At 40.3% G+C, this 127,698-nt stretch overlaps 1 protein-coding gene across 2 annotated transcripts; it reads left to right on the forward strand.

Annotated features, from left to right (window-relative positions):
* Positions 1-7,555: 7,555 nt before the first annotated feature.
* Positions 7,556-101,924, forward strand: FRMD3 (FERM domain containing 3). Of its 2 annotated transcripts, XM_072150883.1 has the most exons (14): positions 7,556-8,000; positions 48,238-48,342; positions 58,737-58,779; positions 64,036-64,114; positions 71,974-72,071; positions 72,423-72,546; positions 76,498-76,585; positions 77,948-78,036; positions 79,363-79,423; positions 80,806-80,894; positions 81,633-81,707; positions 83,014-83,082; positions 83,800-83,939; positions 100,253-101,924. In XM_072150883.1, the coding sequence occupies exons 1-14, from the start codon at positions 7,860-7,862 to the stop codon at positions 100,849-100,851; spliced, it is 1,800 nt and encodes a 599-aa protein (XP_072006984.1). In that variant the 5' UTR covers positions 7,556-7,859; the 3' UTR covers positions 100,852-101,924. The 2 variants fall into 2 exon arrangements, with proteins under 2 accessions (XP_072006984.1, XP_072006985.1); XM_072150884.1 differs by lacking the exons at positions 7,556-8,000; positions 48,238-48,342; positions 58,737-58,779; ... (8 more) ...; positions 83,014-83,082; positions 83,800-83,939 and adding an exon at positions 94,662-95,365.
* Positions 101,925-127,698: the final 25,774 nt, after the last annotated feature.

The raw sequence follows: 127,698 nt of genomic DNA on the forward strand, positions 1-127,698 counted from the left end.
AGCCTGCTCCATAAACAGAGTGGGGCAGATTTATCAAGCTGTCTGAAAGTCAGAATATTTCTAGTTCTCCATGTCAACCAATCACAGCTCAGCTTTCATTTTACCAGTGCTCATGAATATTTTAAAGGGGAGCTGTGATTGGTTGCCTTGGGCAACTAGAAATATTCTGACTTTTAGACAGCTTGATAAATCTGCCCCATTGTGTTAGCTACTCACACCCACAAATAAAATCATTAACATGGTAAGCATTGCTATCAAAATATAAAAATTGTTATTCCAGTCATGACTAAGGGCTACAACAATGTAATAGCCTGAAACGCGTCACCGCTGTAATGTTTTTTTGTCTCGTTTTTTTCGTTTTTTTGTGTCCATGCTTCATGTACTCTTCACATTTTTTAACTTTGGAAAATAAAATTTTTGAAAATGTCTTAACAGCCTTTTTCTACTATATTTGCTTTTTGGATTCCCTGTCTTTGCTACAATTCTTGTTTTTTCACAAACTGTACACCATGTTTGTGATCACATGAAATCACATCAGCCTCACACAGCAAATGGAGAGAAGTAGAAGTCCATGGAGGCAGCTGTGACTTCATGTGGTCAGATACATGCATGGGGTACAGTTTGCTATTGTTAAGAGGCTTGAGATGATGGTCACATGACATGAACTGTGACAAGTAAGGAGGCATAAGGCATGGGGAGTATTAGATGGGAGGGTCCAGATGAGCAGGACACATCCCCTCTGATGCCAGGTAATGTAAGAAAAAAGGTGATTTATGTGGATGTAAGCGAAACAATTTTTAGCTAAAAAAAAGCTAAGTGAATAGGGCTCTAAAGGATCCTGTCACTGGCTGTATATGTGCAAATGTGGTGACAGGTTCCCTTTAAGTTATTAGACACTTTATTGGGTTCCTAAAAGGGGTTCTCCAGTGGCAACAAGTTTCCATATGAAAAGCAACTTGCTAACTTAGTGGCTAACTTGCTGATCAGTGGCGGTTTCAGTGATGGCGCATAGCTATCTCTGTCAATGCCATAGAGATGAATAGAGCAGCTGTCGCATGGACCATTGACTGGTCTGTTTATCTGTGGTACAACAGGGGTACAATAGACCCTTGTTCCAATGATTTGTTCTCATGATCTTTAAGGGTCCTATCACTGAGACCCTCACTAATCAGCAAGTAAGCCCCTATACTGTGGATAGGGTCTTACTTGTTGTCAGAGAAGAACCGCTTTAATTCCATTGATGTACAGTTGTTATAGATGTCGCAGATGATTTAAAAAAAACTAATTATAGAAACTAATCATAAATAAGAAAGAAAGGCAGGGGGAAAAGAAGGAAACCGGAACACATGTCTTTAATAAATCTCATAATAATAATTAATTCCTTACTTTATAAAACACACATATATCACAGGGCTGTACAGAGCTTGCTAAATCGGTCCCTGTCCCAATGGGGCTCACAATCTAATCAATCTACCAGTATGTTTTTGGATTGTGGGAGGAAACCCACACAAACACGGAAAGAGAACATACAAGCTCTTTGCAGATGTTGACCCTGGGACTTGAACCCAGGTCCCCAGTGCTGCAAGGCTGTAGTGCTAACCACTTATTTTAACCCATAAATAAATATCTTCTTTTAACCCATCACGGGCAGTGGTTGAATGTGACTGATTTCCACCCTTTTGGGCTCTACATGGTGTAATAGAAAAGTGGTATATTCACAATATACAGTACTGCAATACAAAAGCATTTCTGCATAGCATATTTGTGATTAGGCCGCATATAAAACTGGTGCATCTTATGTGCAACCTGTGACAATCGTTTAGACTGCACAGAACGCCAGTCTTGGACACTAATAACAAACCCATATTTTACTTTCTGCAGTAAAGTTTGTCTGCTATCTGCGGGAGCAGCGGGTAAAGTGATCAGCAGGACTTGAGCCTTCCAGCGTCTTGTTGGTGGATACAGGGGGCCTGAGGAAGGAGGAGCCAACCCCAAAACGTTGATGTTCACACCTGTTCTCTCTGTGTAACCTCATAGACTGCAGGACGCTATACTCGTAATACGTCACCATGGACATTTAAAGTTACAGAAATGTGGTGATTTTTTAATTCCTTGTTTTATAGAGATTTGAAAATAAGTGAATACGAATTATATATTTTTTGTGCATTTGTGTTGGTTCTTCTTTTTCCGCTATGCCCAAATGAGTATAGTATCTATACTATAGTAGAGTATAATGGTCTCCATTTGCTGGTTTTGTGGATGCAGGGGGGCCACACTGTATGCATGCCTCCTCCATGATTACCACCCCCATGTCAGTGGTCGGAGGAGCATGCCATGGGTATCTGCATCTGATATGTGTGTGTGAGATTAGTCATATTTCAGGAATCGACCATCTGTATCTATTAAGTAAGTAGATTTTTTGGGATGTAGATCTAATTTAACCCCTTTTCTGAGCACTATTTTATTATATTTTACTGTCACTATAGCCAGTATGAGGTCTTTTTTAATAGCGCAATTTTGGGGTTCATGTGTCCTACTCTTGACCTTTTATTAACCCAGTATATTTAAAAAAGAACACAAATCTGACATTTGTTTTTTTACTTATAATATCTTTTTTGCCTTTATCTTCGAACCTAAATACAGTAATAACTTTTTTTTCTGGCGCAATACGCATATACAGCAATACCAAATTTATATATATATTTTTTTTTACTTTTCTTCTTTTGCATAATGAAACACTTTTGGCGGAAAAAAAAAACTTTTTGCAACACTAACTACCAAGTGCCATAACGTTACAATTTTAGTGTCAATGTGGCTGTGCGAGGGTTTATTTTTTTGCAAACATTTCCACTACCATTTTTTGCAGTCATGAGTTAATAATAATATAATAATAATTCTTTATTTATATAGTGCACACGGATTATGCAGCGCTGCACAAAGCATGTCAAATTGGTCACTGACCCCATGTGGGCTCACAACCTACCAGTATGTTTTCGAGTGTGGGAGGAAACCGGAGTACCCAGAGGAAACCCATGCAAACATGGAGAGAACATACAAACTCTTTGCAGATCTTGACCGGAGTGGGAATCGAACCCAGGAGTTCGGATAAGTTCTCCTCATGATGTATTTATTAAGAATAACTAAAGTACACAGTGTGTAAATAGGAACCTGGCTGGATACTCCACCTTGGGCATAGTATATATACAGGGCCAATTCTAGCATATTTGCTGCCTGAGGCGAATATTAAAATGCTGCCCCCCCCACTCCCTGTTAAGTAAATCCTTAAACTTTACTAACAATTAACAACCCTACAGGCAGCTCCCTGACACTGTGTGACTGACTACAGGATCTGAGAGGCATTAGTGGCATCTAGTACCTTATAGATGACAATCTCTTCCATCAGTAGAACTTTATTCCGGGTTCTCCAATCCATGACGTATCAAAGGTGAATTCACGGCCGGATATCTTCTGCTCCGTGCAGCATCTCCACCCGGCGTCCCTAAAAATACCACAGTCACTTACAGTATAAAGTCTCCTGGAAAACAACACTGTGCTCCTAAATAATATATACCCCTCACAACACAACTGACCGCACGCTACCCCACATATAACACATCCCTTCATTATATAGGGATAAAATCTATATACATATAATATACTGTATCCCATATACAGCCCCTGCAGCTAAGTAATATACTGTACCCGATATACAGCCCCCCCAGCTTAGTAATATACTGTACCCGATATACAGCCCCCCCAGCTTAGTAATATACTGTATCCCATTTACATCCCCCCCCAGCTTAGTAATATACTGTATCCCATATACAGCCCCACAGCTTAGTAATATACTGTATCCCATATATAGCCCCCGCAGCTTAGTAATATACTGTACCCGATATACAGCCCGCCCCCAGCTTAGTAATATACTGTATCCCATATACATCCCCCCAGCTTAGTGATATAGTGATATATAATATATACAGCACCCCCCAGTATAAAATGATTCTGGCCCCATATAATATATACTGAATCCCCCCCAGTATATAATAATTATAGCCCCAAATAATATCTATAGCATCCCCCCCAGTATAAAATAATTATAGCCCCAAATAATATCTATAGCATCCCCCCCAGTATAAAATAATTATAGCCCCAAATAATATCTATAGCATCCCCCCCAGTATAAAATAAGTATAGCCCCAAATAATATCTATAGCATCCCCCCCAGTATAAAAAAGTATAGCCCCAAATAATATCTATAGCATCCCCCCCAGTATAAAATAATTATAGCCCCAAATAATATCTATAGCATCCCCCCCAGTATAAAATAAGTATAGCCCCAAATAATATCTATAGCATCCCCCCCAGTATAAAAAAGTATAGCCCCAAATAATATCTATAGCATCCCCCCCAGTATAAAATAATTATAGCCCCAAATAATATCTATAGCATCCCCCCCAGTATAAAATAAGTATAGCCCCAAATAATATGTATAGCATCCCCCCCAGTATAAAATAATTATAGCCCCAAATAATATATATAGCGCCCCCCCCCCAGTATAAAATAATTATAGCCCCAAATCCCCAAATAAAATATACAGAACCCCCCCGCCCCTAGTATAAAATAATTCTGGCCCCATATAATATCTATAGCATCCCCCTAGTATTAAACAATCATAGCCCCAAATAATATATATATAGCATTCCCCCCAGTATAAAATAATTACGGTATAGCCCCAAATAATATAAATATATATTGCATCCCCCCCAGTAATAAAGAAATAATTATAGCCCCAAATAATATAAATATATATTGCATCCCCCCCAGTAATAAAGAAATAATTATAGCCCCAAATAAAATAGCATTCCATGATCCCTCCCCCCCCCCCAGTTTAAAATAATTCTGGCCCCATATGATATATATAGCCACCACCCCCCCGCAGTATTAATTATTAGCCACAATTAATTAAATACATGAAAAATAATAAAAATCATTCTCACCTGCAGGCAGCTGCTCCCTCGGCGCGGCTCTGGTGTTCACGCGGCTCTCCTGTGAGCCGCGGCTCCGCACAGTGACACAGGCGGCGTGAGGTCGTGCCGCCTGTGTCACTGCTTAGAACGGTGCGACGCAGCTGCCGGAAAGGCGCTGCGTCACTCCGCATATAAATCGCGCCTGTGTCTTAAAGAGACAGGCGCGATTTATTTAGCTGGTGGGCGATTCGGGTGTTAATGGACGCCCGAATCGCCCACTTTAGAGCGGCGAATTTCGCCGCCCTTTACAGGGACCCGCATTCTGCCGCCTGAAGCGAGATTTTCATCTCGCCTCATGGCAGATGCGGCCCTGTATATGCCTCTTTAATGTATATGTATATGTCTCTTATACATATACATATATGTCTCTTTAAGACACAGGCGCGATTTATATGCGGAGCGACGCAGCGCCTTTCCGGCAGCTGCGTCGCTCCGTTCTAAGCAGTGACACAGGCGGCACGACCTCACGCCGCCTGTGTCACTGTGCGGAGCCTCGGCTCACAGGAGAGCCGCGTGAACACCGGAGCCGCGCCGAGGGAGCAGCTGCCTGCAGGTGAGAATGATTTTTATTATTTTTCATGTATTTAATTAATTGTGGCTAATAATTAATACTGCGGGGGGGGGGGGGCGCTATATATATATCATATGGGGCCAGAATTATTTTAAACTGGGGGGGGGGGAGGGATCATGGAATGCTATTTTATTTGGGGCTATAATTATTTCTTTATTACTGGGGGGGATGCAATATATATTTATATTATTTGGGGCTATAATTATTTCTTTATTACTGGGGGGGATGCAATATATATTTATATTATTTGGGGCTATACCGTAATTATTTTATACTGGGGGGAATGCTATATATATATTATTTGGGGCTATGATTGTTTAATACTAGGGGGATGCTATAGATATTATATGGGGCCAGAATTATTTTATACTAGGGGCGGGGGGGGTTCTGTATATTTTATTTGGGGATTTGGGGCTATGACTATTTTATACTGGGGGGGGGCGCTATATATATTATTTGGGGCTATAATTATTTTATACTGGGGGGATGCTATAGATATTATTTGGGGCTATACTTATTTTATACTGGGGGGGATGCTATACATATTATTTGGGGCTATACTTATTTTATACTGGGGGGATGCTATAGATATTATTTGGGGCTATACTTATTTTATACTGGGGGGGATGCTATACATATTATTTGGGGCTATACTTATTTTATACTGGGGGGGATGCTATAGATATTATTTGGGGCTATAATTATTTTATACTGGGGGGGATGCTATAGATATTATTTGGGGCTATACTTTTTTTATACTGGGGGGGATGCTATAGATATTATTTGGGGCTATACTTTTTTTATACTGGGGGGGATGCTATAGATATTATTTGGGGCTATACTTATTTTATACTGGGGGGGATGCTATAGATATTATTTGGGGCTATAATTATTTTATACTGGGGGGGATGCTATAGATATTATTTGGGGCTATAATTATTTTATACTGGGGGGGATGCTATAGATATTATTTGGGGCTATAATTATTTTATACTGGGGGGGATTCAGTATATATTATATGGGGCCAGAATCATTTTATACTGGGGGGTGCTGTATATATTATATATCACTATATCACTAAGCTGGGGGGATGTATATGGGATACAGTATATTACTAAGCTGGGGGGGGGGCTGTATATCGGGTACAGTATATTACTAAGCTGCGGGGGCTATATATGGGATACAGTATATTACTAAGCTGTGGGGCTGTATATGGGATACAGTATATTACTAAGCTGGGGGGGGGATGTATATGGGATACAGTATATTACTAAGCTGGGGGGGCTGTATATCGGGTACAGTATATTACTAAGCTGGGGGGGCTGTATATCGGGTACAGTATATTACTTAGCTGCAGGGGCTGTATATGGGATACAGTATATTATATGTATATAGATTTTATCCCTATATAATGAAGGGATGTGTTATATGTGGGGTACCGTGCGGTCAGTTGTGTTGTGAGGGGTATATATTATTTAGGAGCACAGTGTTGTTTTCCAGGAGACTTTATACTGTAAGTGACTGTGGTATTTTTAGGGACGCCGGGTGGAGATGCTGCACGGAGCAGAAGATATCCGGCCGTGAATTCACCTTTGATACGTCATGGATTGGAGAACCCGGAATAAAGTTCTACTGATGGAAGAGATTGTCATCTATAAGGTACTAGATGTCACTAATGCCTCTCAGATCCTGTAGTCAGTCACACAGTGTCAGGGAGCTGCCTGTAGGGTTGTTAATTGTTAGTAAAGTTTAAGGATTTACTTAACAGGGAGTGGGGGGGGGGCAGCATTTTAATATTCGCCTCAGGCAGCAAATATGCTAGAATCGGCCCTGTATATATGTATGTATAATGTGCGTCTGATATTCCTGTCAGGTAATAAGACTTGTGTGTAGCTTTCCATGACCGCCTCCTCTCCTAACACTGTGAGGTAGTTGTCTCTCACACCCTCTCCATAGCGCTGAGTGAGGAGGTGACGAGCTGACTGCAGCCCCAGCCTCGCTCTCACAGCAGCAGCAGCAGCATCGTCCTCCTGCACAATTCCCCCATCCCCTCAGCCTCAGCAGCCGGGCTGCCAGTGTCAGCATCCTGGGAGAGCCTGCTCCCTGCAGCCCCAGCATCCACAGGCTCCTTCCCAGAGCCCTCCACGGCCGCTGAGTGGAAGGAGGGAGGGCGAGAGGAGGGGGAGGAGGAGAGATGCATCTTGTCGGCTCCTGGTAGCAGCCTTCGCCCCTGCTTGTGATCCCTCCAGGCTAGGTGCATGTTTGGCTGTCAGTGCACCCAGCACTCGGGGACTATGAAAATGATCCGCTTGAGGACTCCCAGTATGAAGTCCTTGAACCTGGAGATGAAATGCACCGTGCGGCTGCTGGACGACACTGAGATCTCCTGCAACATTCAGGTACGAGGCGGCATCGCTGCTGCGGATTGTGGGCAAAAGTTATAGAAAGGTTTCTGTGCAAGTTTATGTCGTGATGTGTGACAGGATGTGACAGTGTGTACAGGCACCTATGTGGTGCCTCAGCCTGGTACATAGCAGCAGCTGCAGATATTTACATCCGTATTCCCTACACGTGAAGCCTGCGCCTCCCTCTGTCTACACTGCTGACAAAGGAGCGACGCTTCCCCCCAGCACAGTAACAATACTGGAACACGATCCTACCCAGTGTCCAGCTGCTACATATCGCTCCACATAACCTGGACAACTTGTCTGTATAGTCTGCACAGACCCATACTAATCATAGTAGTAACAGATTTACAGAACCAGATTCCATCATAGGAAAGCATCAGCGTTCTCCAGATGCTGTACCATGACCTACTACTCACATAGGGGGGCACTTATTATGGTAATGGTTTATTTTTACTTTCTGCGCCTCTTGTGCCTGAATTTATGAAGTGTCGGTGACACAATATTGCTGTTTTCCGACACTCTGGACTATTTTTAGACGCAAAATTTTTGGCTCCGCTTGTGAATTTGCCAGTTTTCTATTTTTTCTGCACTTTTTAGTAGCAAAAACTAGTGGCACAAGATAGTAGCAAAAACTTGTCTGAGGAGCTCTAAACCTTTTGGTTTGTGCGCCAATTCATTAATCCCTTGCGCCTGATAAATATAGCACGATTCTAGCGCCACCCTGCGCCCATTTATGCCAGATGGAAGTAGGAGGGGGCGCTCTGCCATGTTTCTAATTTTAGGTATCTCAAGCTCATATGACATATGAAGAATAGCTCTTGCATATATATGTGTTTAGGATTTATTTGCTTCTGGACATTCCGGTTCACTTGAAAAACTTTCTTACGTGAGTCGCAACATGGCGTAGGAGCAAATAAAGTAGATTATTGGATTTAGTTTTTTTCTGAAAGATTTTTTTTTTCTTTAAGTATTAAAACATAAAAATATTATATAACTTTGATGGACTTCCCATTTGCGCATTCCACCTACAACAGTAAATGGTGCAGCTTTATAAAAGTCGTATAAATACGGACTCATCTCTACTTGTAAAATTTAAAAGGAACCCGGATGCAGAAATTGATCTTCATAAACCTGTACCTTCCCGATCATGTGTCTTTCATGGACCAGCTTGGTGGTGTTATTCACAAAATGAACATTGAAGTAAGATGTATAGTCACAGAGGCAGAGAGTTTAGTACTAAAGTCAAGCTCTCCTGTCTTCCTCTTCTGTGATTGTTAGTCTTACATCCAGGGTCATCACTAACTGACTGAAGTCTGAATAAATGATGTCACATTTGAGGGGCTTTCTAAGACAGGAGAGCAGCTTGACTTCAGTGCTAAAGTCTCCACTTCAATGAATTTATACAACAAATTGGGGCTTATTTACTAAGGGTCCCGCTGCCGCATTTCCGTCGGGTTTTCCACCATTTTCGATCGGTCCGCTGGGACAGGCATTTAAAAGGGGATTGTGTCGCACGTGATCGGATTTTGGCGCACCGGAACAGATGCAACAGAAATTGGGGGTTGGGCCGTCGGACGATCTGATGGATTCAACATTTAAATTGTGTTGCAAGAACAAGCACTTACATGTACCAGGAAGAAGAAGGTGAACTTCCGGCAGAGTCCATGATCGTCAGACAATGCACATCAGGGATCGCGACAGGACTGGATAAGTAAATGTGCCCCATTATTTCTTACTTCAAAGTAGATTTTTTAGATGATGCCACAATGCTAAACCTGGATAGAAGCATGATTTGGATGTGTTCATCTGTGTGTCAATGGAAAGAAACATGTTCTAGAAGCTTTGCAACTGCTCTACAACAGTTAGTTAGTGCCTCTGTACTTCATTCAGTATACAGGCAGTCCCCGGGTTACGTACAAGATAGGATCCGGAGGTTTGTTCTTAAGTTGAATTTGTATGTAACTCGAAACTGTATATTTTATAATTGTAGATCCAGACAAAAAAAATTTTGTCCCCAGTGACAATTGGAGTTTGAGCATTTTTTGCTGTAATGGGACCAAGGATTATCAATAAAGCTTCATTACAGATAACTTGCAGCTGATTATTGCAATCTGGGACTATAGTAAAGCATTCAGAAAGCTTCACCAGAGATCAGAGGGGTCTGTCTGTAACTATGGGTTGTCTGTAAGTCGGGTGTCCTTAAGTAGGGGACCGCCTGTATTGGTCTATGTCTTTCTAGCTGTTCTTAGTCATTCGTAGCATGCTGGGATTTGTAGTGTTACAACACCTAGAGAGTTACTAGTGGGGGAACATTGCATATTGCTTAATACAACATTTGTATTACACTACATAAAAGTGAAGTAAAGTTTTTTAAATTCTGCAGATTAATGGAACACTCCAGCTAAAGCTAATTCACTAAATAATGCATGGTGCGGGGTCTGAAGGGAGGAGCAGGACTTTTTTTAAATTGTATTCCTAGAACTAGACCTAGTATCATGCTCCTCTGTTCTGGGCCCCCACAAGGTATAATTCAATGCATCAGTTTTGACTGGAGTGTTCCTTTAAGAATATTGCTGCATGCACCATCAAAACTTCATACACAACAAAAGCAAGAGGGATCATAGTCAGTGGATGATTATAAACAAAAATACAAGCATTGTAGTGCATGTAGCTGTTAGAAGCCCCCTATATTTTATATGAGTCTTTATTGGGGAAGGCAGCTTTATAGACATAACAGCTTTCCACACGGATGACAAGCCGAGTGTTTACTCTGGCCTAATGTCTATAATTTCTTTTCCCTCTGTGACATAAAGTTTACTTTGAGTCACCCATCACAGCTTTTAAGAACAATTACTTTTACAATTTGGCGACCCATCTTCCAGCTGTCACCACACCCCTGGACTAATATTATAGCATTGGCAGAATACAAATATACATTACAGGCGGTCCCCTACTTAAGAACACCTGACTTACATACGACCCCTAGTTACAAACGGACCTCTGGATTTTGGTAATTTGCTGCACGTTAGTCCCAGGCTACAATAAACAGCTATAACAGTTATGAAATGTGTCTGCAATTAAGATTTATTGTTTATCCTGGTTCTTATGACAACACAACATTTTTAAAATCCAATTGTCACAGAGACCCAAAAAAGTTTGACTGGAGTTACAATAATAAAGTATATAGTTCCGACTTACAAACAAACTCAACTTAAGAACAAACCTACAGAACCTATCTTGTACGTAACCCGGGGACTGTCTGTACTTGGAATTGTCTCCTTATAGAACAAGGCACACATACATCGTCCATGGTCCGGTAAATGGTATCACACAATATGCATTATTATGTCAATTCTATCTGTTTAAACGAAACCCTCAGGTTGTTGTGTATCGACAGTTCTCAAGGGCTTTAGGGGATTATCTCATGAAAATAACCCCTTTCCATATTCCCTAAAGAAAGGGGTCCAGTGCTGTAAGAGTGACTCAAGTTTACACCAGCTTTCCTTGTGTAATCCAGCTAGTTCTGTCATCCCCTAGTACATGAAAAACTGCTTGAAAACACACACCTTACAAGGATTGACCAAAAACAGTGCTTTTTTTTATACTATTCTTAAAGGAAATCTCCCATCAAAATCCATCATGATAAACCAGCCCTGTGACTGTGGTAATCTTCTTATATGTGTTATCTATGTGTTATCTTTTTTTTTTTGATCAAATAAAGTCTTATTAAAGACTTCAACAGTCTCTGCTTTCCGTTTTCAAAACACAGAGACACAACAGAAAGAGAAACCAAAAAGGAAAAAACAATACAATAAATCAACTCCCCCTTCGCTCCAATGAGCCCCTAGTCCTCAATTGTTAGTTAGAGAGTCCAAGCAGTCGCAGAAGCCTTCATCTGTAATTTGATGAGACGATTGGCAGGGTATAGGTGGTAGTCCGCAGTCTCTCAACAACTTCGTAGCACAGCTTTCTAAAATAAACAAACAACATGGCCTCCATCCTTCTAAAATACATTTTTAAAATTATGCTAATGAAGGGCTCCTTGGGTTATCAACATCCTCCCTCAGCACTTCCACCCTCCCTCTGTCTGTTATAATCTCACTTCTCCTGCACAGTGTAACAGCCTGTGGAGCTGCAGCATTTATGGGCTCTGGTAACACCCCTAGAGCCCTTCAGGCTCATTAACATGATTTTAAAAGTTGATTCTAGAAGGAAAGAGGCTACGGATAACAAATATAAGAAGATTACCACAATCACACTGCCTGGATCTATGAGTAAGTGTCCTTTGTTTTTCATGCTTGATAGCAAATTCAAGGTTTCTACTTTTCCACTTGTTTTGCATTTGTACCTTAAAACTTACCTAATATTTTAGAAACTATGCTGAAATCTGTACACTATTTCTGGTAATTTCTTCCACTATCCTGATACTTATATATTATCTCAAACGTTTGTAAACAGAGTGAAACTTATTTTTCTCATGAATGGAAGCAGTGTAAGTAGAGTAAAGTAAATTGAGAAATAAATGCTTCTTACATGATAAATGGCAGCTACTTATAGTCACATATATTAAAGATTTATGTAAAGTTTGCTGAAACATTAGTTGCAATTTAAGTTAAATGAGAATCTAAAGGAAGGGGATTTATCACCATGTTGTCTGATTTCAAGTTCTACTTTTTGCGCCTTTTTTTCTCAGTTGACTGCAACAAAAAGTTCTCAAAAAGTAGAGCAAGAAACCTGACAACATGGTGATCCCCCCCCCCCATTGTGTTTTAACCAAATGATGATTAAGTTGCACCAGTTTTTAGACTTTTACGTCGGTATGTGGTATAAGCACATTGCCAGGTTTTTACGTTTAGACCCATCAAATTGAAAATACATATATTTGCATATAGTATCTTATAGAGCAAGAGGAGCCAAGTAAATCAATATACATATTTGTCATATGCCAATCAATGAGTAGGACCACACATTGGTCTTCTGAAGAGGCTTCCATTAATAAATTACAGGCAGTGCCCGGGTTACGTACAAGATAGGTTCTGCAATTTTGTTTTAAATTGAGTTTGTATGTAAGTCGGAACTGTGTACTTTATTATTGTAACCCCAGTCAAAAATGTTTTGGTCTCTGTGACAATTGGATTTAAAAAATGTTGGAATGTCATAAAAACCAGGATTAACAATAAAGCTTCATTGTAGACACCTGTGATAACTGTTATAGCTGCTTATTGTAGCCTAGGACTAAAGTACAGCAAATTACCAAAATCCAGAGGTCCGTTTGTAACTAGGGGTCGTATGTAAGTCAGGTGTTCTTAAGTAGGGGACCGCCTGTACTTGTTATATTAGATCTTTGCCCACTAAACCCTTTCTCTATTTGATCATCTCCTCCTGCTCTATTATATACCATTTTTACATTGGACTTTATTTTCAACGTTGGAGGCAATGTCCATTTTGGCCGAAAAAGTGAGTATACGGAACCAGGTTAAGTTATGGGTACATGGAGTGATACCCCCAGATGACACTTTAAAACTTTTCTCTGTCTCTTGAGGGCATAAGTGTTGTGCTAGAAACCCCTGTGTGTTATTTCCAGAAGCAGCTGCAGTGCATGAATACAGAAGACACCCACACACAGCTCTAACTGCAGTGATTAAGAACAATTAGTGTGTTATCATATATCAGCCCAGATTAAGATATTGCTGATGATTTGCCTGCTTCCATTATCAATAGAAATTTTTATATCTGAACAATTATTGTCCTCAAGTGTGTTTACTGTAGTCATGAGATCGGAGGACTGCAAAAAGTGGGATGAGGATTTTTGCTTACTTTGTCGTGTGATTGTTGTACGGATTTAATCCCAATCCAAGCTGCATTCATTAGCGATTTTTCACTCTTAGGCCCACATTTGTCAAAATAGTTCAAACTGAATTACGTGCAGTTATCCTGTGTAGTGTGCAGAGGGCGCCAGATTCATGAATTGTGGCGCACGATTTTTATGAATCTGGCGCTCCCTGCACTGCTCTAACAGAGTGCTCCACTTTTTTGGTGATTCTATAACATAGGGCATAACACACTTCTGCCAGAATTTGCACGGTCCGACTGTGCACCAGAACGCCTCAGTGCAGAATTTAGTGTCATGTCAGGTATAATACAGTCGCGTGCGGGGCGGACATTTCTTAAATACCTGTGCAAGCAGTTTGCACATAAAAGAACAGGCAACGTCCAACAGAAAACTGGCGCAGGAGCTTTAGTATATGTGGCTCTTACACTTTTCCTGCTTTTCAATAAAAACATATTTTTATCACAGGATCACAGTGAGTGATATTTTCAGTTTTTTTGAACACCAGAACTTTTTCATTCTTATATCAATGTTGCTATGTGGGAACTTTCAAGATGGTGGCTGCTGCAGTTCTTTCATCATCAACATTAACCCCTTTCTACTAAAAGGGTTGTCTGGTTTGTTACAACCCCTAAAATGGTCAGTAATTTTTCAATAAACTTTGTATAAATCAATAGTTGAAACCACCACAAGAGACTTTGTAGTGTATCTGTAAAGTCAAAGTGCTTTTTTCCCATTTACTGTATATACTCGAGTATAAGCCGAGTTTTTCAGCACAATTTTTGTGCTAAAAATCCCACACTCGGCTCATACTCGGGTATACAAAAAATAAACCTACTACTCACCATTCAGACGGCCCGGACAGCTCCTCTTCATGCCGGCCGGGCCGTGACAGCTACATGCGCACGGAGCTGTCACGGCCCTGCAGCCGGCATGAAGATAGAAGAGGTGCGGTCACGGAGTTTATATTTTTTTACCGGCAACAGGGGGCTGGCAGCCTATATACTTAAAGGGGTTGGCAGGCTTTATACACACTGAAAAGGGGCAGACAGGCTATATACTGAAAAGGGGCTGGCATGCTATATACTTAAAAGGGCTGGCAGGGTATATACTTAAAGGGGCTGGCAGGCAATATACTTAAAGGGGCTGACAGGCTATATACTTAAAAGGGGTGGCAGGCTATATACTTAAAAGGGTTGGCAGGCTATATACTTAAAAGGGTTGGCAGGCTATATACTTAAAAGGGGTGGCAGGCTATATCCTTAAAAGGGGTGGCAGGCTATATACTGAAAGGGGCTGGCAGCTATATACTGGGAGGCTGTGACCAATGCATTTCCCACCCTCGGCTTATACTCAAGTCAATAGGTTTTCCAGTTTTTAGTGGTAAACTAGGTACCTCAGCTTATACTCGGGTCGGCTTATACTCGAGTATATACAGTACTTTGGCTCTTTGGTAATCCTTTCCCTTTCTTTCCTACTTGGAAATTTTACAAGGAAGTATAATGCTCTTTGCTGAGAGAAGTTGTTAGTCACTATTACTGTAAATCTCCAGCCAACTTCACTGAGGAATCGCAACTTCAGAGATACGAGAGCCCCAGTCATGGAGGCTATAACGTGTGCACAGCTGCGGGGCAGGAAAACCTCCAGACATGCCTCCTTCACACCCCCATCATGCCCTCTTGGTGAGGAGGTAACATTTGGGGGGATTTACTAATTCTGGCGCAAGCACGACTGTCGGCTTCATCGATCAGTCTCCAGAAAGCACAGCCCGATGTATTAAAGTGACACATGGCTCTAAGTAACTAATGGGTAGACGGAACAAATCAGTTGTGCGCCAAAAAAATGCTGACATCAATGAGATGTGCGGCATAATTTTACATGGACTGCGCCTTAATTTTTCACTGTGACCATTTTATTCCTGGTCTGTTGTGCACCAAAAATTGCGCCTAAAAATGCAGACAAAAACATATAAATGTTACGGATAATGTGGAAAAGTTATGCCGCGCCCACTTGCGCAAAAAAAAGACGGAGGAGTCGGGATAGTTGGAAAGATCTGTTCTTTCTGGCGCAAACTATTTATAAATGATCAGCAACACTTTTGCGCCTAAAAAAAGGTGAGTTCCCGACAATTTTTGGGTGCAAGTACGATAATACATCTGCCCCATTAAGTGGGAAACCTCCAGTAAATGTGCTTATTTTGGGGCAATTTCAATAGAAAACTTGTGTACAAGACCTGATAAATCTCCCCATAGTATACGTGGCTATACAATGCAGTCTATAGAGTCTCAAGGAACCTGCCTGGAAGATTATTCATCCCTAACCAAGGACATTATGATTTAATTGGGGGTTTTCCCAATTTTAAAACAGTATTCAAACTGCGAATGTAATAAAATGATTTATTCCCACTACGCCAAGGCAGTTCTTTTTTAATAAAAATTTCACTTTGTTGACACCTGAATATGGCATTTCTTAGTGGTTTTATGTTTTCCAGTCTGAAATATATTTAGAGCAGCATTTATTTAAAAAACAATTTGTTTCACTTGTTTGCCTTGTAGGTCATTCCAGGTTTTCAGAACAATGGATTACCTACCCTTAGGCAGTTGTACTGTAGACATGAAAAACCAAATAACTTTCAAAAATATGTATATCACATATTTGCTGTATTTCTAATTTTATCACTGGAATGCTTACAATACACGTTTGACCTCTTTTTTTTTTAGATACACTTGTATGTAGATGGGGTTAAGGTCAAATTATTCCACAAGAACGTTTTCAGATATTTTTTAAATGTACCAATATTATTGATATTTTATATTAATATAAAAACATTAATTGAACATAGACATTTACTTTTTCCTTAAACTGAAGTAACACAACCAAACTGTTGCCAAGCAGTGAGTGTAGAAATTGTATTTACTTGTTATGAGTCAACAGATGGGTTAGACCCATGTGCTAGAGCAGTGATGGCGAACCTTTTAGTGGCCGAGTGCCCAAACTGCGACCCAAAACCCCTTTATTTATCGTGAAGTGCCGACCACTTTAAATCATATTGCAGGAAGATTCTTTGAGTTCTGCCTGGTGTACTGGGGCAATGGCCCGGGTGCCCACAGAAAGGGCTCTGAGTGCCATAGGTTCGCCACCACTGTGCTAGAGTGTATCATGTCTCATGAACCAGTTATTCGGTGTACATGGCATAATAAAATTGTCACAATTTTAGGCTTATAGCCTGATAATTCCAACATTTCTGCCCATTTTCCCCTTCTGAGCACATTAGTACAAGGTCTCTGGCTAGATTGCTTTGTTTGGACTGTATACCTCCACCCTGCCACACTGTGCCCAGCCAGTAATGCTTCTCCCAGCCATGACAGCTCAGGGTTTCCTTAAGTTTATCCCATATGAGGATATTGAAATGACGTTGGTGCCATTGGTACCATAAAAAAACAATACTGGAAGATTGTTCATGATAGATGCAAGATGATGAGTTAAAAGTAAAATCCTCATCTTCTTACACTACATTTGTTAGTTGTATGAATCTCTTACCATTCAGAAAATACTGTATTGTACCCAGCTTAGAGACAAGAACTAGGACAGGAGGTAAATGGGATTATGTATCTGCCTTGCAGTAATATATTCCTGTTCCATCGCCTATTTTGTGGTTTCCTGGGAAACACATTATTTTGCTTTATCTTCACTATTATACAGCAGATGGAAATGTTGTGACTTGTGTGTCTGTCCTTTTTCATTTTCTAATGTAACGCTGAACTTCCTGTAGCTCATTATCTTGTAATTCAATGCTTTCATGTATCATCCGAAACAGGTCTTCATGCAGTCCTCAATATTTTTTTTAATAAGCAAAAAACATGATTATGTGTGAAACATCTCTGTTACAGACCTTGACTATATACATATGTTAAGTGGATATTCAGGTCAGAACATTCGTAACACTATACCCTTGTGCCTACATACAAATACAAGCAAGAGTAACGTGCTAATGGTTTTTAGATGCCACTAGTTATTTGATTTTTCATATCATGTAGTCAGGGTTAATAAAAACACATTCACTCTAGGTATAAATTTGACAAAATCTGGACCTTCTTGCATAGAAAAGCCATATGGTGGCATGTTTTTGGGAAGCACATTAATGAGAGTTCATTTTACAGTGACAGTGTCATCGCAATTCACTACTGTTTAAACAGTCCTAGAGGTAGCAGACAGCATTGATTAAACTATTATCTATCCTTGACCTTCATTGAGTGTGGGGTAGTAAAGTCTTATGGGATATGTTCTCACAAAGGTGTAAATGATGCTCCCTATCATATTGATAGAAAAGTCAATTGTATCCTCAGTAACAATATTAAAAACAGCATCATTGCTGTATTGCCTGCCCTTCTTTGTATTCTCCACTATCTCATAAATGTCTTCATATTTGCTATAAGTAGAATATAATGACTTGAACTGGTTCACATTTTTGGACAACGCCTTTAATGCTTCCCGTAGACATGTCATGGCTCTATTTAGTACTGTACATTCTCAGGTAGCCACAGAAGGCCATGGAGGCACAATAAGAATTTAATAATAATTCCTTTAGTTATATAGCGCTGCACAGAGCTTGCCAAATCAGTCCCAGTTGCCAATGGGGCTCACAATCTTATCAACCTAGCAGAGTGTGGGAGGAAACCAGAGGAAAACCCACACAAATACAGAGAGAACATACAAACTCTTTGTAGATATTGACCCTGGGGCTTGAACCCAGGTCCCAGCGCCGCAGGGCTGTAGTGCTAACTACTAAGCCACCGTGCTGCCCTTTTTGTCATCTTCAATATAATGCAAATCATATCATGTTCCACCATCCAACATTTCTTTTGGTAGAGAATACCTCTAGACCTACAGCAATGGATAAAGCCTGTAAAGCTTAGAAAAGAGCTGTAAATGGTAGAGAATGAAAAAAATACATGGTTTATAGTTATGTGGAAAACCTTCCTGTGTTCCTGTCAGAAATTGCAGAAAAGGAATTGATAGAACTGTCGTCTTGATTTTACTGGGACACAGAATGACATTTTTCTAAGAAGCAGAAGTTCCCTTTCTTTCAGCTTATCCCCAACCCGTGACCTTTAAGGAATCTGTTTATCATACTGGGGTCTGTTTCTATTGCATTTCACATTGCCAACAATACTGTAGTTTCCTGGAAGAATGTCCCTGGGGCAATGAACATGGATCCAGATTTTGTTCCCAGCACAGAAATATGACTAGATAATGAATTACTCGGCATTTGGTCTCCTAAATATTTACTTATAAAGAGAGGAGTATATATCTTCTGTGATGCCATAAAACCAAAATATTAATTATCGTTAATGCTACTAATTAGATTGGATTGTTATCAAACACAATTTTCTCATTTTAGGAAGTGGGTTTAAGCTAAAAACCCACTAATACGGTATATATTGTAGTCTACAAATTTACATTATTTAATGTTAATATTTACTCATTTAATGTAGTAAAATGTACAGCTGCCTCTATATACTGGACCCAGAATATTTTTCATTTAGAAGTTAGATTTTCAACACTTATTATATTTATAATTTATCGTCATGAAGACAGAAAAGCAGAATGCAAATTGGGACAGATCCTTTACATGACGGAGTCTGGGTCTGGCTACTTGTTATTATGCTGTCCAATAGGTTTTTGTAATGGTTTCCAACTTTCTCTTGGATGAAAAAGTGAATATTGCAGCATTATTTTGTCCAAGGTTTATTTTGGCCATATTGAGTCCATTGGGGGAATGGGAGAAACAATGTTCATTGAGTTCTTTCAGTGGCACCATGTACTCCTCGTAGGTTCTGCAGGTCCTGGAGTACCTGTACTGGAGGTTGAGAAGCATTGGACAAAGGGATCAGAACAGTGCAAAGGGACGAAGTCTGTGAATCTTTTTTTTTTTTTTTAATAATCTGCCAATGATTGCTGGGGCTCTCATTCTGCCTGAGCTCTATTAAGAGAGCTCATTCACACGCCCGTCTGTGGGGATGTATATGTGGCCGCCGTGTGAATGTACCCTAACTGTTCTGCTCAGCCTCATAGCTGTAGACAGTGTTGTCTGATGAACTGAGGAGATTGCTGCAAGACACACACTGAAGATGCAGTAAATGTCAATTTATTATTGTGTGGCCAGAGTTAAAATTGCAGGATATAGTATAAGTTCAAATAAAAAATAAGAAGTGACATGGAAAAATGAGAAAAAGAAAATGCCTAAAAATATGTTAAACATCAAACTTTTAAATAAAAGTTGTTTTCTGTTGACACCTTTTAATCCAGGAAAAAGGTTCTAAAGTACAGTCATATTCCAGGTGTAATCCTCATGGCTGAGAAAGAGTTTGCAACCAAATGTTTTAACCTATTTCCTATTAGGTTTCATCTTGTTAGTTATTGATTTTTTTTTTTTTTAGCATGGAATAAACTACATGTAATGCAATCTTTGCTTGTCATAGATAGTTTACCTGATGCTGGTATATAAATGCCTCATTGCCTGCAGCATTGTACAATAAAGACTTACGTGACAGCCGGGTGGCTTTATTTCTTTTATGTGTAACTAGGATTTGAGTTACAGGTAGGTGGTGAAGGCTGATTATAGTTTGGTCTGTCATTGTAAAACATCCAACATTGTTCTAGATATTAAACTCAGAATAAAAGGTCAATCATCTTTAGAGAGAATAGAACATTGTAAACTCAAGCATTACTCTGTAGGAAAAAGGATGTGTCTGTATTGAGGACTTGTGAGCATTGGATCTGATGACAGAATGAAACCTCAGCAACCTGTGGCAGAAGATGTCATCTACAGTATATCGATCACTTCTGCTGATAAATGTTCTACGGCTTCTCACATGTGACTATACAGTATACTGGGGTTAAGTGCAGCGAATGCTAGAAGATGAGGTATTGCGATGAGGATAGGTCTTCAATATAAATTCCAAGAAATCCCTTTAAGAATTACAGTTTATGGAGCAAAGTGCATCTTTTTTCTGTTTACCTAATGTTTCTGCTCCCAGAATGTTTCAGCATCTGAGCGTAACAAAAATGCCATTACTTCAGAATCATGTGTCAAAGTGAATGCCCTCTTTCTTATTCGATTCAGATCCTTGGGTAGTGTATCAGTTTACCTGTTCGTCTTTTTGTCCCTATGAAAACTTTGGCAGGCATTTATAAATTTGGGCACAGAGTCCTTGTAGATCGGTGTAGACCATCCTTTTGCTGCTCTAAGTGTGCACCAAAAATTTTGCCAAAAGACGTGTTGGAAAACTACAAGCGCAGGAGAAGTCTTGCATTCCCATTTGGTGGCCAGACTGCACCCAAAAAAAGAAAAAATTGGGAATGTCCACCGATATTGTAGCGTTGACACATAAATGTGGTGCAACAGGCGCAGCAAGAAAAAAAATTGTTTTCTATTTAATTGTCTACGATAAATGCTCCCCTTTATGTATACAGGCGGTCCCCTACTTAAGGACACACGACTTACAGACAACCCATAGTTACAGACCCCTTTGACCTTTGGTGAAGCTCTGTGAATGCTTTACTATAGTCCCAGATTGCAATAATCAGCTGTAAGGTGTCTGTAATGAAGCTTTATTGATAATCCTTGGTCCCATTACAGCAAAAAATGTTTAAACTCCAATCCAACTCTTAGGATGACAGTACTTAAATGGGGGTAAAATCTGATGATAGTGTGGCATTTAGAAACCTATACCTGGGGTGTGTAGTCCAATATTTACCTTTGGCAAAATTTACTCATTCTTTTCACATTGTACATGAAGTATTGTATATCTCTAAATAACAGGTTGTCAAATTGCTTATTTTTGTGATATTTTCCTGCATCTGGGTTTGAAAGAGTTAAAAGGCCATTATCTACAAGAATAGCAAATTGAACCATGCTAGACCAAACATCTCGCGTGACAACTGCTCCATTTAATATGTTAAATAATAGAACAGATGCATCTTTCAGAGTCCTTGTTGAAGATTCATGGTGTCTTTTCAGCATATAAAGAGAAGAGGTCTAGAAGAGAGACAAGGACTTCTTGGTAGTTGCTTACTGTTCCTCTCGAAACATAAAGTAAAAAGTAAAAATATAGAAAATTTGTGATGTGGTGACACACTCCACCACAGATCAGAGATATGCATGTGTTAACTATAGGCTGTGGCTATTGAACAACATTAATTTCTTTTAGACATTGCATAGCAAGGTATAGAGGATATTAGTTACTTATTTAAAATTCACTAAAAGTTTCATGTAAATGTGCAATACAGGTTGACATATAAATCATCATTTTCAGATATTCACAAAAAAGGATGTGTTATAGAATCCTATACTCAGGCAATTGTATTGAACCAAACTATGGTCACCATAGAACCCTTATAGGGGAATTCTGCCAATATGAACTTTTAAAACAAAAAAAACTCCATAAAGCTATATATAAATGACTACAACAAAACTCAATGTCATTTATCACAAAATACAGTTTGCTTTTATGATTTTTAAAATTTCATGGACTCATGGAAGCAAATGGAAGTTCTTCAAAAGAATGCAGGCACAGAGCAGGAACACCCCCTCCACCAACCTCCGCGCCCTGGAGGTGGCGTATCTCCCCCAATGTGTGTAACTGCCATGACTGAACATTGCACCACTGAGATGGGTCTTACCACACTGGATGCACTGCAACCAACAAACTACAGCCAAACATAGTGATGGCCACATGACCTGCCCAGTCAGGTGCAGGACATGTGTAGTGGACATGTGACCAGCGGCCATCTTCCTGTGTCTGCTCCGCAGGGACAAAGTCACAGGACTGATTAAAGAGCTAGTAGCATTTTAATTCTCAATCATTGTGTATGTCCACAATATTTTTAAATGTAACTTAACAGTTTTTTTTACCCATTCTTACAAATATTCTAAAAATGAGCTTTCAGACACAAGTCTAAAATAAGGTGTCAATGAACATAGTGATCTCAGACAGACTTTCTTTTAGCACAAGCCAAGCTTTCCCTTGCCTCGAGCAGCTCCTCATGATTTCCAGCACTATGAATGAATGAGTCACTGAAATAAATTTCAGTCTCCTTGTGTTTGTTAGCTGTTCCCCTTGGCGGAATTATAGAAAGTAGTATCATGCTGCATATGTGGCCTGTTGGCATGGTTTACACCGATATTATAGCTGTTATATACTGTAAATTAAAGATAAAGTGAATTTAGAAATACTGGAGATTTTTAGGACATTTTCACATACTGAGTACAGTACTTACTAGTGCAGAATCCTCAAATTTACACTAGCATTACACTGTTAATGCGCATGTTAGTCAGTAAAGTTATCTCCCATGGTCTTTCCTATATAATCCTATTTGGATTACCTTTAATAATAGTGCATACATTACAAAAAAGATCTTCCGAGATGAGAAATATCTTCTGTGGCATCTATTATATAAGATAGACAGTAGGTTTTGGATAAAATTCTCTGATGCATTCAAATAAAGCCTCAGTTTTTCACTGCATCCCATTCCCGTGAACCCCTATGCGCACCAGGACGTTATAGAGCGTCCCTGGGGGTAGATACTTCCCGCACTGGGACGTGCTTTAACGTCCTGCTTCTGGCACCGGCTCAGAACGGAGCCGGCAACAGAAGCAGCGGTTGTCAGCTGTCTATCACACACGTGATAACACACGTGATAACACCTGCAATCGGAACCGACTCCGATCACGAATGTTAACCCCTTACACGCCGCGGTCAAGCATGACAACCTATATAAGCATAATTATTACAGTTGATTTTAGAAGGTAGGAGGTCATGGATAACAAATATAAGAAGATTACCACAGTCACTGTGCCTGGATCCATGGATCCAGGAGTAAGTGTCTCTGGTTTATCATGCTTGATTGTGATGGTAGATTTCCTTTAAGATTATTTATGCCACACACTGCTGAAAACTGGCATCTGACATGTAACTTATCACTTTGACTCTTGCTAAAAATTGTGTTGCTGGACCACAGATTGTCCATGGTGTTAATGAATGTACCTCCTACACTCCATTATAGGTTGCCAGACGTACACTAGTAATAACTAAGCCATTATACTGTCTCAAATCCCCCTAAATTGGGGTGAGTCTTGGCATATTGAAAGCTATGATCTAACTCATGATTTGTTCTGGTAAAAAATGAAGGAGTTGATAGTATGTTGCTAGATTGATTTTTGTTTCGGTAAGCCTAGATAGAACTCATCCATTAGTAATGAGATCATTAAAAATGTATCTTGGTTTCAGCAACTGGTTGAGAGTCAGAGATCTGAAGGAAATTGAGTACTATAAGTTTCCTGTGTTCCAACCTGGGAATTCAGTATTGTTTTCATCTAGATCCTAAAAATAGGCTTAGTGCTGCTAGTGTAGACTGATGGGCTCAAGTGAAGAAAACAGCTCCAGGGTCACTTTGCAGTCTTAGGAGAATGAATGTTATTGGTTTGAAAAGGAGGACACTGCAGATAATAAATGAATATGGAAACACAGCAAGCGGAACATTAGTATCTTGGCCAAGAAACTCAATGACATGGATTAGGAAACTAGAGAATGAAATAATAAAGTTAGAAAGTAATTGTCTTTTATAATAACCTAATATGAAAAAAATTACGTGTAAGTATGAGGGAACAAATTTCATTTTTGTATGTTAAAGGAAACCTACCACTTGAAGTGGCAGGTATAAGGGGGAACTACCGAGCACCAGCTCAGGGGGAGGTACGCGCTCGGCGCACCATGCGCGCGACCGTGCACGCGGCTACATAGGAAGTGAAGGAGAGCCGTGCGCACGGTGGCGCGCATGGTGCGCCGAGCGCGTACCTCCCTGCGCCAAAGCAGCTTCGGCCATAAAGTTTAAAAAGTGTTTTAAACCGCGATACTGCGGTTTAAAACACTAACAAAACTAAGGTCCGGAACCAGCTCACCCTGAGCTGGTGCTCGGTAGTTCCCCCTTATACCTGCCACTTCAAGTGGTAGCTTTCCTTTAAAACTGTTTGGTATTTCTAAAATTTGTAAGCTAAAACTGCTGTAAGCTAAATCCAAGCTAAACTATTATTGTACATATAAAAATTATGTCTATGGTGAACTTATCAGCTAAATATCAAATATATAGCGAACCCGTCTTGTTGGGGTGAATGTATCGGATACGGAGTTCCCTCCAGTTGCTCCAGTAACATGCATGGTAAAGTATCCATGTAACGCATGCTAACTTATTTTTCATGCATCCATAGCATAGATAATGTGCTCATAAATGACTAGAAAGTCCTTAAACAATTTGAAATTCACATATTCAAACATTTTCAGAGGCAGAGCCACATGGATCCAAATGGCACGGGTTCACATGTGGTTACATTATTGGATACCTTCCCATTGAACTCGTCAGGCAGCCACCTACCTGCAAACAAGCATCTGCATCTTTACTTGCATACAAGTTTACTCTGGAAAAGCTGTAACATGATTTGTGTAAATTGAGAAGCAGGACTTATTGACAGTATTTTACACAGTATTTAAAGGGGTTGCCCCATGTTTGATAAATCGGTGCAGCCTGACCACTGGTACCCAGCCAATCATGAGAACGGGTGTTCGATCCACCTGGTTTATAGAAAGGCTGCATGCATTCTGCTGCTCCATTCAATGTCTATAGTAGTGCTGGAGCAAGAATTTTGGTCTGTATTTTGCATCAGTTTCTGTAAGCCAAAACCAAGAATAGATCCTATGGAGAAAAAAAATATAAGGCTGGTCTCACAGAACCTTTACATTTTACAGATCCCTTATTTTCTAGTCATTAACAGTTTGGAAATGGTCTGTATATGGACAACACAGATGACGTCCATGTACAGGCGGTCCCCTACTTAAGGACACCCGACTTACAGACAACCCATAGTTACAGACAGACCCCTCTGACCTCTGGTGAAGCTTTCTGAATGCTTTGCTTTAGTTCCAGATTGCAATAATCAGCTGTAAAGTGTCTGTAATGAAGCTTTATTGATAATCCTTGGTCCCATTACAGCAAAAAAATGTTTAAGCTCTAATTGTCACTGGGGCCAAATTTTTTTTTGTCTGGATCTACAATTATAAAATATACAGTTTTGACTTACATACAAATTCAACTTAAGAACTAACCTCCGGACCCTATCTTGTACGTAACACGGGGACTGCCTGTACAGGCCATTTTTTTGTAGCCTCATAGACCAGAATTGGAGAGGCTATGATCAACCTTTTCAGGGGCTTTAGTTCAGTGAAAATGGTACCAATGACTATTATGCATGTGGTATTTTAGGCCATGGTCACACGTTCCACTAGCGTTGCGTTTATAACGCACCGCTATCGCACAGGGGGCGGGCCTTGGCCTGATCGCATATGCATCTCCAGAGAAATGCATGCGATCGGGTTAGCTAGCGTGGCGTTATGTTCCCAGTGCAGTGGTATATGGTACTTCACAGTGCATGCTCTGCATTCTGAACATGTCCAATAGATGTCAATGGGGCCATAAGTAAGCCACAGTTTGTGTTGCTAGTTCACGACCAAAACACACGTGTGAATTAACCTAGCTCTACAAGAAAGAAAAAATCTTTATAGAAAATTACTGTTATAAACGACAAAATTTAGAAGGAACCAAACACAGAAATGGATGATAAAATTGGAAATTCCCCAATATTGACAGCAGGAAACTATTTTAATGATAACTATTACATGCCCAGGAATCATATATTCATGAGTCTTTTTTGAAGCAACCGTTATTATTTGCGACTGTCCTTCACATAGTCAAGTAATCTCTAGTAAATAATTTTCAGTTACCATGACAACTCACAATCCTCAATTTTGGCCTTGATCTTGCTTGAAAGGAAAGCATCATTTAGATAAAAAAAATTAAAAAGCAGCATTGTTAGATAATTAAAATCTGAAAAAAGGTTTTTCAGTCACATTATTTTCCGAATGCCTAAATGATGTATGGCAGAGCAGGTTGATTGGTGATTGGTTGCGTTTGTATGATATTATTGTTATAAATGGCCATAATTTTAGGATTAAAGCAGTCTGCTAGAGGCTGAAAACTGGTATTAGCATTGGACACTTAATTAAAGTTACAACTATGTTAAGCAGCTTCTGTCATACTCTTCCATAATTCATAGCACAGGAGCATGCATCATTTTTTTGTTATAAATAAGAGTAGCATATTGGAAGCTACCCTTCTACACATAGAACCCTATGGGGAATTATAGGTAAATGAAAGACCTACCTGTCTCTTTCCATATTATATATAACATAATAACCCCCTTGATGCAGGTGTGAACTGGGCCCAATAAGGCAGATAAAAAAAATGTACTTTAGATTTGTCTATGTTAATTTGATTTTGTGGGTGAGGACATGAAGTGGCAGGCAGATGGTGGTGTATTCCTCTAGGAAGTTTACTATTGCTTGTGCCGCTATGATTGGGGTTTAATAGCAAATACCCATAATTTTGTCTGCAGAGTGGCAGTTCTGTACTCAATGTGTAATTAAAATTTATATATACCCAAAATTACATATTGTTTAAAGGAAATCTACCATCAAAATTCAGCATAATAAACTAGGGACTCTTACTCATAGATCCAGGCACTGTGACTCTGGTAATCTCCTTATATTTGTTATCCATGGCCTCCTTCCTTCTTAAAATTATGCTACAGACTATGGCTCTACAGACTTAGGGCTCATTCACACAAGCGTAATGGGGAACGAAATGTGGCTGCACCATATGTAGCCGCATATTGGTCATATGTCCTATATTTCGCTGCTGCTCGTCTGCCTCTCACTTCTCTATGGAGAGGGGAGGGGTAAGCAGAGCTCAACCCTCCTCCTCTCCATTGCACGGATGTATTTTCTCCCAGGCTATGGCCCATGTGAACATACGTCATATGAATGTACCCTTACATTGTCTCGCCTTACCCCTGCTACCTCAGCACTGAGCAGTAAGTAACACCTGCTGTAATCCCAGTGCTGATGGAGCAGGGGTGAGTCTTTATGCATCTTTACTTGCTACACTTTGATCTTTAAAGAAGAGACCTGTGTTTCATCCCTTTAGATAGTAATAATATTAGCAGAGGTAGACTTTTGTGGGAAGAGTATGTGTTACTCCTTTAATACCCCTTGGTTGAGTGGCTGGGTGAATATGCTTATAATCCATCTCCTGTCTATCTATAATCTATCTAGCTATCTGTCTACTTTATATTTTGGCATCTATTATCTATCTATAAATCTATATCATCTTTCATATTATCTTTTATCATCAATTTACCTATCGTCTGTCTATCTCTTATTAAATTCTCCTGCAGTCCCGTATTACAGATTTCCTTACCATACTATGGGGCAGATTTATCAAGCTGTCTGAAAGTCAGAATATTTCTAGTTGCCCATGGCAACCAATCACAGCTCCCCTTTAAAATATTCATGAGCACTGGTAAAATGAAAGCTGAGCTGTGATTGGTTGCTATGGGCAACTAGAAATATTCTGACTTTCAGACAGCTTGATAAATCTGCCCCTATGTGTGTACTACAAAGTGTTATGTGTGCACGGCTAAAGGGAGCAATCTTACTAAATGTTTTATTTTTGGGTCCGATTTTTAGTTGTGCTTAGGGCCCCACTTTGTCTAAAACCAGCCCTGTCAGCTAGAGACTTTGCCTTCTGTATCTGCTGGATGTTGAAAGATGTAATATCTCTTCTTACCATATTTTCATACAACATGTACGAGACGAGAAGCATAGTATAATCTGGAGGACAGATTGATAAGTACAGGGACATCTTATTTATGACAGCATGGTAATAAACACACTAAAAACCTGTGAGGCATGACAAGTGAGCCCTGGCTCTTATCTGCTTGTGGCCTCCAAGTCAGGGATAGGAGGTCATGAAGCTGGCATGAATGTTAAGACCACTTTGTAAGGTGTTGAATCTCCACATTAATTTATTCTCCCATTCTGTCTTAAAACGTCCCATTAAAATAGTAATCTGCAAATCTTCCATAGTGTGGTCCTCTCTGGAGAAATGTGCAGCTACTGGGAGATCTTTTGTTTCATTTTAAAAAAACAGATCGTTGCGAGTTCATGTTTGCATTTTGTTCGAAAAAATATGTTGCTGTATAACTGTGCAAGACGGGTTTTCAGTTCCATTCTGGTATAGTTCATAAGCAGAAAGTGAAAGTGCGACCTCAGGACAGATAAACAAATACATGTCATTTTTACCAGGTCACAATAAGATCAAATGAATGCAAGTGACTAGAAATTTTCAGACAAAGACTACTGGGAATATAGTGTAAGAGGGTAATAAAAAATCACTGCAGAGTCCCTCTAAGATATTGTTATCCTAGTCTGTCAAATGGGGGGTAGTATTTTAGGTTCAAGTGGTTGGGAGTTACTAGGGTCAGTGATTGCACCATATGTTCCAGATTTCTGCTGATGGGGTAAAGGAAAACTACCATCACGGATCTAATTAAAAAGGTCGATCCAATGACAGGTTCCTGCACTCTGCCCCAGCTCTTTCCTTTTTTTATTAATTTAAACTTTTACTTCAGCCGTACCTTGTAAAAATGTTATCTTGTATATATATGCAAATTTTCTCTAAAGGTTACCGGGGGACAGGGTAGCCATGCTATAAAGTGGGAGCTACGGCTACGCCACGCCCCAGTAGACTCTACAGAAAATTAGGATATATAAAAGATAACATTTCTACAAGGTTCTACTGAAGTACAGAGGATCAGGAACAATACAAGAACCTGCCATTGGTTCTACCTTATTAGGTAGGTCTGTGATGGTAGCTTTCCTTTACATTTGCTAGTTTCATTTGACTATGCTTGACTATGTCTTGATGCTAAGTTAGCATGCTCGTCCTTGATCAGAAGAATACAGAAAACAGGGAGGAGATATTCCTATATCCCCAAGAGTGTGGAAAGATCATACTACACACTTATATAAAATTCTCATTGGAGGAGTCTAGTATTCATCTCAGCTGTTTCTTTTGTGAATCGCAGAAAATGGCTCGCAGGCATTTTCTGTCCCAAAAAGAATATATAATTGGCAAATCTTAATTTAAATCTTGAGTCTATGCTTTTTTTTTGGTAGATGGATTTTGTCTAGTGCGCACTGTATTGTTGGTCCCTTTACTCTGCTTTGATAGACAAAAGGTTATATTTTAATATGCAAATACATTTTAAATCCCCGGCAAAGTTGGATAAAATGGCCTAATAGTCTTCAGATAGAGAGACTTTAATGCCCTTTGTTCTATTTGGAGAAGTCAGCAGTTAATAAAGCATGTGATAATAACATTTGTTTTTCTCTAGGGATCATTGCTTAAATATTATGGTGCAAGATACATTGCATTTCATGCCTGTCTTCTAAATGTATCTGTTTTAGTAAAATAAATGTATTCCCTGTCATTGCTTCTGGGAATGTATGAACAGTAGTGGATTATAATACAGGCTGTTTGGTCAGACCTTTGAAAGTCCTCCAAAAGTCCTGAAAGCACAGATTGAAAGCTGGCGGAAGGGACGCATCCTCCATTCCCCAATAAGCTTGATTCTAGGGCCATATGTAGGAATTGAATTCCAGACTTGTAGGGGCTATAATATTCATAAAACTCAGAGTGTATGGCAGTTTTAATCCACCCATGTGTATGAATACATTGAAAAATGGGTGAAGCTAATATGTTGGATACTGTCCGACCTGTGGTCGCAGTATAAGGCATTTTACACGTCCGTGACTGTGATTTCTACTGATCATTTATTTTAAATGAGGCTTTTCAATGGATCTACAGGGAAAAAAGGTACATGGATGTCATCTTTATGTGGTCTGTTTTTTCTCAGATGGTAAAGGCATATGTGAAAAAAATGGATGTTGTAGGGATGTAAAGAAAATACAGATTAAGATACAGCACTAATACAACATGAACCGAAATAGAGGTGCCCAATGGACATGCCTGTCTGAATGAGTACTTGCAAAGGAAATGGTAACACCCAGTTATCAATTCATTCTTACATTTCATTAATACCAAAATCACCCTAAAGCACCATATTATGGTCTCGTTCCCAAACCATGCAGACCAGAACTCCAATACTAGGAACATTTTACACACAAAAATGGGAGTTAACCACACATTATACCTCAACACTTTTTTATTAGGTTGTTATTAACTCCATTGTGCAATAAGACGCGCATGGGGGAGTATGAAGAGGGCTCACGGGCTGAGCCCTCTTCATATTCACCAAGTGCTTTCTTCACAATGAAGCAAACGCCCCTAGCACCTACAAATCTGTCCCTGTGATGTGATGAAGGTGCAGGTGCAGGAGACGTTATTATCACACCCCTCCTATTACTCTCTGTGATAATAACAGTCCGTGCACCTGCATGTCCATCACATCACAGGGACATATTTCTAGTAGTGGAAGTAAACATAAACGCTTCCTATAGCAGGACAGCAAGCAGAGATTGTGAAAAATGTGAGAAATAGATACAGAAAGAATATTGGAAAACAATATAACTTAATTACACAAACCATATCAATTATTTGCTGAAAGTGGACAACCCCTTTAAGGTTGGTATTCCAATATTTTTTATTTTACAAACAAAAAAACAGAAATGGGCAAATTTACTCAGCCTTTAGAAACAAGCTTGTATTAGATGTTGGTAAGAAACCCACTGTTTCCATGGTAACAAACTACTATCAAGCAACCAGTGATACATGACCAAAAACCATGCATTGGAATTCTAATAAAAATTAACTCTATCTAGGATGGCTAATATTAAGAGTGCTGTGTCTGCAACAAAAATATTCTCCTGAAATGCTCACCAGTGCAGTGATAAATATTGTCACTTGAATTGTTGTCCTGGAGCACAAATGCCATAGACTTGAATTCTGATACCCTCCATTCATGCTTGTCATGTGCACTGAATTTTTAGAAAACAAAGGCTTTTAGCTAAATGGCAAAGTAAAGGGTAAAATATTTATAGTAAATATATTACAGACCACAGATAAGTTGTTCTCTTGAATGCTTGACTTTCCACAGTTTTATATACAACAAAAGTAATTTAGACTCAGTTCACATTTGCATTTGGGAGATTCCATTTGGCATACATCATTACATTATTGATGGCAGAAAAATTTTTTTCTACTAGAAGTAACAGAATGGAGGTGCAATGGGAGCCCACCTTCTGTACAATGAACTCTATGGAAGAGAGGAACGTGATTGGAAAACCTTTTAAGCACTACACGCTTATAAAAGGTAGAGCTTAACAGAAACCCCTGACCTGGGCCTTACCTCAGTGTGCCAGTAATGACAGCATGGTTTTGTGGTGTCCCTGTCATCATTTGTCAAAACTGGTTTGTTGGCTCAAGCGGGACGACTGATCATAACTATGTATGATCATAACTAAAAATGTTTGCAATTGATTTAAACTGTTATCTTGCCTCAACAAAAACGAGGAAAAACATCTGTTTATGATCATTGAAAGTTGGTGATTTAGGGGAAAAGTAAAGGGCACCATCAGATTTTTACAATAAGCCTTGCTTGTCTTTAATGTTCATTTGCAGTGTAACATTTTTCTTGTTTGAGGTTTGATGGAGCCATGTATATTTTCAGATAATATGGAGGGCACCGTGGCAGGTTGCAGAGGCAGCCCAGATGGTCAGCTAAGATCCTCTTTTCCTTTAGCTGCTTACCATCTGCCAAATCAAAATAAATTTAGCTTGCAAATGTTGCTGGATAAAGCATTTCACTTTTCACAAAGACTTTTCTTAATCATTCTGCTGTATCTGCTGTGTCAGTAAATGCCACCAGAATGGCTTCAATGCTAAACTTTACAACATAGTAAAAACAAAAGGTGTTTTAGATTTATGATGTCCTTAATATATTTTATGTAGGCTATTTTTTTTATAAATAGCTGACAAATCTCAAATACAATTAGCAATCTAAGTTTTAAAGCTGACTGTTTACATGTATGTATCTTAGCTAATTTTTTACAGCCATCTCCTGTGAGTAAGGGAACATCATAGATTATGTTTTGAGTGGAAATTTCACCCATGCCTTGCAGTTATTCGCCAAAAATATGCTTTGACAGAGACTCTAGCTATGTGTGGCTCGCCAATGAGAATTCTTTAGCCGAAGGGGAATGAGGGAGTTGAGAAAGTTGTTGGATGTGTGTGACTCTCTGAAGAGAATTCCTGAGGGAAGGGGGAATGAGGGAGTTGTGTGAATTGTTATCAATTTATTTAATTTATTTTATTCCTTAAAGAATGGCTTGACCATTTTACACTTCACCTCCTCTGTAAACCCTTCATCCTTATAATCTGCAAGCTCTTGCAAGCAGGACCCTCACTCTTATTGTTTCATCTGATTATGTTATTACTCTGCAATGTCTTGTTTTAGTTGCATATGTACCTCACAATCCGTACAGCGAGGCAGATTATGATGGCGCTAAATAAATAAAGCTTTATTATTATTAGACTTTGTTGGCTGTGTGTGACTCTGAAGAGAGAGGGAAAGAGGGAATTGAGAGAGACACTGGCTTTGTGTAACTTTCTAAAGAGAAATTAACTACTTAATTTAACCCTCTCATGCTTAAGGCACGGCTGTAGAGGAGACATGATTATGTTGGACTCAGCACTGAGGAAGACGCAGATCAGACTGACTTGTGATTTACATACATGGTGAGATCATTTTGGAAACAGAATTTAGAATTTAGGGATGGTTAAACTGATGGTTAAACTGCTGTTTTAAAAATATGTTTATTTAGAGAGGTTTTCATTTACTAATAGGTTCTCTTTAAGTGTATAATAATTCTGCAGGGTGTTATATAGTGTCAATTAAAGACAATAATGTCCTACTCGCTTATATTATAGCTAAGAGTTATTATTGAGTATGCCAGGCAATGTTGTAAACTATAGCTAGTACTTTTTTAAATAAGTGTTTCTTATGAGTCCTGGCTGTGTCTGTTTTTTGTTGTGTTTTGTACAGTGATTTTATATTGTGGCACTTGGACATAATGTATTTGGCGCACTGTAAGATGAACAAGTGAGAGTCAGAAATATCCATGAAGGGTTTAGAAATTGGTAGACTTGTTTTTTCTTGGCATGATTATGCAGGGTTCAAAAGCTGCACTTAAATTGAGCACCAAAAAATTTAAAAAAGTTTTGTGTGTCAGAAAACTGAGTTTTTTTGGGATATCGATAATATTTTGGAAGATGCACAAAATAAAAAGTGCTTAACCATTAATAAATATGCCCCAGTGTGTTTTGGAACAACCCCATTATAAGCACTGTGACTGTATTGCCCGGGTTGTTTAAGCTTGCACAATAGGCAGGCCAATCAGTTGGTGTTTGGCCCTAGCAGAGCGGAAGACACACCAGTTTTATGGTAACAACACAAGCACACAAGGTGGTAGATACGGCTTTCACATAATGGACTTAGGCAAGCCAGGTTCAAGTACTGAAAAAGTGGTGCATGGGCCAGCTGTTGAACTGCGGGCAACTAGGAGGAAAAAAATGAAAAAAAAAAACCAGCATAGTTGATAAAGAACAATGAATCTTTATAACTTTATGGTTTTATGCAAATGAAACAGAACCCTGACCGAATTTTCTTCTGTCTACACCAGATGGTACCATCATGCACCTCCACTTTACATAGCGATTGGCTTTCCTTGTACAAAGATTGTTGTAGAAAGAATGAATTTAGTACACCATAAGGTTCAGCCAAATTTTTAAGTGCACTGTAGGAAAGTGACTACAGAATGTCTCAATGACAATAATTAAGCATCTAGGTTAGTATTAAAATGAAAAGTAATTACAATTGTATTATTTTTATCCAAAAAGTGATTATCGACATGTGCTGTCTTGTGTAGTACTCCAGAGAATGTGGAACAGGTGTAAGTCACAGGTGTTTCAGACTTGGCTCTCAGCTGCCATTGCTCTTGATATTTTTATACTCTCCTTAGGATTTACTCATTGTTAGTTTGAAAGGAGTTGTCCACTTTCACAAAATACTTGATATGGTTTGTGTAAGGAAAAGTTGTACAATTTTCCTATTTACGTTCTGTATCGATTCCTCACCGTTTTCTCTGCTATAGAAAGCTATATACTGTTTACCTGCAGTGGATAGAAATCTGTCCATGGTCATTTGATGGTCACACAGGTGCATGAGCTATTGATATCACATGGATCTGATTACTCTGTGATAAAAAGGCTCATGCACCAATCACAGCTCCCCTTAAAAATATTCATGAGCATTGGTAAAATGAAAGGTGAGCTGTGATTGGTTGCCATGGGAAACTAGAAATATTCTGACTTTCAGACAGCTTGATAAATCTGCCCCATTGTGTGTTATAGGAGATTAGATTGTGAGCTCCTCGGGTCAGGGATGATGGGGCACATTTACTTACCTGGTCCCTGCGTGATCCCCGAGGTGCGCTGTCCAATGAGGATGAAGTCCGCTGCGATTCAACAAGATTGTGCGCCCGAGATCCTGCATGTGTCGCTTCCCCGCTCAGGTCCGCCGGAGTTCATTGTCTTTACCAATGCAATCATATGTTGGACATTTGGACATTTGTGATGTCCAAAAATACCAGTTAAAACTTAACAAAGATTACATAGATGTGGAATCTCCATGATTGTACTGACAAGAAGAATAATGAAGAAACTTCTTATACAGAATATAAAACAGTACAGAATTCCATTTTGGGATCCTATATGTGCTAGCACTATACCAAATGACATCTTTAAGGCTTTCCCGTGGAAAGTGCATGTTCACAGTTGGTCTTATTATAGTCCAGCTATGTTAGAGTATTTGAAGCATGAACACTCAGCCAATGTATTATTTAACTGTAATTCCTAATATTTTATTTAACAGAAATTATTACAGGAAAAAGGGATGTTAATTTTTGCTTTCTTTTCCATAAGCTTTTTGAGTGTTGCAGTGGTTTTTTTTGCCTTCCGGAAAACCATTACATTTTCATCTTGTGAAGTAGGATCCCAGAAGAGCATTAACAATATTTACCAACAAATATAAAAATAATATAAAGTTTATTACACCTTCTACCGATGTTATCTAGATTGCCATCTCTGGCTACATCCCTGCTTATTGTGTTGTGGAATAATATAATAGATAGTGCTGCCCTGGTTTGATTGTCTAAATGAAAACCATGTGTAAAAACCTTAAATATAAAATGCAAAGCATGCTTCCAGTTGTCCTGTTTTGTGTTCCTGTCCTGAGCCATACTGCAAGTCAAATTCTAAAGATACTTAAGGGCACATTTATTATGCTGTTTGTGTCTGTTTTTGGTGTGGGCTGCCATTTTTTTTGCTGCTTCTATGGTGCAATTTATGTTGCACACTTAGACCCGCAAAAAGCAAGTGTGCCAAGTTCTATAACGCCTCCATGAATGTGGAGAGTCATTTCAGACACTTTTTGCATGTGTCAGATTATTAAGCCCACACAACACATTCTAGAACCACAGTCTAAAAAAAGCACACAAGTTTTGTGCCAGAAAAATGGACCTTACAACTCAAATAATTAATGGTTGCTTTGTGCATTATGTGCAAGGGAGGGAAATATTAAGACTGGTTCTTGCGCACTGCAGTCTTGGGTTGGATCATCATCAAGACATTTTTTTTTTCAGGTGGTGTCAACACAGAAGTGAAGTCAAAGGACAAAGGAGGCAGCTTATTCATTGAAGCCTCAACACATAACATTATTTCTGTCACTATGTCACTATTTTCATTAGCATTTGTATAGATATAACAGAAATATATACATCTCTCCAGTGTTCTGGAGCTTCCAAAAATTGATACATACCGTAGATTAACCACGTAGTGCTATGTGACAGAGTTTTTTTAATCGAAAAAATGAAACTAGGGCGCAAAAAATAGTTGAAGGGGTTAAAAAGCAATGTTTTATGTTGACCACTATAGTCTCAGTAACTTGTGTTGCAAGCAATATTTATGTCTTTTGATATTTGATTATTTTCTAATAGAAGGTTTTCTGCTGATGAGAAGAAGCTGCTGCTGAAAGTGATGCATTACTAAGAAAAAAATGCAGTGGGAGTTAGTTACATTCCACACAAGATTCGGGACATGTTTTGCATTGGATAGAGCATATTTATTAATGTCATTAATTTATGCTTAGGACAGGCCAGGCTGGCACACACAGATTGGTATGCAAGTAGGCTTTCTACTAGGTTGTGGGCAGCAGAAAGAACACTGTACATTGTTTGTAGAATACAAATGCTCCCCACTGCCCTGAGTGCGTCCTGTGGCTTTGTTTTTGTGCTTTGCCTTGTGACGTTCAGCTCATGCATGCCAGGAAGGGATTTCCCAAAAACCCTGTCTCACAGAAAACAGAAACTGCAAAATGCTTTTAACATAGTAATAATAATAATAATAATAATTCTTTATTAATATAGCGCACACAGATTACGCTGCGCTGCACAGAGCTTGTCAAATTGGTTCATAGGGTATGTTATGATATAAAACAGGTATCCCCTATTGACAGGATCAGAGGGTGCACTATTTTTTTCCCAGAATAGTAATAATACCAATGAGGAGTATTATATTTTTACAAATATAAATAAATAACTCATAGGTGTAGATAATGTTAATAAACTGCAATTCGTGCAAGACAACCATTACTGTGCATAAATATTGCAGTAATGATTGTGTAACATCTACTGTATAGGCAGGCAGTGAGGGTATAAGACAGTGATGGCGAACCTTTTAGTGATCGAGTGCCCAAACTACAACCAAGACCCACTTATTTATCGCAAAGTGCCAACACAGAAATTTAATTTGTGTTTTATACCCCTTGCTGTGTGACATCTTATATTCATAATCGCACCCTGTGGAAAACCAATAAAGCAAAAAATAAAAGAAATTTGGATGATCATTGTAGCTTCCCTCCAGGATCCCCTAAACAAGAAGAATTGTCAGGGCAGGAGCTACAATGATAATCCAGATCTGTCCACACCTTCCCACTCCTCCAGTAGTCCCAGATAGCGCAGTCACTTTAAAATAGCTCTGCGCACAGCAAGTCCTGGGCTGTCTGGGACTGCAGGAAAATACCTGGAGTCATCTCTGGTGATGGCCTGAGTGCCCACAGAAAGGGCTCCGAGTGCCACCTCTGGCACCAGTGCCATAGTTTCGCCACCACTGGTATAAGAGGTTGAGCAACTTTAGTGGCACATTATACTGCTTAGGTACACAAGGCTGGAATGACACTATTTGGGAGTATGGGATGGGTGTTATACATTACAGGGGGATGGGCGTTATACATTGTGGGGATGGTGGGAGTTATACAATGTGGGGGGGGGGGGTATGGGTGTTTTAACACAAACCATAGTACAGCACAAAAAACACACTAACACACAAACTACTTTCATATATTATACATGTGAATAAACATCTACACATTGTTCACATGTAGATCAGACATCACCCCTACATACACAGATAGCATGTTACACAAAAACACATAAAAATCAGACACACTACCAATACACAGTGTTTGTGATGTGGATGAGGGCACTGACTGCAGTGCTGAGTCGTAGCTGGTCCAGGCATCAAACAAGCTTCCCTGCCCCTCCCCCCTTCTGGTCTCGGCTCACATGTGCAGAGTTTAGCAGACCCAAAACCAGGGTAGCAGCACAACACAAGGAGCTTCTCCCTCAATTCTGCCAATGCCCAAGTGACGATGCCCCTGTGCTCTAAGTGCTGTTTCCTCTGCTTTAGATTATGTGACCGGAGCCTGTACTGAGCCCTGGTCACACAACCTTCTATCAGGCTGGTAGCAGTGAAGAGACATGGAGAGGCTGTAGCCCCTGGTCTCGACATAGGGAGATGAGGTGCTGGTTATTTTCATGGGGTAAAACTGCCTCTCTATGCGTCAGAGACGCTTGTAGAGTCGTTAATGCGATCTCTGGACAGGATATTGGAAAGATGTGGGATAATTGCTAGGGAAGGGAAGTAAAAGATAAAAAGTATACCATGTAATAAATTAATAGACCTTGTACTCTAGAGTGGGAGACTTTTTATTTACAGTGGGTAGGGAAAGTATTTAGACCCCATTAAATTTTTCACGCTTTGTTTCATTGTAGCCAATTGTTAAGATAAAAAAAAGTTTGGTTTTTTTTTTGCTCATTAATGTACACACTGCACCCCATCGCAAGAGTAAAAAAAACTGAAATGTAGATATTTCTGCTGATTTATTAAACAAGAAAAACTGAAATATCACATGATCATACGTATTCACACCCTCTGCTGTGACGCTCATATTTAACTCACACGCTGTCCATTTCCTTCTGATCATTTTTGAGATGGTTCTACTCCCTCACTGGAGTCCAGCTGTGTTTAATTAAACTAATTGGACTTAATAAAGAAAGGCAAACACCTGTCTTTATAAGACCTCACAGCTCACAGTGCATGTCAGAGTACACGAGAATATGAAGTCTCAAGAACTGCCCAGGTAGCTCAGAGACAGAATTGTGGCAAGGCACAGATCTGGCTAAGGTAACAAAAGAATTTCTGTAGCACTCAAGGTTCCTAACAGCACAGTGGCCTCAAGATGGGCTGCATAATGAGCATTAACTGCAATGCAACAGAGTAAAAACTTTAAAGGGGTCTGAATACTTTCCGGACCTTAGTGGACCTTACAGACTCCTCTTGAACACCCCCTGTGATTATAAACAAAGGTACTGGCAAATGCACCGAAGTGGTTCACAAGCATTTCCGCATTGTTTTTTTTAAAAAGAAATATTTTTTTTATCAACAAAGCCACTTTAGGAACTGCTACATAGACTTGTGATTTAAGATAATTTGTGATTTGCATATCAAGTGGGGCTTGGGCTCTTTTTTACCCTTATGGTCCCTAGAAGGTCCTTTGTTTACAGTGTTAAAAGAACACAATTTATAAATAACACAAATAACAATCTAGGACAGTGAAAGGTTCACAATGATTTGGCTGAAAACCGCATAATTGTATGAATAATTGAATGTAAAATCTGGCCATAAGAATTTCAGTTGCCAAAAAGAAATAATATTTAGCATTGACATGGTTCTCAAGGTAGTTGCACCCTGAAACAATTTCTTATACACTGGCTTTTTAGTAGAAAACATATCCTGAGTAGACCATGTGTAAAACTTTCCTTTCTCTGTCTTTGCAGTTAAAATAACCTTGGTTTGTTTCTGTATAAGAGGTGGAGATTCATCAGGCTGTTAAATAAGTGTACTTTAACATATTTTTGTTGCCGCTTGTCAGTCATTAGCTTTTGCTTTATTTCCATGGCAACTGAAGGGACAATTTATTTGGCCAGTCTCTGTGCCAGTCATGTTCAATGCCTTAGTATGATTTGTGGCAAGTCTTAGCTGTACATAGTATAAAGAAGATTTGGTTGTACTAGAAAGAAAGAAACTTTTCTAAATAACACATAACTTAAGGGGGTATTCCAGGAATAAGCATAATTCATATACAAACGGGTCCTTAAAATATAAGCTAATATGTAATTAGTAGTTATTTAAACTTCTGCTCCCCTTAGCAGAAAAATGCTGCTGACATACAATGTAATGAAGAATTAAAATGCTACTGGTCCTTTTGTCAGTCCGTAGATTTTCTCCGTGCAGAGCGGACACAGTACAGAAGATGGCCGCTGGTCACATGCCCACATCACATGTTCTGCACCTGAACGGGCAGCTCATTTGATCACCACTATGTTTGGCTATAGTCAGTTGGTTGCAGTGCATCCAGTATGGCCAGTGTTGGGGTGAGACGTAATGTCAGTGAGGTAATGTGCAGTGATGGCAGTTACACATCATTACTATGGTAACAGCAAGAAAGTCTGTTAGATCATCACTGGGAGCAGAGCATAAGAGGGAGGAGGAGTTACTGGGAACTAAGTCATGGGACTTGTAGTTTCCAGTGGCGGCCATCTTGGTGATAACTCCACATACTTTAGAGAGGCCATAACATTTTGAGAATCATAAAATCAAACTATTTAAGCTCCATTTTGTGACTAATGACATTGATATCATCATGGTTTTTTGTATCGGATGTTAATATTCCCGGAGTACCCCTATAAGTTTGAGTATATAAAATAAACTAGGCTGCAGAATACAGTTGAAGGGGTTAAAAAGCTTTCCACCGGAATACATGATTTCTCCAGTCCTCTATTTTGGTGCTTTGTGAATATGTGACGCTTTTCATTTTTATGTCACTTTATCCATACTGTATCTGTATAAAATGTGGTGGCCTAGCAAATGATGGATGACTGACTACTGGCTGACTGATAGAATACACCTCCTACTGGTTCTGGTCTACCTAGATACTGCACATATATATGGCAGCACAACCACATATTTAAAACATTTCAATAGACTTTTATGGGGCATAAATACTGGGGAATATAGGAAATGCTCTTTATTTTTTTAAATCTTGCTCAAGGTATGGTGGACAATACAGCCATATATATATATTTTCTGTATGGGATGGCTGTATTGCCTATTGAAAGGAATGTGGCTGTATGCTACCAGTATGAAAATGGTACAGTACGGGTAGCATAAGGCTGTTATCATACGTTTGTGTGAAAGAGGTCTAATAAGCAGGGACTGTAAAGAAAGGATGCATAGTCAAACTAGTAGAGGAAATCTTACACTGAACATTTCCAGTGTTTTAGAAGACGATTATTAAAAGCAAAAATAAAACTTCCTATATAAAATTATATAATGTGTTTATTGGAAATGTCTAAATTCAAACAAAATAACACAAAGCAAAATGACATTGTATAAATTAAATTGTTAATTCACCTGTTACTGGGGGCCATTGGAGCTGTTTTGGAACTCTTTACCCTAGGTGTCCTACCACTTGTAGTTAGCATGTAAAACAATACAAGTAAAGAGATTAAGAACAGTGTTGTAAAAATCCTGCAGAAAACTAAGTTGTTAATCTGATCTCAAGAGATCAATTTTATCAAAATGGGTTGGTCTTTTTGCAGGCAGGGTACAGAAGAGAAGCGGCTGCAGTCATTGTGCCAGGCACAGGACAGTGAAACAGAAAGGAAGACCCACTGGGAAACTCCGGGGGAAATGAAGAAAATGAGATGTAATAGAAAATAGGAGATATATTAATAGAGAAAATGCTGTTACATGATTTAGTGTTTTTATAAATGGAATGGAAAAACAAATAGATAAACATCTATTTCAGCCAGTTGTTTTTCAGCCACACATTGGACAATGATAAAGAGAGGAGAGGAGGCTTTCTGGATTTACTCTTAGCTTTACTGGTGCCAACGCTTTAATAAATGTGGGCCATTGTATTTTATACTGCTGGAAAACCCCTGTAATATAATGAGTCCTAACCTGCATATACTGCCATGTTTGTAAACAGCATTGTCGTAAAAGCACTGCTAGGTAAGACTTCAGCATACAGTTTTGTGTAATTTACAAGCCTCTAATAGAAATGTACATATTTCATGAGAATGATGTCTTTGTCCTCGCATGCTCCTAAAATCAATGAGGCATTTAAAGAAGATGATGAAAATGCTGCTTACTGGACACTTCTGTAACAAGATAATTGCGTCTATGAGGAAGGAAACTAGCTTACCTATGGAAGAGTTTACTAGCGGACATCAGAGGGATACCATGAAACCTAATGAGCCATCTGACAGTCCAGGTCTTATGTTCCAGGATCCATTACTTGTTTTCATGGATCTGTGTTACATCACAGACACATTTATGTATTTTACCTCCAAGCAAAGAATAAGTCAGTGCTGTTTAAAGCCAATTGAGTAGCAGATCAATAAAAAATAAATTAGCCTTGTGTCATTATCTTTGCATGCAGTGCAGTAATTCCGGTTATTATCCTGCTTCTGGAGCAGTCAGCAGTAGGAAAAACAGCAATTTCCATGGGTAATGGATTTAACAAGCCTGCTGACCCACTACAATATGTATCTGCAGCCTTCACTTTGAGTTTTATGTCTGTCATGAAACATTTTATAGCAACAATTAGAAGACTATGTTTGTTTTAAATAAGATCAGTCAACAGAAATCCCGAAATGTTTATTTATAGATGACAGTGTTATTTTTTCATTACTAATATGTTTGTCATGCAGTGGGAGAAATCTACATTCCTGCCTTCGCCCCTCTGTTGCAACTTATGTGTGATGATGTGATCTATTTTGTTGTCAGTCTCATAAAATGTATCTTTTTCATTGCTAAATCATTTCGTTTTCATGTAACTTTCTTCAAATGTAAATGGCGCAATAGATCGGCAGATTTCACCCCAAATAATCAGCCTGCTGTAGAAATATGGTTATTTTGGGGTTAGAAAGTAATGGTTTCTTATGAAACACAATCCATATCTTGATGTCTTCCACTAAGAATTAAGGCCCACATTTATTAATAGTAAAGCAAACTTCACTGTATGGGCTACACATTCATGAAGACCGGAGCACTTTTTCTGGTGCATTCAGTTCAAGGGATGTGCGCCACATTTCTGTGGGGTGGGGGACAAAAAGGGATAATTTCCCAGCTGTTCATGATAAAGATCCTCCATTGAACGCACTGTGGCTTTCATATATTGCTGTACTGCAAGCATTGCTGGGACAAATATCAACTATACATAAGAATAAAGATATAAAGATATATTATTGAAGTCAATACAAGGATTCTTAGCTGAGTGGCCTCATTGTTTCCATGCATGGTGACTCTACAAGTACCTGATCTATACTGCAGAAAAGCCCCATGAAATCCCTACTTAAAACCACTTACAAAATCTACACAATTTGGCGAAGATTTTCAGTGCAGAATTGTCATCGATTTATAAATGATTGACAGGTCTAGAATGATAAAAAGAAATCTGCACCACACTCCATTTTTGATGTGTAAAAAAACCCAGCACCACGCACATGAGGTTAGCAAAATATCATTTACATGAATTAATTTTATAATGCCATAGACCTATATAATTTAAATGTGTGTACACAAGAACTATTGGAAACGCACCAGTGTGACTATGGAGAAAGCACCAAGCTTTTAATGAATTTCTAAATAACGGATTCTCTTTTATTCTTACTGGGTCATACTGACAGAAGCTTTGGTTGCGGATTACTAGCTCTAGGAGTCAGCAGGCTTTCCATGCACACGGAATACTTATCCTTGATTTTTATCTATATTGAGGATTTAGATTGCACTTAAATCCTTATGAATGTTTTCTTCCCCAGGTACCTAAGGTCTTCTAAAAATTACATTAAGAGCATAGGAAGGCCATATCTGAACCAGATAACAATATTGTTGTCCTATCAGATGAGGTTGGACCTTTCTTTTTGTTCCAGATTTGTCTGACATTGACCCACTCTTCTCTAATGCTAATGCTAACTAATGCTCCCTATAGTATATCAGCAAGGCAGCAAGGAGAGATCTAGAACACCATAAGAAATTAATACAGAAAGTATGACTGGAAATTGCATAGCTTTTCATTACACTTACCATATCAATTATTTGCTACAAGTGGACAACCCATTTAAAGTTATGGTTTAAAGATTCTGCTTCTTGAATGTTATTTGTTCTGCTTTACAATAAGCAGCACCAGGTATATCCTCAGGGAAATGATAGCTTCAGTTTTAAAGAAAATAGCATATTGTGATGATGAGTAAAGTAGACAATGAAACTTTCATTTTATAAAGTTCTAAAACAAATCAGTGAGAATCTTAAGAACACGGATTAGGCGAAAAATATGGTTTCATCTAGTAAAGTAAAAACAACAGGGGAATTCATTATAGGACCAAAATCGACATTTATGTTTTGTAATCCTCTCAGAAAGATTGTTTCTAAAAAAAGGATTGAGCTAATAGGCTTGTAAGTTATACTTAATTAATGACATTATGTACTGTACATAATTACATCAAATGAAACTAATTAGATTTCTACTTGGTTAAATGTAAATTTGTTAGATTAAGTAAATGCCGATGTGTGTGCTACTTTTGTCCTCTTCTACTTTGGGATTTGATATAAATTTGGATTGGGAAATTGTTAGGATGATTAGTATTAAAGGAGCATTCCTTAAGGTTCAACAACCAAATAGATGCTGGGTGAAAGAGCATTTCTGGGTGTATAAAACATTTTACAGCAAAGATAGAATTGAAATTCTGCGATGTGACATTCAACTTGCTGCCCCCCAGCACTGCTGGTCTCTGATCCAGTTTCGGTAGAGAGGATTTGTTTGGAAATACCCGTGCATAATGAATTAGAGACTAGTGGGGACCTGGAAAATTGTGTAAATGCTGCAGTTGGGGAGGTAAGTATTGCATCAATAGTTTTATTAATCAACTGGAATTCTGCAGAGATACTGAAAATAGGATCCATAAGCATCTAGTTTCTGTCCAAGGTTTCAGTCATGATAACCTGTGACAATGGACAGAGCACACCCTTGTGAGTCTGCATCCAAACACATAGGGGGTCATTTACTTACCCGGTTCTGTTGCGATCCAGCGGTGCGTTATCCGACGAGGATTCGGGTCTTCCGGCGATTCACTAAGGTTGTTTGCCCAATGTCCACCAGGTGTAGCTGCTGTGCTGAAGTCCGCCGAGGTTCGCCGGAGTTCACCAACCTATCCCCGGTGCATGTAAGTGATAGATTTTGCAACACAAATCGTTTTTTAAATTCTACAGGTTTTCCGAATCCGTTGGGTTTTCCAGCGTCCACGCCCCCCCGCCCCGATTTCTGTGGCGCGATTGTGCCGAAATCCGATCACGTGCGCCAAAATCCCGGCGGAATTTGGCGCAAAACAGAAAAAGTCGGGAAACGAAAGTGCGGCTGCGGAGCCCTTAGTAAATGACCCAAATTGTTTGAATTGCTGTTGAAGCACAGTTCAGACTCAATGGTTTGAGTTATTCCCAATCGCATATTCATTTAGACTGGGATTTTGTAATGAGTACCACTTCTTTTGCCTTAAAAGTTAAGAAGCATCAGAAATAATTGACACGCTTCTGATTCTAAATCGAAAACTTAAATTACTTTTATTTAATTACTTCTTATAATAATAATAATAATAATAATAATAATTCCTTCATTTATATAGCACACACAGATTACGCAGCGCTACACCAACCTTGCCAAATCAGTTTCTTGTAGCATATGGATGGGATTTAATAAAATACCTTAGAAAAATACAATTTTCTATGCTCTTGCCAAAAGTTGCTGTCAGAAATTCTGCTCCAGAAAACCTGAAGCAAATATGCAATGTGTGTCCCTAGTCATCAATTGGAAAAAAGAAACATTTTTTACAACTCATGTACTTTAAAAAGAAATTCTTTAGTAAAAAAAAGGAAAAATTATATACACAGTTTACTTTATTTTCCAAATATTTTCCGAATCCAGGTTATATCCATACTGTATAGTAACAGATATAATAACTGATTATCCATGATTACCCACTTAAAGTTCTAAAAAAATTACCCTGGATAACCATGAAGCTTAATTTCGTGAACCCATATTTCCATCTTTTAGCTTTTATCCATTCAAAACCATTTAAACAAAATCACTTTTCTAGCCAGCATCAAACTCTTTAGGACATACAGTATATTTGCTTTTCTACCACAAATCCCTGATTTAACTAACCCTACTGTACTTACTCTTGACTACTAATTTCTGCAAATTTTGTGGGAAAGTTACATATGCTTTAAATGATATGCTTTCTATTAAGATTTCTTAATGGGTTTAGTAGTTTCCTTATAAATATTTATTTTAGTCATACCTTCCAACTGTCCCTCTGCCCAACTGCCCCCCTAGCAGCTTCCCTTCACACTGTGTCCCTCCAGCAGATTCTAATCATGTTGTGCACCTCCAGCAGCTCCTCTTCATACTTTGCCGCCAGTTCATTTTCATACTGTGCCCCCAGCATCTCCTCTTCATACTGTGCTCCCCAGCAGCTCATCTACAGACTGTGCCCCCCAGTAACTACCGTTCACACTTGTTACTGCTTAGTAAAAAAAATAAATAAATACCAGATACTTACCTCTCCTTGATCCCTGGAGCAACTATTCTCAACTCCTCTTCAGCTGTGTGTAGCACTGAAGTGACAACATCTCTCAGTATTAACACTTTATTCAACTATATCAGCATCCTGAATATAGATTTGATGTCCCAAGACATACCTCACACTTGAAGGGACAGCGGGACAAAACTGCATTGGGAGGTATGCTTAAAGGGGTATTCTCGTCTGTCCCTGGATACGGCCACCTCTGCTGGAGGGATTGCACAAAGAAACAAAAAGTTTCTGAATATTAAGTAACTCGGACATTAAATAATAATGAACGCTGAATCCAGGTGGTCAGGCAGGGCTCAATAGCGCATGTCTGGCCACTGCTGCCAAAATGTGAGGTGGTTGTATCTGAGGAAGCTATCTCATTTCTAAGGGACAACATGGCTATGTTTATGAGAAATTATCTTCACACAGGAACATTTTTTTAACTAACATCCAATTGAAGAAATGTTTACATATGGCAAATGAATTAAATTAAATGTGAATGCCCAGATGGGAAAATCCCTTTAATGATTGCCAGTGCCAGTGGCCTGTATTGCAGATTATTTTGTTTATGCCATAGATGCCTCTATAGAGATATAAGGGTACTGCATGGGTTTTCTTCAGTGCTGTTTTTAACTATACCCAGCCAAATATCCTGCATTTTCTCAATTCATATAAATCACTCTTTACTGGAGAACTTTTGGAGGTTTTTAATTGCTTGCAAAATCTTGTACAGCAGAAAACAAATGGCAGAATCCTGTTAATTCACTCACCATATGCTTGTAGCATGCTTAAGGGATTTGTGAGACTATTGCAGCTGTACATTATATGCGAACCATTAGTCAGTCAGCAGATGAGCTGGTTGCGTTTTACCCTTCACAGACAAGTTTCAGTAATCCATGAGTATTCTTCGGCAAATCTCGTCAGGTTTTTCCACAGATTTTCTGTTGGCAAACTCCCTCTCCCACTAAGGCTGGATTCACACTGCTGTTGCCCGCCATACTGTAGTACGGCGGGCACACGGCCGTGCATGGGCAGAGGAGGAGGAGGTGCGGCACTGCTCACCCCCACCCCTCTCCATAGGGATATATGGCGCACGGCGCTGTATGACGTGAAGAGATAGAACATGTCGTATCTTTTCATGTGGTACAGTGCCGCACGTGTGCTGCTCCCATAGGGCACTGTGCGCCCATTGCCATATATGGGGGATGTATATCGGCCGTATATACGTCCCCCACACGGCAGTGTGAATGTAGCCTAAAACCGATAGGAGGCAACTCTTTTGTGTACCAAGAATGGGATATTATAATACCTAATAAATATTTTTTTTTGCTTCTAGAAAGAGACCAAAGGCCAGTTTCTCATTGATCATATCTGCAATCACTACAGCTTGATGGAGAAGGACTACTTCGGAATCCGCTTTGTTGACCCAGAAAAGCAAAGAGTATGTATTCTTGTTTGTCTTTACATTCTTTACAGAATTGTAGGGGGAATTTAACAGTAAAAGGAGACACAAAGAGAGAAAGAAATTGTTGTGGCTGAGGGCACGTGTTGGGGATGGCTGTGGGATTCACTGCAGCCATTCATCAAGCATCAGAAACCAGTTGCAATCAGTCTGTTTCTGATCAGGATGCTGCTGCAACTCTGCTGTGGCCCGTGGACCATGATCCACAGAAATAACTGACCTTCAGATGACAAATTTGTAGCTGAAAGGCGTTTCTGCTGTACACTTTTTCCACAATGTGTGTACTGGATTGCCATGAATCCCATAAATTACAATGCTACTGTATTACGCTGCGGATTTGCTGCACAGAATTTCTACAGATATTCCACAACATGTACAATCTTTACCCAAAATGATAACCACACCCTGCAGTTTTTACCATGACCATTTAGGCTGTGTTCACACGTTGCATTTTGTTTGCATTTATACATGTGTTTTCAAATGCATCAGAGCAGCTGAGAAGAGATTTGCCTAATTACATTGCTGTCAACATTGCATTTACAAAACACGTGTTAATGCAACACGATTGCTAACTTGCTATTAACACATGTGTTAACAAAGAGTTAATGCATGCGTTTTTAAACGCAATGTTGACTGCAATGTAATTAGGCAAATCTCCTAGGTTAGCAACTTCTTTCTTCAATGAAAGGAGCATTTGTCCCTAAATTGGGAGGCATATTTTAGTTTTTCCATTTTGATCGCAATGCATTTTCACACCTTGTGAACATTATTCTAGGGCCAAGTTTAGTAGGTTTTTATGCCAGTTTGAGAGCTCAGTGTAATATGGCCATGTTAACAGTGGAACAGAAAATAAAGCTGGGCATCATTATTTTGTAGTGACACTAATCCTTCCATGTGGTAACTCTTTTATGCCAGCTTTCTGAAGTAAGAAAACACCTTCAGATTAGTGAAAGGAACATTTAGTAATAACCAGCTGGGGATTCATTTTGTATCATGAAAAGATGGGAGTAAACTGGAAGTGTTTTAAGTATGTGATGTTGAGGAGGTGCTATTTGAAAACTTCCCTAATTTCCACACAGTTCTTTGTAAGAAATTGGAGTAGCAAGATGGCTACTGCTGTAAGACATTAACCCCTTATCACCGACACTAGTTTTCAGCTCAATGACCAGACTCGATTTTTCAAATCTGACATGTCTCACGATAATTGGTTATAACTTCGGAACGCTTTAACATATCCTGGTGATTTTGAGAATGTTTTCTCGTGACACATTGTACTTCATGTTAGTTATAAAATTTAAGTGATAAGTTTTGCGTTTCGTTCTGAAAAAAAGTGAAAATTTGGCAAAAGTTTGTAAAAATTCTTCATTTTCCAAGTTTGAAATGTTCTGGTTTCCAGACAGGAAGTAAAACTACCCAAAAAGTTTGATAATTAACATTTACAGAATATCTACTTTATGTTGGGATGATATTTTATGCTTCCGGTCATTTTTCTAGGATGTTATGAGGCGCAGAACTTTAGGTGCGATTTTTCTTATTTTCATGAAAATTGCCATAACTCACATTTTGAGGGACAACTCGGCTTCCAAGTGACTTTGAGAGGCCTAAATAATAGTAAAACCTCATAAATTACCCCACTATAGAAACTTCACCCCTCAACATATGTAAAACAACTTCTATTAAGTTCATTAACCCTTTAAGTGTTTCACATGGGTTAAAAAATATGGACCTGCGATTTAGAAACTATGGAATTTTTTTGGAAATACATTCATTTAGGCCAAAACTGACATTTTCAGAATAAATTAAATGATGAAACGCACTGCAACGCTTGATGCCCAATTCCTCCCGAGTTTACTGATACCCCATATGTGGTGGTAAACTGCTGTACGGGCGCACGGCCGAGCATAGAATGAATGGAGGCGCCGTCCACAGCAGATTTGTATTGTCACATTGTACGACCTATAAATTTTTATTTTTTTTGATAATGCGATCATATGAGGGCTTATTTTTTATGGGATGAGATACAATGTATAAATAATTTATTTTGGGAGTCTAAAGCTTATTCATGAGATTTTATTAACTATTTCAAGGGGGACACAAACAAAATCATCAATTTTTATTTTGGATTGTGAGCATCCCCTCCCCCCCCTGCTCACCGTAACGTAAAAATAATATTTTATCTTTATTCTCTGGTTCACTACGATTGCGGTGATACCTCATTTATATAGTTTTTCTTATTTTGCTCAATTTTCCTGAGCAAAACCAATATTGGAGAAAATCGCATTGTTTTTACTATTGACAAGTTTTCAGGGCCATAACTTCTGTATTTTTCTGTTGTCAGGTCTGGTTGAGGGCTTATTTTTTGTGAAAACAGTTGTTCTTTTCAGTCGTATCATATTAGGTACCGTAACTTTTTTTGATCACTTTTTAGAACATTTTTTGTGATGGTGTTTGATGAAAAATTGTATATTATGGGAAGTTTTTCGAGTTTTTTTTTTACGTAGTTCACCGTGCGGGTTCAATATTGATTTAGATATATTGTACAGATTAATACGGACGCGGTGATACCTCATTTATATAGTTTTTCTTATTTTGCTCAATTTTCCTGAGCAAAACCAATATTGGAGAAAATCGCATTGTTTTTACTATTGACAAGTTTTCAGGGCCATAACTTCTGTATTTTTCTGTTGTCAGATCTGGTTGAGGGCTTATTTTTTGCGAAAACAGTTGTTCTTTTCAGTCGTATCATATTAGGTACCGTAACTTTTTTTGATCACTTTTTAGAACATTTTTTGTGATGGTGTTTGATGAAAAATTGTATATTATGGGAAGTTTTTCGAGTTTTTTTTTTACGTAGTTCACCGAGCGGGTTCAATATTGATTTAGATATATTGTACAGATTAATACGGACGCGGTGATACCTCATTTATATAGTTTTTCTTATTTTGCTCAATTTTCCTGAGCAAAACCAATATTGGAGAAAATCGCATTGTTTTTACTATTGACAACTTTTCAGGGCCATAACTTCTGTATTTTTCTGTTGTCAGATCTGGTTGAGGGCTTATTTTTTGCGAAAACAGTTGTTCTTTTCAGTCGTATCATATTAGGTACCGTAACTTTTTTTGATCACTTTTTAGAACATTTTTTGTGATGGTGTTTGATGAAAAATTGTATATTATGGGAAGTTTTTCGAGTTTTTTTTTTACGTAGTTCACTGAGCGGGTTCAATATTGATTTAGATTTATTGTACAGATTAATACGGACGCGGTGATACCAAATATGTACGTGTTTTGTGTTTTATATACTTTATTTGCATTTTATGTGTTACTGGGGAGATTATGGGACTTTTATTTTATTTATTTATTTAATTATATTATAAAAAGATTTAATTTTTTTTTTTTTACTTTTTTACATTTTCTACTTCTTGGCTTGAATAAGCGATCATCCGATCGCTTATTCAAGCCTTTACACTGCAATACACTTGTATTGCAGTGTATAGTGTAAGTAACTGAGCATGCCGCGCATGCTCAGTTACTTACAGCCGGGTCCTGCCAGGAAGGCAGGACCCGGTGAGAAGAGGAGCCGACAGCCCCGGGTCACTCGTCGGAACCCGGGGCAGCGGCAGGAGGGATCGGATCCCCCGGTAAGCACACCGGGGGGGTCCGATCCACGGGGGACACACTTGCACGCCGCGGTCATGCTTGACCGCGGCGTGCAAGGGGTTAAACACCCGGGATCGGAGTTTTTCCGATCCCGGGTGTTAGTGCCGGGTCTGGGCTGTAATATCACAGCCCGACACCGGCACTATAATAACCCGATGTCCCGAAATCTTCTTCTGATGTGCCGCCGTAGAAAGGCGTCGCATCAGAAGAAGTACCCTTAATGACCGCCGTAGAATCCCGATAGGGCGGTCATTAAGGGGTTAAACCATTGTGCAGGAATCATATCCTTGAGGCACACAGGAGGCATTGTTTGTGTTTGGGCTGTTATGGAGGTGCTCTGTTCCAAGAAACAGTCTTTTCATTACTCAAAACCATGTACAAGAGGAGAAAAGAATGGCACTCACCAATCTAGCAACTTCATATACTTCATACTTTATTCCAGCTTGTTACATAAAAACAGGGAAAGGGAGTGACGCAGCGGTGCTCTGTGTACAAGCAGCGGACATTTTGCGTGTGTAGCGCTTCTTCCGGCGGATCATGTGACCACCTTCATGATGATGGATATAGCCCATGTATCCCACCCACATTGAACTTCATTAGTTGTCATCCTATCACTCATAGAATATAACCCATATGAAGTGCCATTGGTTGGCTTGTTCTGCCTCAATTATGTGACATAATCCCACCCTCTTAAGACATGATTTGAACCTGTTAGATGTCAGAACATGAGAAGGTGCTATTAGATTAATAGAACATGTGAGATTCCACCACAATGCAGACCCACGAGTAATTAAATTTGCAGCCATTTAGCAGGTACCAAAACTAAAACAAGCGGGCGACCGCCAACGCCTACTACTCCAAAAAGAGGCAAGGTGGATCCTCAAATCAAATGCAACAAGTCCAGTAGGGCTAATTGAAAAGATTGATATGCGTGTCTTCCTCTGAGACAGTGTCGGACTGGAGTACCTTGGGCCCACCAGAGAAATTTTTTTGCGGGGCCCATCCTTTATGTAATGAGAGAATACCTGACTACTCCTAATTGAAGTGTAAAACACGTTCTGGTGGATTTATTAGAATCATCTAACATTAGATACAGGGCCAGAACCAAGCTCAGTACATAACTGCAGCATTCAGAATTACAGCACCAGAATATACTCCATACAAACAGAAAAAAAAGCTTAGGTAGAACAACATACGGCTGGTTGTAAATCTACTAACTTGTTAAAATGAGACACAAACCTAAGAACAAAATCTAAACCGTGAATTTTTAGCGGTCAAATACTATTTCTACAAAGGGGCTCTGCAGAGTATTATCGCACTAACAACTATATTGGTGGATAAAGCACTGTGCAGCAATAGTCACCGGACAATACAGATCTGACATCACTCCTGACATGTCTGTATGAGTAGGTCAGTCCGTGTATTGCTGTGTACAGTGGCTGTAGCTCTTTAACCCCTTTCTGACGTGAGCCCTAACAGTATGGCGCACATCGGGAGAGGGAGGACAGAGAAGGCTGACGCCACACACATACACCGAAAAAGGTATTAGCACCAGAAGATGGCAAAATGAAGAATTTTTGTTTTGTACAGGAGGTTTTAATTTTTGTAAATGTATGAATACATTATAAAACCTATACTAATATGTTATCCCTGTCATCGCACCGACCCAAAGAATAAAGTAGACATGTCATTTGGGGAACACAGTGAAAGCTGTAAAATCCAAGCCTAAAAGAAAAAGCATGGAATATTATATACCATCACTATGAAGTGAACACAAGCCCTCACAGAGCTCTGTACATGGAAAACTAAAGAATTTATAGAATTTTAAAGGTGGGGAGCAAAAAACAGGAAAACAAAAACCAAAAAGAGCCAAGTCCTTTAGGGGTTAAGTAAAAGTCTTATTTTCTCATAGCAGTCACAGCACATGAGAGATGCAGCAGAATTGTGAGTTTAGGGGTAATACCAGGACTTACTCTAAATCTTACTTTCATCTTCTTCTATGACCTAGCCTTTCATGGCAGCTTCTAAGCCGCCAGGCCCTTTTTCTGTCGATTTTAGGCTCCTCACTTCATAAACAGTAAATCAGTATCCCAAAGTAGGCAATTTTCCAATGATGACCCCTCTGTAGCCAGTATCCTTATCGTGGCCAGTACAGTCACAGGGCCTCCCCCCCCCCCAGTACAGTCACAGGTCCTCACCCCCCTCCTCACCCCCGTACAGACACAGCCCCCCCCCCACCCCAGTACAGTCACAGGGCCTCCCCCCAGTACAGTCACAGGGCCTCCCCCCAGTACAGTCACAGGGCCTCCCCCCCCAGTACAGTCACAGGTCCTCACCCCCCTCCTCACCCCTGTACAGACACAGCCACCCCAGTACAGTCACAGGGCCTCCCCCCAGTACAGTCACAGGTCCTCACCCCTCTCCTTACCCCTGTACAGACACAGGTACCCCCCCCACCCCAGTACAGTCACAGGGCCTCACCCCTCTCTTCACCCCCGTACAGACACAGGACCTCCTCCCCACCCTAGTACAGTCAAAGGGCCTCCCCCCAGTACAGTCACAGGGACTCCCCCCCCAGTATAGTCACAGGACCCCTCTCCCACAGTACAGTCACAGGGCCTCTCCCACAGTACAGTCACAGGGCCTCTCCCACAGTACAGTCACAGGGCCTCTCTCACAGTACAGTCACAGGGCCTCTTCCACAGTACAGTCACAGGGCCTCTCCCACAGTACAGTCACAGGGCATCTTCCACAGTACAGTCACATGTCCTCCCCCCCAGTATAGTCACTGGGCCAAGTCAAAACCCCCCCAGTATAGTCACACCTTTAGATAGCGCCATCAAATTCTGTAGCGTTCTACAAATTCTGGGGAAAATACAAATAAAATAAGACATTAAAGAGTAACAACAGTCATGTGAGACAAAGGGCCCCGGCCCCCCTCCCCAGATCTGCCGTCAAAGGGCCTGGGCCCCCCTCCCCGACACTGCAATCACAGGGCCCCGCCCCCCCCCCCTGCCCAGGAGCTGCCATCAAATGGCCCCCCTGCCCCAGAGCTTTCATCAAAAGGCCCCCCTCTCCCAGAGCAGTCATTAAAGCCCCTTCTCCCACCCCTTACAGCAGCCATTAAAGCCCCCTCCCATCCCCTACAGGAGCCATTAAAGCCCCCTCCCATCCCCTACAGCAGCCATTAAAGCCCCCCCTCCCATCCCTTACAGCAGCCATTAAAGCCCCCCCTTCCATCCCTTACAGCAGCCATTAATGCCCCCCTCTCATCCCCTAGAGCAGCCGTTAAAGCCCCCCCTCCCATCCCCTACAGCAGCCATTAAAGCCCCCCTCTCATCCCTTACAGCAGCCATTAAAGCCCCCCTCCCATCCCTTACAGCAGCCATTAAATCCCCCCTCCCATCCCCTACAGCAGCCATCAAAGCCCCCCCTCCCATCCCCTACAGCAGCCATCAAAGCCCCCCCTCCCATCCCCTACAGCAGCCGTCAAAGACCCCCCTCCCATCCCCTACAGCAGCCATCAAAGCCCCCCCTCCCATCCCCTACAGCAGCCATCAAAGCCCCCCTCCCATCCCTTACAGCAGCAGTTAAAGACCCCCTTCCCCCTGGCTCTTCCAGAGCTGCCATGATGCCATCTCAGGGCAGAGAGCTGCCACTCACCTCCGGCTCCGGGTGGAAGCTGTTAGAGGCGCGCGCGCACTCCTGCCTTTCTCACAAGAACCGTGGCGCCCGCGCTCGGATGCTGGCGGGGGCGGCGCTTGCGTACAACATTGTTGTGCGCAGCGCGTCTCTGTCAGCGGCCCTGCTGGGGAGTGTCCGACTCCCGGCTGACATCGGGTGCTGGCTAAAACGGCGTCCGCCAGCGCCCGATGGCCCCGGCAGCCCGACTCCAATCCGGAAGTCAGCGTCAGTACTCAGGGCCCACCGGAGGTTTCTCCGGTAATCCGGTGGGCCAGTCCGACACTGCTCTGAGATAAAACCAATCCCCTACATACTACCTTTATAATGATATTAACAGTTATAATATGATATATAATATATAATATATAGGTCCCTGGTTAGGTCATGTAGCCCAAGTTTCTTTTAAAGGCCACAGTTTAGTTCACAACGTTTAGCACTTTACTACTCCTTTTATTGTGAATCCTTTTGTATAGCCCTCAAGGAATTTTTAAATCATGATGTCTCGCCCTCTAAAAAAGGCCTCAAAAGGGGTTAGAATATTATTAATCCTTATTATTATATCCCCCCACAATGACATTTTAGATTGTAACGCTAAAAAAGACATCCTGCCCGTCAGATTGTTATTTTACTAATTCATTCCATTATCTTTATGTAGATTTAATACAGTGGTTTTTGACATAATGCATATGCAGATGCAATTTTGGAGGAGTTCTTTCCCTTATTTTGACCTGTGTCTAAAGGCGCAGGCGCAGAGTCTCTGCGGTGCCCTTTGTAGAGAACGACTCTATCTACGTCACACTGTACAGATTTACAATACATCTGCCATGTACTACAGGGGTGAGTGTGTATGATCACTTATATAATGCATATATTTGTTTTACTAATGACATAGCATATGCTATCAAATCATGTCTTAAGAGGGCGGGATTATGTCTCAGGAATGAGGCAGAACATGCCAACCAATGGCGCTTCATTTGGGTTTTGGATTATGTGATAGAATACATGACAATACGGAAAAAATAGAAGAAAAAAATGCTTATGCTCACCCATAAAAATGCATGTTGAAGGTTGCTTCGTGCTGGATAGAAAATGGAATGCGCTTGGTCTAGTTCCAAGGTAAGTAGCAAAAGAAAAAAAGGGGAGGAAAAGGATATCCACTCTGTCCGCACTGGTGTGAGGTTAAAAAATGTTCAGTTCGGTTTATTCAGTTCATCAAAAAGTTAAAAACAGCACAACATCACAAGAAAAAAAGCATGAGATGACGCGTTTCGGACAAAACAAAGTGTCAGTCCTTAATCATACCTAACATGACATAAATGTGAGGTTGTATATAAAGGAAAGGAATACATGACAACCAATGATGCTCGATGTGGGTGGGATCCATGGGTTATATCACATCATCATGAGGGTGGTCACATGATCAACAAGCTAGAAGAAGCACTACACACCCGAAACGTTGCTTCAACACATAGCACTGCTGCGTCCCTCCCTTATCCTGTTATCTGAATTGTGCCTACACAAATACACTTAATGATGGTCTTACCCATTGGTTTCTTCATTAATTTTGTGTTTATATGTGTATGCATGCATATAATTTTACCTCCATTTTTACATGTTTTACCGGGGTCATCCATTTTTCCTTTCCATGGCCCAGGGCCAGACACTGCAACCAGGACCTTTTAAACCAATCATACCGACAAGTGTACCACAAGGTACCCCTTCTCTCCCTTTCATTTTTTCATCCCCCTCTCTCAACAAGGTGAAATCTTGAGACTAATAGACATTCTGCAACTGTATGGCACGTGGTACCTATGGTGAAAGGCTCAATAACATCTGTAATATCCACACATTGCTAAAGTGGACATTTCAGCTTCAGATGTTGCAACAGCAACAAGACAGAAATACAGTCCTTCAGGTATCTCCCTGGTCTCACCATCACCAATCCACATTAGGGTATAGGTTATGTAACCATAGAAATCCTGACATAACAACTGATGCTTGTCAACTCTGCAGTGACATGTGCAATTACATTTTGGGATAAGAGTTAGTCGGGGGGGGGGGGGGTAGGGGGGTTGATTTACCAGTTCTTGTACACCAGTTATTCCAAATTACTTTATGGCACTGGTATGTGTAGCATGCTTTTTGATTGTATTTGTATAAGAAAACGCAGCTTGGAATATAGTAAAAAAATAACAGTCTACATAAATAATTTTAAGAATATTGTTTTAAATAGAATATAACTTACAAGGCCTTACAGAATGCATAAAGTACTTACATAGTTAATAATAACAGAAGTGTTAGGGTGAAAAGAAAGAAAACCATAAAGCAGCTTTACACTGTAAGAGAAGAATTATTATTGCTTGAAAGTCTCTGCATGACTGTCACACTGTGCATAAAAATACAAAGACCCAGATTATGGCAAAATATTTATGGGCTTCTATTTCTGTAGCTTTAATTTCACTCATTTTTCTTTTCTCCCTGAATGTACAGTGGAAATTACAATTGTAGCTCCATATACTAAAAAAAAAGTTATATTATTAGAATACTTGTAATGATTAAAGGAAATCTGTCACCAAGATTTACCTATTTGAACTGCTATGTTATGTAGGGCCACATATGCCCTGCTACCTTAGTTTTTTTTTCCAGCCCCTCCTTCCATGCCAAAAGTTCACTTTAGAAATATGAAAATTAGGCTGAACGGCACACCGCATCTCACAGGTCAAGCTCGACATCTCACTGGATCCAGGAGTGATGTAACTGATGGGGGAAGGATGAGAGAAAGCGCTAGGCGTTGGCCGTATAGAAGAGGGAGCCCTGAGCTCTGCTAAGAAACCCAAAGCACGTCAGGCTCATTTGCATATTTCTAAAGTTAGCTTTTGTTCACGGCGGAGCAGCTGGAAAATAAAAGCAAAGGTATGGGTGACATTTGTGGGTGCATTTGGACCATGGTGATGGATTCCCTTTAATATATTGTCATTATGTATTTTGTGTGGTGAAGCTACATCACTGACCTCTGCTTTCTCTTTTCAGCATTGGCTTGACCCCAATAAGCCCATTTCCAAACAACTGAAATGTAAGTATTGAAATCCTGGTTGCATCTTCCATATGCATCTACTGTGCTTCCTGTGGCTTTTGTACTCTTGGTTCACTCAGTGAGAGTGTACTTTTCAGATTATGATTGTGACTAAAATTAAGTGTCTTAACATTTTTTAACAAACTGTGGTGTTGTCATAGAAGCAGAACATCAAAAATAATGGCAATGCTGGATTTGTAACAAGTTTCCATACTACGAAAAAAAATTTCGGTGCTTTTCAACTGTAATGTATTGGATGATTGGTTGCTCACATGATCCCACCATTGCCGCATTTGTCCAGTGTATGCCATTTGACACACCTTTCTTCCCAGGCTACTCCATATGTGCTACAATAGCTCTGGAGTAAAATCTAGGTTCATTTAATTATGGACTGGAGCCATAGAGATGTTTTGGATGAGTATTTTGTGAAATCTTTCCTATTTAACTATTGTAAAGAACCCCCAGAGCTATGTGAGAATGAGCAGTGAAGAGTCATACAATGCCTGGGATGAGTCAGTTTTAGATGTTGGAGGGGGGGCTGGAATATATAGTTTACCTTTAAGAAGGTACAAAGGAGAGCCACAAAATTCTAGATCACCTAAGACACTACTAAAACTGGTTTGGGATCTTGCCAGTTTTCCTCTTACTCAAAAGATAAGGGGGTCCTTAATGGAATGTCAGCAGAGTCCCACTTTATGAAATGTCAATAGAGGTCCCCTAAATGAAATGTCAGCAGAGACCTCCTTAATGAAACGAAAACAATAAACCCAGTACTTACTTCACCCAGCGATCCCACGGCTTCCTCTTCTCTCTTGCAGCAGCGTCAGCAGATTCACGTCCATCTGTGCAGTCTAGCTGCGCACACTGTTTGACGCGGTGGTAGCGTGCATCTGCCTGCCTGCATCGCTATTGTAACCAATTGCATCTGTGTCTGATACAGATTGTCTTCAATTGATTGTCTTCACCTCTGTGGGCCCAGGTTCATCGCGGGTCACGATGATAGTAAAAGTTCAGCTCACCTTCCAGCCATGTGAATATCCTGGTATGGCACGGATTGCCGTTCTTAATCAAGAACGGCCAGTCTGTTTGAAATGCGTTGGCCAAGACTACTACCAAGACTCGCGGGTCACACCTTCTGTGACCATGATCGTTCTGCCCCTGGTGCTGTGGACAGATGGGAATTTGTTCCTTTTGGAATAGATATACTGGTTTGGCTAAAATCCCACATCATGTCGTTTAAGCTGAAGGGCTGCCTTGCAAGGTAGCAAAAGACGCTTGGTTTCCTTGTCCCATTGTGGAAATTTATTTGCATATTTCCCAGAGCTCTTTAGATGTCTTTTGCACATCAGATTTATTATAGTGACTTAGCTTAATAATTTGGGTCACATGAGGTCTTAATGTCCTCTTTGGATTTGTGACTTTTTAAGAACCGTAAGTTGCAGATTTGGCACAACTGGTTCCAAAGTTTTCCCTTCATTACTTGGGGGACTTGTGCCTAAATTTTGAAAAGTTGTATCTGTATACTAAATCTGGATTCAAATGATAAAAACAAAAAGGAAATTTGGTGCGAGTTTCTCATTTTGAAATCAGAAAATTAAGTAAATAATGATACATTACCCCTATGAGTCTGTGTGTGCTGTGGAGCTGGTTACAGCTCGTCTCTGAAAAGGGCCTGGACTCCTTAAAGCAAAATAACCTTGAACACATTGTACCGAACCAGACGGCCGCAATAGATACAGCAAGTCCGTATTCCTCCTCACATTGTGTTGTGACCTCCTGGCTCTGCATGGAGATGGGAGAGGTAGGGAGTGCTGCCCCCTTCCATCTCTAACAGCCCGCAAATTTCCTCCTGTTTGGATCTCGTGTGAAGCATCTGTCCATGTGCACATATTTTAAGCTTGTAACTATGTAGTAGGGTCACCATGGGGATAAAATTGGACAGTGTGTGCAGCCAAATGCAGTCAACTCTGTACATTGGGATGTATCTAAACCAAAAGCTTTGCTTTCTTTTACTACCTTGGAGCTGGGATGGTGTGACTCATATTGGTCACTACACAGTTGAGCACACTCACCTCTGTTTGTATGTTTCGTTTGCCTTTCCAAAAAGCCCCCAAGGCAGGTGCCAGGAGGTCGCTGGCCATTAGGTTGCTCAACTGCTTGAAGCCCTGGAACATCTCTTCTGTAACTCTTGGTGCAACCCCCACTTTAAAATAAAAGTTTTTTTTATAAGGGAAACTGTCACCGAAAATGTCTTTATGAGGAGGAAAAGACAAGTTCTGCTTCATATAACGTAGATCAAAGTGAAGTATAGATGTAAAAATGTAATGGTAAGAAACTAAATATACTCTCAACACAAACAGAGTCACTAGCAGAATAAAGAACAGCCCTAAGGTGAAGTACAGCGTCTCTGCAATTATCTTCCACATATACAGCGTAGAAGAGATAAGCTGTGATTAAAGGGATGAATTGCTGCTTGTGTCTTACCAGACTTAAATATAACACTTAGGGAACTGTGGTAACTCTGCTGTTTACCGAGATAGTTTTGTGCGTATTCCAGCTGCTGCTGTGCTAAAATGACTCAGAAATAGCAGGCTGCAAATTGTAGCTTTCTTCCCATGTGGTGCATTATACCTTGTTACTGTGGAGGTACTAGGTGTAGCTGAAAGCAGCGTTACTCTTCCCTTGAAGGACCTTGTATGCTGAAATAAAAATTGACCTGCCATGGCTATTAATACATTTATATGGGGTGGGCTGTCTTGCAGAGAACGTACATTTACTCTGCCATAAAGCAGGGCAGGAAAGAGCTTTGTAAGATGAATGATGAATGTTAAACATGGCTACGGGCACTGCAGCTCTCGTAGACAACCTCAGATGAACAAAACATGATAACGCCTCGCCATATTAATTAAACAAAAATTATGGTGAAAAAGCGGTGTGTAAAATTCTACTTAAAACTACAGACAAAAAAAGTACAATAAAATGATGAACACCCCCAATAGAAGCCCAGTGGAACCCATTAAAATGTAGATAAAAGGATGTCCTTTGTCAGAAATTAAATGTTATTATTTGTATGATAAAAGGTTACACAATTTCCCAATATACTTTCTGTATGCGTTTTCTAGATCTCCGCTTTTTTCATTCTATGAATAGCTTCTATGTTTACTTTCAGTGGATAGAAATCTGTCGCCCGTCATGTGATGTTACACAGGTAAAGTATTTAGAACTATGCATTATAGCGAGCCGTGCACCTGTGTGACATCTCATGACCATGGTCACTATCCATTGGAAGTAAACAATAAGCTTCCTTTAGGATAACAAGCAGGGATCTGGAAAACTGTAAGAAAGTGATACAGAAGGTAAAGTGGAAACTTAGATAACTTTTCATTATACAAACAATACCATTTATTTTTTTAAATTGGACAACCCCTTTAAGTGTCTTCTGGTCACTGTTTGCATCACTTATCTTAAAATTAGATTCTTTGTTCCCCTTCTATAACAAGCCTAAAAAACCGAGGCTCCGAACAGTAAGCTTACCCCAATATATTATTTTAAGTTTGAAGAATAATGTATAATGAAATGTATTCGATTCCCTCCAAGAATCTTTCTATGACTAGAAAACAACTAGTTTTTGTCACTCATTTTATCAATGTTCTTGTATATACTCGGCAGTATGATGATTTTGTAGGGTAGAATTGTGTTGGTCTTATTTGCTAGTATATGTTTAAACCATGCAAATATCATAACGTACTGTGCAAATATAGAGAACCAAGATACGTTAATCTCACAGCGTGCAATGTGAGCATACTGGCTCCATATGGATGTATTAGTATACATTAGTAGACTAGAAAAGGACGATATCAGGACATATGAACCGCATGATCACTATAGATGCATGTATTATCATATAGCAGCTGCTCCGGACAAGTTGTCCATAATAAGCAAACACCTAAATTCATAGAGGGATTTCAGGGTTCAACACACAGAAAATTAGCCCCCAACATGTTTCGCCAGTAACCTGGCTTCATCGGGGGTTTAGGGCTAATACTTTTGAGTTCAATGTGTTAAGAATCCCTGCTATGACATAGGACGATTGTCTTTGGATCAAATTGTATACATTAGTATATCAAATCAGAGGTCTTCAGAGGAGTAGCACTGCTATGTTGGTGTTTATCTACAGTGCAATGCTAAGTAGAGCACAATTGGCTTTCTGTTATCTAATTTATAAACACACACTCTCAGAGGTTAAAATCTGCATTGTAAAATGACATGCTGTAGGTTTAATACCCATAGGTCAGTGATGGTGAACCTTTTAGAGCCTGAGTGCCCTACCTTCAACCAAAAGCGACTTATTTATTGCAAAGTGCCAGCACAGTAATTTATGCAGTGATTTATTTCTCCCTGTTCTTTTACAACTTTCAATCGTATCGGCCTCCTGAGGTCACCAATGCAGTTGAAAGTAGGAGGGCAAATTTGTCCATCATTGCAAGAAAATTCAGCAGGAAGATTCTTTGAGTCCTGTCTGGTGAACTCCTTTCTGAGGTAATGGCCTGGGTGCCCACAGGGGGGCTCCGAGTGCCGCCTCTGGCACCCTTGCATTAGGTTCGCCACCACTGTCATATGTGATTTTAATTTTTGCTTTATGTGGTTTGCATTTATTGAAATTCGATCCACTTCGATTTCTTGGCCATCTTTCTATCTTCTATGGGACTTACAGTAAAAGTATGTTTTGCAGTCTGATAGAAGTGAATGCAGTACATTTAGGTTAGGGGGCTTGCAGGATCCCATTCATTAGGATTCTCATCATTTGGATCAGAAGCATTTGGACAACTATTTCCTATGTTATAGATAAGGTATCTGTGTTATTAGTGGGAATTCTACCCACAGACCTATCATAAGTCAAGGACAAAAAATCTATATACGTTATGGAGGGAGTTTTAGGTGATTTAAATACACTGTATGTATTGAGAATTTGGGACCATCATTTTTAGAGTGGTTGTTACAATGCATTTTATGTGTCTCCCATGTAGGAAGTGATGGAAATGATAGCATTGGTAAAGTCATATTTCACCGCTGCTTTTGACATTACATATTTATCACTGAAGTAATCTGCTTTCCTGGCATGCTTTTATTTAATGCTCTGGCTTGAACTACCCTTAAACCCATTTCACCTACTGTATAGGAACCTCTCCTGCGTTTTCATCTAGCAAATATGCCCTGTGCTGTTCTCATGCTTTTTTTTGTTTTATAACGTTTCAGCTCATCCACCATACACCATGTGCTTTAGAGTGAAATTCTACCCCCATGAACCTTTGAAGATTAAAGAAGAGCTCACCAGGTATTTTATATGTGTTTGTGTGTCATGATAGTTTGGTACGAGGCAAGGAACCAAGACAAGCTTTGGTTTAGTCGTTTGGTCAGTGCCCGCTGTTTTCAAAGCTTTGTGCCAATTCAGATCCATTTAAAGCAAAGCGCTGTTGTCCTCTCATGGTGTTTTCACCATGGATTTGGTTATTTTTTTTTCCCAAACACAGTTTAAAGAGTAGAGAATGGTGGTTGTCCAGTTATGTTAGAGAATGTGGTGAATTTATACCAAATAATATATTCACCTGATAAATCCTACTGGTTGACTTTGTTCATACATGTGCATGTGACCACAACATGTTACCTAGATGGGCATCATAATACTGCTTAGGCGAATGAGTGGCTGATGCCGTCACAGCATCGCTTAAGGACAAGTCAAGGACCCCCCAGGACTGGCCCAGAGCAGCAGTTGGGGTTCACCTGGTGTGTATATGTAGAATTTTTTTTATGACGTTACATTCTTAATTTATCCCTTAATTTATAACACCATTGGGAACCCATTCAGTGATACATTTTTGTACTTTTGGTACTGATCCTGAATCGGTATATTCCATGTGAGGAGGGAGGGTCAAACAAACAGCATGTGGCTGGGCTATAGTGATCTTGTAAAAAGCACACACTACTATCCTTTTTGTTGGATTGCTGCTGTACCTAAAGTGAGATAAAGAGAAGAATTTTGACCATCTCACTGCTTAAAATTGCTGTTTAAGGGGTGTCTTAATATATTTATATATCTCCAATGAAACATGAAACATGAGCGAGAAATACAAGATTACTTATTTTCATTGTGTAAGGAACTATAGAGAGTGACCTACAGTATTTCTGCACACTTGGGTATTGTTTGGTTCCATATGCAACTTGTGTATTTGTGTGAGCTATAGTGTTTTGTATTGTTTGTGGCTTTGGTGACGACAGTCTTTATGTGCTTCCCTTCTTTGTATAACATGGGCAAAATACTTTTTACTGACTTTCTAAAAACTGTACTGTATATAATTATAGTAAGACATAATTGTCTTATCTGTACTGTAAGATATATGTGTTACCAGGGCTTTATTCACATCTATACAGTTCTGATAAAACCAGCAGGAATTTTGCTAATAGCTAGAAATCTGTTCTCCAGTCAGCATGTACCTGTGACTCTCCTACTCTGCTTCTACTCCTAACATAGACTTATGAAGTAAAATCTGCCTTCACTGAAGACAGATCTTAGCAGGACCTCCCAGAGACCAGCTATGGAGGCTATACAGTCGCATCCATTGTGGCCTCCACTTATCATATACATCGCTTAGCAGGATGGAAAGATGTGGTTTGTTGCTTCTTTCCATCCAGTGTTTTCTGCTGGATGCAACGTATTGTGAGCAGACAGAGACAAAAAGGATGCCTCCTCCTGCCAGTATATGTCTATAGCATATACCCTGGGGGTAATTGTAGCATTACTGTCTCCCAGCCCTGCAGCAGCGTAAGCAGGATACAAAACAGGTTTTCCACCCCTGAATGTTGAATTAAATGTTCCAGTGTCACCATAGACTCCTTAATACAAATTACGTTGTAACATCCTGTATAAAATGGTTCAAAAGATGAGGTACTACTTATTATACGGAGGTTGCATATCCACAAAGATTCCTGACCAATTTATATTCATTCAGGTCAATATCAATCCAAACTGGTGTGTATAAATATCCATTGACAGGCCTGTATTTATATCTTGTGCTGCTCTGGGCACTAAGCCTCAATACGCCCCCATTAACACACACATTTACACTTGGCAGTAAATGTGATTCACTCATTTCTGAGTAATGATAATAAATGTTCAGTTTTCCCAAAGGCAAATATATTTGGCAAAACTATTGTTTATCATTGATTATCATTGCATTAATAACAATAACTACATTAGTGCAAACCTCTCATACACATATGTCAAAAAGAAAATGCAGGATCTTGAATGCTACTGTGAAAAAAATTTAAATAAATGCTTTGTCCTAAATGTCCAAATACGGTTGGTCCTGACGGTGTTTAAAGTTTAGTTAATACATGAAATAGCCAAAAATATTCCTAAAATGATTTATGTGGGCTGTTATGGAGGTCCTCTGACTACACAAGCACCTGCCATGCCATAGAGAAAGAGTTTGACAGAGTTCACTGGGATTACCTAGCAGCTGAGTAAGGTAGGTGTGGTGGGCACTTAATTTCAGCACAGATCTTCTTATCATCTGCACCAAGTTGTTGCCATCCACAACATTTGAAGTTACCTACTATATTTCCTCTTCCTATGTACAGGCGGTCCCCTACTTAAGGACACCCGACTTACAGACGACCCATAGTTACAGACGGACCCCTCTGACCACTGTGACCTCTGGTGGAGCTCTCTGGAAACTTTACTATAGTCCCAGGCTGCAATGATCAGCTGTAATGTGTCTGTAATGAAGCTTTATTGATAATTCTTGGTCCAATTACAGCAAAAATTTTGAAACTCCAATTGTCACTGGGGCAAAATAAAAAATTTTGTCTAGAACTTCAATTATAAAATATACAGTTTCGACTTACATACAAATTCAACTTAAGAAAAAACCTCCAGACCCTATCTTGTATGTAACCCGGGGACTGCCTGTATCTGGGATTTTACATACGGTACATACCAAAATACAAAATTCAATCTCCAAATCTTCATCTAGATGGCAGCACTGTTGAACCACTATTTCTTAATGAGGTTGTGAGGTCTTATTAGCTTAGACTTCTGTGTAGGTCCCACTTAGAACTTACCCAGTCCCATCCATACTCCGCCATATATATAACCAGACATCACTCAACTGCTTTAGAGGATGTCAAAAGTAGTCAGCTGGCTTGTGTCTGAATGCATGGCTTTCTTTCTGACATGAATGTACAACCCTTGATTCATTATGTGGGACATACCGCTTCCCAAATTACTTAGACCCCAAAGTGGGGTCGATAATGTATTCTCTACCTCTATTCTTTGCAATACTTTTGTTTACAACTATTAATACTGTAGGTGATAAAATGATGTGATGTGATATCTAATATTTTGGACCTCTATATGTCTCTTGACAATGTTCGCTACTATACAAATAAAAAATATGCCCAAAATATATACCCTTTTCAATAACATCTGGATCGACGGATGTCCTCTGATATTTAATATTGGCTCTTCGTTTTGATGCAGATTGCAAAAGATGTTAAATCCTAGAATATTAAAGGTGAATACATGGTCTTTCTGTGAAATGAAGCACAAGAGCTTTCTGTAATGCTTTTAGGTAGTACAGTACGGCGCAGAGATATAAACTGTTATGGACGTATGTTTGATGCATTATGAACCAAACATACCTTGAGAATGCTGTAGCTACACTGATGCAGGATCATATCTTGGTTAATCCCGCAGTTGAGTGGTTTTGATGAAAAAAAAACAATTATAAGGTTCAGGACCTTGGGAAAGATGGATTGCATGATTGTTACACAAAGTTACAGCTTACAGCTTGTATTACACACGGGGCTTAGTCCAGACATGACTAATCAACCTGAGCAGGATCACTCATACACAGCAGCTGGGGGATGGTGCAGTAATTGATTATTCTGCCTTCAGGTACAACCCAGTGATTACATCATCATCTGCTGCAGTGAATAACTAATGTGCTAAGAGAAGCGCTGAGCCAGGCAAAGTAGCGAGATAGTTTCATTATCATAATTTTATAATTGCTGCATCAGAAAATCACTCAGCTCAGGGATTAACCAAGATACAATCTTGTGTAGCAGCTACAGCATTCTCAAGGTATGTTTAGTTCATAATGCATCAAATGAAATGGTAGCTTTCCTTTAAGAACTAAATCTGAGTGATGCATTTTTATATAATACTTGGACAATATGTGGACATTCCCTGCCTTTTTGTGATATGTCCTTTCAGATCTAAATAATAATAATAGAATATTACAAACATCTAGGTGTGCAGTCTTGTCTCTGGGTGGCCAGTCAGTCTTCTCAAGCCTTGACCTGCCAAAGCTGCCTTGTAAATTGTGGTTGTAGCTATTGTTCTGCACAAGTCTAGAGTTTTGTCATTGTCCTTTTCACTGAATTTATATATTAGTAATGCTGAATATACTCACAGTGATTCAGGAATCAAATGCAGCATCTCAGTCAAAAAGAATCTATAAGTGTTGGCCATATAAAATGTATGAGAATCTACCAGGCATGAGCTTCAAAGCACAGCCAAGGTCCTGTGAGAAGTTCTATCATTAATGCTTCTTCTCAGCTTACACACTACATCATTAGACCATACTGACTATATACTTATCCTGCTCTTGTTGGCTGAACATCAAAGTTTACCTTCATTTTTGTAATTTTGTACAATCTTCCTACAATCTATTCCATCAGGTTTCTGCCAGTTAAGCTGGATGTTAATTGCATGGAAGCCATCTAGAATTGTTACACTGATGTCTCACAGTTCCAAAATATTGCAGAGGCATCTTTAGCGCTTTAAGAAGTATTCAGTTCACTATGAATTTTCATGTTTAGAGTCAGGCCTCCCCTGTAGCTTAATTTTGTAAGGCAAGATGTAATTAACAATGACTCTTAAACAGTCTAATAGAGAACAGCACTGTCATGATCTTAGGCCTCATACACATGAACAAAATGGGGGCTGTGATCTGGCAGCACAGATTGTGGCTGGATCACGGTCCCACATAGATGTCTACAGCACCCTGTAATGAAGCGGTGAGCACATGCTGTCTCACCACACCATAACCATGCACGGAAAAATATAGGGCAAGTCCTATATATTTCTGTATTATAGCACGGCCTCTAAACTTTCTATGGAGAGGGGAGGTGTGAGGAGTGCTCACCCCTCCACCCTCCTGCTCCCAACTAGATGCTCGCCCAAGCTACACCCCGGGTGAGCATCTGTTTGTGTGCATGAGGCCTTAGGCTGTGTTAACAAATTACACTTAAGTTATGTTTTGACAAGAAATACAAGCGCATCAGGGAGGAGTAACTTCCAAACTTGTGTTTTGCCGGCTAACAATTAAAGCTCAATGTGTGGCCTTATGGGTTTTGGTAGAATCCTAAATAGAGGTAAGAATTTAGGAAACCAAAGGAAAGAACCATAAAATTGGAATGTCGTGAGTTAACCTGGTTGTATTATATACATCATTAATATACCATATAGCAGTATATCTTTGGAATGAGTTGAACCCACAACTGAAAGTATCACTTCATGATCAGTAAACCCGAGTTGCTCTTGTTTTAGATTTATACTGATGATATAACACATGCAGTAAATGAAAGAGATGTTTGCTAGAAAATATAGCATGAAAGGATATTTAGCTTTAATAATCTAAAATGAAAACCTGCAGGATCCAATAAATGTAATAGTTTACTGGAAAAGCCTTACCCAACAACTCTATCATCTGGCATGAATTTGTTTTTCACCAAAAAGAATTTATTTAATTCAGAACCATTTTCAAACAATTAAAAAAAAATTAAACTGGCCAATAGACCAGAGGGCATTGGTCCAGTCCATGCAGCTAAACAAGAGTTTAATGACAACTGGATAACAACACTGCACCCCTAAGCCATGTATAGTGACCATGCCTTGCCCTCTATACAATATATAGTATTCTATACTATATATTGACCCTGTGGGCTCCACAGCTGCTACAGCAGTAGTTCTGCCCCTGTTGGTAACCTCTGGTGGCAGCCTCCAATAGTCCAGGAAGGATTTAGGTTAATGATCTCATCAGAATAAGAAACTATTGAAATTCTGGAACTTTATGTAGTAACCCAAGGTAACAGTATTAAAGCTGTCAATAGAAGTATAAAGAGACAACCCTTTTATCTTTTGTTTTTTTTTTGTTTTGAAACATGGAAAGCAATTTATAACTGCTGAGTGTAGAAGTTAATGGTGCTATTTGTCAGCCACCTGCTCATCACACTTCTACTTTGTACATTCATTTCACACTGAGGGCACTGGGGTGCCTGTCAAAATGTTATTTTGTATTGAGCTGGAAAAACACCCAGTGAAACATTCTGCTGAATAGATATTATGGCAAGTGTTCCTAATTCTCCTTTAGTGCTGAAACTGTCTCCGAATGACAGGATTTTCAGTAAACTATTTTATTAAGGTTTATGTTAATGGTTTGACATTTTGCTCTTTTTCTGAGGGATTTTATAAAGTTGGGTGTTACTATCAACAGGGAAAGTACAGAGACGGAACTGACAAATTTGTAAAACGAGACAAAATTATATATATATATTTCTTATGTAGAACCCGCAGTAGAAATCCAAGGCTGAGCATTTGTAGAAATCCAAGGCTCACCCTTTGTCATGCCGATTGGCCCTTCAATGAACAGGACAAGCTGGAGATGCTTAATTTATGGTGTGGTTTTGGAGTTGAAGTCAAAGTCAAATTCCTGAAGCACATTCAAATACTTCCTTCAAAACTAGATAAGGGGAGCCATTTATCTGTTGCATAAGTTTCTGCAACAAAATATATCCATTGTGAATGGAGGTATCTGTTTTACTAATGCATAAATGCATAGCTGACATTATAGACCTTCAGTGGATGTTAAGAGAACCATTTCTGTAACAATCTTTTTCAAATGCTTAAATCATGTATTAAAGGGAACCTGTCACCACATTTTTCACAAATACAGCTAGTGGCAGGTTCCCATAGAGCCCTAGTAACTAACTGACGCCATTATTTTAGCTTAAAACTGATCCCATCAGATTCCCATATATTCAACTTTATAATTTTACCTGGTATCCAAGGATATCTGTAGTGGTGGGTGTGGCCTCCTTGGGGTGAATCCAGCAGCTCATCCCCATGCTTTCTCTGAATGTGAGCAGGGTGACATCATTACAGGTCATTTAGCCTCCTGACACTAGTAAACTGTACACCAAGCATATATCTCATGAAATCAGAGCATATTATATCATATAAAATCACAGCAGCGTGCATGGAGAGGAGTCGAAGTCCATGCAGGCATGCTGTGATTTTTTATGTGGTCTGATATGTGCAGTGGGTACAGTTTGCTAATGTTAAGAGGGTAAAGGACCTGTGATGTCAGCCTATTCACATGGGCCATGCCTCTCGACTTGCTCTATAGATCCATACATACCAGTCAAGTTTAGAACTCTGATTTTATGGGGATCTGAGAGATCTGCAGGGAGCTCCCTGCACTGCTCCAACAGAGAGTACCATTTTTTTTGGTGCACCTTTAACATGGGGCGGTTGGTGCACTTCTGTCGGACTTTGCATGTTAAATGTGGCGCACAACCCAACATCGGGTATAGTGCAGCATAAATCCCATTTACAGTTTGAACTGGATTAGAATTGTCTTATGGAGTCTACTCTTGGCAGCAGAAGCATTCAGAACTCAAACTGACAAGTTACCCAGTTATTCATAGCTGCTATAATTCCAGCTGAAGTTACACATCATGAGCGCAATAAATTAGACCACTGTTTCAACTCCAGTTTCAGAAAACTTTGTTAATGAAAAAATAATATTTGATCAATTATTAACATAATTAAAAAAGTTGATTTTAGAAGGAACAAGAACATGGATGACAAATATAAGATAAGGTTACCACTGTGACAGTGGCTGCATCTATAAGTAAGTGGTTTATCATGCTTGATTTTGATGGTACTTTTCCTTTAAATAGACATATTTGTTTTTAATAAAGGAGGAATCATCATGCAAGCGTAAATGTTGCCTTGCAAATGTTAAGTAGATTATGCTTTCTGTAAACAAAGTTATGGTCTATCGCATTTAGTATTCTCCTTGATGTCTAAAATACATACAACATTACAAAGTGTGTTTCTTTTTACAGGTATCTCTTGTACCTTCAAATAAAGAGAGACATATTTCATGGACGTCTGTTATGTTCATTTGCTGATGCTGCCTACCTTGGTGCTTGTATTGTTCAAGGTAACTGTGCTAATCATATGTTACTGCCAGGTGTATAACTGAAGGTAACTGAGTAGGTTGCCATTCAAAAATGCACTTTTACTTCAGTAATGTTTTTTTTTTACGGGGCATATTGCTATGGATTATCCAAAAATCCTCTGACAGAAGGTGTTGTGCTTGCCTTTCATAGCCCCATTTCAGGGCCAAAATATATCTAATAATGATTGCGGAAAAATGGAACAAGGCATAGCTTTCGCGTAAACATGTATATTTTTATTATAGTCATTATTCTTAAATCTGACACAAATATTTTATTTTTAGAAATAGCTCACAGTTCTATCATGTGGACTAACGCAACTTTTTCCTTTGCAGCGGAAATTGGAGATTATGATCCTGATGAACATCCTGACAATTACATTTGTGATTTCAAGATATTTCCTAAACAGTCACAAAAACTGGAGAGAAAAATAGTTGAAGTTCATAAAAGTGAACTCAGGTATTTAGTTACTGCCTAAGATTACATTGCTCATCAGAAATACATATGGCTGCTGAAGTTAGTTCCCTACTCGCTAAGAACTTAAAGAAAGAACACATTGGACTCAACAATACAAAACTAAAAACCTTATAAAACTTGACAACTTGATATTTGCTGTACTTTGTGAGCTCTTGTTCTGGCCTTCCTAGTGTAGGACACCTTAATGGCAGTGATCCCTGGGGAATAATATGCAAGTTAGTTTTGAACTGTAATACCCGTTTAGAGGACCTCCAATGGACACACATACCTGCACTCCCATATGACTGTAGATTATACTTTGTACTTCCTTTATCCTTACTGTACTTTGTGCAGGGCAGCCTCTTCTTTTCTGCTTAAAAAGTACCTGATTTTCCCATTTACTCTTTCTTCTCTTCTGGTTTGCTGTCAATTTCATGATGCCTCACTTCTCCACATGATCACCCAGAGATAAAACCATGTCTGCAAGCTGGAGGTTCTGATTACAGAATTTATCTATATTCTCCACATTATGAGGGTAAGGGCATGGAAGATAAGCTGTGAGATCCTTATTTAAAGTGTAACCGTCATTTCAAAAAACTTTAATGTTGTAGGGCAGGCAATTTTAAGCCCTTTTGCAATTGGATTAGTTACCCGAATATTCCTCTTGTATTCTGCAGACTTCCCCCTGTTGTTAGTGACTCCTTAGATTGCTGTTGCTAGGCACATTCCAACTTCATTGAGGAGCTGACTACGGAGTAAGACACCCCCCTCTCTCTCCCTGCGCTTATCTGTTTACCTCATGGCTCAGTGCTCCAACACTGAGTCATGTGCTTCCAGGAGCCCTAACTAATGTAGGAACCAAACACCTACGCTTATTCTTAAGACCTTCTTCAACTCTGTAGTGGCACCAGCCATCTTCTTTGGTGTAGTCTGTTGGGGAAGCAGCATCTTAGCTAGGGAGAGGAGCAGACTGGACAAACTGATTAGGAAAGCCAGTTCTGTCCTGGGGGGGTCCTCTTGACACAGTGCAGGTGGAAGCTGAGAGGAGGACACTGTGTAAGTTGAAGTCTATTCTGGAGAATAGATCCCATCCCTTGCATGAGACTGTGGTGGCATTGGGGAGCACATTCAGTGACCGACTGCTTCACCCCAAATGTGAAAGGGAGCGTTATCGTAAGTCATTCCTCCCCGCTGCCATCAGGCTGTTCAACAAACAAGGCCCAAACAGAAGTAACCTGCGCCCCCCACCTAACCAGTCCCTGCAAGTCCCATCCACAGACAAAACATCAAACTGCCGATTATTGCTTGTCTCTTTTTTTGTCTTTTTATCCCCTTTTTCTTTTTGTTCATTTATCCCTAATATTATTGTTGTCATAGTTTGTGCTTCACTCTCTGTACCCTCTCTGCTGCTGCAATGCTGTGAATTTCCCCACTGTGGGACTAATAAAGGATTATCTTATCTTATCTCTCCCTCAGCTTTCCCTACATTTGTATATAAGCAAATAATCCACACAGACATAAACTGCAGATCCATCACAATCCCCCATCACCTCACACTCCACAGAAGGAAATGGCAGGAGAGACTCTCCATGTCTTTAAGCTGTGCCCTCACATGCTGTGCTGAAGTTTTTCTTAGATAGGTAGATACATAGATAGAGAGAGAGATAGGATATAGATATAATATACATAGATAGATAGAATATACATATATGGATATATATGAATAGATGATAGATATATAGGAGATAGATATATATGAGAAAGATATGAGATAGATAATAGATATATAGATATTTATACAGATATGAGATAGATAGATAGATATGAGATAGATAGATATGGTGTCATTGGTCAGCAGTGCACGCTTGCTCCTTCTTGCTTATTGTAGTTTTTTTAAGAGCTGGTTGCTATGGGCCAAAAGAGGCACTAAATGAGGACTGAGAGGCAAAATACTTTGAGGAATGATTCCCAAGGACACCTCCAGCAGAATTATGTATTTTAGGTTTTTTGCTCAGAATGACGGATACACTTTAATCATACCATTCCAGATTCAGTGGGACAGTACCGATTTCATGCTCCTTACCACTGTCCCGGGGAGGGGGGAGGGCATGAGGTATGTCCTAGGACATCAAATTTAAAGTGTCCTCTGGAAGCCAATAGAGTTGATTGCAGTGATAATACAGAAAGACATCTTTGTGGAGCAGAGGCAGGTGCAAACATATGATGTCATCCTGCCTACTGGCTTCAGTGCTACACACAGCAGGATAGGAAGAGAGTGGCTAAAGGGGAACAGGGGGGTGTTTATTATTATTATTACTAAGCAGTAACAAGGAGGAGAGGGGTCCACAGTGTGGAGGGGATCTGCTGGAAGTGGGTACAGTATGAAGGGGAGCTGCAAAGGCTAGGGCACTGTATGATGGGGGGCTGCTGGTAAAGACCAAAATGTATGATGGGGGGACCACAATGTGACAGGGAGCTGGAGGATCACAGTATGTGCGGGAAATTGGGAGCACTAATGGGGGAATTATACTTTGTGGGGGTGGAGTAAGCAGCAGGGCAAAATATGTCTTTTGCCCCTCCAAAAGTAGGGAGGAATGCGTAGTTTAGAGGTATCAGTCCATCATTCAGGTCCATGCATTGGGTGACACATATGGGCAGATTAATCGATTTGTTTAAGACAGAATTATGTTGTTATTTGCACCAAAAACCACATTGCACCACATTTGTCAAAAGGTTTCAATGAGTTTTTAGAAACTTTTGTGATTGGTCTGCCCAAAGGGGCATGTGCTTGGTGTAAAAAGTAGTGTGGCCTACATTTTTTGGTGCTTTTTTTTTTTTTTTTGCACCAATTAATACGAGGTGCAAAGTATGACTAAATAGTTTTTAACTACTGTCTTACTTTGAGACACTTGATAAATCTGCCTTATAGATCTCTATTGACTCAAGTATAGAAACTCTGTCACCAGAGGTGGACTTACACTATTACTAAGCACCATCCCAATGTGATATATAGAAATAAATACAGTGGGAATAACAACTGGTGAGAAATAGTGCATGGAATGCTACAATACAGCAACTATTTTGTTTTTGGCTCTTTAGGGATTAGAGTAAATAAAATTTTTAAGATTTTTTTATATTAGAAATTAAGAATGTAGAGGACAGTAATAGACTTTGCAATATACTTCATTAGGTAAATCCACTTTACGTGCATTATATTTTTCTCTTGTTGTGAGCAGTTTATCGGAAAGCCTTCTGTGGTCTGTGTTCACTTCACATGTATAAGCAGGATAATTAACTCTTTCCATAACTTGAGTATATTTCTCTTGATGATTCAACTCTACACTGACTAGATTAGACTATTCATGGGCTATCTGTAAAGAGTTAAGTCATTAGAAAAAGTTTCCTTTATAACTGAGTGGTCAGTGGAGTACAGGACAGAAAATTGATCTACACAAACTGCTAAAAAAAGGAAGAAGGGTAGGGAAGACACTAGACGTATTTATTTACTTAAGTATATTACAATGTTTCCTATTATAATCTGCACTATTGATTTATGCAATTTTGTTAAAATTTGTTAAAAATAATAGTTACACTGTAAATATTTGGGGGTTGCTTGACTGCAGAATTTCAGAGTTTTCAAACATTGAAATCTTCACATAAATCCACTGCAATTGCGGATTCTAGAACCACAATGCAGTCATTTTGCCAAGCAGGATTATTATGCAGAATGTGAATGGGATGTGTTACATCATATCCACTTTGCCTGTACTATAAATCACCATGGGCACTAATGATTTCACAGCCACTGACCTGCTAAGATTTTGCTTTGCGTGACCTAGTGAGACTCCTCCTCTCTTAAGGTCCGAAAAAACTAAGAAAATGTGAATTCCTCACTTGTTTTGCTAAACATGAAGATGTAATGACCCTAGTCTTGCTCCTCTTGTACTGTTTCAGAGGTCAGAGTCCAGCTGTTGCAGAATTTAAATTGCTGTTGAAAGCACATTCCCTGGAAACCTATGGTGTCGATCCTCATCCATGCAAGGTATGACAGCTGTTCATTGGCAGCTTTTAAAAACTGCTCTCATACAATAAGTGCTTGACTGATGGAACAATAGCCTGACACTTACAGGCTTAAATAGTGATGAACTGTTTGAGTTGCTATCAAACTGTACACTGGAAAATACTATGTCTTTCAAATGCAACCACTGTCGCAAAAATACAACTTTAACCTACCTCTTACTCCAAGTAAACATATGATTTTATAGCTTCAAGTTATTTTAGTAACAACTGCCTTAAACACATGAACACAGATGGGATGAAATAGTCAGTTAATTATGAGGTATAATGCTCAGTAGAGCAATTTATAGAAGGAGGATCTGGAGAGAGTAAACTTTGTTCTAGATGAGTTAATTATAGTAATGTGATGTTGTAAAACTTCTCTGTAGATATGTAGGAGGATCATTAAAGTTGGGTGGTTCTCAATTCAACTTTGTTTTTTAAGCCTTACTCAACAGAAAGAATGCCTTAAAGGAAATGATCACTTTTACACTGAGTTTTATTTATTGATCTATACAATATGGCTGCCTTGTAACCATTCTAGGTAAAAACGACCTACCATTTTGTTACTATAGAGTCCTGTACATGGTTGGCTATACTGCTGCTTTTGACATAGATCCTACAACACACCTCTGCAGACAGTCTCAGATTGTCAATGTTAAACTAGCAAAAAGTTGTACATGGCAGATCATAACTTTAAGGAGGTAAAGCATGTTAATATTAGTAATGGTAGACAACACATGCTGTACGGTTTAGTTAGTTTGAAGGTGGAGTGTCAAACTCTGTTTCACCATGGGCTACATCAGCCTTAAGTTTCCTTTCAAAGAGCAGTCTTTGAATTAAACTAGTAACATTCAGCATGGCAGCAACATTCTCTCTTATGCAAAATTGCGGACACTGTTCTTCATAAAATGAAGTGGTGGGTCGAATTTGGCCTTCATGTCTTGTGTAAGACACTGATCTCCTAAAGCACTTGTCAATCAGCACAATGGGTAAGATATGTAAGATTGAAACTATGCAAGTTCATAACACATAGTACGTAAATGCAGCTTTATTGTGGAAACAAATGTTAAACATGTTTTACTAGGAGGAACATGTTTACATAAGCAAAGCCTAAAATAAAGAGCAGGTTGCAAATTGAATGACAGAATTCATGAAAATGAATGAAGGAATGGGATTACATGTATAAACTCAGAGCAACTTTTGCAGCATAATTATGAACATACCGTATGTAAAAATAATTTTTTACATGTCAGAGGTGTCCTAAGCTTTAATTGGTTAACCAGACCTTTTTGTCTAGCTTTTCTTTCTAAAAACGAATTGTCTATTTTCCTATATTTTCTCTTAGGATTCAACAGGAACCACAACATTTCTTGGGTATACTGCTGCCGGGTTTGTCGTTTTCCAGGGTAATAAGAGAATACATTTAATACAATGGTAAGTAGATTTATTTTGGACTGATGGGAGTGATGTTCCCTACTCAGGACTACTCTCTGAACCACAGTGAAGAACAGCAGTAAGAAGCCGCTTTCGCTCTGGAGTATTCCTTTATTTACAATCTTTTGGGTACATTTATCATAACCTCACTTCAGAAATGTGGCTTTAAAAAATGTGTGCATTTACAAAACATGGCATTTGTAACAATTTTGGCCCAACTGTGCACACATTTTCTGACTTTTTGTATGGTTACGTCACAAACTTCAGTATTTTATAGTGGGCATGGTTGGCCTGGCAAGTCTGCATCATTTTAACCCCTTACTATCAGGACTGTTTAAGGCCTCAATGACAAAACACATTTTTCATTCAGTTTTTGTCAGCATCCCATGATCGCTGCTATTTGCTGATAGGTGTCAAAGGGAGTAAAATTATTTAGATGCTGCAGCACATAGATGACCTTAACATGTACAGGGTTACACTTAAAAACTATGGCAAATGTATTATTTGGTTGTATGAATGTTGCAACACCAAATTCATATTCTTTTTTAATTTTTTTCAATCTGTGCAAAATACAATAACATTTTTACTTTATGGAAAATTTTTATTTAATAGAAAAGAGGGGAAAATACATCTGTACTTTTGGAACTTTTGCTTGGATGTGTACCGGCAAAATAGCTTTTTCTGTTAAATTTATTTTTTTACAGTTCTCACTACATTGGATAAGTCATATGACAGTACTTTAACTTAGAATAGTTAGTTCATTATGTATGCTAATTGTGTGTATTATTTTGTATTTTATTAATTTTTTAAATATATTTTAATATATGATCAAGGCTGTTATTTCTCAATCCCAGTTGCAGAGTGCCAATGCCTTACAAAAGGAGCCTATTGCCTCAGATGCTGCGTGTACCCTGGGTCATGCAGAAGCATGGGCAAGAATGTCTTTGACTGCCCAGGCTGCTAAGACTGCAGTAAAGTAATTGTGGATGCTGCAGTAAAGTAATTGTGACTGGGGACATGCTTTAGCATTAGCGTTTAGAAGGCACGCCAAGCGCATTGGTAGCAGATCAGTAGAGTTCTGCACATGCACAAGAATTGAATCAGTAAGCTGCTGACACTACAATGCTTAGCTTTATCTTGGAAGAACAGAACCACATTGGTATAGTTTTGTATGATGGATATAATGTTCATTATATACATCAAATAAATGACATATAGAACATATATTACTTTTAGAAAACAGACGTATACCTATTAAATATAGAACACTATAATAATGGTCTTCCAAATCATGTGTTTCTCACAATACCTTTGTATGTTTTACAGGCCAGATATCTGCAAAATGAAGTTTGATGGGAAAACATTTCATGTTGTAATGCAAAAGGAGGTAGGAATGCTACATGAAACCAGCTGTTTTATTTTATCATTATGTATCTTATTGCTAAGCTGCTTATAGATCAAAATGTTAATTTATTATATAGATGAATTCACTTAACTTGAAGGGAACCTGTCACCAGGGACCTCATTACCACGATAGACAGGCTGCAGAAGCCCATTACAGCTGTATTGCAAATATAGCTTTTGTAAGCATTTACATTACAAAATTGTGTGTTATAACTTACCTTGCACCCTGACAAAATCCTCTGTTTAGTCCCTGGGGTTGGCTTTGGTTTGGATGTATTTCAGAAAACATGTGACTTGTCTCTGCTGCAGACTCATCAGCTCTTGGCCCCCGCCTTTGTGCTCCTATACAGCTCCTCCCTCCTGCTCCTTCACAGAGCTTATAGCCTGGTGAGCTGACATCAGTGGGTGAGGGAGGAGCTGTACAGGAGCACAAAGGTGGGGGCTGAGAGCCGAAGAGTCTGCAGCACAGACTAGTCACATGTAGTTTTTTGAAATACAGCCAAACCAAAGCCAACCCCTGGGACTAAACAGAGAATTCTGTCAGGGTGCAAGGTAAATTAAATCACACAGTTATATTGTAATGCAAATGCTTAGCGAAAGCAATAAAACATATTTGCAAAAATCAGCCATAGATGCATTCTTCGTATCAAGAAGTAATAGAATAGAAAATATCGCCATTGAGGACTTTAAAACGTCATTTTCTTTATTTCATATTCTTAAAATACGTGCAAAAACTGCCAGAGAAAAGACCACAGGGCCTGAGGGAGTGAGAGGGCCGAGTCGTTTTGCGCTGTCCTAGCGCTTCATCTTGCCTAGCCATGGCATTCCTACCTGTTTTAAATGGGCCGCCAAGCAAATTCACTGCGTCATAAGAAACAAAACCACAAGTATAAAACAATGTGATTGGTTAAAAACAAGTAAAAGAGGTGGAGTCTAAATATGCCACACCTCCGTAAGCAAAATGTCACGTCGGACTTGAAAGGAGACTGCGTTAGAAGACTCCTCGAATAAACTAAGCAGGTGGGCGAAGCCAACGAGGCTAGACTGCACCGGAACTGAAAGGGAACTAGAGCCCAACATAGAGTTACATTCAAAACACTGCAGAAGTGAGAAGGGCGTAAGCCAAAGCCAAAAACAGATGCAGCTACTGCACAATAGGCAGTAGGCATTGGGAACTGCTTAGAAAAGAAGTTTTCCAATGGTAGATTGCATTTAGTATGATAAAATATGTAAAGGTAATATATTCTATGTGATTTTTCTGATAACTATAAAACAACAGCAGGATGGTTGATCAATCCTGTGAAATCCAAAGACTGCATTTATTATTGACAGTTCAATCTCTCTTTTCTTCTTATTTCCATCTAGAAAAAAACTGTTTTAACGTATCATACCTCAACTCCAGCAGCCTGTAAACATTTGTGGAAATGTGGAGTGGAAAACCAGGCCTTCTACAAGTGAGTCCTTACTGGTGTTCTGAAAGCTCTATCAAAACAATAAGAAACAGATAGATGCGTATAACCAGACCCAAATATGTGTAAAAAAAATCAATAACTTCATTTGTAATCATATATGAAAACCATCAAACACCCCTAAAACCACACAGGGTATCTGTGAAAAATTCTCAGGGCAAAGCCCATAAAGCCCTCCTGTGGAATGAAAGCCAAAGTAGAAAATCTGTTATATATACTAAAACAGGGACATGTAGTATGCACAAAGCAATAAAGTGCCTGAAAAGGAGCCCAAGTTGGCATTACCATCTTATGTCCCCGTAGGAGTGAGTATAAATTTAAAGAGAAAGGTCCAACAAGGTGTAGGGCGAAGCACAGGAGGGGGAGACACGGACTGGTATTGGTATTCTTGGCCAATTTTTTTGGTATTGGTATTCTTGGCCATCTACAGCCATTTTTTAAAAAGTACAGCTATATTGGTTGTAAGTTGTTTGCAAAATTGTAGTTTTTTTGAACTGGTTTATTATTTATGATAGATTGATAGATAAATAAACTGATTTTATAGGAAATTTTGGCTGGCGGTCTAACTTGAACTTTAGTGATATATGCATATTTTATCATTTTGGTGTAAATCATTTTTTATTTTCAATACTGTGTTGTCATTGCAGACAAAATTATCACAATATACATGTGTTATCAGTATCTGCATTTGTGGTTACAGATATGATTTCTCTATGTTTTTAGGTATGCAAAATCAAGTCAAGTAAAAGCAGTGACTAGTAGCAATATATTTTTTAAGGGGAGTCGGTATCGTTATTGGTAAGTTGCATAATTTCATCATATTTATTATGTATGATGACTAAACAATCAGCTTTCTATCTCCTGGTCCTTACATATAAACATTTAACGTGTTATAAGTTTATTTATCCTCACTTAACAGCCATGTTTATATTCCTTTACGGTAGTTATCAAAAGTATAATCATTATCAATGTCTGCCTGCATTTACATTGCTAAATATGTTGATGCCTATTTATTTTTTGTTTAATTGCAAAGGGTATTCTGAGCACTAGATGGCTAAATGTCAGGTGTTGTCATTAAATATTGTTAATAGAGTAAAAATTGTTCCCTGCCTCATGTCTTGTGCTTGTTTTAGACAAAGCCATAAAAAATTACAGGATCAGCTTTGCCATATATTTCCTTGGAGTTTTCAGAACTGTAGGTTTCTAGTGCATATATAGCATGTTCTAAGTTACGGCCAGACCCCTACATATACACCAGATGTATGCACCAGAGACCTTGTACCATATTTTTCAGACTATAAGGCACACAAAAAATCCTTTGATTTTCTCAGAAATCAAAGATGCGCCTTATAGTCCAGTGTGCCTTATATATAAGGCATACTTACAGACAACATCTGCCATTAACTATGCACAGGTCTGCCACCTGCTGGTCATTCATCCTTATAATCAGGTGCGCCTTATAGTCCAGTGCGCCTTATATATAGGGCATACTTACAGACAACAGCTGCCTGGAACTGTGCACAGGTCTGCCCCCTGCTGGTCATTCATCCTTATAATCAGGTGCGCCTTATAATCCGGTACGCACCTTATATATGAACCTAGACGTTTTAGCAGGCATTTAGTAATGGTGCGTCTTATAATCCGGTGCGCCTTATAGTCCGAAAAATACTGTATCTACAGAAAACACAGGAAAAATTTCCACTGATTACAACCAGTGACAGCAGGTGACATGTCATCAGATTGTAGGTGTTCAGGTCCTGTATCTTCTCCATTGAACCCACCTTCACCATTTCTCCTCTTCCAGCCACATGATGGTGATGTTGGGCCCCATTGAGAAGATACAGGACCTGAACAACACAGAAACTTTGGTGACCTATACTTTCATATAAGAATTTGGAATATGGAGAATTTGACATCTCTGGTTACTGCATATGACATGCATGTTCTTTGATTCCACTGGATTATATAAAACTCTTCTAGTTTAATTTTCAGCTCAGTTTATTCCAGCTTGAATGGACAGTGCATTCAACCATTACTGAATATACTATTAACATTTTTTTATTATTTATGGAGTGTATTAACTGTTACTTTTGCCTAAATTTAGTGGGAAAGTTGCAAAAGAAGTTGTAGAGGCAAGCTCAAAAATTCAGAGAGAACCACCAGAAGTTCACAGGTAATATATAGTACTTAGGGTCTTATGTGTACTGCTAGATCTAACAGTTCCTAAGTTCTCCGTAAAAAGTAATCACTGAGGTGTCTTTACATTTAAAACTTCTGCTGAATAGATTTTCCTGTTCTATACATCCAGTAGTTAAAGGGGTTGTACCAAGTCTGAATGTTCAGTAAATGATCTGTGAGGTTCCAACCACTGGGATCCCCACTGATTACATTAATAAACCCCTTGCGATCTGGAGAATGCGCGGGACATATGCTCAACTCAATGCGCCATCAATTAGTGAAGACGGGACCACAATTCCCAGAATCATTCCATTCTCTTGATAAGTGTGTGTCCCAGCAGTCAGATATGTCCATATCACATTGGTGGGGGTCCAACAATTCATTCCGTTTAGCCACTACATTGTGAGTGCAGTTGCCTGGTTTCCGTTCCATTTTCTGATCATAAGCAAAGCTGAATTGTGGTGATGTTGGATGTCAGACCACCACCAATCTGATAATTATTAAGGACCTATTGTATGAATAGATATGCATAAGTAGATATTTCTGTCCACATTGACACCTGACAACAGTATTGTATCTATGTATTGCAGGAAAGCTACCAATAGTTGCATTTATAGGCTTAATGCTATGCATCTAAATAAACATTGCACTTTAAAGTATTTGGAGTTTTAGTTTTATTGAAGGAAAATCACCATTGTTTTTTTCTGTTTAGATCTCTGATACCTCACAGTCGCAGCTCCTATTCCTTAAACAAACAGCTTATCATTAACATGGAACCACTTCAGCCCCTCATTCCATCTCCAAGTGAGGAGGAGGAGGAGGAGGAAGAAGTGGAGTCTCCACAAGAGGAAAGTGAGTACAGTGCATTTTTTGGTTTTATTCAGTGTACTTTTTCTGCTTTGGGCTTAGTTAGTTTGCATGTTTGTTATTTTCCTTTCTTATTTGCTTTGCTTCCAGCAAGCAAAACGTTCAGTTCAATAATAAATTATGTACAAGTTATGCTAAGTTTATTGCGAGTGACTGTCAAGTTTGCAATTTCCTTGTTCCATCTGCACCAATAGATACATCCCAGTATCCTTATTTTAGATCTACCAGTCTCTAAATAAAAGGTAAATGCTGTATAAATTGCAGGCAGTATGTTATAGAGCAGAAGGTTCTGAGCAGATTCATATATAGGAAAAAGGGCAACATCGTCATACAATGTCTGATGAAATAAGCGACGTTCACATGACTGTATTTGAAAGCTTAGTAATTCTACAATATTGTACAGAGCAAGATAATGAATGCCACTGTAAATGCAAAAAGATGCAAAGATGAAGCATATAAAGCATCTTAAACATCATATATACATCTGGGAGCAGACACTTTTTAATCTGTCATCTGATGAAGAAAAATCTGTACCAAGAAAATCTACAAAAACTCATATAAACCAGATTTATCAAATAATTTACAGAATTCAGTCGCAATTTATCTAAAACATCTTGCACCACATTTATCAAAAGTTTTCAGTTTTTAGACACTTTTGTAACGGGTCTACCAAAAGGGGTATGTCTGCTGCAAGAAATGGTGTTTTTGGTGTAATCATCAAACACTTTGATATGATTACAGAATAAGACTGCGCCACTCCTGTCTGTTCATAGCATTGCAGATTAGCTCCAATAAAGTAAATGATGAAGAGCTGCTATAACAGATGAAAGCAGTCATTTTTTTATAAACTTTAAACCACCCTGTTAAAAGATATAATTGTAGCACTGCTTTTTATCAATGTCGTACGTATACAGGTAATTCTGCATATAGAGGACTTTAAATGAAGAATATCTAGCAATGCTATTCTATTTTGGAAATACTTTTTACACATAAGATAGGCTAAGTTTGCACCTCACCTTTTGTATACGCTCTGCTTATAGGCTGGGAAAGCTCCGGGTGTATAAACTCAGTGTTCACATTGCCTTACAATGGCCAACAGAGGCAACATTTTTGTAAAAAGTATTCTTTCCATCCTGCTGCCTCCTGCTGAGTGACGCATATGTTTAGCAGGGTCCGATGAACTCTGTGGGTGGTGGATGCAGTAGTTCTCCTTCAGGGGCGTAACTTGGAGAGGCAGGGCCCCATAGCAGATGTCTGAATGGGGCCCCCTGCACCCTCAGAAAATATACATATTTGTATGCTCACACATTTATACACTCTTACATACATACACACATTTATGCACTGAAAAATATGCTGCTCAATGTGCAGAATAATATGTATATACCGTATTTTTCGGCCTATAAGGCCCACCAAAAATCCTTTAATTTTCTCAGAAATCAAAGGTGCGCCTTATAGGCCAGTGCACCTTATATATGAACTTATACAGAAATGTACTACAGACAAGATGTACTGTACATTTACCAGTATTTAATAGCTCCATCCCCCGAAATTTCCTGCACTTTCCCACACAGAATACAGGGCCCCTAGTTCCTGAAGTGCCCTGGCACCACAACTAACATTGTGCCCATCCTGCCCTCCCCTAGCACGGAGAGACCGGAGCTGCCATAGTGCCGACCACGAGGCAATCATCATCATCATCAGTAAACAATCCCCCATACCTGACAGCCCTGTAACAGGGGAAAGAGAAGGAGCCACAGGGAACCCCACAGGAATAACACCCTGGCTGAGGAGGGTAGGAGAAGGGGCAGAGGGAGACAGCTTAACCCCTGCTGCATCACCCTGCATTAACCCCCAGCAGCCCATACCTCTGAGATCGGAGCTCTCTGACACGCTGAAGACAAGTTTCTCGGGAAGTGTAGCTGGCTTGAACTGTGTACAGGTCTGCCACCTGCTGGTCATTTTTAGGTACTGCATTTGATCCTGCGCCTTATACTCCAGTGTGCCTTATATATGAACCTAGATGTCTTAGCAGGCATTTATTAGAGGTGCGCCTTATAGTCCGGTGCACCTTATAGGCCGAAAAATACGGTAATGGAGCACATCCTCCATTCTTTAATGTGTCACGTCAGATACCAGGGCCCCCTTACACTGTGGGCCCCATAGCAGCTGCTATGGCTGCTACCGCTGTAGTTACGCCCCTGTTCTCCTTTGCTGAGGATACAACATGTAAGGACAGTCTCTGGGGAAACACTCAGAACATTGACGTTCACTCCTCCTCCCGCATTCAAGAGGTGATGTATTCCCATTGTATAACAGCCTAACAAAACAAAACATCTTAGGCTCAGTCCAAATCTGCATTGGAGGTTTCCATTATTTTCTGTGGGGTCTACTTTTATTCATGGACCCATTCATAGTAACAGGTGAATCGGGCAAAGACAGCACCGACAAGTACAGCACCCACAGCACCTACAAGTCATTTTGGAAGACTAGCCAAATTGCGGCATCCCCTAAATCCCCTAAATTGTAGCAAGAATACGTCAGAAGAGGCCAACTACTACAGGAACATCTATAATTAGGCCAACTATAGGTTAATATAGAACAAATAGAAAAATATGTCCCTCCAGTGAAAATACCACACATATAAATATATACCTGGAATGTATATACCACATATATATCCCTGCAAACACACACATATATATGTACAGGGTATCTGTAGCCAATCACATTCTCCCAGTATATAGATATTCCCAGCACATGCTCATATTGGTAGGCCAGCACATGTCACCAGTATATAGGTAGGCCAGCACCTCACCAGTATATAGGTAGGCCAGCACACCCCTTCCCAGTATATAAGTAGGCCAGCACATGCCTCCAGTTTATTGGTAGCCCAGCACATACCCCCTTCATAAATACAGCACAGGATAAAATAAAAGAATACTCACCTAACTGCACTCCCTGCAGCCTCCTCTTCACCTCCACATTCTTCTCTACCAGGATTCTGGCCTACTCTCTATGACCCTAGCGTCACCTACAATGTCATTGCTTAGGCCACCTGGGTCAAACAAAGGAGATTGAGATTGTACACAGGAGATTAGTTCCTCATTCCTCTCATATGTAGGTTTTGAGTAATAGATTCCATGAAAATAAAGACTAGTTAGTCCCTGGCCTCAAAAGATACAAGATGTTTTACACATGCATTGTATTGCAATAGTATGGCAATGTTTGGCTTTGCAGATGTTTTGCTTGGCATCACAGGTAACAAAAGTCCTGTTGATGGCTTGTGTATAATATGGGCCATTTATATGCCATTTCATTTTCTGGACACATCAGTTGTTATTCCTTCTTAAATATTTTAACATTTTTTTTGTGGCAAGTTTTTCTGTGGCCTTCTATTGGCTTTTAACCATTGATCAACATTGCTCTAAGTTAGTCCCTTCCAAACTTCCGAGTATGATGCGTAGAACTCGCATCACACTAGCAACAAGTGCTGCCTGGATCTCCTGGCCTGAACGCTGCAAACTGGAACTGAACTCAGCATGTCTGTTCAGTTCTGGTTTGCAGCGTTCGGGCCGGGCGATCCAGGCAGCACTCGTGTGGAAGGGGCCTTACTGTAGCAATATATAGTAGCAGCAAAGAGGATGGAATTAGAACTCATACTATCCAAATGCTACAAAAGTGCAGTTCAAGCTATTCTATTTGCTCTTTTAAATCTCAAGCATGTTAACCATAGTTTGGTGCTGCTTTTTATCTTTGCAATGTAAAATTTGAAAGCTTGGGCAATCCACAACTTACTACCCTAGAGAGTGGGCGCAGCTCATATCAAGTGTTGTTTTAGTCCTGGGAAGTTTGTCGGACAACGCTAATGGTATACCCTGACTGTATGACCCAGAATTATTATTGGGATGAGCAGACTATGTGTGTTGTACACAAAGGCCCTCTGGTGGCTACATTGCAAAGTGACAGGACTACTTCATACAAAGCAGTCTAATTTACCCTTATAATATATAAATAATAATCTTTGTACAGCACAATCATATTCCGTAGCGCTTTACAAATCACGGGGGACATATACAAATAAAATAAGACATTACAAAGCAAAAACATAATCAAATGAAACCATAGAAGTGAGGGCCCTCCTCATAAGAGCTCACAGTCTTTGAAGAAGGGGTGACACAAGAGGTGTAAGACTTTGTATAATGGTTCATTTTACCCTGTACTGGTATTTATTTCTAAAGTTGGTAAAGATAGCTGAAATACCTAACTAATAATCCATGAATATATAATTCAGGGATGTACCGTATATACTTGAGTATAAGCTGAGTTTTTCTGCACAATTTTTGTACAATTTAAAAAAAAAAAAAATAAACTCTGTACTTACCTTTCCGACGCCCCCTATAGGATCTCTTCCTTATTCCCTTTCCGCCGGCAGCGCCAAGTCCGTGCTCGCTAGTAGCGCACAGACTATGATGTTGGCAAGCAGCTGATGTCATAGTCTGTGCACCGCCAGTGCGCAAAGACCGATCACTCTAGTAGAAAGTAGTGGACCTGCGGTGGGTTGGGGGCATCAGAAAGGTGAGTACAGAGTTTATTATTTTTAGATGCTGGGCAGGGGGCTCACTGGCTATTTACAGGGGGCTGGCTATTTACAGCGTACTGTGTGGCTATATACTGGCTAGCTGTATTCTGGGGGCTGGCTAGCTATATTCTGGAGGCTGGCTGGCTATATACAGGGGACTAGCTGGCTATATACAGGTGCTGACTGGTTATATACAGGGGACTGGCTATATACATCCATCTGTATATAGCCAGCCTTTGTATATAGCCATATATAGGGGCTGGTTATATTCTGGGGGCTGGCTGGCTATATACAGCGGACTGGCTGGCAGTATACAGGGGCTGACTAGCAGTATAAAGGGGACTGGCTGGCTATATCCAGGGGACTGGCTGACTAGATACAGGGGTTCCCCAGCTATTTGCAGTAACAGTAGGCTCTTCAAATAATTGATTAATAGTTCATAAAAATTTTCTTGGACATAATGGAAGTATATGTTAAATTTAGTTTTGACCCCTTAAAAGTGCATGACTGCAGGACTGATCAGACACAGGCAGAAATGGCTTTTAGCAACCCACAGGCGATGATCTTCTCCATTGGGTCCAGAACTTCACAGTGACTAACCCCAGCAATGACTTGCTGCAGAATATTTCCTCAGATTTCTTCAGCTCCATTAAGCAAACCCCCACAGTAAAATATTTATTTTTGAATAAGAACTGGAAAAAATTCCAAGAATTAACACATAAAGTGACTGTGATAAGAGGCGTTTAGACCCAGCCCTGGTCTTGTCAGTAGTCATATAAAGTATAATAAGGAGTAGTGTGGATGTCATTGGGCTATATGAATATAATAGCCCCTCATTATAGATATGGTCCTAGAATAAAGCTTCTTGGAGAATGGAGGATGCGTCCATTCTGCCTGCTTTCAATCTGTGATTTCTGGACCTTTGAAGGACCTTTAAAAGTCCTGAAATTGCCCCTAGAACGCCCTCTTCACTGTAATTTATAGTCCTGCATCCTTGAGTATTGTATGATCCTTTTTAGATGTCTTTTTAAAGAAATTTATATGTGGTAATGATAAGTATTTGTAAAGTGTAAAAAACAGTAAAGATTTATTTTTTAAAAAAAAAAAGTAGTATAGTATATAGTACATACTCTGAGCTGGGGTGTTCACGCCCCCACCCATCTTATACCTGCCACACTTTCCACCCCGAAGAAGCTTATAAGTAACCTGCCACCAGAGTGCCCGACCTGATGACGTGTCAGCTCACTGCTCGCCCTCTCTCTCCGAGAGAGAATGTGGTAGAGGGGCAGGAGCCAGGAGAGACCAGAGGGCAGTGAATAAATTACATAGCAGATGGAAGTTGTCATTTGAAATTTTCAGCACTTTGTCTTTAGCAACCTGTTCCCTGATAAAAATCGCACTTTGTGACCGGTTCCCTTTAAAAAAAGGAGGAGAAGAAATCTGGCAGAGATGGCATAGCAAAACAGTCTTGCCATCAAAACTGAAAATGTTAATCCACTAAGGGGCAATCTATGAAACTTTTACAAGCCAATGTAGTGCGAAAATGTTCGGTTGCCATAAGAAGCAGGATTAACAATAAAGTTTAATTACAGACACCTTTGATAACTGTTATAACTGTTTATAGTAGCCGAAGGCTACAATACAGTAAATTACCAACATCCAGAGAGCCGTTTGTAACTAGGGGTTGTCTGTAAGTCGGGTGTTCTTCAGTAGGGGACCACCTGTAATGTTTTCTTTGCAATTGAGGTTAGCTAAAAGACATGATTCTAAAATCTGATGCGGTATATATGCCTTTCATAAAGAATGAACATACATACCTAGTACAGAATGTTTCAAAGGCTCTTTTTGAATGGGTTGTCCAGAGGAAAAAATAATTTTGCTAATGATATTTGTCCATATAAACAATTTTCTGCATTTAGCAGGTTCCATTAGATCTTCTGTTCTAAATAGCGTAAAGAAGTACAGCCTGCATCTCAGACAATTTTTATGTCATTTAAACCCAAGACACAGCGTGTGAAAGTTGTATTTTTACATTTTTTTATGAATTTTTTTTTTGCTGTCATCTTTTTTAAGCTTTCTGTGTGGTTATAGAGAAATTAGTTGCATATTAGATGTGTCTTTAGTACACTAGACAATCCAAGGGAACGCAGAAAACTGCACCTGACATTTCAACTTTTCTTCCGAGCCTCCCAGAGAAAGCCTGCACGTGAGCAAAGGACCTTCCCAGACTAGGAAATAATTAAGTGAGTTTAGGTTTTATTATTTGTATTATCTACCTTGGCCTATGGCTTGAACTTACTACTGCTGTAAACCCGCTATAAAACAAGTTATGAGTTTTATTATCATTATACCTACCTGTTCAGCTACCTGATCTTTCTAAATCCTGCTTGCAAAATCTACCCTCTACCCACTTTTTCTGCCTTGTGTTTGTGTGCAATGCTCTAAACCTGCATTATGTCCCTGAGGCAATCTAAATTCTACTATGTGTTTACTATGTGTGTCATTTTATTGTTAATATTGTATACTTTTTGTCTATAATCCGGCAAACCAGAAATCAAGGACTGATCTATTATTTCCTAGTGCTCTGCATTTAGTGACAGATTGTAATGTGAACATTAGGGGAGGGGTTGGCCTCCTTGACCATGGTTCCCAGAGATTCATGCCATAGCTATCTAAACTCACCTAACCTAAAAGGCTATTCTTAGCTATCTTTAGTTTTTCACCGTTGGGTTACATCCTTTTGGAAACAGTTTTTCCCCCTTGATCCTTATAAACTTTAGTCCATTTGTGATCAATGAAAAATAGCTCATACTAGGACACACTCTGCTTTTAATTGGAACAGGTATAAAAATGGCTGGTGTGAATAGTTACAGAAAAAAGTATTGCGTTATGTTTTTTTTTAATCAGATATTTTTATTGAACATTTTTTTATATAACAACACACCCAACAAGTACAACCTGGAGTGGAGTATGTACATATCATTACAATAAGCTCTGGTTTTATACAATAATACAAACTCAAATTATACTCATAAAAACATTACAAGAGAATTACAGTTGTATCCTTCTTCTCATACAGAATTTACATTTTATCAAATACGCTTATTATTGGTAGCATACTCCCTCCTTCCCTTCCTAACTCCTCCCACCCACCCTTGCAAGCCAGCTTTACTAAGACCAGTCAGTTATTCACATATTAAAGAAGACCTAAACCTATCTTTACTTATTTTGCCAACGATAATTGATATTCTAAACTAGTTCTTAGTCTTATAAGGGAGCTTGATGGTAAACCAGGTGTAACTAGCCACTTGCCCCAAATATTTTCAAATTTGGAGACCCCATTCCTCTTCACATACGTACTATATTCCAGTAGTATTATTGCATTCAAACGGTCTATAAACTCTTTCTTGTCCGGTGGCCTAGGCCTGATCCAATGAGCAGCTATAACTTTTCTAGCTTGATATAAGGATCTTTGTATTGCAATGTTATTAGGGTCTGTCAGGTTGTCTATCTTCAGTACTCCCAATAGACATGCTAGGGGACTTTCCTCAATTGTTACAAAGAAGACTTTATGCGTCAATTCTAATACAGATTTCCAGAAGGATTCCAGTTCCCTACATCCCCACATCATGTGGAGTATATCTGCCTCTTCAGTTCCACATCTTGGGCATTCTGAATTAGGCCTAGCTCCTATACGAAATAGTATTTGGGGTGACCTATATGTTCGGTGTAAAAGAAATAAATGAGACATCCTGGGTGCTTCACTAGGCGAGAGGGTTGGCACCAATTCCAAAGCTTCAGTCCACTGCTCCTCTTCAATAGGGCCCACCTCTCTATTCCAATGTTCCCGACATTTTAATGGAATATTCTTAATAGAGTCATTTAATAGCACTGTATAAGAATATGAGATCAGGCCTTTAGTAGAACTTGACTTCACTATTCTATTCAATGCTCCATTGGAGCCCACTTCTATCTGATCTACCCTGGACTGTTTATGTTACATAAACAGTCCACACACACTGCAGTTTTTCACTTTGATGTGAATAAGGCATTACCAACAGATTATCACATGGAATCCAATCTGGGCTTAGACTTGTCTATTCAAAACTCTTCTTTTAGCAAAGGCATTCTTTTATTGACGTGAAAGCAATATTACATATATTACATTTTACAGTAGATGGTACAAACAATTAAACAATCACATGCTCACGCTCTTTTTGAGGGGTAGAAAAAGAAAGTTTAAAAATAAATGATTAAGTATAAAAATTCAAATGCCCTGATTTTTCATAAAACACATATTTAAAAAAACACATCGGGTATCCAGTATGTGAAGATCCACATTCTTAAAATATTAATCCCATATAGTAAATTCAGTAATAGAAAAAACATCCACAACCTGACAGATCCTGGTTCTTAAAAAGCTAAAATAATCTAGCATGACAAGTTAGGTATTACTGCATCTGTAACAACTTCTATATATTGTCATGGTTCATCTCATATGGTAGGGTCGGCAATAACAAAGGTTTCATAGACAACAGGATTCAAATTGAAACTGTAAATTTATTTCCAAAATGTCAACACCAAACAAAACTTAACCTGCCATTTAAATTAACCCACCTTAATAAATATAATGTATAATAGATTAGAAAGCATTACCCTTATCCCTAAATGGTTCCTTTCCATGGCTGCAATGTCACAAAATTCAGCTTGTAAACTTATATGCAAATCACCTGATGTGAGTTCAATCATCAAGTGAGTTCTGCATTTTTAATTGCATTGCCCTGCCTCCCTGCATTGCCCAACCTCCTTGTTCCTGATTGACAGGTCTCACTGCTAGGACATAATCCTGTGTGATGCATTGAGCAAGAGGTCTGTTATATTATTGGAAACTTATTGTCATGTGACCAGGTTGATGTCATCTAAGGTTATGTGCCAGGGTGTTGAAGAGAGTGGGAGGGACAGAGGAGAGAATGATGCTGACAGTAATAATAAAGTCTGTAGGTGTTTAGGCTTCCCTTCACTGTGTGTAAAGTGATAAGCTCTGAGGTGTGGGGATACAGAGAATTGCAGGGTGAAAGTGGTTCTGTTACCTGTGGGATGGCTGGGCCACACCTTAAACACTAACTTTTCACAGTCTCAGATGGAATTGAGGGCTTCCACAGGAACAGCCTACTCTATGGTGCTTCCTTGTAATCTCTCTCTCTTCTGGGGGCCACTGTAGAGGTTTTAGAGTTGCTGCATGGATTTTTATGGTGGTCAGCGATGTGGACCCATAGTTGCCCAGGGCCAACCCCTGATAATGCTTTCCAGTAAGATAACTCTTGATGATAATTAGGTGCAGATGGACCAGACAACAGGGAAACAAGAAGGAGGCGGTGCAACAATGACTTTTTAAATTATAAGTTACAGGTTCTTGTACAGTCCAGTTAGATTGTAGTTAGATTTTAATGGCAGCCTGGAATGAGTTACTGAAACCCCATTTTATCACTGCGAGTAGGAAGCTGGTTGGCCCTGTAATCCTGACTTTCCCAATGGGGCTTGAGTCTTTTCCCTTCCTATAAGATAGGTAGCTTTCTGTTTAAAGTATCTAGGCTAAGCCAAAAGCTACTACAAGCTGTCTTGGTGTTCCCTGTCGCACATGTTGTGCCATATAAACTAATAGGCTCCTGTCCGATGTAGAATTGCTCTTTAAACTGGCATGGGCAATGTAGTTCCATGCCCCTACCTTCCCATTTACCACCCACTTGGCGCAGAGGTGGCATAGGAGGTGACTTTTTCATGGGTTGTACGCCAGAAAACTGGCATACATACCATGCCCCTTAATAGGTCCTAAATGGTATAATTTAATACATAAACTCATAAAGTCATTCTACAAAGATGTGTTTACATGCTGTGCAGGCAGAAACTGATGAGTACTCAGTCCCTTTAAGGCTACATTCACACGATGTGTGCCCGCCATACCATAGCATGGCAGGCACACGTTGGCGCCAGGGAGAGGAGGAGGGGGCTGCTCACCCCCGCCCCTTTCCATAGTGAAATATGGTGCACGGCACCGTATTCTGGAGAAAGATAGGACCGTACCGCTCCCGTACGACGTTGTGTGCCCATTACCGTCGGTGGGGGTTGTATATATACGGCGTATGTAAGTCCCCCATACGGTCGTGTAAATATAGCCTAACTTTGTTTATTACTTTACTGAGTAAATGGATGCATGAGAAGTTACTGGTTGCTTTTTCTTTTAGCTGATAATCCTGCTAGGGAAGCCCTTTTAATGTACTTACCACAGTCAGCAATGCACAATTATGACCAATAATAAATGTAGAAATTGTTATTGGTTAAGGTAGCTACAACATGTTTGTTTAATCTACACTGTAAAACTAACCATAAAACAGTAAAAGCACAATTTAGTGTTTATTTATGTCACTCTATGGGTAATCACATTCCACTCCATTAATTGATTAGACTACCTGTAACCATATATACTGTAGATAGTGAGAAAGGATAAAGTGTTGAGTTCCACAGTGTTTATTCTTAGAATGGTGGATCATTTTATCCTCCCATTTAAATCCCTAGGCTTTGTCTATGTGACCTTCCTATTCTGTAGCTTGCTATAAACTATTCTGGCTCAGGTACATCACAGCTATTCTTCCTAACTACTGATACAGACCATTGCATGGCACAGCTAAGAGAATATCAGTCATGATGGTGAAGTGCCTGGTTAAAATCAAGACTACAAAAAGTATTTATTTGCGCATGGTGAATCACTCCAACAAAGAAATCTTTATCCGCTTGCTGAAGTTTGGATCTAGGATCAAAGCAACAAGTGCTGGTAAATTTGCTTTCTTTCTATAATTTTCCATGTACAGACAGGGTGAAGCGGAGGACATATGGATGGTATTAGTAACTTATGTAGTCAGTTTTTTGTCAGTTTTTATCCTTTAGGTTAGATTTGGCTTTTAGTTTATTCTGAAGTACCTAAATGACAATGTGATAATTTACTTGCAGGTATATAAAGATATATATATATATATATATATATATATATATATATATATATATATTATGTATGTGTGTGTGTGTATATATATGTGTGTATATATGTATGAGTATATACACTCACCGGCCATTTTATTAGGTACACCTGTCCAACTGCTCGTTAGCACTTAATTTCTAATCAGCCAATCGCATGGCGGCAACTCAGTGCATTTAGGCATGTAGACATGGTCAAGACAATCTCCTGCAGTTCAAACCGAGCATCAGTATGGGGAAGAAAGGTGATTTGAGTGCCTTTGAACGTGGCATGGTTGTTGGTACAAGAAGGGCTGGTCTGAGTATTTCAGAAACTGCTAATCTACTGGGATTTTCACGCACAACCATCTCTAGGGTTTACAGAGAATGGTCCGAAAAAGAAAAAACATCCAGTGAGCGGCAGTTCTGTGGGCGGAAATGTGTTGTTGATGCCAGGGGTCAGAGGAAAATGGGCAGACTGGTTCGAGCTGATAGAAAGGCAACAGTGACTCAAATCGCCACCCGTTACAACCAAGGTAGGCAGAAGAGCATCTCATCTCTGAACGCACAGTACGTCGAACTTTGAGGCAGATGGGCTACAGCAGCAGAAGACCACACCGGGTGTCACTCCTTTCAGCTAAGAACAGGAAACTGAGGCTACAATTTGCACAAGCTCATTGAAATTGGACAGTAGAAGATTGGAAAAACGTTGCCTGATGAGTCCCGATTTCTGCTGCTACATTCGGATGGTAGGGTCAGAATTTGGCGTCAATAACATGAAAGCATGGATCCATCCTGCCTTGTATCAACGGTTCAGGCTGGTGGTGGTGTCATGGTGTGGGGAATATTTTCTTGGCACTCTTTGGGCCCCTTGGTACCAATTGAGCATCGTTGCAACGCCACAGCCTACCTGAGTATTGTTGCTGACCATGTCCATCCCTTTATGACCACAATGTACCCAACATCTGATGGCTACTTTCAGCAGGATAATGCGCCATGTCATAAAACTGGAATCATCTCAGACTGGTTTCTTGAACATGACAATGAGTTCACTGTACTGAAATGGCCTCCACAGTCACCAGATCTCAATCCAATAGAGCATATTTGGGATGTGGTGGAACGGGAGATTCGCATCATGGATGTGCAGCTGACAAATCTGCGGCAACTGTGATGCCATCATGTCAATATGGACCAAAATCTCTGAGCAATGCTTCCAGCACCTTGTTGAATCTATGCCATGAAGCATTGAGGCAGTTCTGAAGGCAAAAGGGGGTCCACCCCTAGCATGGTGTACCTAATAAAGTGGCCGGTGAGTGTATATGTATATATGGATGGTCCAACACAGTGGAAGAATTTGTCAGAAATCTGATGTGCACGTTTTTGCTACAAAAAAGTTGTGTGACTGTAATTATTGTCAGTTTGGTTCGAGACTGACTACATCTTATCCTAGATCAGCTGCCTGAAGGGGCTGCAGCACTCAGTGGACCGCTGCAGCCTCCTTTCTGTGCACTGGGAAAAGTGTTGCAAATAGTGTAGCAACTGCGCCTTGCATGGAAGCTCAGTACCATTCTCATAAATGAGACTGAGGTGCTGAAGGATCAAGTGATAAAGAGATGCAATGTCAGTCACTAAGAAAAGGCCACTATCCCTTCAATCAGTTGATTGGTGTAAATCAAGATCTTATTAAGAATTCATTGCTATTTCAACATGTGCTATCTGTATTGCTGAGTACCACATTTAGAATAAAATATTCACACCAGGTTTTGACCATTTACTATGGCTGCCTGGCCATAATTGATATTAGAAATCCCTTATGATAGATTTCAAAGCCACACATTTTGCGTCTGAAGTAATGATCTTGTATTAAAGGCTGTCCAGTAAATCTCCCCCTTTATTTATATAATTGTCTGCATATCGCAGCTGAAAGACGAAAAAAGAAAAAATTGCAATTGGCAGTTGTCCATTGTCAACATTTGCACATCTTTTGATGTTTCTAAATAAAGCATTTTAAATTCAAAAGTTTTTTTGTACTGCATTTTTACATTGCTGTCTAAAATGAATGTCTAAAATTTTTTAACCTATTTTTAACCTGAATTTTTTTTGTGTAGCATTTGCGACTTTTTAAAAAGTCCTAGTTGGCAAATATATCTAACTTTAATCTAAAGAACTGGATTTAGATAAAAACAATGAATCAATTGAAAAACAGTGCACAACATTTGTCGCAAAAATGTCTCTGTGCAAAAATCTGCGACTTTTTTGTTCTAACATTTAGATAAAAGGTAGTGACAAATCTCCCTCTATTTGTGTAATCAAAAGTTATACAATTTTCCAGGATACTATCTGTATCAATTCCTCACGGTTTTCTAGATTTCTGATTGCTGACATTCAACAGGAAGCTTCAGTGTTCACTTCCTGTGGATAAGAACCGGTCCATGGTCATGTGATGTCCAACAGGTACACAGCTCTGATTACCAAACAGTGCACCTGTGAGACATGACCATGGACTGTTTTTTAGCCACAGGAAACAATGAAGCTTACTGCTACATGAAATATTTGTTGTGTTTTTTTCTGTAGTGTTTGGTCCAGTTTTTGAAGCTCTAAATCCAAAAGTGGATATAAAAACAATGGCAAAAATAAAGTTAAGAATAATTCTTCTCCCTGCTCAATCCATTTAAACATTTTTTAAAAAAACCATTAAAACTGTAGCCTTTTGTGTATTGAAAACAGATTTAGTTGGAGACAGCAACAAGTTAAAATGCTATTTTTATGATGGCTGCTTTATTGCTATTTTATTAATAGTTTTAGGGCACATCATTTTTGCAATATTGTATGAAAAAAAGTAATAGAAATGCTGAAATTGAAGCATAAAGACTTCATATTAATCATCCAAATTGTTGATTCATAAAGACAAAATGATTATCTCTGGGTGTTCAATGGAAATAAGATTTATGTAATTACACAGAGATCATAGTAACATAAGACCCACAGGTCTTCTAGATGAAGAACTAATTAACTGTGTTCCTTCATAAATGAGCCTTCTTAACCTCTGATCTATGAAACAGATCTGTCACTATGGTATCAATATGACATTGACCAAGTTACATAAAGTTACATACCAAAGAAAACTGACTTATTCTTTAAATTCTGTCAGTGCCAACAGTTATTATATGTGTCTAAAGATTTTCTATTGGATAAACACTTGTAAGGTTTTTCAGCATAGGCTTGTTATTTTTGTTAATGTCTTGTATTACTCAACTGCACAGTTTTTAGGACATTTAATTCTATCTCATGGGGAAATGAAAAAGAATACAAATTCTGTAATTTATTTTTTCATGATATTATTATGTCATGGATTACATATTACATTTATTCTGTGGGCCAGTGTGGTTGTGGGGATAGCACGTATGTATAGTATTTTAGTCTTTTGTGCTGCAGTACTTTGAGTGCCACAACTTTATCCTTTAATAAAATTGTATTTATAGGTTTGCTTTATGGGGGACAAGTTAAAAATTTAATTGGTGCATACACCCAACTTTAGACCTATAAATTATGTGGGGAAAATGGAATAAATGTATACAATATTCCAAAATACATGGATTAAAATAATTTTGGAAGGATCTTATGTCATTTAGGATGATTCCTCATACTTCTAGTTGACTCAGCATTTTTGTTTCCTTTAGGAAGCAAAAAGAGGGGAGACAAAGGGAAAGATGTTAAAAAACAGTCAATGAACAATTATGTGCAAGGCCAACTTAATTCTTCCAAAATTTTGAAGGCCAATATTAGGCCTACGGTTGCCTAAGACATCATGTTGTCGGGCAGTTGGAACAAGCAGATTAACCCCTATCCTCTGTCTTTTAATATGTAGCTGCCACAGTCACCATGGACTGTGTCATGTAAGAGGCTGGACTGCCTCTAATCAGTGAGACATAAAATTAAATCTGCCCTGAAAATCAATTATGGATAAACAATGGAAACTTACTCATAGATCCACCATGGACACATACTTATAGATCCACCATGGACACATACTTATAGATCCACCATGGACACTTACTCATAGATCCACCATGGACACTTACTCATAGATCCACCATGGACACTTACTCATAGATCCACCATGGACACTTACTCATAGATCCACCATGGACACTCATAAATCCAGGCACCTTGACTGTGGAAATCTCCGTATGTCTGGCAGCTTTGGCCAGAGGGTTTGTTTGAATCAAGTCCATCCAGTATCCATTCTTTTTTCTTATTTACAATAAAAAAGACCTTACTTTCAACATCTTGTATAATGCCATTCCCTCCCATAGCTTTCTATTGTGTTATACTGTAGTTCTGATTGTGGTAGATATATACCTTGTTAGATAGCATAGCTGATAATTCTGGGAGTGATTGAGAAGAATTTTAATAACAGATTAGCTTCCAACTGAAGACTTGTTTAGCTGTGTGAGGATTAAATGTCCTGAAGGGGGATAGCCATTAAAAGTAAAATATTTCAGGTTAGATTTCTGTTCTGAGCTTTAGAAATTCTCATTTAATTTACCATATTAAACAAGCTGCTAACTAAAGAAGTATTCTCACAATATGTTATGTGTTGCTAATAGTTCCTTCTCATCATTGCCCACTACTATCTTATGTTAGTATTGACTACTATGTTATGTCCGGGTCCTGATAATTAATCATTATATCTTATTTTCTTCAGGTATTCTGCTTTCACAGCAAAATGATACTAATTCTTCCCCTGCGCCTGGCAGCTCCCCATCTAGGGATATTGAGATAATGCCAGATGTTAGATACGATGGAGAGGACAGCATGAATGAGGAGCCTCTAACTATCTCTGAGCAGGTGTACAATCCCAGTGCTAGCTTGCTGCCGACACCGGTAGATGAAGGGGTGGAAATGCTCTTTAACAGCTCACTCAGAGCAGAGTGTGAAAGAGACAATGCAGATTCTTTTGAGGAGTTTGATGCCGATGAACATGCATTTCTGATTGCAGAGGAAGAAGAAATGAAGGAGGCCAGGAAAGCCTTGAGCGTGAGCTACAACTTCCTGATGGGAAACATGCAACTCAATGCATTTCTGAAGAGCTTCTCACGGCTGGTTTTGGTAGCCTTGGGATTGCTCTTGGTGCTTCTACCGATGTTGCTCGTCCTGCTGGAGTCAGACATTGACATTTCCTTTCTACACGATATCCGACAGACTCCGGAGTTTGAGCAGTTTCACAATGAGTACTACTGCCCACTTAGGAAGTGGTTGGCATGTAAAATCAGCTCAGCACTCAATGTTGGCAAGAGCTCTTAAATTATTGCAATATTAATAACTGAGGGTTATATTCAGATGTTTCTCTTCTCCACCATATCTCCACAAGAGGTCACTTTGATCCCCAAATGGGTTGGCCATACTGCTACCAAAAATACAGGAATGCATTGTAAATTGTCTAGAATTCATTGTTTCTTACTGTATAGTGAGGTAATAAAGACAAATAATGTCTATATTTTTAGCAACTGACATATTGATGTGTATAAAGCAGGAAAAGTTTCAAGATTTTCACTTTAACCTGTTCCTGAAGAGTCATTTTGAATAAAACCCTCACTATAAATTTCTGCAACCCCTTCCTGCCAGAGAGGACTGATACACAGATGTGTGGATCAGTCATCTTTGGCAATAGAATGGGTAACCGATGCCTATACAAGCAACATTTTTTTGCTGGTTTTATTTTCTTACCTTTTTATGTGTTGAAATATTTTGGTAAATTTGTAGTAAAGAAATATGTCTTCTTAACTTATTTCATTGTACAGACCTAAAAGTTTACTGCACAATCGCATGTTGAGAATATTTTTATGTGTCTGGCAAAACTGCTTTTTTCCAATGTTTATTTCTCTTTTAGTCTATGCCTTGTGTATATGTTATGTTTTCCAAAACTCAGATGGTACTTTCACAGCACAGGAATTTTGTCCAGATTGTATATTGTTGGTGGCTACAGCCAGGGCAATACAAAATCAAATGTTTGTGTATTACACTTTGAAAAGGATGTATGTTCCTACTTTGGACATATGGTTCTTAAAGATTGCATAAGCCTTTAGAGGCTCCATATAGAGTAAATGAACAATGAAGGAAATTTATGAAATGAATGAAATCCCAGGAAACAAAGAAACTGCTTGTTTGATGAATTTCAGGTTGTTCACAGATATCACTATGACCTGTGCAGAATGGAGCTGCACTCCCCACTTATAATATAAACTAATAAAATAAGAAAGTAGCCAAAGCAGAAATTAGTGAAAAGAAATTACAGTTATCAACTATAGGCATTTACATGTTAAGATCTTTCATAAATACATATTTTCATTTTTCGTCCAGCTGCGCTCCGTTCTACAGACAATGTTATTACTCATTAAGCCATTATATTGTATATAATAGTTTCCAAGTTCTACTGAAATTAAAAGCTGAACAATATTTCTTTTAAATATTATTCTAAATTATATTATATAAATTTGTGCCTGTATTGTCCAGCCACATCAATCTATACATCAGGTTTTCCTGATCTGCAGGAACCTTTGGAAAACAAGAATGGGGGTCAGTTTTATCCGAAATTAATGCAGAGTCAGGTTGCACTTGCTGGCTGCCCGCCATTCACTGTCTATGGCACAGGTGATTCTCTGCTATCTCCACCATCGACATGAATAGAGCAATAGTCACATGTGCAACTAGATTCTCTATTCATTTGGGAAGATTCACCATAGGGACCCCCACAGTAAGTTATCCCCTTACTTTGGATAGGGGAATAGATGATGTGGCTGGACAACCAGCTTAAGGGCTTTACACCGTAACCCTACTTATTACCTATGCATAGGACAGGGGAAAAGTATGTAATAGCAAGGGTTGACACACCAATCGATGACAAGAAGTGGTGTCACCTGTGTAAATAGAGCAGTAATGCATATGTGTGACTATTGCTCCACTCACTCGGGGTGGATGGAGATAGCCAAGTACAGTGCTCCACCAGTCACATAGGAGCGAATGCATGCACACTAATTTAGCAAATGTTCCCCACAGTGCCATGGTTGTCTTAAGATAATCTCCATTACATAAAACAGAATGGGGCATGGTATATGGAATCAAAGGGACCAAAAATTGAAAAAAGTAGAGAATAATTCATTTTTGTGAAATGGTATTGTATACTTAAGGGGCATGGACAATATCTCACAAAAAATACATTGATATATCCGAAACTAGTGGCTGCATTTAATTTCTGGTCAGGATGCAGATTCACTTTTTATTTCCCGGGATCTAGCCTGATATTTTCAAAGTTTATAATAATTTCCACTTATTTGTGCATTTCACACATGAGACAGAGAGACAGATACCATGTCTGACCAGGCATGCATAATCTATCTCTAATGTCATCTCCTGTCTTATAGAAATCAGTCACATTAAAGGATGTATATGCTCGCTCTCTCTATTGTAGTAGGTGGAACATCTGTAAGGGCTGAAAAATAAAACAAGGTATTAGGCTTGTGCTATATGGTGACATGTTATATAAAGATTGAGGAGTTACATTGTGTACTTGTATGCATAGTCAATGGAGTCTTTTTGTAACCGACAACCTTATGCAATTGCAACATAGAAGTGACAGAGAAGAAGACTCACATACAACACGTTTAAAATCTAAAATATTCATAGTTATTTATAGTCAGGTCACACAAATCTTTAGAATTTAGAATTGCCAATAGGTACAGTTCACCTGCCTTCATTATAGTGGTCCTGAAAAGTGAAAGCTACACAGGTGGGTGGGTGCTCTGTGCAGGAAAGACAGTTTTCTTATGACAGTATAAAATATACATGCACTATTTGTGAAAAAAATATTGAGATGTCAGTTTTTGACATTTTATTCTGTATATTTTGCGTAATATAATTGAATTGTGTAATTTATTTTAATAAGGAAATATATATTTATATATATATATTTCTGTTATCAGTTTACCATTGTGCTATCACTGATATCATGACATAACAGGGAGTATCACATAGGTATAATTCACATGGGCAATCATATTTTACATACAAAGCATGACTGCAATAACCAGACCATCCATAGTTGTATTGAAGTGGATATAGATCACCATGATGTCATATTGGTCAGGTTCGGTGGGAGTCTAGTTGTTGCAGTTGTAGTTATGGTGTGGTATCATGGCTATGACTAATAACATAGCATTTGGGTTACATCCTGATTCTCAGAAAAGATTGAATGGCAGTGGATTTATTTTGCATTCACCTGTTACAGTTCAATCTGCTTTCTACCACAAATTACTAATAGGGTGAATTCATGTTTTGTTTTTGGATCCAGGGAATAAGTGTTCAGAGCCGAAGGAAAAAGAGGAGGTAATTGGTTGCTTTGCATAACAGAGCTTTGTAAAAGACTGCTTTTACTCATTGTGATGTCCCATAAAATTCTCTAACTTACTCATACATTACCTTCCATGCTGGCATGCCCTTTCCTCCCATCTGATATTGGTTATTCCTGCTCTACACTAAGTATATACAGATATTGATGCAGTCAGGAGGCCTGTGTCATTATAGCAGCACAGGCCAAGCCTTTGGAAACATATTATAAAAAAGCTTAAACAAACAACCATCCTGCAATTGTATTCATCCAGGGGATTACAAGCCGCATGTTATTTGGAGAACTGAAGGGATTCGTTTAAGGTCAGATTTAATCTGATTTATAGTGGATTTTTGTGTAGCTGCTCAGATGTAGACATCCCATCAGTGATCTAAAATCTGTAATGTCTTGTACAGTTTGCAAAATTAGGGTGAAGGAAAGTTGTCATCAGGATATATTGTTTTACAATGAACATTTAAAAAAAAACATCTTGAAGCGCCTTCGTGTTTATAGTTTAATATCTGGAAAATACCAGAATATATAAGGCATCAGGATGACTACTAGTTCCCATGGATATGTCAGTCATATATGCAACTTTAGTACTTAATCAATATAAACTTTTTACCATAGGACTTTATATGTCATTTATTACATGTGCTGATGGAGATATCCTTGTAACAGCTGTCTCCCCCAAATAACCCATGTCTTGGGGCTCATACTTATTCATTACAATGTGTAAACTGATATTTATGTGCTTTGTATGTATGTGCTTCCTATACTTCATATATGGTTATACAAATTTGTATGTGCATTAACATTACACTATTTATGTATTGTCTGCTCACAATTTCTTTCATCAGACTTGGAGAATGGCTAGAAGCAGGTTAAAGTAAGTGGAACTCATGATTGAAGAAAGTGGATGGCTTCCTTGCAAGTGACATAATTGGACGTTTACCAATATTTGGGGTAGATTGCTTGAAATGAGAAATTCAGAATTTCATTTTTTGGCTGTCAAAAGGTTATTAAGTTACTATGGACAAGTATTTGATGTTTTTTTTTTTTTTAGTAATTTTTTGTATTTAACGTCCTAACAGTTCTCAGCATAAGATGATATTTCAGTAGACTAAAGATATTAGTACGGTGTTATAGAATTTGGAGGGTAAAGGAAGACTATCCTAATGATACTAAAGGCACTTTCTATTACTTCTATATATTCAATATGCTGCTTACATCACAGCATATTCGCTTTTAGGCTTAAATAGAGACTTTGTTTTACCTCTACAAACTGCTGTAATATCTGGATAGGTAAAAAGATGATTCTTCCAGATATATAATTTTTGTACTCGCTGCCATTCCCCCATAGACAGCTTGTGGAGGGTTAGAATGCTGTATACTTATGCATACCCAGGACTACAAGGCTCAAGATATAATGGAAAGGACTCCCATGTACTTCCACACCTGGATCTTTGTGGGCTGCTTAGGCCTTTCCACTTGTTCATCCATTACAGAATTTTCAGGTGATGAAATAAGGTGATACATTCCCATTAAACACCATAAATCCATAACATTTCATTTTAGACCTATGCGATGAACAGTTGTATTATATGTATGTCTCGGTTCCACTTTCGTTTTGGAAGTCACAAGCAGTTTTGACATTTGTCATTTTGACTCATTGAAGTTGCACAGACCCTAAAATTAGACCCTTCATTTGAACAGTAAGTCTTAAGAATATTGAAATAACATATATTATGTTTAAATCTACAAAAAGGTTGTATTATGTATCTCATAAGACTTGTCTGTGCGGATATCCTAGAAACGAAGGCCTGCTTGTGTAATACCTTACTGTAATTTGTAAAACTGAATTTCTATACACTTCTATGGAATATCTGCTGATGCAACATGAATTAATGTTGTTATCAGCCCAATAAAGATTTTTATTAAAGGGACCTGTGCTACAACTTTGTGACCTATATATAAATTATGGTTCTAAAATCTGAAAAATTATGCCAAAAATGGTTTGTCCCCAGTCTAAGACCTTCTCCAGACTGCTGCAATATAGGGTTCATACTACAAGTCCAACACATATTCTACATTCAAACCAGTAGAACTTAAAGGGGTTGTCCACTTTCACCAAATATTTGATATGGTTTGTGTAAGAAAAAGTTAACCAATTTTCCAATATACTTTGTGTATCAATCCCTTGCGTTTTTCTAGATCGCTGCTTGCTGTCCTGCTATAAAAAACCTTCCGTGTTTACTTCCAGTGGATAGAAATCTGCCCATGTGATTTGATGGAGGTGCAGGTGCACGAGCCGTTATTATCACACAGCTCCTATTACTCTCTGTGATAATAACGGCTCACATAATAATAAAGAAGCTTTCTATAGCAGCACTGCAAACAGAGATCTAAAAAACTATAAGGAACTGATACAGAAAGTATATTGGAAAAACTTTTCCTTACACAAACGATATCAAATATTTGCTGAAAGTGGACAACCCCTTTAACAAGGATCCTAAAATGCAGCTGTCTTAAGCAGGCCAGAATGGGAATTTCATCCACAGATGATACAGTATGTGTTATATTGTATCATTCTTGACCTGTGCCCGCATTTGTTTCCCACTAATCTGAAGTACAGTCGCATTGTGGAATACAATACGTCATCTGCTTTGTTAGAAACTACAGTCATTTACATAGGTCGCTTTCTATTTATCCCTTGACTTAGATAAATGTGATCTCTGCTTTAAAATAGCATTTGCCTTTCAGCCCGAGGATTACAATTTTGAAAAGGACACAAATGGAAACCACGGCAGAGCTATTATTACTGGTTGTTGATTGTCATTTAACAGCTGGGAGAGCTTTGGTGGGCTCCTGTCAAACTGGAAGTAGACCCACATGGGGAGAGCACAGAGGATGCCAGCATACAATGGGTTTCTGGTGCTCTGGGATCTGTCATATATTATGTCTGTACAGTAGAAGTTCTGTCTAGCTGGTTTATGATAATGTTGGAACAGTGCTATGTATTACCCTATGTAATTACAATGTAATTCTTTCTGTTGCTCGTCTTACCTACAACACAAACTCTGGGAGCTTAAAATGTATATGTATAATGTCCTGTTGTAACATAGGAGGAATTCTACCTGTGATTTCAGCCTTATGATCTTTGTATGAAGTAAATTTCACATTTCTATGTCTACATTCAGATTGTTTTGTATGGTATTCTTCAGACAATCCCTAATAAAATCCTACAAATGACTACAGTAATATCACAGAATACAGTATTTTATATTTTTTTATATACTGTCTATGTAGAAATGTAAATATCGGGTCTTGGTGTTCCTGTTGTACAGAATCAGGGCACCTGTAGACGTTAATACTTGATCGGATGCCATACCAAGTTATAGGAAAAGGCAAACCCTTATAATAGTGATGGCAAAACTTTTAGAAACTGAGTCACCAAGTGCCAAAATAGTGATTTAAGTTATTGATAACTTACTGCTCCTGCTGAGGACACCAAAACCACTGAAAAAGGGGGTGTAGATTATTATTGTAGCTTCCCCTTAGTACCATCATAAACAGAAAGGGCCAAGAACTTGAGTTCTAATAGCTCCAATGATAATCAAACCCTCTCTGGACCTTCACAATCTCCCTGCTGTCCCAGGAAACCCAAGACTTGTTGCCTCAATAAATCACTGAGCACTGCATGTCCTGGGCTGCCTGAGACTGCAGGAGGAGGCCTTGAGTCATGTCTGGTAAACTCTGTGTTTTGGGGAATGCCCTGTGTGCCCGCAGAGAGATGCTACGGCATCCATCGCCATCGGCCCATCAAGCTTCAAAAACAAGATGGAGAAATTACATTTCATAATGTTTGAAAGAAAATAGAATATGGAAAATTTACACTAGGTGCCAAAAACTGGGGGTCCAACAAAGGGAACTGTTGTTTTGCAAATAAAAGACAATTGGCACAAGTAGTCGAGGACCCAACAAGGGAAGAACACTTCTAGACCAAATCTCAACAAATAGACCAAACACGATACCAAAAATAAAGGTTGTGTTACACCTGGGTGATGGTGACCCTGGAAACTAAATCTGGAAATATAACCTCTATATTTGAGGGATTCATTAGAGATATTATGCAGGAGTATCTCACTTTACATAACCTTATAACACAGCATCAGCATGGGTTTATAAGGGGCCGATCCCCTCAGACTAATCTGAATGGCTTCTATAAAGGAGGTAAGTTCTAGACTGGACCTGGGGATGTGGTTAAAATGGCTAATTATGATTAATGCAAATAAATGTAAGTTTATGCACTAGGTCCAAAAAGGTATAATTTTTAATAAATTGGTAAAACTATTGGTATAAATTGAATTGGGGAATGTTTGGACGGTAAACTTAACTATACCAGGCAAATGATAACCAATAATCAATGTAATCTATTGTGTTACATTACCAGAAGCAATGCTTTTGGGGTAGAATAGATCTGTAGATCGCACACAACAGAGCATTGTATAGCAGCACTTTCAATACCAGTAGTTCCTTAGTGGAGTAATATGGGATTTTGTGCAAGGCCATAAGGTTGCCATGTTGATTACAAAACAGGTTTATGGTTTAACAGCCGGTTAAACAAATGTGTCCGCTGCTGTTGTATATAACATTTTAGTCTATACAAGTTCAATGACACCAGGCAAAAGGACAAACAATATTACTGGGAATCTTCTGTATTAGGCCTCTTGCACATGAACATTGTTTTTGGCCATGTGCTAGCAATTGTTTCAACAGCCAGATCACATACCCAACAACATATTTCATGGGACCCATACACACGGCCCTGAATTCTAAAGCCATGTGTAAGAGCCAACTGCCTGACCCCCGAAAAACTCAGAGAAGATCGGAATTCTACCCAAGTTTGCGACTCTTGCAATGCTTTCTCCTGTCATAGGGTTTTGAGCGGACCTCACACACCTATGACACAAGGGCTAAAAACAATGAATTAGTGGCCTATGATATATATAAGTTCCTAATCTATTTATCAGGTAAGCATTACATTCATGGATAACATCTTTCCAGATGATGAGGATTTGTCATTGATCGAGTGAACCAATTATTTTCACACAATGAGCATTCAGTATGGTCTACGTTTTATGGACTAGTTGATAATAAATGTATAGAGGGATAATGGGCACTGACAATTTTTGTATAGTATCCCTCTGGCTCTAAAACCCTTAAACATTGGGGTGCAGACTTATAGCAGGAAGCTGGATTGAAGACCAAGTAAACACCTTACACGTTTCTGCATCATTTGTTTAGGATATGATGCTTCATGAGAGGTGCTAATTTACATTACAGAAAGGTATAACCAACTTGTGGATCACATCAACAGTATTTCCTTTTGCAGGATTGTAGCTGTCTGTAAGGTCGCATCAAAATACCCAGGTTTTAAAGTAGACGCTCTGAAAATCATGCAAGAGAGACGTCATCCCCATGATTCGCCCACTAGTAGGCACACAAGTGTGCTCACGTGAATGTTGGCAGCCAGGGCCGATTCTAGCATATTTGCTGCCTGAGGCGAATATTAAAATGCTGCCCCCCCCCCCCCGCTCCGAAAATGCTGAAAACTTTACTAACAATTAACATCCCCACAGGCATTAGTGGCATCTAGTACCTTATAGATGGCAATTTCTTCCATCAGGAGGACTTTATTCCGGGTTCTCCAATCCATGATGTATCACGGCTGAATTCACGGGCAGATATCTTCAGCTCCGTGCAGCATCTCCACCCGGCGTCCCTAAAAATACCACAGTCACTTACAGTATAAAGTCTCCTGGATAACAACACTGCGCTCCTAAATAATATATACCCCTGACTGCACAACTGACCGCACTCTCCCCACATATAACACATCCCTTCATTATATATATTCTACTGGAATTATAGCATGTACAGCACCAATCAATTAATACAGACCCCCCCCAAACATTTGTTTTACATGATGCAAAGTAATCTATTGCATCTTATGAATAATATATCCCACCCTGTTATTATGTTACATGTAAATTTATATAGAGTGCTACCCTGATTAATGTAAATATATATACAGGCGGTCCCCTACTTAAGGACACCCGACTTACAGACAACCCATAGTTACAGACGGACCCCTCTGCCCACTGTGACCTCTGGTGAAGCTCTCTGGATGCTTTACTATAGTCCCAGACTGCAATGATCAGCTGTAAGGTGTCTGTAATGAAGCTGTATTGATAATTCTTGGTCCAATTACACCAAAAATTTTGAAACTCCAATTGTCACTGGGGCAAAAGAAAAAAAATTGTCTAGAACTTCCATTATAAAATATACAGTTTCGACTTACATACAAATTCAACTTAAGAACAAACCTCCAGACCCTATCTTGTATGTAACCCGGGGACTGCCTGTATATATATATAATTTATTTTTATAGGCCCCCCCAGTATAAACAGTATCCGGCCCCATATAAATATATACAGCCCCCCCCCCCCAGAATAAACAGAATCTGGCCCCATATAAATATATACAGCCCCCCCCAGTATAATCAAAATCTGCCCCCCATATAAATATATACAGCCCCCCAGAATAAACAGAGTATGGCCCCCCATATAAATATATACAGCCCCCCAGAATAAACAGAGTATGGCCCCCCATATAAATATATACAGCCCCCCAGAATAAACAGAATCTGGCCCCCCATATAAATATATACAGCCCCCCAGAATAAACAGAATCTGGCCCCCCATATAAATATATACAGCCCCCCCCCCCCAGTGTAATAAGAATTTGGCCCCCCATAAAAATATATACAGCCCCTTCCCCCCCAGTGTAATAAGAATTTGGCCCCCCATATAAATATATACAGCCCCTTCCCCCCCAGTGTAATAAGAGTTTGGCCCCCCATATAAATATATACAGCCCCTTCCCCCCAGTGTAATAAGAATTTGGCCCCCCATATAAACATATACAACCCCCCGACCCCAGGAAAAATGGGATCTGGCCGCTTATAACTGTACACAGCCTCCCCAGTAAAAAAGTATATATAGAAGACACCCTCCCTCCCCCCACATTTAATTAATAACTGGACAATAAAAATAATAAAACTCATACTTACCTTGCGGCAGGGTGCTCCCACGGCGCGTGGCTCCCATATTCACGCGGCTCTTTGCTGAGTGACACAGGCGTGTGACGTCATCATCTGCCACCTGTGTCACTGCACTGTACGGAGTGACGCCAGCAGCCGTAAAGGCGCTGCGCCGCTCCGCATGTAAATCGCACCTGTTTCTTGAAGAGACAGGTGCGATTTATCTGAAGGGAGATTCGGGCGCCCGAATCGCCCACATTGGAGCTGCAAAATGCCGCTTTTAAAGAGGGCCGCATTCTGCCGCCCGAGGCGAGATTTTCATCTCGCCTCATGGCAGATGCGGCCCTGGTGGCAGCCTTGTATCTGCCCAAAGGGGCGGGAAGACATCAAGGCCTTTGAGGTTAAATGTTTACTGGTTGCCTAGTAAATGCTCCTAGCAGAATGCCTCATTTGCCAGTAGGATTGGGGTGGATATAAACATTTATGGCTGCTCGGATATGAGGAAATAATCAGAAAAGGAAAGCAGAACCCCTACCACACAGAAGGCTACATTAATGAGTAGGGTCAATGGCGCAACTTATAGCTGATGGGCCCCAGTGAAAAGTCTGTGTCAGGCTCCAGACTATAATGTATGGTTTATAGTACCAGTCTTCTCATTTGGGAAAGGGACACTTTAGGGGCCAGGTTTTTCGACCGCACCCTGTGCACGCCCTCAAGCCCCTGAGCAGGGACCTATGCATGTCAGTTTTATATATCGGTACTAGTACCCTCAGGACCAAAAACATAAGAGTATGGGGGAGATTTATCACTACCTTTCTTCTAAATGTTGGAACAAAAAGTCGCAGATTTTTGTGCAATGCAGTATTTGCGACATTTCCAGCACAACATATGTTGCACTGTTTTTCAAGGGATTTGTTATATTTTTCTAACAAATCCAGCTATTTAAACTAAAGTTAGATGTATTCACTAACTGGGAATATTTTAAAAGTTGCAAAAAACTTCTAACTTCACCACCTTGGAAAAAAGTCCAGGTTGAAAAATCTTTTAAAAGGTTATTTTAGACAGCAATGTAAAAATGCATGAAAAACACATTTTGGATCTAAAATGCTTTAATGGACAAAACAGCTGATTGCAATTCCTTCCTTCTGCGCCTCACTGTGCGCCCATACAACTACTGTACTGTACTGCACCCATACAAGTACTGTCAATGTGTGGGGGGTTTCAGTAAGAAATTGCATAACAAATTTTAAGGTGGGTTTTCTCTTTCCATCTTTTGGGAGAGGTATAGGGCTAAATGAACATATAACTGACAAAATTAGACAATTCTAAATTTCACCTCCAATTTGTTATAGCTACTATGAAGATCTTAATGGGTTAATAAGCTTTATAAAACCTGTGTAGTTTTGAAAATGGGGGGAATCATAGGGGATTTTATATTATATTTCAAAACTCATTAAAAACAAAAATGATTTCCAAAAAATACAATACTGAAATTACCATTTAAATCCAGAAAATCATTGATCAATTCGTAAGCCATGTGACGTTGTATTGAAATATAACAACATTTTAAAAATATGAAAACATAAAGCTAACATTGGGAGTTGTAAGTTAGTAACTCATTTGGGGGCAAAACTATCTGTTTGGAAAAAAGAGAATTTAGAATTTTTTAAATTTTTTTGCTAATTTTTCAAAATTTTTGCCAAATTTTCATTCGGGCACAAGACTCAGCCTGGCTTTGACCGTCTGTTTTTAAAAAAAATAATTTTATTTTTATTAAAATTTTTTCAATAACATAACAAGAGCCATCAGACATAGCTTAGGCATTAAAGTTTTCCAATAACAGAACAAAAATTATCGGACATGACTTCAACATTTAAGTTTTTCTCTTTTCTTCCTGACCAACCCCCAGATTTCTCTCCCCAATTTAATGATGGAAATGAATGTGTTTGCCCAACTGTCCCACTTCCGCATTAATTGGTCCAAATCCGAGGCCCTTAATGTCTCTCTCCCGGAGGCTCTTGTAAAAACGCTGAGAGGGTCCTTTAATTTTAATTGGGCCTCACAAAGCATGACATACTTGGGGACTCAATTGCCAGACGATCTATCCAAGCTTTACACGCTTAATTACGATTGGCCCAACTGTCTCTAATTGCCAATTGGAGACTGTCAGGGAAAGATTACTGCCCAAACACTCCCCGCTGACACCAGTGTTGGGACATCCTGACTTTAGCCCGGGTTGTAACGACCCTGTATTTAATCAATGGAGGCGAGCGGGTAAGTCTAGGGCTAAATGCCTCAGTGGAGACTCTGCTTGGTTAACGACTCAGCAACTCATGGAAATCACAGACCCAAGCCCACTAGGAGCATGGAGAACTCAGAAATTACGACACTACTCAACTTCCCTTCCTCCCTGCTCTTAGTTTCCTAAAAACCAAACCTCATTCGAAAGCCTTTGCTCCAGCACAGAGACTATACGACATACACTCTCCTCCTCCTACTCATGTCTCCTATCTGTACCTGATGACCCTGGCCCTCAGTATTTACGGCAATGGGAAACGGACCTACATATCACACTTACACCTGAACAGAAAGAACGCATCTTTGAACTTCAATTAGTTAGAGATACCAGGAGGCGGGGTATAAACTCATGGCCAGATGGTATAGGCCACGTGCTGGAGAGAAGAGGAAGGATAATTCCTCCATATATTCTGGTCTTGTCGGACTCTTGCCATATTCTGGCAGAACTTGCAACGTTTTATCTCCTTGTTCTGTGGAGACTCTGTGAGACTGGATCTTCCTCTCTTAATTCTCCATCACTGTGATGTTTCGACGCAAACATACAAGAGATCATTACTGAGCTTTCTAGTAATAGCTGCTAGATCCTGCATTCTGATACTTTGGAAACAAACAACGTCTCCGACAATAACTATGTGCTTCAACAAAGTGAATGATATCATGCGTATGGAAAACCTCACGTCTTCCTCGCATGGCACTTATGCGAAATTCAGCAAAACCTGGCAACCATGGATCCTCTTCCAACAATATGCTGAGTACAGACAATTTATATAAGGACCTGAAGTGGTTTCCTCCCCATTTTGCTTCAATTGTCCCGTGCCACCTGTCTGGACGCCCCACCCTCTTGTCTACCCTTCCGCCTTATCCTGCTCCCTCACTCCCCTCATCTTATTACTTCCTCTTGCTCTCCACTTTATGTTTCTTTAGGGAGCCCCTTATGGGCACTTTATTGAGTCTAAGGACTCCCTAATAGTTCTGCTTCTTAATTCCATAAAAATGGAATACATACAGAGCGTATACATGAAGAAGTATACCAAAGGTTATTCAACTGCAAATTTTGTCATTAATTATGGTTTATACTTAGTTGACTGTCTGCGATGTTACAAGAACTGCGTTCCTGTTCTTTATTTGTACTCTTACTACCAATAAAAACAAATAAAAAAAAAACATTTAAGTTTTTCTTACAAAAATTATCCGGCATAGTTTTGGCATTCGTTCTGAGAGTATAAAAAGTCAATCACAGGTGACACACATGCCTGCGGCGGAAAAAGTTTCTGCAATTTAGCCGATATCCATTGGTCTCAGACCTAGTGTCGAAGGTTGGGTATTAAATGCCATATAATCATCATGCATCCAAAATTAACCAAAGGGAGTAAAAGGAGACAACAATACAAAAAGGGGGGACTACACACACCTACAAAAACAGCATACATCACAGGGAAAGAAAAAGAAGGGTTGTGCTTATGGTTGTTCACTCTCCCTCACCTCTCAGCTCTTCCATCCAAAAACGATCCTACAGTTCCCAAGTTTTTTCGAACAGTGGTATTCAGTTGTTCAATAAGGCGGTCTGGGATCCATACTCCGAATCTCCCACACCCTAGTGAGGTGGTCCATTCGAGAGGGAGCAGCTTGCAATTTCCAAAATTGCGAAATCAAGCAACTTGCAGCCGTGAGAATGTGTAAGTTCATTCTAGTTGTTATTTTAGCCATGGGTTGATGGGAAACAGGTAGAATAAAGGGGAGAGTGGGATGTCAACCGCTATAACTGCTTGGAGCAGAGCCCGTACCTCCTGCCAGAAATGTTGTATATGTGGGCATGCCCCTACTAAGCCACATTGCTAGCATATATCCGGTGTATAAGGGAACAGCTTGTGCAGCAAGGACACAATGGGGCAAATTTACTTACCCGGTCCATTCGCGTTCCAGCGGCGGCTTCTCCGCTCTGGATTCGGGTCCGGCCGGGATTTAATAAGGTAGTTCTTCCGCCGTCCACCAGGTGGCGCTGCTGCGCTGAAAGTAAACTCATCGCGCCGGAATGCACCGAGCTGGACCAGGTGAAGGTAAGCGGTCCTTATGCGACACATTTGCGGTTTTTAAATGCGGCGGTTTTTCCGAATACGTCGGGTTTTCGTTCGGCCACGCCCCCCGATTTCCGTCGCGCGCATGCCAGCGCCGATGCGCCACAATCCGATCGCGTGCGCCAAAATCCCGGGGCAATTTAAGTACAAGCGGCGCAAAACGGAAATATTCGGGTAACACGTCGGGAAAACGCGAATCGGGCCCTTAATAAATGACCCCCAATATGATACCATTGCAACATCAGCTTGTACTGGTTTTCTTTGTGCGTAGTGCATAAGGAAGTCTTAGTTGCCATTCGCCAGATCAGTTGCCATGTTTCTTGCGTTCTCCCACTAGGTTCGTCCATGTCTGGGAGCACTAGTATCATATATATATTGGACATGATGCCTGAGGTATGAGCAGGGGCGTAACTAAGAGAGGCTGGGCCCCATAGCAGATTTCTCCATGGGGCCCCCTTCCCCATAAAAAAAATATAAATATTTAGGCGGCATTCACATAAACATATGCCCGCCTGGCTATAGCCTGGCAGGCACATGTCTGGAGTGCTGGAGAGGTGATAGAGGCTCACCCCTCCACTCTCCATAGAGAATAGAGCCGCATGGTCGTTGTTACGGCCATAGATAGATCAGGCTCCATCTCTTTTGCGGACATGGCTCAAAACAGTGAGTACTCGTTGTGCTCACTGTACCGAAGCACTATAGATGCCTGTGAGGGATGTATATCCAGCAGCAAATTTACAGCCAGATATAGGTCCCTCACATGTACTTGTAAATGTACCCTTATACATGTTTATACAACTACACACTGTCAGGATCAGTGGATCCTCTGGACCACCGCGGGAGATGTAACTAGCCAACACCCGGAACCGGAGCCTAGCGGCACCTGGTATTCACCAGGTCCCGCCGCAAAGCGGGTTGGACTTGCTGCGGCAGGATACCACTAGGTCGTTCCCAGGTGTGACTAGCCCACGGTGGCAGCCGAGGTCGAGGTACCTTAGTGGATGACAATCTCGTAGACAGGTCCAGGCACAGGGTCAGGGCAGGCGGCAGAGATGCAACGTCAGGTCCAAGTCCGGGGTCAGCAACAGGAGGTCCAGGCAGGTGGGAACGGGAACACAGGCACACGGAACACAGCAACACGGAGGAACTCGGGTAACACAGGAGCGGGAACACACAGGAATACACGGGAACACAGGAATACACGGGAACGCAGGAATACACAGGAACGCAGGAATAATCGCTAGTAAGCTTTCTCTAAGGCAATGAGGCACAAAGATCCGGCAAGGGTAACAGGAAGAGGCAGGCTTATGAAGAATTGGGCAATATGGCCAGCGCCAATTAATGGCGCGCTGGCCCTTTAAATTTGGAGAAGGTGCCGCGCGCGCGCCCTAGCAGTCGGGGACGCGCGCGCACAGCGGAGGGGAGCGAGCCAGGAGCCGGGACGGGTGAGATGCGCTGGCGGCACGCTGGCGGGGGCAGGGCGGCACGGGTGAGCCCGCGACCCGCGATGTGGGTCGCGGGACCACCCGTGACAGTACCCCCCCCCTTCGGCCTCCCCCTCCTCCTAGGCTGGAGGAACCTCTGCAGAAGACTACGATCCAATATGTTGTCCTCTGGCTCCCACGACCTTTCTTCAGGACCGAACCCCCTCCAGTCAACCAAGAAGAACCGCTTCCCCCTCACCGTCTTCATGTCCAAGATCTCTTTTACCTCATAGGTGTTGGTAGAGTCCGCCACTGGAGTAGGAGGAGGATCTTGCTGGGAGAAGCGATTCAAGATGACAGGCTTGAGCAGGGAGACATGAAAGGAGTTCGGGATGCGCATGGTAGGAGGAAGGCGCAGCTTATAGGCCACAGGGTTAATACGCTTCAGCACCTCAAATGGACCCAGATAGCGAGGGCCAAGCTTGTAGCTGGGAATCTTCAACCGGACATATTTTGAAGACAGCCACACTTTATCCCCTGGAGAGAAGATGGGAGGAGACCTGCGTTTTTTATCGGCCTGAGTCTTGGTGCGGGCAGAGGCCTGAAGCAGGGACTGACGAGTCTGTTCCCAAATAGCTTTAAGGTCCGTTACCAACTCTTCCACAGCAGGAACATCAGCAGACACGGAGAGAGGTAGGGGTGGACGTGGATGTCTTCCATATAGAACAAAGAAGGGTGATGCACCAGCAGACTCCGAATCCAGGGAGTTATAAGAGAACTCTGCCCAAGGTAGCAAAGTGGACCAGTTATCCTGACGGGCAGAGACAAAGTGACGCAGGTAACAGCCCAAAGTCTGGTTAACTCTTTCAACCTGTCCATTAGATTGAGGATGGTACGCAGAAGAGAAGTCCAGTTTTATCTGCAGTTGATTACACAGGGCTCGCCAGAAGCGGGAGACAAACTGGACCCCTCGGTCCGAGACGATGTGCAACGGAAGTCCATGTAGGCGAAAGATGTGGGTGAAGAACTGGCTGGCAAGGTGTGGAGCAGACGGCAGGCCTGGCAGAGGAACAAAATGAGACATTTTGGAAAAGCGGTCGGTTACCACCCAGATAACGGTATTGCCAGATGATGGTGGCAGATCTGTAATAAAATCCATAGCCACGTGAGACCACGGGCAAGTAGGCACCGGTAACGGCAACAGAAGACCAGCTGGTTTTTGTCGTGAGGGCTTATTACGAGCACAAGAGGTACAGGACCGCACAAAATCCCGAACGTCCTTGACCAAATCAGGCCACCAATAGAATCGGGAAATTAGGGCCACAGAGCGCTGCACCCCAGGGTGCCCAGCCACACGAGAGGAATGTCCCCAGGTCAGAATCCTCTTTCGAAGACCAGGTCGCACATAAGTCTTGCCGGGAGGTAATTGCCGGAGGTCCACCGGCGCTGCCAGCACAAGTCTCTCAGGAGGAACTATGTATCTCGGGGCACAGTCCTCCCCCATAACATCCGAAGCACGGGACAAGGCGTCAGCCTTGATGTTTTTCTCGGCAGGGCGAAAATGGATTTGGAAGTCAAAACGGGAAAAGAAGAGAGACCACCGGGCTTGACGCGGGTTCAACCGCTGAGCCGACTGTAGGTATTGGAGGTTCTTGTGGTCAGTGTAGATGCTGACTGGAAATCTGGCTCCCTCCAACAGATGACGCCACTCCTCCAAGGCAAGCTTGATGGCCAGAAGCTCACGATCTCCAATAGAATAATTCCTCTCTGCAGGGGAGAAAATTTTGGAGAAGAAGCCGCAAGATAGAGTACGGCCCCTAGGCCCCTTCTGAGTAAGGACCGCTCCAGCTTCTACGGAGGAGGCATCAACCTCCACAAAAAATGGCTTCTCGGTATCTGGTCTGGTAAGGACAGATGCAGAAGAAAAAGCAGACTTTAGTCTCGTGAAGGCCTGGTCAGCCGCTGGGGGCCAGGCACGAGAATTGACACCTTTCTTCGTTAGCGCCACCATAGGAGCTACCAGAGTCGAGAAGTGGGGAATGAATTGTCTATAATAATTTGCGAAGCCCAGGAATCTTTGAATAGCCCGTAGTCCCACTGGGCGTGGCCACTGAAGAACCGCAGATAACTTATCAGGATCCATTTGCAAGCCTTTATCGGAAATAATGTAGCCGAGGAATGGAAGGCTTTTTTGATGAAACAGGCACTTCTCCAGTTTGGCGTAGAGATGGTTGGCCCTGAGGCGGCTGAGCACTTGCCGTACATGGGAATGGTGGGACTCGAGGTCAGCAGAATACACAAGGATGTCATCCAGGTAAACCACAACACAGCGGTACAATAAGTCCCTGAAGATATCGTTGACAAACTCTTGGAAAACGGCTGGCGCATTACAGAGTCCGAAAGGCATAACTAAATATTCAAAATGCCCATCACGGGTGTTAAAGGCGGTCTTCCACTCGTCGCCCCTCCTGATGCGGATAAGATTGTAGGCCCCACGAAGATCCAGCTTGGTAAAGACTCTCGCACCCCGTAGGCGATCAAACAGCTCCGTGATCAGCGGCAGAGGATAGCGATTCTTAACGGTGACCTTGTTAAGACCGCGATAGTCAATACAGGGGCGGAGAGAGCCATCTTTCTTGGTGACAAAAAAGAAGCCGGCGCCTGCCGGAGAGGAGGATTTACGAATGAAGCCTCTTTGTAGATTCTCCTGGACATACTCGGACATGGCGGCTGTTTCAGGTACCGAGAGCGGGTACACCCGACCCCGAGGAGGAGAAGATCCAGGCAGCAGGTCGATGGGGCAATCGTAGGGACGATGTGGAGGAAGGGTCTCAGCTTGTTTCTTGGAGAACACATCCGCGAAGTCCTGGTATGGAGCGGGAAGCCCCCCCAAAGGCTTAGGAGACAAGGTAGAAGTCCCGACAGGGAGCGGATGTAGAACCTTCATACAGTGTGATGAACAATCCGGACCCCAGCGGAGAATCTCCCCAGAAGACCAGTCCAGAACAGGGGCATGATGTTGCAACCAGGGAAGGCCCAGCAGGAGAGTGGAAGTGCACTGGGGCAGCACAAAAAAGGACAGTCTTTCTCTATGTAATGCTCCAACTTGCAGGAGCAGGGGTTCTGTGCGAAACCGGATGGGCACGGAGAGAATTTGGCCACTGACCGAGGCAATGGACAATGGCTTCCTGAGACGAACCACCGGGAAGTGATGCTGGGAGACCAGGGCAGCATCCATAAAGTTCGCTGTAGAGCCCGAATCCAGGAAGGCGGAAACTTGCATCTGGGTGCCAGTGCCAACGCTGAGGAGTACGGGGAGAGTCAAGCGTGGAGAAGCTTTATTCTCACCTAGGGACGCTTCTCCTGAGAAGCCTAGGTGCTGGCGTTTCCCGGACGTTGGGGGCGGACAGGACAAGCCCCGACGAAGTGCCCTGGGCTGGCACAATACATGCACAGGTTCTCCTGACGTCGCCTGGAACGCTCTTGTAGAGAAAGCCGGACTCGGTCCACCTGCATAGGTTCATCAGCAGAAGATTCAGCCGGGGGCTGAAGCGGCTTTTGGAATACAGGTGCCAGGCGAGGAAGACGTCTAACACGGCCTTGGGGGTACTCGGAGCGTAGTTCCTCAGCGCGCTCCTTAAACCGCACATCAATTCGAGTGGCCAAGGTGATCAGACCACTCAGAGTTGACGGCAGGTCCCGTGCTGCCAGCGCGTCCTTGACCTGCGCAGAAAGTCCTTTCTTGAAGGTAGCAATGAGGGCCGCATCGTTCCAGGCAAGTTCAGAAGCCAGGGTGCGGAACTGAACCGCGTACTCTCCCACAGATGAGTTACCCTGGCGCAGGATCAATAATGCAGACTCCGCAGAGGAAGCTCGGGCCGGTTCCTCGAAGACTGACCGGAACTCTGCCAGAAATTCCGAGAGGGTAGTGACAACCGGGTCATCCCTGTCCCAAAGGGGAGTAGCCCAGGCCAGGGCCTTCCCGGAAAGGGGGCTGAGGACAAATGCCACCTTGGACCGCTCTGTGGAAAATTGCGACGGCATAAGTTCTATGTGCAGGGAGCACTGGGTGATGAAGCCCCGGCACATCTTGGGATCCCCATCATACTTGCCGGGCAAAGAGAGACGTAGCCTGGGTTCAGCAGCAGGGAGATAAGCCGGGGTAGCAGGAGTCGCAGCAGCCACCTCAGGAGACTGTTGCTGATGCTGGGTAGCTAGCAGCTGTTGCAGCATGGCGGTGACTTGCTCCAGTTGATTCCGTTGTGCAGCAATCTGCCGGGACTGGTGGATCACGATGTTGGCGAGATCAGGCTGACTGGGAGAAGGAGCCTCGGCGGGATCCATGGCCGGATCTTACTGTCAGGATCAGTGGATCCTCTGGACCACCGCGGGAGATGTAACTAGCCAACACCCGGAACCGGAGCCTAGCGGCACCTGGTATTCACCAGAGCCCGCCGCAAAGCGGGTTGAACTTGCTGCGGCAGGATACCACTAGGTCGTTCCCAGGTGTGACTAGCCCACGGTGGCAGCCGAGGTCGAGGTACCTTAGCGGATGACAATCTCGTAGACAGGTCCAGGCACAGGGTCAGGGCAGGCGGCAGAGATGCAACGTCAGGTCCAAGTCCGGGGTCAGCAACAGGAGGTCCAGGCAGGTGGGAACGGGAACACAGGCACACGGAACACAGCAACACGGAGGAACTCGGGTAACACAGGAGCGGGAACACACAGGAATACACGGGAACACAGGAATACACGGGAACGCAGGAATACACAGGAACGCAGGAATAATCGCTAGTAAGCTTTCTCTAAGGCAATGAGGCACAAAGATCCGGCAAGGGTAACAGGAAGAGGCAGGCTTATGAAGAATTGGGCAATATGGCCAGCGCCAATTAATGGCGCGCTGGGCCTTTAAATTTGGAGAAGGTGCCAAGCGCGCGCCCTAGCAGTCGGGGACGCGCGCGCACAGCGGAGGGGAGCGAGCCAGGAGCCGGGACGGGTGAGATGCGCTGGCGGCGCGCTGGCGGGGGCAGGGCGGCACGGGTGAGCCCGCGACCCGCGATGTGGGTCGCGGGACCACCCGTGACACACACATTTATACACTCCTATATACGTACATTTATATACACACATATAAATTTCTACACTCGTATATTCACACCTATATACATACAAGTATACACTTATACACACACACATTTATGCACTCTGTTACACTATATATACAAACTCACAATATATACACAGTATATACAAATATACACAGATATATTCATATATACACAGTATATACAAATATACACAGATATATGCATATATACACATTATATACAAATATACACAGATATATGCATATATATACACAGTATATACACAGTATATACATATATACACAGATATATGCATAAATACACAGTATATACACAGTATATACATATATACACAGTACATACATATATACACAGATATATACACATATATACACAAAGATAAATACATAAGTATATTCTTACCTTATCAGACGCTTTGGGGCTGTATGGGTGATGACCGGGCCGTGGCTTCAGGCTGGTGTTCAGGTGGGTGCTTGTTTGTCCGCGGGGGGCTCGTCGTGGTTCGGGCAGGTGCCGGGTGCTTGTTCAGCATCAATCCGCTCTGTCAGCGGCCGCCTGTGCCAGCATGCAGCGGGATAGGCGGGCGGTCACCTGGGGTCAGGGGGGAGGGGCTAGGTACTCACCTTCGGTCTCCCTGTGCAGGGGGCGGGCGGCTCACGGAGGGGGCGGGTTTAGGAGCGGACACAGAGGTAGGGGCCCGGGGGCATGATCCGGCAGGCACCGACACTGAAAGGAAACTGAATGGAGTCCGTGCATCCCCGGGCCCCTTAACCTCACGGGCCCCGTAGCAACCGCTACGGCTGCTACGGCGGTTGTTACGCCACTGGGTATGAGAAGCAGACTTACAAATACGCTGGTAGGTATTGATGCACATAGGTATTGTCTAATGCACATATAGTTGAGGTTAGCTGAGGGTGGGAGGTGAAACTTTTATCGTAAGGTGGCAAAGGATAGGATCCTCCTATCCCGATGGTCTACAATGTCCGCAAACCTAAATAATCCCTTCTCATGCCAGGGTTTGATTTCCTGTCCAGTTCCTACATGCTGCATAGAGGGGCTGTGTAGGAAGGCCTTCATGGGAGAACATTGCAACACCAAAGAGAATCTAGACAGACAAGCCAGAGCTTCACAGTGAAGGAGATAGGGCCCAATAGAGGGCTGGGCAGTGGGGGTGTAGTCTTAGACCAGATGTAAGAATTGCAATGGAAAGGGACCAGCCACAGTTTTTCAATCTCCATCCATTTAGAAAATGCTAATAAGGTAGACCAGGCCGGTGTGCGCCAGTAGTATCTAGTTATGTCTGGTACAGATAGGTCTCCTTGGTTTTAAAGGAAATCATGACAGTCTTAGAGATCCTGTGTCTCCTCTTGGTCCATATTAAGTGAAGAATGGACGCTTGTAAAGACCTCAGGGCCCCTAATGGTACCGGCAGAGTTTTAAAGAGATAACGCAGCTTAGGTAGGATAGTCAACAGCCTCCAGGGAGGGAGGGGTAGCTCGGGGAGGGAGCAGGATCCTAGGAAGTCCATTAGAGCTGCTTTTCTATGCTCCTCGGCTAGAGGTAAGGTATCAGGCCGAGAATACAATTTGGAGTAGAAGTCTTGAAAGCGGGTTGTCCGTCTGTTGTTTGGTCCTTTTCCTGGATTTTCTGCTGGTCAGATGTATATTACCAGTTTTTTTTTTTTAATTGATACATGGTCTCAATCAGTTCCAAGCTATTTATTAGGGGCAGCCATAGATTTGCGCCAATTTTTAAGTCGCAACTTTCAGGTGATAACTCAGGGAACACTGCAGAAAGCTCCACAATTGTGAACTTTGAAAGGAGACTCTTTTAGTCTTAAATTTTCTTTAAAAAAATTAAAGAAAAGGACAAGCCTAAAGTTTAATACATTTGCCCCATTGTTTGTATTAATAAATGCAAAACATATCAATCAAAATTTACCACTTACATGAAGTACAACATAAGTTAAAGTGTCCAAACGTTCTAACCATATAAAGTGACGCATGCTAGATTACAGAAAAATGGGCCTTAAGATATAAACTGACCGCGTTTTGAAGGGGTTAAAGAATTGTATGCTCTTTACCTAAAAAAAAACCCATTAAAATGACACAACAAGTGTCTGAATGAAGAACACTATTTGACAACCCTTATGATGTAATAAGAATAAGTTTTGGATGAAGTTTTACTTCCAACAAGATTTGAGACTCTCCCTTTTGAGTTGTGGTGCGGAACGTGCGTCGGGCCTCATATGTCACATCTATGTCCAATTTGAAAACAAATGGAAATAAGGAAATCAGTTCCTGAACAATTGCACCATCTTGTGGCAAAGATGGGCAAAACAGAAAAACATGATAATCAAACATTTTGGCCAGTTGACAACTAATATTTTGTATTCTTTTACAGTATAAGGCCCCACGCACATTACCGCCTGGGGCTGGTGATAAGGTTACACAATTTTCTGGCGCATCACGGCCACCATAGATCTCTATGACACTTGGTCACACTGCAGTGAGCACACACTGTCTCACTGTGTTCAAGCTGTGCGCCTCCATTTCCTACAAAAAAACCCCCAAAACTTGAATGCCTCTTATTGAATGCCTCTTACCATATCTGGAGGTAAGGTCCACTAAATGAAATTTCACAAATTCTCATATATTTCTGGAAGGAGTTTTCAGATTTAGTTTTCACTGGCAGAGGCTATAGTCAATATGGTGGGACGGGACATACACTGCCCTGCTGGCCTCTGCCAACAACATAAACTCATAAATATTAGACATGGGGCTTTTTATAGTCTTGTTATATTTTTGTAGTGATATGCATGTGGGTGTGCTGTATGTGTTCATATGCTGAATATATGCTGTGTATGTATATACTTTATGTGTGTATATAAGCTGTATGCTTGCGTATATGCTGCATGTGTGTATATACTTTATGGGGCAGATTTACTTACCCGGTCCATTCGCGATCCAGCGGCACGTTCTCTGCGCTGGTTTCGGGTCCGGCCGGGATTTAATAAAGTAGTTCCTCCGCCGTCCACCAGGTGGCGCTGCTGCGCTGAAAAGCATCTGAACGCGCCGGAATTCAACGAGGCCGGCTGAGTGCAGATAAGCGCGTCCTGAGCGACACATTTTCCGTTTTTAAATGCGGCGGTTTTTCCGAATACGTCAGGTTTTCGTTCGGCTACGCCCCCGATTTCCGTTGCGCGCATGCCACGTCGATGCGCCACAATCCAATCGCGTGCGCCAAAATCCCAGGGCAATTCAGGTACAATCGGCGCAAATCGGAAATATTCGGGTAACACGTCGGGAAAACGCGAATCGGGCCCTTAGTAAATGACCCCCTATGTGTGTGTAAATGCTGTATGTGTATGTATATGCTGTATATGTGTGTATGTGTGTGCATGGTGTGAATATACTCTATGTACTGTGTGTGTATATTTACCCCCAGACAAAGGCAGCATGCTGTAACGTGTGACTGGGTGTCAGTCATCCAGGTAGACTCTGGCTTCCATTGACTCAGGTAAAGAACTATGCATTGTCATTTGGCACCTGGACCATCTCTTCGATGTTTCACTTGAAAAAAGAAAAGGGACATGACCATTGGGGGCATGGCTGCTGGCTACTGGGGGCATTATTAATGGCTAATGGAGGCATTACTACTGGCTACTAGGGGCATATCTTCTGGCTAGTAGGGGCATTACTACTAGCTACTGGGGGCATCACTGTTGTTCTGTTTTAATGTACTTAGCTAGGTTCTGGTAAACATTTTATGTAATTAGCTCAATTCTAGTATTTTTTTTATGTACTGAAGCGGGTTCTGGTGCTATATTTATTTACTGATCTCAGTTCTGGTGATGTATTTGATAATAATATAAAATCTTAGTTCTTGTCCCGTTTTATGGTATGAGCTTTGCTCTGGTGCTTTATTTAACAAGGTTCTGGTGATGTATGTGTTCTACCTTCTGGATCCATACAGTTAATGCAACATATTTATGGGTTGGGAATGGGGCTGTATATGTCTACATATGACTTAATATTCTAATTAAATCATTTTACATATAAAAAGCTTGATTTAAATAGTATATTATCCTAAAGTGCATTTTACATTTTGGAATTGTTGATTAGATTGTTGATTGTAGAGAGGATTTTTTTTCCTTCACTGCTCGAGAAGACCATTAGAGAGCCTGTTGTTAAATTTGTATCCCACCCCTGTATATATGTGTGTAAATATCTATGTTTCTCTGTTAACCTATATAAATGCTTATACTGTTGTGTCAGCTATGCATCCCTTGCTGCTTTGTGTATACGTACAGCCATGACAACCACACAAGGGACATGTTTGTAGGTTGCACTTGGCACGCCCAGCGTTACTATCTCACAGTTACAGATAATGTAATGCTGCACCTAAGAAGAGCTAATACATGTGTAGTGGACCGTGTATTCTGTGGAAGGAAGACAGCAATAGAGCCTAGATGTGATGGAACTAACTGATGTATTAAAGTGTATTTACGGTGTATGATGATCCTTGCATCTAGAGAGGCATCACTCCTTGGTTTCTGGGTGTCACATTGACTCTGAGCGTTCTAAAAGTGGGACTGCCTAACGAGAAATCACATAAGATACGGGGTAGGATAGAGGACAAACTTTCTACAGTCCTACGCAGACTGCAGAGTATTCATCTTCTTGCTGTTTGCCATGCAGTATACACTCATGGACAAGATTCCATTCCATAATATTCATCTGGCTTGAGGAAACGGCAGATTGTGACCCGATGCAGTCTGATTGTTCAAGCCCAGCTTTGGAGTAGTGGCATATGCTGAATACATACTGAATGTCAGCCAACTACTATCTAATTTAGATATATAGAATATTATAATGTGTTGTGCCTGTGTCACCTGGGGGTGATGTATCATTGAATTTTTTTTGTTGGTGTTTTAGTGTAGTTGTGGTACATATGTTTTGCACTTTCCATTGCGCCAAATGAACATAGGACAGTGCAAAATCAGATAGGCCCAGCTTCATCAAATACATCATTTACATAGACTAGTTTCACAATAGGACTGAATTCATAAATTGCAACTTTCCATTTAGGCGCAAGCTTTGGTGCAAATTGCTGCTGGTCCTCACCCTGGTCTATGTGTTGCAACTTTTGTTAGTAGTTTGTGACTTTTTATGTCTCAAACAATTCCCTTAGCGTAAGACACTGACAACAGATTTATCAAGAGACAAAGCCAATTTAATGAATCTGATGACAGCGGAACTCCAAAGACAGACATGGAATGTCACAAGGAGCCGTCTAATGATGTATCAACCCAATATGTAAAATGAGATTTCCCTGGGGAATTACTGAGGAGCCTATGGGGCTCATTTACTAAGGACTTTGCGCCACACTTTTGTCGGACTGTGCACGTTCTTCTAGGCTTGCACAGGTATTTAAGAAGTGTCTGCGCCACTATTGTATCCCACACAACCCTTTTGTGGTGCAGCTGGCCTTCATGTCACACAAATTGTTACTTGTTATTGTGTTACTCGTCCTATGTTAAAGGTGTACCACAATAAAGATGGTGAACTCTGTCGGGCCAGTGCAGGAAAGCGACACATTCATGATTTCTGGAGCAGAATCTTATATGTATATACATACTATAATGAGATGTAGATTGGCTAAAGTGGGCTTGTATGTATGATAAGCCTTTACTTTCCAAAAACAAAATCAATACATAAAATCTGATTTTCTTAAGGAATTACTGAGGAACATGAAT

This window comes from Engystomops pustulosus, chromosome 1 (genome assembly GCF_040894005.1).
Source record: "Engystomops pustulosus chromosome 1, aEngPut4.maternal, whole genome shotgun sequence".
NCBI classification, from domain to species: Eukaryota; Metazoa; Chordata; class Amphibia; order Anura; family Leptodactylidae; genus Engystomops; species Engystomops pustulosus.

Excerpts from the sequence above, each read along its gene's own strand:
- FRMD3 (XM_072150883.1), top strand. The coding sequence starts at position 7,860 with ATGTTTGGCTGTCAGTGCACCCAGCACTCGGGGACTATGAAAATGATC. Across the intron at positions 48,343-58,736 it reads TTGACCCAGAAAAGCAAAGA|CATTGGCTTGACCCCAATAA; the intron begins GTATGTATTCTT and ends TTCTCTTTTCAG. Across the intron at positions 80,895-81,632 it reads GAAAACCAGGCCTTCTACAA|GTATGCAAAATCAAGTCAAG; the intron begins GTGAGTCCTTAC and ends CTATGTTTTTAG.